Source organism: Lissotriton vulgaris, chromosome 2_1, assembly GCF_964263255.1.
Source record: "Lissotriton vulgaris chromosome 2_1, aLisVul1.2, whole genome shotgun sequence".
In the NCBI taxonomy this organism is placed as follows: domain Eukaryota; kingdom Metazoa; phylum Chordata; class Amphibia; order Caudata; family Salamandridae; genus Lissotriton; species Lissotriton vulgaris.
In genome coordinates, this window is record NC_141687.1 from 913,097,982 (window position 1) to 913,242,160 (window position 144,179).

The following is a 144,179-nucleotide window of genomic DNA, read 5'->3' on the forward strand; positions in this document are numbered from 1 at the left end:
GCTGTCTTGGTCGTGAGAAGTGGCACCAGCTTCCAGGAGGGCTGAAAAGTCGGAAAGGAAACGGCCTCGGAAGGGAACCATCCTTTCTGTGAGGCACGCTGTCTCATGGGCGCAGACACTTGCAAAACTGGATCCCTTCACCTACTTAAGGACAATACTCAGCTAAAATGAATCACAGGGGACTGAGCCTACTATAGGTTTTCACTTACCAGCGCTTATTTTGACTCAAATTACCAGCATGCCATTGCTTGTCCTGAAGGTGCCGCGCCCACTTAGGGCGGCTACCGTCAACGCAAATCATTAAAATAAAAGCGCTGTGTCCTTCAATCCCCTTTGTGCAGCAATCCATGATTACGGGGCGTTCCAGCCTCGAAACGCGTCGGACCTGGCTAACAAGGAAGGCTTCTGGAAAGGCAAACTCAGCGAGGCAATCTGGGCTGGAAGGCTTGGGTCAGCGTCGTGTGCACTTCTAAAAGCTCAAGGCTCTTGCTCAAACATATATATATATATATATATTCACAGAAAAAACCATAGGTTATAGTGGATATATAGTTAGGAATTTGCATTTACAAAACCTTGAAAATTCAATGAAAAAACCATTGGTTTTAGGCCATATATAGTTAGGGATTTGCATTTACAAAACCTTATTTTACTCGCATAAAACCATTGAAATTCCATATATGGTTATAAGCGCTAACTATATATCGCGCACCCGCAATCCACTGCTGATGATGTCACATATTACATCATTCATGACATGGTTAGTGACATCACTGATGACATCACTGATGACATCTCAAATGACATCACTGATGACATCACTGATGACAACATCCAGTGACTGTATGTTTCTGAAAAGTTAAAATATGTCTTACATATTGAAGAATGAGTGGATGTATAAGTGTCTGGATGAAGGATTTACTAGGTGCATGACTGACTGATTGAGTGAGTGATTAAATGTGTCTCACTGAGTGCATGGGTTAGTGACTAAACTGTTTTAATTTGTGCATCATTATATCTGTTGTTCTACAAACTGCTGCATATGTTGATCAGTAGCTATATGAGTAACTGTATGGGTTATTGATTGGTTGTCCAAGTATTTGTATGGGAAACTGAGTGTGTGTGTATGGGTGGCTGGGAGGTGTGTGACTCTGTACATAGATGTGTGAGTAGTTGATTCACTATATGTATAGATTCAAAGGTGCATGTGCAAACAGCTGTATGGGCGGTTGACTGTGCATGAGTGTATTAGTGAGTGAATGGATATCTCAGTGCTACATGTCAAATTAAGTACATATGTAAAACACAGTACATGTGAGAGTTGACATCTATAAATAACTGTGCATAAGAGCCAGTGAATGTGTGAGTGGCTGTATGGATCATTGTGAACATGTATCAGAGATTGTATAAGAGAGTAAAGTAAATATGTGTTAGTATATGTTTGAATAAGTAAGGTGTGTATAACTGTATAGTTGAGAAAATGGAGGTGTGATTGATTTTTGGCATAACTGACTAGGTTTGTGAGTAACTCCATGGATGAGTGACAGTCTGTGACTGTCTGTTTACACTGATTGTATCTAAGGTTATATTAGAGTCTGAAGAGGTTCATGGTATTATCACATGAATGATATCATCAGTGATGTTATCAGTCATGTCAAATGAGATGTTTTCAGTGATGTCATCAGTGATGTCATTTGAGATGTCATCAGTGATGTCATCAGTGATGTCACTAACCATGTCATGAATGATGTAATATGTGACATCATCAGCAGTGGATTGCGGGTGCGCGATATATAGTTAGCGCTTATAACTATATATGGAATTTCAATGGTTTTATGCGAGTAAAATAAGGTTTTGTAAATGCAAATCCCTAACTATATATGGCCTAAAACCAATGGTTTTTTCATTGAATTTTCAAGGTTTTGTAAATGCAAATTCCTAACTATATATCCACTATAACCTATGGTTTTTTCTGTGAATTTCATTGGTTTTTTAATAGCAAATATGAAAAGCTTTAAAATGTCAAGTACGTGATAGATAAAAACATTTTCGTATTTATGCACGCTGATGTGCTTTGAACGCTGCCCCCCCCTCCCCTCTTTTCTCTTAGTAGTACTCTCTCTTTGCAGATAGTGAACGGTAGTTAACGCAGGCCTTTGCCCCCGTTGTAATCCGTCGTGCCTGCTTGTCTCTCCATTTGATTGATTGTTATCCAAGCATTTACTGTTTTAGAATTGGTTCTCTTTGGATCATTCTCTATTTACAAACAAGCACAAAGTCGCAATACTCTGTTTAGTCTTTGCAGATAGTGAAAAATCGTGTAAAAAATAAAAGTAATCGAGCAAAATCAGTAGGCCACTAATTGGATGTCTTTTTGACCTCGCTAAAATAGAAATATTAGGAACAACCCTTCATGAGAAATACGAAAATAGTGAGATGAACTGAGCTCCACACCATGAGGGCTGCAAGACAGCTCGACTCCGTCACCCACCCCGCCCAAAATAACGACAAACCCTATGCAAATATTAAAAATATAGACAACACACCAGCAAAGAAACAGGGTAAAACATTTTATTAAATAACTATTTACATAACTATTTTATACTTTTTATTGCCCGATCCGGCTAGCTCAATCGATCGAGCATGAAACTCATGCACTCTGATAGCAAGCGTTGCTACTGATGCTATGCAGACCAAAACTGGTTTTCAGTTTGTACATTTTTCTAGATTTTTCAATCCAAGGTTGGTTCACTTTGTAGAACGATGGCTTCAGATTTTCAACATACGGTGTGGTGGCGCGGACTGGGAGGGGGCGCTTCGCTCCTGCCCCCTCCCCAAGTAAGATTTTCATACGTGAAAGTACGTTAATGGTTTTGGTCCCTGAGTTGCTTCAATGTCACTGCCATTCTCAAATGGCATAAGTTCTGGATGTTGGGTGCCATAGTTAAGAGTTCTGAGCAGTGCTTGTAACACTGTCTGAAGCTTATTTCCACCTACTGCAGCTTCACTATTCTCAAAGTAAGTGAGTGTCGTTTGTGGACCTGACTGCATTAGAAAACAATGTGATATGTTACCTTCCTAAACAGCTTGACGGAGGCCCCTGAGGGGCGGTGTGATGGCCATGGACTCGGAGAAGACGCTTGGCTCCGACACCCTCCCCAAGTCTTATAGCACTGGTGTAGCCTGAGATCGCCCCCGACATAGGCGGCCGGCTCCCAGGGTCCGGCGGAACTTTTTGCCTTTTGATGACTCTTCAATTCTGGACCTTGTCCCACAATCCGTTTGACCTGAAGACACGCTGTAGTGGGGCGCCCCTTTACCGTTTCAGTTGCCATTCCGCCCGCTTTTGCTACACTGTGCCTCTTCCGCCATTCAGCTGTTTACCGCCCGCTCTTGCGACTACAGCGTCTCGCTCATCATGTAGTTGAGTTGCTCCCGCTCTTGCGGTGCAGCGATAGGCGGCTGCCACAGGACTCTCAAAATGGCGACCGGCTCTTCGGTTTTGGGCCTGGTCCACTAAAATGGCCCTGGGACACCTTTGAACTCGGACGCTTCCCTGATAGGGCTTGGGTCCCATTCTCCAAAGCGTCCCCTCAGCCGTGAAGATTCTACAAAAGTCTTGGGGGCCTCCGACTCCCGCAGGCTTCTGGTGGGGAGCGGCTGCCATGATTGCTCGTGGAATGGCCACGACGGAGCTACGAGATGGAAGTGCTCTCATGCTAACGCCATCTTTAGTCTGAAACATCCAGAAATACTGTAGACTACCAATTCGATCAGTTCCGGTAGCGCCCCAACATGACCCGGAAGAGAAGAACTTGCCCTCCCCTCTTTGACTGATGGTTCTTGTTGCCTGTCCCCTCTGTTGTCATTTAACAGAACTTTTTGGACTGCTGAAAGGGGTTGTGTTCCGAACGCTGGTTGGTGGAGACATTTTGGCTATATTCTTGACCTACGTTGTCGCGTAATGCGTTATCTGACACGCCGCGTTAGCGCACCCGGAAGTGATCCGAGGCGCGGCGCGCAGCGCGTAACGTAAGCATAACAGGTCATGTGACTTGTTAATAAAACTTTTCATTGGTTCATTTTACTTTTGTTATTTTAATGATGAAAAGCTTGGTCATATGACCTAAAAATTACGCTTTTTATTGTTTTCGAACATTATTTTTTTTAAAACATATGTTATAATATTCCAGGCTAATGTACTTTCCCGGAAAATTTACAACTGTCCTGCAAGTAAAATATATTCCTTTTTCGAGAAAAAGGGCGTTTCTTCCTTCCATGACGGAGCCGTTGAGTAAAAGAGATTCGGCCTGCTGTCTTAGTCGCCGATACGCCTGATTATCAGATTCTTATCGATCACTTTATGTTGCAGAAATGAAAAACACAACTGCCCTTGACCATTTATCTTTACTGCGTTCCTACATATTATACCTTTTATCCGTCATGTAATTGCACTACTTTATTTCACTTGCCTTTTACTGATTCGAAAACAGTGACTAAAAGTAAAAACTTTACCAATGTAAATACTACTACCGTGTTTTGTTTTAAAAACCTTTATTGTGAAAATGTCAGTATACAAATACGGGCCTATAACCACGTGGGCCGGCCACGGAGCAAACTGAAATCGTATATGATGAGGAGACATTTACACTGTAGAGCAGAGGTCTTCAAACTTTTTGATGCCGAGACCCCCTTGTAAAACCTTTTTAGGCGTAAGGACCCCCTTACGACAAAAGATTCTAGAAACTGGTACTCCTCATCATCAACAACTATCGACAACCATAAATGCGCCTGTTAGACCTCATCACATCCATCCATCCATCATTCATCCACCCACACTTTCACACATCCATCCACCCTTTCATCCTTCCATCCATACGTCCATCCTTTACCTATCCATCCATCTATTCATCCACCCACCTTTTCACACATCCATCCATCCATCATTCATCCATGCAACCTTTTACCCATCCATCCATACATCCATCCTTCATCCATCCACCCTTTCATCCTTCCATCCATACATCCACCATTTCACCTATCCATCCTTCATCCATCCACCCTTTCATTATTCCATCCATACATCCATCCACCCTTTCATCCATACATCCATCCTTCATCCACCCACCCTTTCATCCATCCATCCACCCATCATTCATCCCCCCACCTTTTCACACATCCATCCATGCATCCATCATTCATCCATGCAACCTTTTATCCACCCATACATCCATCCTTCATCCATCTACCTTTTTGTCCTTCCATCCATACATACATCCTTCATCCATCCACCCTTTCATCCATCCATCCTTCATCCATCCACCTACCCTTTCATCCATCCATCCATCTATCCACCCCCATCCACCCATCATTCATCCCCCACCTTTTCACACATCCATCCATACATACATCCTTCATCCATCCACCCTTTCATCCATCCATCCACCCACCTTTTCACACATCCATCCATCCTTCATCCATCCATCCACCCTTTCATCTTTACATCCATCCACTCATCATTCATCCACCCACCCTTTCATCCATCCATCCACCCACCTTTTCACACATCCATCCATCCTTCATCCATCCATCCACCCTTTCATCTTTACATCCATCCACTCATCATTCATCCACCCACCCTTTCATCCATCCATCCACCCACCTTTTCACACATCCATCCATCCTTCATCCATCCATCCACCCTTTCATCTTTACATCCATCCACTCATCATTCATCCACCCACCTTTTCACACATCCATCCATTCATCCTTCATCCATCCACCCACCCTTCATCCTTCCATCCACACATACATTCATCCTTCATCCACCCACCTTTTCTGTGCCTCTCTCATGGGGGTGGGGTCAGTATCTCTCTGTGTCTTCTTCCTTCTTCCTCTCTCAAGGGAGGGCATCTCTGCGCTTCCCTGCTTGGGGGGGGGCAGACAGGCTGTATAAACACCTCACGGTGAAGAACAGTTTCAGGCACATTTCTCCTGCACAGGCGCCAGGTATGTGGGACTTGAACCAATGACTGTAATGTCCTTCTGCTGTTTGCTATGTGTGTTTGTAAAGCGCTCTGATACCTACGGGTTAAGCTAGCGCTATATAAAACGTTAAAAATAAAAATAAACCCCACAGCTAAGTCCATTGATTGAACTCAAAGGGCTACAGCCTCCTCCCCCAGACCCCCCCCCCCCCCCCACTCCCCAGCACGTGTAAGTGAGCCCGGCTGAAACAGCTTCGGGACACACAGAAAGCACACCCGAGTACTTCACAGGTCTTCAGAAGACCTTTACTTGTTAATGAGGCGTGAATTAGGCCTCCACCGTGATCACCCGGTCTCAATCAGCCTGACGCCAGGAACTGCTGCACGCTCCAACAGAATCTGCGACCCCCTTCCCAGGACTCCACGACCCCCCTGGGGGTCGCGCCCCACAGATTGAAGACCTCTGCTGTAGAGGAACGTAACGAGCGGGCCATTAGGTTGCAAGAACAAAGGTGTCTAACAGTTGCGGAATCGGTGAACGTACATTTTGTAATTAAAATACGACAGGGCCACTTACAATAGCATTTTCTAGATATACATTTGCGGGCAAGGAGTTACGAGTCCCATTTATACCGGCGCCATTTTGGGCGAGGCCGGGCAGGTCCAAGATATAGTCAAAATGTCTCCACCAACCATCGGCCAGACCAGAACCCCTTTCGGCCCTTTATGCTACAAGATGGTGTCTTCCATTCAGAAAATATTGTTGGCAGCATTTTGAAAGGAAACAGAAACAGCCGTTCTCCTAGTGAGTTTCACATTGTTACATTTAGGAAGAATGTTGAAGAGTAGTATGTGGAAAATCTGAAGCCATTTTTCTACAAACTCTCAATCAGACTTGGATAGAAAAAAAAATCCTGAAGAATGTACAAACTGAAAACCAATTTGTGTCTGTATAGCATCAACAGCAACGCTTGAGTCAGCTTTGTGTCAAGCCGCCATTTTCATTCAATCAATAGCGTCCCCCTGCACACATTCAGGGACCTGGTCGTGTCTTCAGATGAAACAGATTGTAGGAAAAGAAGCAGAAAGGAAAAGGAAAAAAGTTCCGCCGGACCTCGGGAGCCGGCCGCCTATGTCATATGCGACCTTTGGCCACACCAGGGCAATAGTGAACCTGCAGCAGGTGCAAATAAGCTTCAGACAGTCTTCAACTTAGTCTGATTCTTATAATAAGTGCGTCGACAACACACACAAGTGAAATTAGGCCTCTCACTTGATTTCATTTGACTTTCGGCGCAGCATTGTAGGATGGCCACACCAGTGCGGCAACTTGCTGGACACAACCTCGGTGCCATCCGGATCTCGGCACGTTCGACTCACTGTACCGCAAGAGTGACCGCAACTCAGCTGGACACGCCGTCTTTCGGCGCAGCATTGTAGGATGGCCACACCAGTGCGGCAATTTGCTGGACACCACCTCGGTGCCATCCGGATCTCGGCGCGTTCGAGTCACTGTACCGCAAAAGTGACCGGAACTCAGCTGGACACGCCGTCTTTCGGCGCAGCATTGTAGGATGGCCACACCAGTGCGGCAATTTGCTGGACACCACCTCGGTGCCATCCAGATCTCGGCGCGTTCGAGTCACTGTACCGCAAAAGTGACCGCAACTCAGCTGGACACACCGTCTTTCGGCGCAGCATTGTAGGATGGCCACACCAGTGCGGCAATTTGCTGGACACCACCTCGGTGCCATCCGGATCTCGACGCGTTGTGCTGCCTTCGGCCTATTCGCACATCGGTCCGCTACTGACGCCGCCTCACGTGCCAACGGATTTTCTACGCTTTTTGTAGCCCTATGCCGCAGAACAGGTCATGTGACTTGTTTATAAAACTTTTCATTGGTTCATTTTACTTTTGGTTTCCTAAAGATGGAAGGTTTGGTCATATGACCTAAAAATAACACTTTTCATTGGTTTAGAACATTTTTTTTTCCCCAAACGATGAAAGCCCCACCTTGTTTCTGGATCATTCAGACTGAAGCTGGCGTCAGCATGAGAGCACCACCATCTCGTGGCTCCGTCGTGGTCATTCCACGAGCAATCATGGCAGCCGCTCCCCACCGGAAGCCTGCGGGAGTCGGGGGCCCCCAAGACTTTTGTAGAATCTTCACGGCTGAGGGGACGCTTTTCGAGAATGGAGCCCAAGCCCTAGCAGGCAAGCGTCCGAGTTCCAAGGTGTCCCAGGGCCATTTCAGTGGACCAGGCCTAAAACCGAAGAGCCGTCCGCCATTTTAAGAGTCATGTTGCAGCCGCCTATCGCTGCACTGCAAGAGTGGGAGCAACTCAACAACATGGTGAGCGAGACGCTGTAGCCGCAAGAGCGGGCGCAACTCAGCTGGATGGCCGCCACCTGGGGAGGCCCGTTCACGCCCCCTCCCCCACGCCCTCCCCCCCCGGGCCGCCGCACGCCAATTTTCGGAGCAGCATTGTAGGATACCAAAACCAGTGCGGCAGTTTACTGGACATCACCTGGGTGCCATCAACATCTCAGCGCGTTCTGCTGCCTTGCGACTATTCGCACAACAGACCGCTACTGACGAGGCCTCCCCCCGCACCACCCGGGACGCCCCACGCCAATTTTCGGAGCAGCATTGTAGGATCCCAAAACCAGTGCGGCACCCAGGCGACATCACCTGGGTGCCGTCCAGAACTCTGCACGTTGTGCTGCCTTGGGACTATTCGCACAAAAGACAGCTTCTGACCATTGTTGCTTTTTTGGGTGAAAAATGTTTAAATGTTTTTACAGTTTTTGTTCCGTTCATTATAGTTAAAAGTTAATAAAGTTTTATAATCTTACTTTGTTGGAGTGTTATCTATTTTTTAAAAAACGGGTGAATGGGGCCTTGAATCGGGTTACTGTCATGTGTGGGCTTTGGAAGTGTGCTGCTGCAGGATCGGACATTTCAAACTCAAATGCACGTTCTTTTTCTTACCTTTCCGAAGCATGGAGCGCAATAGCAGGCAGAGAAAGGGTGATGCACGTGTTGAACACTACCTGACCTGGCAAGTTGCTGGCAGTGCCCCCCCGCCCGCTCCTGAAAGAGGGCACACACACACCGCCGCCCCGAGTACTTCACAAATCTTTAAAAGACCATGCGCTTGTTCATGAGGCTTAAATGGTTTATCACCTCTTCTAGAACCCCTGCATCGACCCTCTGACGTTTCCTGGAAAAATTACCATGTAACACAATACCAAGCCCTGTCAGCTGAAACCCCCAAGGAATCGTGGGGCATATTATCAAGGGGGTTTATCTCCGCTTTTTTGGCTTTAAAAGCCATGAAAGCGGAGATAAAATTATCTCCCTATTACCAAGCTGTCGCTAACACCAGTTAGTGACAGCTAAAAGGAGATAGCGACCATCTTGGGCCCCGCTTTGCATGTCAGTGATACTTATCACTAATGACATGCAAAGTGGCGTGCCAAGATGTTAGCGACTGGAAACAGTCCCTAACATCGCTATCTCCTATTACCAACTTTTGGAGATATTCGCGCTAAGCGCGAATATCTCCAAAATCTAACACCTGCCCTGAGCAGTTCTTAGCCATGTTATCCAATGGGAGGTGGATAACATGGCTAAGAGCATTTGCTCGATAATACATAAATATCGCTGACTTTTCTGCGATAATAGCAAGGTTTATCTGCAATAAAAATCGCTGATGTGCGGCGATAATTTTTGTCTCTAAACAAGTTAGAGACAAAAATTATCGCTAGTTGTTCGTAATATGCCCCCGGGTTTTTGCTTGCAGAAATCGGGAGGCGGGAGACTAGCACTGAAATCAGTAGTCTCACGCCTGAATCGGGAGGGTTGGCATGTCTGAATTCTCTACAGCTGGGGCCATAAACTACATCCGCAGGGGTAGGTGATAGCCTGGGACCAGCCTGGCATCTAAAATGGATGCCGTGCACGACAAAATTGTGGCATTGGAAAAAAGGCAAGATGGCCCAGCCGCTGGAAGAGATGTATCAACATATATCAGCCTCCTCAGCCACCCTCAGGAAACATAGGGGATTAGGATACGTCTCCCGCACCCCCTTATACCTAGTAATTTAATTAACGAAGCACAAAATGGCGAATTCCCGTTTCGCTACCAGTTTGCGGCCCAGTTCGCGGCCCGTGAAGCGCTTCTACCGTGAAAAATCATTTTTTTTTCTTTTCCCCACGGGACCCTTTAATAACCCCAACAACATTCCTAGGGGGTCAAGAGGGAGATACCTTGCCCCCTTTCATTAAATTCCCCCTTCGTTTTTCACCTCTTCTTCTCTCTCGATCCTACCGAGAGACAAGATGGCGGCCGCTCCGGACTGTTTAGAATGTTGACAGACACCGGAGAGCCAATCAGCTTTCTGCATGCAAAGTTCCGAAACGCGAAAAGTAAGCGGACCGGATCGCTGCCCGGAGCGCTGTTACAGATATATATCTTGATTTAAACGTTAATTTCTCAAAATCCACTGAAGCACATATATTGAGACCTAGCAAAGGCACATCGGGCTAACAGTCCCTACAATTTTGCCAAGTTTCGTGCAAATCCATTCAGCCGTTCGAGCTAAAAGTGAGTCCAACCGCCCTATGGAAAACTCAATGTTAAAAACGCGTTTTGGGACCCCCCTTTTTTCTCAGCCCCCCCTTGACGAAACCCCACCAAATTTTCAGGGGCTGCTCAGAAACAAAATGTGCCAATTTCCTGAAGATTTCAGCCGATTCCGTCCACAAACGCCAAAGTTATTAGACATAGAATTTTCAAAAATCCCATAGGGAATTAATCCTAACTATATATACCTACTGGCGATAGCCAGTAGGTAATATATATATATATATATATATATATATATATATATATATATATATATATATATATATATATATATATATATATATATATATATATATATATATGTATATATATATATTACCTACTGGCAGTCGCCGGTAGGTAGTTATAGTTAGGATCTACTTTCCATAGGAAATCCACAACATTCTATTGGGAATAACTTTGGTGCCGGTGGAGGAATCTTCGCAAATCTCTCCAAGAAAATGGCCTGCTCCTTCCTTGAAAGTTTGGGGGGGATTCCTCAAGTGGGGGCCGAGATAAAAGGGGGGTCCCAAAACGTGTTTTCCCATGTTAATTTCCATAGGGCGGTCGAACTCACTTTTAGCCCGAACGGCTGAATGGATTTGCACCAAACTTGGCAAAATTGTAGGGACTGGTAGCCTGATGTGCCTTTGCTATGTCTCAAGATATGTGCTCCAGTGGTTTTTGCGTAATTTAGGTTAAAAAAAATATTTCTATGGCAGCGCCCCGGTACGCGCTCCGGGGAGCGCTCCGGGCGCGCCACGCGACTTGCGCACAGAAAGCTGATTGGCTCTCAGGTGTCTGTAAACATTCAAAACAGTCCGGAGCGGCCGCCATCTTGTGTCTCGGTAAAATCGAGACATAAGAAGTGGAAAAATCAAAGGGGGAAATGACCATAAGGGGGCAGGGATAGACCCCCCCTGACCCCCTAGGTTTGATGTGGGGGCCATAAAAGGGCCCAGCGGGGCAAAAAAATATATATATTTTTTTGATTTGCGCGGGGGGAGCGCCCGGTACGCGCACCGGGGAGCGGACCGGGGAGCGTACCATGGGGAAAAAAGAATGACAGACTTTTCCCAAAATGAAGCCTTTTTTTATAAATTGGAGGTAGTTCTAAAAAGAACTGTTTTTTTTCTTCTTTTTGTTGTTTTATATTTGTAAAATTTTTTTTGAACATTTTAAACTTTTTTGGGGTTTTCTGAACAGTTTTATATTTTTTTTGTATTTTTCATGGGGAGAAACGAAAAAACAGGGAATTGAAAATGGCTCAACTGGAGCAAAAAAAAAAGAAAAGAAATAATTAGGGTTTATTGGGGCATTTGTGGTTGTCCCCAGCAAGGACGATGAGCTTTACGCTCTGTTCTCCGTAGGAGATGGTCTTCCCACAATATTTACAGATAATTCGGAAATCTGCAAATCGTGGCTGAATGCAAGGCATCGTCTCACTTTCCTCTGTTGCCGACGGAGTGGGTTGCTTTCTTTTTGAGGTGGTGCTTGTGGATTGGGGAGGGTTACTGGCCAGTTCCCTCATCTCTGCAGCAGAATAGTTTATTGGATGTTTGCGCTGCTTGTGGCAAATCATCGTGTTGTTTCCAAATTAATATTTTTTATTAGGGTTCCCCCTAGAAAGTTCCATGCCACAGATTAGGCAAGTCACCTTGGCTGCATTTACTTTTTTCTTCCCCTCTGGGATCGAAAAAAACTCCCATATAATGTGTGGTCTTGGCTGGTATGGGGTATTTTGTTCTTCAAGCCATCTTCTCCTCCCCTCTTCCTCCTCCTCCTCCTCATCCTCCTCTTGTTGACCACCAATGATATCTTGTGGTGGTCCTCGTGGTGGTTGTGGTGGTGGTGCAGATGCACCAGCTGCTGCTACTGAAGCCATTATAAAGATCAAAAAGGTACAGAGAGGTACAAACAGGTCTTCCTAAGTCAAAGGACAAAGTCAGAATATGGAAAAAAGGTGGGGTCTTTCATCCTTTTGAAAAAAAAATGTATTGAACCAATGAAAAGTGTTATTTTCAGGTCACAAGACCAGGGGCTTCATCATTATGAAACCAAAACTGTTATGAACCAATGAAAAGTGTTATTTTCAGGTCACATGACCCGACGCGCTTATGCTACGCAGGGGCGCGTCGCGTAAGCGTGTCGGATGCCTACGTTGCCCGATCGTATTCGCTCAAGTGCTTCCGGTTGCGCTTACGCTGTGCGTATCACCCGGACGCTGCTTTGCGATACGTCACGATCATGTTTTCGTTCGCGATATTGGCGCTTACTGGACGCTCCCCGGTGCGCGCCCCGGGGCGCTTCATAATACTACGCTTTCCGTGACGCTCCCCGGGGCGCGCACCGGGAGCGCTCCAAGGCAAAACATTTTTATTAAAAAAAACAATATGCAAAAATAAAAATTGGCAAAATTGTAGGGACTGGTAGCCCGATGTGCCTTTGCTATTTCTCAAGATATATGCTCAAGTAGTTTTTACGAAAATTTAATTTTGAAAAAATATATATTGGGCTACCATGGGCTATATATATGTTAGAGCCCAAATGTGGCCCAATGTAGCCCACTGTAGCCCAATGTAGCCCAAAGATGGCCACCAGAGACAAAAAAAAAACAAATGTAGCCCAAATATCAGCCAGATGTAGCCCAAATATAGCCCAATGACAGAATGTCCCAGAGTGTTCTAAAGATCAACTAGAGCGCCAACAGTCTTACTTATAAACTGAGACTCATAGTTAGGAATTAGCATTTAAAAAACCTTTGAAATTCACTGAAAAAAACATAGGTTTCACACCAGTTATAGTTAGGAATTAGCATTTAAAAAACCTATTAAATTCACTAAAAAAACCATAGGTTTCACACCAGTTATAGTTAGCTGGAAATTTTACTGACATAAAACCATTGAAATTCCCAAGTTATAGTTAGTTGGACTCACTATAACTTGCGCGTGCAATGCACTGGTGATGACGTCACATATTACATCACTCATGACATGGTCAGTGTCATCACTCATGACATCACTGATGACACCATCCTTGTGACAGAGTGACAGACCTCCTTTCACTGTAATGTAGCCCTTGAAATACATATTCAAAAATAGAAACTAAAATTTTAAAAAAATGGAGATAACCATATCAGTTACAACAACCAATTCAGTAATTCCGCCATCTATATACACATCTACTCATTCACAAACAGTTCAATATACTCACTCATACATATACTCACTCATCATATCTAGTGATACACCTATACATCCTGTTACACTCCGACAGTCATTCAAAAGTTACTCACACACATACTCACACATGCAAATAAACAATTGAACATCCATTTATTTGCATATAGAGCTATACACACACTGCCACCTTACTTCTATTGAAATTTAAACATATATATTTTCTTAAACAATCCCTTATAGAAACACATACTTATTTAAACAGGAACTCTTACAATCTCTTACTCTCACATATACTCACTTAAATACATCAATATTCACACATACTAGATTAAAACATATGTAGTTACTGATAAAGACACTAGTGAGACAGTCATTCACTCACTAACATACACATATACACACTCATTCACCCATACATTCCTGCACATATGCTGTCTACAAAACACATAGAAACAGAGAGTCAGTCAATCATGCATCTATGTGCTAAGTAATACCCCCACCAAACCATATAGACACTCATACTGATACTAAGAAAAACATCTAATAACCCATGTACATACACATGTAGCTACTCACCAAGCCATGCAGCCACTTATACACAAAGTGAAACACTAATACATATATTTAAAAATGTAAACATTACTCACTAATATTTATTTTTCAGAAAGACACACATTCACTGGATGGTGTCATCAGTGATGTCATGAGTGATGTCACTGACCATGTCATGAGTGATGTAATATGTGACGTCATCAGCAGTGCATTGCACGCGCAAGTTATAGTGAGTCCAACTAACTATAACGAGGGAATTTCAATGGTTTTATGCCAGTAAAATTTCCAGCTAACTATAACTGGTGTGAAACCTATGGTTTTTTCAGTGAATATATATATATATCTATATATATATATATATATATTGTCCACCAAGGAGCCCTGCGCTCTAAGAAGGCACACATCGCTTTCCCCACATCGCGTGTTGGTTGCCTCTCTTTCACTCGCAATTTCACCTTCCACTTTTTCTTTCCCAATAGTCAACGCGTTTCGAGGCTGGTACGCCTCTTCTTCCTGGACTTGGCGGAGGGGTCAAGAAATCACTCACTGCTCGTTTCATTCCACTTTTATTTCTTGAATGAAACACCGCCCTCAGTGGGCGTGGCATCGTCATTGCTTCCAGCAGCATGCTGGTAAAAGTGGTCCCATAAGCAGTAAGTGAACATATGAACTGTAGTAGTCTCTTGAATCCCTCTTTATTTTGCCGGATTCTTGCCTTTTAGTAAGGAGGAAGGTTCCAAATGCTGAATGATATGCTGCCTGGGAGAGAGCGCCGATCATGGAGGGGATAGTCCCTACCCTCAGCCTTCCACGCTCAGATTCGAGTCCAATCTGAACAGGAATCGGTGCTCTTCTTCACGGCCAGGGTGGGCCGTGCAAATATTGTCCACCAAGGAGCCCTGCTTCCTAAGAAGGCACACAGCGCTTTCACCACATCGCGTGTTGGTTGCCTCTCTTTCACTCGCAATTTCACCTTCCACTTTTTCTTTCCCAATAGTCGACGCGTTTCGAGGCTGGTACGCCTCTTCTTCCTGGACTAGGCGGAGGGGTCAAGAAATCACTCACTGCTCGTTTCATTCCACTTTTATTTCTTGAATGAAACACCGCCCTCAGTGGGCGTGGCATCGTCATTGCTTCCAGCAGCATGCTGGTAAAAGTAGTCCCATAAGCAGTAAGTGAACATATGAACTGTAGTAGTCTCTTGAATCCCTCTTTATTTTGCCAGATTCTTGCCTTTTAGTAAGGAGGAAGGTTCCAAATGTTGAATGATATGCTGCCTGGGAGAGCGCGCCGATCATGTCAGCATGTCAGACAAAATGAGCCAGCCTGAACACTCGGAATCCTACTAAGGAAAAATGTGCTTTTATAATACAAGTGAGCCGCAACCTACTGAAGGAAAAAATAATAAAAAGGTGTTCCTCTGGACTACATATACCAGCATGCTAATGTCTTTGACAAGAACTATGTGAAACCCTGGGTGGGCGTTAACATTTAATGAGGTTGGAGCATGAATGTGAATAAATTAAGGAACAACCCGCTACTCACTTGTTGTGAAGCTGCCTCTGATGAGAGACGTGATGTCTCGAAACGCGTAAGGCAAACGAAGAGAAAATCTGGGTTTAAGGCCAGCTGTCAATGAAAAACCGAAAGGGAGGCCTGCTGCCGAGTGCGTCCTGCAAAGCTCTTGGGCATTTGGTGAAACATTTTTTGCATGGCGGCCCGCGCCGTGGCATGGTGCACCATCTTGCAAACTTCAAGAGGCTGCGGTTTGAAACGGAGTCAGACCGACACAGCGCAGCATGTCAGACAAAATGAGCCAGCCTGAACACTCTGAATCCTACTAAGGAAAAATGTGCTTTTATAATACAAGTGAGCCGCAACCTACTGAAGGAAAAAATAATAAAAAGGTGTTCCTCTGGACTACATATACCAGCATGCTAATGTCTTTGACAAGAACTATGTGAAACCCTGGGTGGGCGTTAACATTTAATGAGGTTGGAGCATGAATGTGAATAAATTAAGGAACAACCCGCTACTCACTTGTTGTGAAGCTGCCTCTGATGAGAGACGTGATGTCTCGAAACGCGTAAGGCAAACGAAGAGAAAATCTGGGTTTAAGGCCAGCTGTCAATGAAAAACCGAAAGGGAGGCCTGCTGCCGAGTGCGTCCTGCAAAGCTCTTAGGCATTTGGTGAAACATTTTTTGCACGGCGGCCCGCGCCGTGGCAGGGCGCACCATCTTGCAAACTTCAAGAGGCTGCGGTTTGAAACAGAGTTCAGACCGACACAGCGCAGCATGTCAGACAAAATGAGCCAGCCTGAACACGCGGAATCCTACTAAGGAAAAATGTTCTTTTATAATACAAGTGAGCCGCAACCTACTGAAGGAAAAAATAATAAAAAGGTGTTCCTCTGGACTACATATACCAGCATGCTAATGTCTTTGACAAGAACTATGTGAAACCCTGGGTGGGCGTTAACATTTAATGAGGTTGGAGCATGAATGTGAATAAATTAAGGAACAACCCGCTACTCACTTGTTGTGAAGCTGCCTCTGATGAGAGACGTGATGTCTCGAAACGCGTAAGGCAAACGAAGAGAAAATCTGGGTTTAAGGCCAGCTGTCAATGAAAAACCGAAAGGGAGGCCTGCTGCCGAGTGCGTCCTGCAAAGCTCTTGGGCATTTGGTGAAACATTTTTTGCATGGCGGCCCGCGCCGTGGCATGGTGCATCATCTTGCAAACTTCAAGAGGCTGCGGTTTGAAACGGAGTCAGACCGACACAGCGCAGCATGTCAGACAAAATGAGCCAGCCTGAACACTCGGAATCCTACTAAGGAAAAATGTGCTTTTATAATACAAGTGAGCCGCAACCTACTGAAGGAAAAAATAATAAAAAGGTGTTCCTCTGGACTACATATACCAGCATGCTAATGTCTTTGACAAGAACTATGTGAAACCCTGGGTGGGCGTTAACATTCAATGAGGTTGGAGCATGAATGTGAATAAATTAAGTAACAACCCGCTACTCACTTGTTGTGAAGCTGCCTCTGATGAGAGACGTGATGTCTCGAAACGCGTAAGGCAAACGAAGAGAAAATCTGGGTTTAAGGCCAGCTGTCAATGAAAAACCGAAAGGGAGGCCTGCTGCCGAGTGCGTTCTGCAAAGCTCTTGGGCATTTGGTGAAACATTTTTTGCACGGCGGCCCGCGCCGTGGCAGGGCGCACCATCTTGCAAACTTCAAGAGGCTGCGGTTTGAAACGAAGTTCAGACTGACACAGCGCAGCATGTCAGACAAAATGAGCCAGCCTGAACACTCTGAATCCTACTAAGGAAAAATGTGCTTTTATAATACAAGTGAGCCGCAACCTACTGAAGGAAAAAATAATAAAAAGGTGTTCCTCTGGACTACCTATACCAGCATGCTAATGTCTTTGACAAGAACTATGTGAAACCCTGGGTGGGCGTTAACATTTAATGAGGTTGGAGCATGAATGTGAATAAATTAAGGAACAACCCGCTACTCACTTGTTGTGAAGCTGCCTCTGATGAGAGACGTGATGTCTCGAAACGCGTAAGGCAAACGAAGAGAAAATCTGGGTTTAAGGCCAGCTGTCAATGAAAAACCGAAAGGGAGGCCTGCTGCTGAGTGCGTCCTGCACAGCTCTTGGGCATTTGGTGAAACATTTTTTGCACGGCGGCCCGCGCTGTGGCAGGGCGCACCATCTTACAAACTTCAAGAGGCTGCGGTTTGAAACGGAGTTCAGACCGACACAGCGCAGCATGTCAGACAAAATGAGCCAGCCTGAACACTCGGAATCCTACTAAGGAAAAATGTGCTTTTATAATACAAGTGAGCCGCAACCTACTGAAGGAAAAAATAATAAAAAGGTGTTCCTCTTGACTACATATACCAGCATGCTAATGTCTTTGACAAGAACTATGTGAAACCCTGGGTGGGTGTTAACATTTAATGAGGTTGGAGCATGAATGTGAATAAATTAAGGAACAACCCGCTACTCACTTGTTGTGAAGCTGCCTCTGATGAGAGACGTGATGTCTCGAAACGCGTAAGGCAAACGAAGAGAAAATCTGGGTTTAAGGCCAGCTGTCAATGAAAAACCGAAAGGGAGGCCTGCTGCCGAGTGCGTCCTGCAAAGCTCTTGGGCATTTGGTGAAACATTTTTTGCATGGCGGCCCGCGCCGTGGCATGGTGCACCATCTTGCAAACTTCAAGAGGCTGCGGTTTGAAACGGAGTCAGACCGACACAGCGCAGCATGTCAGACAAAATGAGCCAGCCTGAACACTCTGAATCCTACTAAGGAAAAATGTGCTTTTATAATACAAGTGAGCCGCAACCTACTGAAGGAAAAAATAATAAAAAGGTGTTCCTCTGGACTACATATACCAGCATGCTAATGTCTTTGACAAGAACTATGTGAAACCCTGGGTGGGCGTTAACATTTAATGAGGTTGGAGCATGAATGTGAATAAATTAAGGAACAACCCGCTACTCACTTGTTGTGAAGCTGCCTCTGATGAGAGACGTGATGTCTCGAAACGCGTAAGGCAAACGAAGAGAAAATCTGGGTTTAAGGCCAGCTGTCAATGAAAAACCAAAAGGGAGGCCTGCTGCCGAGTGCGTCCTGCAAAGCTCTTAGGCATTTGGTGAAACATTTTTTGCACGGCGGCCCGCGCCGTGGCAGGGCGCACCATCTTGCAAACTTCAAGAGGCTGCGGTTTGAAACAGAGTTCAGACCGACACAGCGCAGCATGTCAGACAAAATGAGCCAGCCTGAACACGCGGAATCCTACTAAGGAAAAATGTTCTTTTATAATACAAGTGAGCCGCAACCTACTGAAGGAAAAAATAATAAAAAGGTGTTCCTCTGGACTACATATACCAGCATGCTAATGTCTTTGACAAGAACTATGTGAAACCCTGGGTGGGCGTTAACATTTAATGAGGTTGGAGCATGAATGTGAATAAATTAAGTAACAACCCGCTACTCACTTGTTGTGAAGCTGCCTCTGATGAGAGACGTGATGTCTCGAAACGCGTAAGGCAAACGAAGAGAAAATCTGGGTTTAAGGCCAGCTGTCAATGAAAAACCGAAAGGGAGGCCTGCTGCCGAGTGCGTCCTGCAAAGCTCTTGGGCATTTGGTGAAACATTTTTTGCATGGCGGCCCGCGCCGTGGCATGGTGCATCATCTTGCAAACTTCAAGAGGCTGCGGTTTGAAACGGAGTCAGACCGACACAGCGCAGCATGTCAGACAAAATGAGCCAGCCTGAACACTCGGAATCCTACTAAGGAAAAATGTGCTTTTATAATACAAGTGAGCCGCAACCTACTGAAGGAAAAAATAATAAAAAGGTGTTCCTCTGGACTACATATACCAGCATGCTAATGTCTTTGACAAGAACTATGTGAAACCCTGGGTGGGCGTTAACATTCAATGAGGTTGGAGCATGAATGTGAATAAATTAAGTAACAACCCGCTACTCACTTGTTGTGAAGCTGCCTCTGATGAGAGACGTGATGTCTCGAAACGCGTAAGGCAAACGAAGAGAAAATCTGGGTTTAAGGCCAGCTGTCAATGAAAAACCGAAAGGGAGGCCTGCTGCCGAGTGCGTTCTGCGAAGCTCTTGGGCATTTGGTGAAACATTTTTTGCACGGCGGCCCGCGCCGTGGCAGGGCGCACCATCTTGCAAATTTCAAGAGGCTGCGGTTTGAAACGAAGTTCAGACCGACACAGCGCAGCATGTCAGACAAAATGAGCCAGCCTGAACACTCTGAATCCTACTAAGGAAAAATGTGCTTTTATAATACAAGTGAGCCGCAACCTACTGAAGGAAAAAATAATAAAAAGGTGTTCCTCTGGACTACCTATACCAGCATGCTAATGTCTTTGACAAGAACTATGTGAAACCCTGGGTGGGCGTTAACATTTAATGAGGTTGGAGCATGAATGTGAATAAATTAAGGAACAACCCGCTACTCACTTGTTGTGAAGCTGCCTCTGATGAGAGACGTGATGTCTCGAAACGCGTAAGGCAAACGAAGAGAAAATCTGGGTTTAAGGCCAGCTGTCAATGAAAAACCGAAAGGGAGGCCTGCTGCTGAGTGCGTCCTGCACAGCTCTTGGGCATTTGGTGAAACATTTTTTGCACGGCGGCCCGCGCTGTGGCAGGGCGCACCATCTTACAAACTTCAAGAGGCTGCGGTTTGAAACGGAGTTCAGACCGACACAGCGCAGCATGTCAGACAAAATGAGCCAGCCTGAACACTCGGAATCCTACTAAGGAAAAATGTGCTTTTATAATACAAGTGAGCCGCAACCTACTGAAGGAAAAAATAATAAAAAGGTGTTCCTCTTGACTACATATACCAGCATGCTAATGTCTTTGACAAGAACTATGTGAAACCCTGGGTGGGTGTTAACATTTAATGAGGTTGGAGCATGAATGTGAATAAATTAAGGAACAACCCGCTACTCACTTGTTGTGAAGCTGCCTCTGATGAGAGACGTGATGTCTCGAAACGCGTAAGGCAAACGAAGAGAAAATCTGGGTTTAAGGCCAGCTGTCAATGAAAAACCGAAAGGGAGGCCTGCTGCCGAGTGCGTCCTGCAAAGCTCTTGGGCATTTGGTGAAACATTTTTTGCATGGCGGCCCGCGCCGTGGCATGGTGCACCATCTTGCAAACTTCAAGAGGCTGCGGTTTGAAACGGAGTCAGACCGACACAGCGCAGCATGTCAGACAAAATGAGCCAGCCTGAACACTCTGAATCCTACTAAGGAAAAATGTGCTTTTATAATACAAGTGAGCCGCAACCTACTGAAGGAAAAAATAATAAAAAGGTGTTCCTCTGGACTACATATACCAGCATGCTAATGTCTTTGACAAGAACTATGTGAAACCCTGGGTGGGCGTTAACATTTAATGAGGTTGGAGCATGAATGTGAATAAATTAAGGAACAACCCGCTACTCACTTGTTGTGAAGCTGCCTCTGATGAGAGACGTGATGTCTCGAAACGCGTAAGGCAAACGAAGAGAAAATCTGGGTTTAAGGCCAGCTGTCAATGAAAAACTGAAAGGGAGGCCTGCTGCCGAGTGCGTCCTGCAAAGTTCTTAGGCATTTGGTGAAACATTTTTTGCACGGCGGCCCGCGCCGTGGCGGGCGCACCATCTTGCAAACTTCAAGAGGCTGCGGTTTGAAACAGAGTTCAGACCGACACAGCGCAGCATGTCAGACAAAATGAGCCAGCCTGAACACGCGGAATCCTACTAAGGAAAAATGTTCTTTTATAATACAAGTGAGCCGCAACCTACTGAAGGAAAAAATAATAAAAAGGTGTTCCTCTGGACTACATATACCAGCATGCTAATGTCTTTGACAAGAACTATGTGAAACCCTGGGTGGGCGTTAACATTTAATGAGGTTGGAGCATGAATGTGAATAAATTAAGGAACAACCCGCTACTCACTTGTTGTGAAGCTGCCTCTGATGAGAGACGTGATGTCTCGAAACGCGTAAGGCAAACGAAGAGAAAATCTGGGTTTAAGGCCAGCTGTCAATGAAAAACCGAAAGGGAGGCCTGCTGCCGAGTGCGTCCTGCAAAGCTCTTGGGCATTCGGTGAAACATTTTTTGCATGGCGGCCCGCGCCGTGGCATGGTGCATCATCTTGCAAACTTCAAGAGGCTGCGGTTTGAAACGGAGTCAGACCGACACAGCGCAGCATGTCAGACAAAATGAGCCAGCCTGAACACTCGGAATCCTACTAACGAAAAATGTGCTTTTATAATACAAGTGAGCCGCAACCTACTGAAGGAAAAAATAATAAAAAGGTGTTCCTCTGGACTACATATACCAGCATGCTAATGTCTTTGACAAGAACTATGTGAAACCCTGGGTGGGCGTTAACATTCAATGAGGTTGGAGCATGAATGTGAATAAATTAAGTAACAACCCGCTACTCACTTGTTGTGAAGCTGCCTCTGATGAGAGACGTGATGTCTCGAAACGCGTAAGGCAAACGAAGAGAAAATCTGGGTTTAAGGCCAGCTGTCAATGAAAAACCGAAAGGGAGGCCTGCTGCCGAGTGCGTTCTGCAAAGCTCTTGGGCATTTGGTGAAACATTTTTTGCACGGCGGCCCGCGCCGTGGCAGGGCGCACCATCTTGTAAACTTCAAGAGGCTGCGGTTTGAAACGGAGTTCAGACCGACACAGCGCAGCATGTCAGACAAAATGAGCCAGCCTGAACACTCGGAATCCTACTAAGGAAAAATGTGCTTTTATAATACAAGTGAGCCGCAACCTACTGAAGGAAAAAATAATAAAAAGGTGTTCCTCTGGACTACATATACCAGCATGCTAATGTCTTTGACAAGAACTATGTGAAACCCTGGGTGGGCGTTAACATTTAATGAGGTTGGAGCATGAATGTGAATAAATTAAGGAACAACCCGCTACTCACTTGTTGTGAAGCTGCCTCTGATGAGAGACGTGATGTCTCGAAACGCGTAAGGCAAACGAAGCGAAAATCTGGGTTTAAGGCCAGCTGTCAATGAAAAACCGAAAGGGAGGCCTGCTGCCGAGTGCGTCCTGCAAAGCTCTTGGGCATTTGGTGAAACATTTTTTGCACGGCGGCCCGTGCCGTGGCAGGGCGCACCATCTTGCAAACTTCAAGAGGCTGCGGTTTGAAACGGAGTTCAGACCGACACAGTGCAGCATGTCAGACAAAATGAGCCAGCCTGAACACTCGGAATCCTACTAAGGAAAAATTTGCTTTTATAATACAAGTGAGCCGCAACCTACTGAAGGAAACAATAATAAAAAGGTGTTCCTCTGGACTACATATACCAGCATGCTAACGTCTTTGACAAGAACTATGTGAAACCCTGGGTGGGCGTTAACATTTAATGAGGTTGGAGCATGAATGTGAATAAATTAAGGAACAACCCGCTACTCACTTGTGAAGCTGCCTCTGATGAGAGACGTGATGTCTCGAAACGCGTAAGGCAAACTAAGAGAAAATCTGGGTTTAAGGCCAGCTGTCAATGAAAAACCGAAAGGGAGGCCTGCTGCTGAGTGCGTCTTGCACAGCTCTTGGGCATTTGGTGAAACATTTTTTGCACGGCGGCCCGTGCCGTGGCAGGGCGCACCATCTTGCAAACTTCAAGAGGCTGCGGTTTGAAACGGAGTTCAGACCGACACAGCGCAGCATGTCAGACAAAATGAGCCAGCCTGAACACTCGGAATCCTACTAAGGAAAAATGTGCTTTTATAATACAAGTGAGCCGCAACCTACTGAAGGAAACAATAATAAAAAGGTGTTCCTCTGGACTACATATACCAGCATGCTAATGTCTTTGACAAGAACTATGTGAAACCCTGGGTGGGCGTTAACATTTAATGAGGTTGGAGCATGAATGTGAATAAATTAAGGAACAACCCGCTACTCACTTGTGAAGCTGCCTCTGATGAGAGACGTGATGTCTCGAAACGCGTAAGGCAAACTAAGAGAAAATCTGGGTTTAAGGCCAGCTGTCAATGAAAAACCGAAAGGGAGGCCTGCTGCTGAGTGCGTCCTGCACAGCTCTTGGGCATTTGGTGAAACATTTTTTGCACGGCGGCCCGCGCTGTGGCAGGGCGCACCATCTTACAAACTTCAAGAGGCTGCGGTTTGAAACGGAGTTCAGACCGACACAGCGCAGCATGTCAGACAAAATGAGCCAGCCTGAACACTCGGAATCCTACTAAGGAAAAATGTGCTTTTATAATACAAGTGAGCCGCAACCTACTGAAGGAAAAAATAATAAAAAGGTGTTCCTCTGGACTACATATACCAGCATGCTAATGTCTTTGACAAGAACTATGTGAAACCCTGGGTGGGCGTTAACATTTAATGAGGTTGGAGCATGAATGTGAATAAATTAAGGAACAACCCGCTACTCACTTGTTGTGAAGCTGCCTCTGATGAGAGACGTGATGTCTTGAAACGCGTAAGGCAAACGAAGAGAAAATCTGGGTTTAAGGCCAGCTGTCAATGAAAAACCGAACGGGAGGCCTGCTGCGGAGTGCGTCCTGCAAAGCTCTTGGGCATTTGGTGAAACATTTTTTGCACGGCGGCCCGCGCCGTGGCAGGGCGCACCATCTTGCAAACTTCAAGAGGCTGCGGTTTGAAACGGAGTTCAGACCGACACAGCGCAGCATGTCAGACAAAATGAGCCAGCCTGAACACTCGGAATCCTACTAAGGAAAAATGTGCTTTTATAATACAAGTGAGCCGCAACCTACTGAAGGAAAAAATAATAAAAAGGTGTTCCTCTGGACTACATATACCAGCATGCTAATGTCTTTGACAAGAACTATGTGAAACCCTGGGTGGGCATTAACATTTAATGAGGTTGGAGCATGAATGTGAATAAATTAAGGAACAACCCGCTACTCACTTGTGAAGCTGCCTCTGATGAGAGACGTGATGTCTCGAAACGCGTAAGGCAAACGAAGAGAAAATCTGGGTTTAAGGCCAGCTGTCAATGAAAAACCGAAAGGGAGGCCTGCTGCCGAGTGCGTCCTGCAAAGCTCTTGGGCATTTGGTGAAACATATATATATATATATATTTTTTTCCTATGGGATTTTTGAAAATTCTATGTCGAATAACTTTGGCGTTTGTGGACGGAATTGGCTGAAATTTTCCGGCACATTTTGTTTCAGAGCAGCCCCTGAAAATTTGGGGGGGTTTCGTCAAGGGGGGGCTGAGAAAAAAGGGGGGTCCCAAAACACGTTTTTAACATTGAGTTTTCCATAGGGCGGTTGGACTCACTTTTAGCTCGAACGGCTGAATGGATTTACACGAAACTTGGCAAAATTGTAGATATGGTTTGCCCGACGTGCCTTTGCTATGTCTCAATATATGTGCTCCAGAGGATTTTGAGAAATTAACGTTTTAAAAAACAGATATATCTGTGACAGCGCTCCGGTTAGCGCTTCGGTTAGCGTACCTGACGCGTAACGAAACTTTGCGAAGTGAAGCTGATTGGCTCTCCGGTGTCTGTCAACATTCTAAACAGTCCAGACCGGCCGCCATCTTGTCTCTCAGTAGGATCGAGAGACAAGAGGAGGAGAAAAACGAAGGGGGAATTTAATGAAAGGGGGCAAGGTAGACCCCTCTTGACCCCCTAGGAATGTTGTTGGGGTTATTAAAGGGTCCCGTGGGGCAAATAAAAAAAAATTGATTTTTCGCGGTAGAAGCGCTTCCCGGTTCGCGCACCGGGTTGCTCACCGGTAGCGTAACGGGAGTTCGCCATTTTGTGTTTAGTTTTAATTAAATCACAAGATGGAGGAAAAACAATGTGGGAAATGGATATAAGGGGGCACGGGAGACGTATCCTGACCCCCTAGTTTTTCTGAGGGTGGCTGAGGAGGCTCATATATGTTGATACATGTCTTCCAGCGGCTGCGCGTGAGCGGATTTTTTTTTTGCTGCGAGACGTCTGTTAACGTTTGATTTGAAGGAAATCAGGAAGTGTTGACCGCCATTTTGTCACTACGAGTAAATATATTGTTCATTTCAAAGCGTTGGAACATGGAAAAGGGAGAAGGTAGAGATTGTCTTGCTGCGTAGTTTTTCTCAGGGTGTGCAGTAAGGCCCCGGTTGTGCTTATACTCACGGTGGGGTCTTCGAACACTTTAGCAAATGATGATCCAAGCTGAGGCAAAGGAGGGTGTCAGTCGGGGGGGGGGGAGCAATGGTGCAGTTTTCATTTCCATGTCTAAGTGTTAAAATCTGGTTTGCGATGCCAACATAATCGGCGCCACCTTGTCCCCACTCAGGCACGTACGCTCTAGCAAGCAGCAGCCATTTTGAATGCGCTATGGCCCCTCTGCCCCTCGCCGGTCCCCAGCGCGTCTCCCTGGCGCTACGAACACCCCTCCTCTCTGACCACCCCGTTCTCTCTGTGGAAAATTAATCCGTCACCTAGCCCTGCGGATGTAGTTTATGGCCCCAACTGTAAAGAATCACCCCTCTTCAAAGGAGTTATAATAGATCAAGGCCCCCACCCCATGAGATCCATCACACCACACGCATTCCGGGAATCGGCGGAATGTCCTGCTGTTCCTACTATCTGATAACGATCCTGTATTGTGATTGGGGAGGGGATTCTCACTGTAAGGGTGTGTGGGACCGAGCCTGAAGCGTAAGATTCCAGGGATGCCTTTCTGTACATCAAAGTCTTCACAAGAATGTGTCACATGTAATAAAGCAATAAACCTGTGTATGAGAGGCCAGGCCTTGGAGATGTGGTCAGAGAACCTCCCGAAGACATTCTGTGTGCGTGTCCGAAATGACAGGCTCTCCTCATGAGAAATAAACCCTGTTTTTGCGTTCCAGCCTCCAGCGCCTGTCTCTTTATTTGGTAACTATTTGCTATGGGAAATTAGAGGCGTCCTTGCGCCAACAGCCTGGGCATTCGACAGTAACTGGCTGCTTTTCCTCAATTGGCGTCCCAACGCAGGGGCCCATCAGCGACATGTGGGTTCAGTAAGAGAGGTCCTGACGACGGGGTGAACGGCTAAACGATTGGAGTATACCTGCCTGGAGAGGACCCTCGTCTGGCTGCCAATCGAGTGAACTTCACCGATTCTGAACGGACCCCTCTTGAGTGACCTGCTGTCCTGACTGGGACCCCACAGGAGTGCTGTGGTAAAACTGGAGTAAGAGGACGATCGGGCGCTGGAAGGGGAAGGCGAAGAACTGTCCTCGTGGTCCGGGTAAGGTTAAGTAGGACGTTTTATACGTCTGATTGGCAGGATGGTTTTATCCACTTGATTGACTATTTGTTTGATTGTTTGTATCGAAATTGTTTGAAAATACTAGTATTATTCGTTGATTGGTTTGTTTAGCCTTGGTCGCTACTTGATACATTGGTCCTCTTTGGAGATTACAAATGTCATTAGTGATGTATACAAATGAAAGTCTGCTGATACCCACTATCGGCGTCACCAGATTGGACTAGATCACGCACAATTGGACTATGTCTTTTTCTGGTTATACAGTAACATCTTTGTGCTCGTTGCCACATTACAAATATATAGCACTCCAACAAAGTAGTAGGATTATAACACTTTAATAACTTATAAATATATACAACGCTCCAACAAAGTAAGCACATTAAAAAAAAACATTTTAAACAACTATTTACATGGCAGCCTGCTGCAACATCCATCTCAAAGCATTCACCGTCCGCTTGACACTGTCCCTGCCCCTCCCTCCCCGGAGTAGCAACAATGGGCTGCTTTGGCCTGTCTTTTAGTCGGCTTTGGGCTATAAAAAGCCTACAAAATCCGTCGGCCTGTGAGGCGGCGTCAGTAGCGGACCGTTGTGCGAATAGGCCGAAGGCAGCACAACGCGCCGAGATCCGGACGGCACCGAGGTGGTGTCCAGCAAGTTGCTGCACTGGTCTGCCCATCCTACAATGCTGCGCCGAAAAACGGCGTGGGGCGCCCCGGGGGGTGAGGCGGCGCGAACGGGCCTCCCCCGCCTCCCCAGGTGGAGGCTCCTCAGCTGCAGTGGGGCGCCCCTTGGCATTTCACTCGCCATCCAGCAGAGTTGCGCCCGCTCTTGCGGCACAGTGCCTTATCCGCCATCCAGCTGAGTTGCGCCCGCTCTTGCGGCACAGTGCCTCACCCGCCATCCAGCTGAGTTGCGCCCGCTCTTGCGGCTACAGCGTCTCGCCCACCATCCAGCTGAATTGCGCCCACTCTTGCGGTGCAGCGATAGGCGGCTGCCGCAGGACTCTCAAAATGGCGGCCGGCTCTTCGGATTTGGGCCTGGTCCACTAAAATGGCCCTGGGACACCTTGGAACTCGGACGCTTGCCTGCTAGGGCATGGGCCCCATTCCCGAAAGCATCCCCTCAGCCTTGAAGATTCTACAAAAGTCACCGGGGCCCCCGACTCCCGCAGGCTTCCGGTGGGGAGCGGCTGCCATGATTGCTTGTGGAATGGCCACGACGGAGCCATGAGATGGTGGTGCTCTCATGCTGACGCCAGCTTCAGTCTGAAACATCCAGAAACACTGTAGACTACCAATTCGATCAGTTCCGGTGGAGCCCCAACGTGACCCGGTAGGGAAGAACTTGCCCTCCCCTCTTTTGACTGATGGTTCTTGTTGGCTATCTCTTCTGTTGACCTTTTTTGACTGCCGAAAGGGGTTCTGGTCCGACCGCTGGTTGGTGGAGACATTTTGACTATATCCTGGACCTGCCCGGCCTCGCCCAAAATGGCGCCGGTATAAATGGGAGTCGCAACTCCTTGTTGTGTACTGGTTGCCCAGCCTTGATATCATGAGATACGTATGCAGTTTTGAAGCACATGGCGGGCGGGGACGAGTACTGATTGAACATTTGGACATCCCTATTGATATTAAGTTCTGATGTGTTATTGATTACTGTACTATTGAAAGTGTGAATTAACGTCAACCATGGTACTTGCCCGCAAATGTATATCTAGATAATTTTATTGTAACTGGCCCTGTCGTACTTTAATTATAAAATTTACGTCCACCGATTCCGCAACTGTTAGACACCTTAGTTCTTGCAACCTAATGGCCCGCCCGTTACGTTCTTCTACAGTGTAAATGTCCCCTCATCATATACGATTCCAGTTTGCTCCGTGGCCGGCCCACGTGGTTATAGGCCCGTATTTGTATACTGACATTTTCACAATAAAGGTTTTTAAAACAAAACATGCTAGTAGTACCTAGATTGGTAAAGTTTTGAATAATAGCCACTGTTTTCGAATCAGTAAAAGGCAAGTGATATAAAGCAGCCCGATTACATGACGGTTAAAAGGTATAATACGCAGGAATGCTGTAAAGATAAATGGTCAAGGGCTGTTGTGTTTTCCACTTCTGCAACATAAAGTGATCGATAAGAATCCGATATTCAGGCCTATCAGCGACTAAGACAGCAGGCCGAGCCTCTTTTGCTCAACGGCTTACTCATGGGACGAAGAAACACCCTTTTTCTCGAAATAGGAATATTTTACTTGCAGGACAGTTGTAAATTTCCCGGGAAAATACATTAGCCTGGAACATTGTTAGTGATAAACTGTAAATGCATCTGGGTCCTTTGCTTTACAAGTCAGAGTGAGAAAAAAAAGGTGGGGCTTTCATCATTTGGGAAAAAAAAATTTCTAAACCAATGAAAAGTGTTATTTTTAGGTCATATGACCAAGCCTTCCATCATTAGGAAACCAAAAGTAAAATGAACCAATGAAAAGTTTTATAAACAAGTCATATGACCTGTTATGCTTACATTACGTGCTCTGCACCACGCCCCGGATCGCTTCCGGGTGCGCAAAAGCGGCGCGTCATAAGACGCATTACGCGGTAACGTGATACGTCGCACTTACGCAGCGCGTCACAAATCCGTCGGCCTGTGAGGGGGCGTCAGTAGCGGACCGTTGTGCGAATAGGCCGAAGGCAGCACAACGGGCCGAGATCCGGACAGCACCGAGGTGGTGTCCAGCAAGTTGCCGCACTGGTCTGGCCATCCTTCAATGCTGCGCCGAAAGACGGCATGGGGCGCCCCGGGGGGGGAGGCGGCGCGAACGGGCCTCCCCCGCCTCCCCAGGTAGAGGCTCCTCAGCTGCAGTGGGGCGCCCCTTGGCATTTCACTCGCCATCCAGCTAAGTTGCGCCCGCTCTTGCGGCACAGTGCCTCACCCGCCATCCAGCTGAGTTGCGTCCGCTCTTGCGGCACAGTGCCTCACCCGCCATCCAGCTGCGTTGCACCCGCTCTTGCGGCAAAGTGCCTCACCCGCCATCCAGCTGAGTTGCGCCCGCTCTTGCGGCACAGTGCCTCACCCGCCATCCAGCTGAGTTGCGCCCACTCTTGCGGTGCAGCGATAGGCGGCTGCCACAGGACTCTCAAAATGGCGGCCGGCTCTTCGGATTTGGGCCTGGTCCACTAAAATGGCCCTGGGACACCTTGGAACTCGGATGCTTGCCTGCTAGGGCATGGGCCCCATTCCCGAAAGCGTCCCCTCAGCCTTGAAGATTCTACAAAAGGCACCGGGGCCCTCGACTCCCGCAGGCTTCCGGTGGGGAGCGGCTGCCATGATTGCTTGCGGAATGGCCACGATGGAGCCACGAGATGGTGGTGCTCTCATGCTGACGCCAGCTTCAGTCTGAAACATCCAGAAACACTGTAGACTACCAATTCGATCAGGTCCGGTGGAGCCCCAACGTGACCCGGTAGGGAAGAACTTGCCCTCCCCTCTTTTGACTAATGGTTCTTGTTGCCTATCTCTTCTGTTGTCATTTAACAGAACCTTTTTTGACTGCCGAAAGGGGTTCTGGTCCGACCGCTGGTTGGTGGAGACATTTTGACTATATCCTGGACCTGCCCGGCCTCGCCCAAAATGCGCCGGTATAAATGGGACTCGCAACTCCTTGTTGTGTACTGGTTGCCCAGCCTTGATATCACGAGATACGTATGCAGTTTTGAAGCACATGGCGGGCGGGGACGCGTACTGATTGAACATTTGGACATCCCTATTGATATTAAGTTCTGATGTGTTATTGATTACTGTACTATTGAAAGTTCGAATTAACGTCACCCATGGTACTTGCCCTCAAATGTATATCTAGATAATTTTATTGTAACTGGCCCTGTCGTACTTTAATTATAAAATTTACATCCACCGATTCCGCAACTGTTAGACACCTTAGTTCTTGCAACATAATGGCCCGCCCGTTACATTCTTCTACAGTGTAAATGTCCCCTCATCATATACGATTCCAGTTTGCTCCGTGGCCGGCCCACAAAACATGGTAGTAGTACCTAGATTGTTAAAGTTTTGAATAATAGCCACTGTTTTCGAATCAGTAAAAGGCAAGTGAATAAAGCAGCCCGATTACATGACGGTTAAAAGGTATAATATGCAGGTATGCTGTAAAGATAAATGGTCAAAGGCTGTTGTGTTTTCCACTCCTGCAACATAAAGTGATCGATAAGAATCCGATATTCAGGCCTATCAGCGACTAAGACAGCAGGCCGAGCCTCTTTTGCTCAACGGCTCCCTCATGGGACGAAGAAACGCCCTTTTTCTCGAAATAGGAATATTTTACTTGCAGGACAGTTGTAAATTTCCCAGGAAAATACATTAGCCTGGAACATTGTTAGTGATAAACTGTAAATGCATCTGGGTCCCTTGCTTTACAAGTCAGAGTGAGAAAAAAAAGGTGGGGCTTTCATCATTTGGGAAAAAAAAATGTTCTAAACCAATGAAAAGTGTTATTTTTAGGTCATATGACCAAGCCTTCCATCATTAGGAAACCAAAAGTAAAATGAACCAATGAAAAGTTTTATAAACAAGTCACATGACCTGTTATGCTTACGTTACGCACTCCGCGCCGCGCCCCCGATCGCTTCCGGGTGTGCTAACGCGGCGCGTCATAAGACGCATTACGCGGTAACGTGTTACGTCGCGCTTACGCGACGCGTCACAATGTTGATTTCTAATGCGGTAGTTGCGCTAACGGAACGTTTACCGGTTCGCGGACCAGATCGCGGAACAAAATTAAGCTAACGGGAAGCTGCCCGGATTTGCGGACCGGCAGCGAAACAAAAAAATAATTAAAATAAAAATTAAAAAAAATATATATTACAAAAATATAAAATATATTTTTGAATTAGAATAAGAATACATTTTACAGCTTTTGATATTTGCTATTAAAAAACCATTGAAATTCACTGAAAAAACCATAGGTTATAGACCATATATAGTAAGGGATTAGCATTTACAAAACCTTGAAAATTCACTGAAAAAACCATAGGTTATAGACCATATATAGTTAGGGATTAGCATTTACAAAACCTTATTTTACTCGCACAAAACCATTGAAATTCGCATATATAGTTAGTTGCACTAACTATATATCGCGCACCCGCAATCCACTGCTGATCATGTCACATATTACATCATTCATGACATGGTCAGTGACATCACTGATGACATCACTGATGACATCTCAAATGACATCACTTGGCGTGGTGGCTGTGGGGCTAACCGGTGGGCTGACTGGCAGGCAGCCCGGCACCGATTCCGGTAAGACACTCCCCTTTCCCTTTTGGTCGTGTATCTTGTTATCTTCAAACTCAGCTGTAGCGGGTTACGGGATTTGCCTCTACCATTTTACTAGCAGCATTATTAAATGTGTTAATGCAGAGTTCTTGGAACATACTTCACCAAGCTTGACGTTTAAAATGCATTTATTCTTTCTAATATGATATCAAGCGACGCGCTCAGAAACAGGGAAGCCACAGCTGATGATCGTTTTTACAGCCTCCCAACAAACATACCTATTTCTACTAATGTTGCACCCATTGCTGCTAATAATGATGTGAAAACACTCTTAAAGACACTAGAGAAATTATTACGCAGCGAAATATCGAAGTGGTGGGAGAAAAAATCCCCAGAGAAATACAGAGACGCCGACAGGATACCACGAGGTCTGAGGGTGCTCATTGTTCCAACTTATGGGAATCCAGATCCCCAGATGCTCCAGGAATGGGCTGACAATAATTTAAAAAGTTCGATGAACTTGATACACATACTCATTAAGTATGCAGAATCAGACCGTGTCAAGTTATTAATTGAGATCGACCGTATTAACAGCCTTCTGGAAGCCTCAGGTGAAACCGACTTCATCACTAAGAGTAAAGCAGAAATTAACATTCGCATAAAAAAATTGGAAGAAACAATCATTGAGAGGAAGATCACGAAGTTTGCACGTGACAAAAACGATTATGCCACTGGCAGGATCTTCACTTTCTCCCGCAAATATGACAATCTAAAGCGTAAAGCATTGGCAAAACATTCAACCCACAACTTCCAATACTGTTTTACAAACAGACAATAGTTGACAACGTGTCAATTAATTCTCTGACTTCGACCAGTGATGAAGAAAGTGTGCCAGTGAGATCCATCCCAGGCATTTGTGATCGCGACAACTTTCCTTGATTGAGGAGCTGAATTTTGTCAGCGAGGACCGGCGTTACTCCCTGCGCTCCCAGCACCCTAAAAAAAAACAAGGCAATCAATCAGCCAGCGCAGGCGCTCAAGGAGGCGGATCTTCAAACGCAAGTATTTCGCAAGGGAGAACAAAAAAGAACTGGAGAAAATGACAAGCACGGTTGAAAACACTGTCATTAATTTAACAAATCTCACTTTGACGAAAGCTGAACAACAGTGGCTTTCACTTGGGCTTTCTTACTGTCCATCTAACAGGTTCTCCTACACCAGACAAGAATAGATGTCTACAAATTTATCCGCAAAATCAAATTAATTAAATACTTTAAATTGGAATCAAAACGCAAAAAAACAATGACAGCGGAAATTTCTGAGGAATCAGGACCATCTCTCCAGGTACAAGACATCACGGGCTTGCAGAACCTGTTAGATGTAGCTTATGATAATGATTCTCAACCAACTCCAAATGTGAGCCAAAGCATCGATGTCAGACGTTCAGTTGCTACGCCTTTTCGCCCCAAGTCCACTTTTCTACCGATTATGCCACGCGATGCAGTGGATGTATTCAGTGATAGAGTGATTACAAAGTTGAAAGCACTGAACAGAGAAACTTTGAATCAAAAGAAACAACAAAACTACAATGGCAAACAATATCACCAGCTTGTAAGTAAACTACAAAAAAACAAGGATGTCATAATTATAAACGCTGATAAGGGGGGGAAATACGGTGTTATGGCAAACAAAAGATTACATCATTGAGGCAGAGAGACATTTATTTGATACCTCTTGTTATCTGCTGTCAACCCAATTTGCCATGACACAGAGCCATGAAATAACCCGCAAAAAAGTTCAAGCGTAGAAGAGACTAGGACTACTAACAAAGGATGAATCCAGCTTCCTCAATAACGAGCATCCAGTCACGCCAGTTCTGTATTTCCTCCTCAAAATACATAAACAATTGACACCAACTCCGGGGCGCCCAATCATTGCTGCCATTGGTAGCATGAATGGAAAGGGGCGACCACTCGGTCCCCCCGAACGTATGGCAGAGTACCTCGATCCCCCCGGGAAGCCATTTTGGGCGGGAGGCGCGTCTCGGCTGGTATGCCCGAAGCGGCGTAGCCGGGGCGCGCCCTTTCCCGCCCTAGAGTGGGCTGGCCTAGACACTGACGCGGCTGGCCACGCCCTCGGGGCAGGCAGGGGCGGGTTTACGCCCGCCCTGAAGACGGATAAAAAGGGACGCAAGACCAGAAGACATCCTCTTGTTCCTGTGCTCTGAAGCTGCACCTCCTCGCTGCACGTGAGCTCGAGACGGAACGAAGAGCCAATTTTGAGCGTTGTAATCTTTCTTTTGTCTTACAGATACTCTGTCGGAGAAATGCCCAAGAAAGGCGGGAAGAGAATGACGACCGAACAGATGGTTCGGGTCCTCATGAAGGAGATGACCGAGCTGAAGAAGCGGGTAGCGGAGAGAGACGGGGAAGGGGGGCCGGAGCGTCCGTCGGCTGGAGCAGCTCCGGGAGGAAGAGCCAAGAGGCCAAGGAGGGGACCAGCTGGGGGAGACGCCCCGGTTCCCTGTACCCCGCTCGAAGCGCCAACCCCAGTACCAGTAGAGGGGAATCCGATTCCTGTGGTGGTCACCTCGGTGTCCAAAGAGGATATGCCGCCCGAGCTGGCAGCACAACTTGCAGCGTGGTTGGGCGACAGTAGTGAGGGCGCCACGGCTGCCGAGGCCCAGGCGCTGATGAAGCAATTGCGCGAGAAACGGGATGCAGCCAAGGCGTCCGCGCCGGCTGCAGTAGTTGACAAGCCACAAGGGACGATTGCGACCGCAGATGCAGCGTCCGGTGCAGGTAAGCGGCCATTGCCGATTGCGAGGGATGAGTCAGCACCCTCTCGTAGAGAAAGGTTGGGTCAACATGTGCCTTTGGCAATTAAGGAGAAGATTTGGGCGGGGGAATACGTGAACATCTTCTCGTTGCTTGTTGATCATTATGAGGTGGAGCATGTTAAGGGTCAGAAAGATCTTATGCATCCGAGTGTTTGGCGCGCAAAAATGGCCGCCTTCAAAGTAAATGAGACTATCGGCAATTGGGGCAATGCATGGGGAATTTTTACGTCAATCTTGGGGGAACGTAGGCCCGAGTTGCTTTCCGAGTTGCCGACCTATCAGTCAAGAATCATGGGGTACTCGACATCATACCAGGGTAACCATTGGTTCTGCTACGATAATCTTTTTAGAAAGGCAAAAGAGCATAATAAAAGCTTAACCTGGGATTGTTATGATTCTTTGACATGGGATAAAATGAAGGAGACAGGTATGTTGAAAATGCCATTGGTAGGAAGTAATGTTGGCGAATCCTCCCGCCATTATGGGGGGACGCCCTTTCGGTCAGGTACGAGTACCGACGATTACTCGAGACCTACCGGCAATACAGGAAAAAGGGGGTTCTGCTTCAATTTCAACAAAGGTAAATGTACCAGGCCCCAGGGGTCGTGTAAATTTAAACATGAATGTAGTGGGTGCGGGTCGTCCCATCCTGAGTCCACGTGCAGAGCCAAAACGGGTGATAACGGGGGGAGAGGAGGCGCCAAACAGGTCTAACGTAGTCCGAGGGGCGCCTTTACCTACCCCGATTGATACCTTGGCGATGATTCCCTGGCTCAGTGAATACCCGGATCGTACTTCTGCTGGGGTGCTGCGGAACGGATTTTCGTATGGTTTCCGCATCCCGGTAGGGGACTTTCAGGGCGTGGAGAAGTGTAAAAATCAACTTTCCGTCCTGCAGCATACGACCGTGGTTCAGGAAAAGATCCGGAAAGAGGTTACTCGAGGTCGGGTCGCCGGCCCATTTAGTGTACCCCCGGTACAGAATTTTGTGTGTTCTCCTTTAGGGGTGGTCCCCAAGAAGGACCCGGGTGTGTTTCGACTGATTCATAATTTGTCAGCTCCACGTGGTCTTTCTGTAAACGATGCAATAGACCCAGAAGTGTGTTCGGTGCGGTACGCATCCTTCGATGAGGCCGTAGCCATTTTGAATCGCCTGGGGCCCGGGGCGCTGATGGCGAAGTCAGATATCGAGTCAGCGTTCCGGTTGCTCCCGGTATACCCGGACGATCAGCGTCTCCTAGGTTTTATGTTTCAGGGTTATTATTACATGGATAAGTGTATGCCGATGGGGTGCTCTATATCTTGTGCCTATTTCGAGAAATTCAGTAGTTTTCTACAATGGGTCTTCACAAAGAAGACGGGTTTCCAACATGTAATGCATTACCTTGATGATTTTCTGTTCCTTGGGGCAGCCGGGGATCTCGAATGTGGCCGGGCCTTGGCCGAATTTTGTGTATTAATGAAGGAGTTTGGTGTGCCATTGGCACCAGGTAAGACGGTGGGTCCTGCGACTTGCCTCGAGTTTCTGGGGATCGAGTTAGACTCCAGAGAAGGTTGTTTTCGTTTGCCAACTGACAAAGTGTGGAAGTTCAGGGCAGCCCTGCAAGTGTGTCTAAATGGATCTAAAGTTACGCTGCATCAATTACAGCAGTTGGTGGGACAGTTGAATTTTGCCCTGAGAGTTATACCGATGGCCCGCCCCTTTTCTCGTTCAATTGCCCAAGCTATGGTCGGCCTAAAGGAGGGCCATCATCGCACGAGACTATCGGCTGAGGTCCGCCAGGACGTGCGTATTTGGTTAGCATTTCTGGCGGACTTTAATGGTCGAGTCATCTGGAACAAACCAGCCGTATCCTCTGAAGAGCTGGGGCTATGGACAGATTCAGCAGGTAGCATAGGTTTTGGTGCCATCTTCGGCACAAAATGGTCGGCACAAAGGTGGCCGACATGGTGGCATGACAATGGTCTGACAAGTAATATTGCTTTCCTGGAACTTTTTCCCATTTTGGTGGCCCTGAGAACCTGGCCAGAAGGGTTCAAAGATCACTCTGTGATATTTTGGTCTGACAATATGACCGTGGTCGAGTGCATCAATAGTCAGGCAGCACGATGTAAACTGATTTTAAGACTGCTCAAAGAAATTGTTTTACTGTGTATGCAACTGAATGTGCTGTTCAGAGCAAAACATGTCCCAGGGGTAATGAATCAGGCGGCTGATGCACTGTCTCGTTTTCATATGCAGGCTTTCTCGGGTTTCCTTCCCTCAGCGGACCCAGAGCCGGCACCCTTCCCCGAAGCTCTCTGGTCTCTCGGTGCCCCGAACTTCGTCACCTCGTGGGAGAGAGTCTAGCACCACGGACGAGGAAAGCATATGAAGGGGCGTTTAGGTCCTATGTAGCCTTTTTGGGTACTGATAGAGAGAGGCTTTGGGGCCACGAGGAATGGGTAGTGAATTTTCTGATGTCCTTACGTAGGGCTGGGAAATCTGTGGCTACGGCCCAGAGGCATCGTGCTGCTATTTCCTTTGTTGCCAGGGCTCATAGTATCCAGGACCCGACAGCGTCTTTCGTTGTACAGAAAGCGCTGCGTGGGTGGCAACGCCTTGAGGGTCGCAGAGTAGATGAGAGGCGCCCGATAGGTTTGGATAGGTTGGCCCAGTTGTTGGCTACACTCCCTGCCACATGCTCATCTCAGTTTGAGGCGGTGTTGTTCCGAGCCGCTTTTACGCTAGCATTTCACGGGGCGATGCGAGTAAGCGAACTGGTGGCAAGGAGCAAACAGGATGTGGCAGGGGGTTTGTGCCAAGAACACGTTCAGATCAGAGGAGAGGCAATGACGGTCTCCTTTGTCAGGTCCAAGACCGATCAAGACGGGATGGGTGACTGCATAATCATACGCAGGATTCCCGGGTCCTCCATGTGTCCGGTAAAGTGTTTAGAAGATTACCTAGCACGAAGGGTGGCATTATGGGGGGGGACCTTGTTGAGACACGCGGACGCCACCCCACTGACGAAATTTCAGTTTCAGCGGGTGCTTGCGATGTCAATTGCCGCTGCGGGCTTGAACCCGGGCGAGTTTGGGACCCATTCCTTTCGGATAGGGGCTGCTACGGAAGCTACAGCCAGGGGTCTTAAAGTTGAACAAGTGAAACGAGTGGGGCGTTGGTCCTCCAATTGTTATAAGAGGTATGTGCGGTTGCACATGTTGTAAAGCTGTAATGACGTACTCACGCCTCTTGTTTTTGTTTGGTTTTCAGTTGCGCAAGCCTACGAGGCAGGGCGGACTATGCAGTCGACCCAACACCGGGCCAGCGGTCAGACATCACCGGCTGTGAAAAAGGAGGTGTGGGTCGTGGGCCACTCATACGTGAGGCGTGCCGCGGACGTATTCAAAGCAGGTGACATGATTCACGTAGCTGGGGAATACGGGTACAGGGTGTCCTTCTACGGAAGAGGCGGTCTCTGTATTGACCAGTTTCAAGCATATTTTGAGGATTTGTTAGGGCGGACGAGGTCACCGCCGTCTATAGTCATAGTGCATTTAGGGGGCAATGATTTGGTCACCACCGGTAGACGACTTCTCCTGGAGGCAATGCTTTCCACTGTAAGTTGGTTGGCGAGGAGAGTTCCGGGGTGCACAATTGCGTGGTCCCATATGATCCCACGAAAGGTGTGGCGGGGGGCTATTTCTATTCCTGCTTTGAATCAGTCTGTTAGAAAGCTTAATAACAAAGTGAGTAGGTTGTTCCGTTCCGGGACATTGCATTCTATTTCGCATGGCTGTATTAATGATGACAGTATGTATTCGGGGGATGGTGTGCATTTGTCTCGGGTGGGGAATGAGTTACTCATAGGAGACTTCTTTGCATGGTTAAAAACGTTAAAGCATGACCTTTAGGTAGGAGCTTTGTGGGGGGTCCGGATAGCCGGTCAACTATCCGGACCTGTGGCGGTAAGGTCATGATCGGTGAGCAGTAATTGGAAGATCCCTATGAGTGGGCGTCACCCAACACGGATGGGAGCGCTCGGGAGAGGTGGCCTTTGGCCCCTCAACGGGGAGGCGGTCCTGTCTAAGGAGAGGCCGCCGGAAGGAAAGGAAAGGCGGTCAAGGCCCCTTCCTGTGTAGGAGGGGTTACAGCCCCCTCCTGGGAAATTTCCCGGGGCCAGTGACGTCTGCGACGGCAGATGTGGTAAGTTGTGTGGGGTTTGGGGGGAGGTCTACGCTACCTTCTAGATACTCACACGAGTCCTCGAACGACCTTTAAGTGGCGTCAAGTTTATTGGGGCCCCCGTCAAGTCAAGGGAAATTGGTAGTTGCACTTGAGGTACGCCTCAGTGCTGTCGCCCCTCCCAAGTGGGGGGGGGGTATTTCTGGTTAGGGATCTTGACACCGGTTACGACCTTGCCGTTGGCCCTTAAACGTTAGGATGTACAATTTCAATATTTCAAGAAAATGTTTTGTAGGTTGTTAGTTCGGCTAGGAGAACCTCTGTATTAGAGAATCTGTTAAGGTTAGCCAAACATCGCAATGTGGTAATGAAATTGTACATTAATATGTTTTAATAAATACGGCCGGGGAGGGTCACTCCCTCCCTCTTCCAAAAACTTCAAGAACTGTTTCCGGTTTCCCTCCTTTGGGGATTGTGTTGAGAGGGGGTGGCGGGTATCTCAGCCATATGAAAATCTCTCCAAATATGTGGATTATTTTTTGCAACCACATATGACAAATCTCCCATTCTACCTGAAGGACACAACGGACTTTTTAAATAAGGTCATGAATGTGGAATGGTTTGATAATTATTTGTTCCTAGTGATGGATATTGAATCACTTTACACCTCGATTCACCACCAACAAGGAATAAATGCTTGTGATCAGTATTTGAGCAGAAGGGATATTTGCTTTTGGGATCATAATAATATGATAATTGAAATGATTAAGATCTGCCTTACCACTAACTTTTTCCGTTTTCAGGGCCATATATACAAGCAGTTGCGTGGTGTGGCGATGGGCTCGTGTTTCTCCCCCAGTTACTCATGCTTGCATGTGGGCTGGTGGGAGGAGCACGTGCTCAGAACCACGCACCAACGATGGCTACCGAATATTGTCAATTACTGGAGTTTTATTGACGACGTCTGTATAATTTGGAAGGGGTCAGTTGATTAAGCCAATGCTTTTGTGATGGATTTGAATGAACAGTGTACAGGAACTACGGTTCATAACGCGTAGGAGCTTTTGTCACGTTTGAAATAAATAACTGCTTATAACCAAAAAGGGTGCAGGGACTTCATTTTTTGTATGGAATAAATCTGAAACACTGCCCTGGTGCACCCACTGGATTGTGCTCCCGCTGCGACTGGACAAATTGTTTCATTATATTTATATAAATATATTGAAGCTCCCTCGTTTGCACCTACTTCACGCACTCAAGGGCGGGTGCTTCCGCGGATGGTGCCTTCCGCAATAGATTAAAGCGCTCACTCGCCTAGTTTTTCAAAGAAAAGAGGAAGCACTCTCAGGAGCGGGTTCACAGTTTTTATTACAAAACCCACAGCGACCAGACGCCTTTCGGCGTTTTGCCTTTATCGATGGTAAGGTAAGCGTCTGAGGCAGCCATTTTCATTTTACATCCACACGTGGTGTTTGAAATAGAAAGAGGACATTCCCATGGAAAATATAAGCGCCATCTTGGCATGGTCAAATAACACATTAATGTACAGCGATCCCGCATGGCATCATTGCAGACGAACACAATATTGCATTTCATCCCACTAGATCGTAAACGTCCCATGTGATTATCACAAAATTACGTTATGTTGTAATAACGCCCTGGATGGGCTTGTTGACCAATTCCTCTTTCCACAGTAACTGCCCTTCTATCAAGCCCTGAATGGGCCCTGTCTATACATAATTCATTTATATCTCAGCTAGAGATGTGCCCACATACAAATACATACAACATATAATCACATTTCCTATAAAAGTTCAGTTTTGATTCTAACATTGACCATCACTTTACCAAGAGCCATGATACCCTTTTTTGGACCTACTGTTTTCCCAAATGTACCGCCAGTTCTTCATGGGTATTGAGATCTTCCGGGTGCTTTGTTTTTGGAGGTCAATGATGTAGCGAAACTCTAGTCTTCGCAACGTCATTAGCCTATCACCCCCCCTTGGATGCATCGGGACATGGTCCAATATGTAGAACCTCAGCAGTTCCCTGTCACTCTTGTGCTTCAACTGGAAGTGACGGGCTACTGGATAGGTCATATCACAGTTCTTTATAGCCCTACAGTGTTCAATGACTCGTTTTTTGGTCTCATGGATGGTACTTCCAATATACTGGAGTTCACAGGGGCATACTAAGCAGTATACCGTATACGGAGTACTGCAAGTCAAAAATGTCTTGATCTTTTTAGGTTTTTCCATACCTGGAACTCTGTATGAAGAGACTTTTTTGCTACTGGAGCATGCCTTGCATTTACCGCAGGGAAAGAAACCATGAAGCTTCGTAGATAGATTGGACCGAGGGTTTTTTACCTTGATAGCTGCTTGTAAGCGTATCTCTCAATGATCGTGCCTTCCTGAAAGTCAGTAAGGGAATGTCCGAACCTATCACTGGATCCAACTTTAGTAGGTTCCATTTTTTTTTAAAGATTTGCTTTAAACTTCCTGCATCTTCTGAAAAGGTTGTGATCATTCTGAATTTCCCATTTTCAGAACTCCTACTCTTTCCTTCGAACAATTGCTCTCTTGGTGTTTTATTGACCCTGTTCAAGGCCTCCTGCAAAGCATGTTCCTCATAGCCTCTTGCTCTAAACCTACTGATGCATTCCTGCACATTTTTTTGGTAGTCGGCCTATCTCATGTTGTTCCTTTTTATCCTTAGTAGTTCTCCAAAAGGAATACTCCTTATTAATTTGGGCGGACGCCATGCGGGATCGCTGTACATTAATGTGTTATTTGACCATGCCAAGATGGCGCTTATACTTTCCATGGGAATGTCCTCTTTCTATGTCAAACACCACGTGTGGATGTAAAATACAAATGGCTGCCTCAAACGCTTACCTTACCATCGATAAAGGCAAAACGCCGAAACGCGTCTGGTCGCTGTGGGTTTTGTAATAAAAACTGTGAACCCGCTCCCGAGAGTGCTTCCTCTTTTCTTTCAAAAACAAGGCGAGTGAGAGCTTTAATATATATATATATATATGTATATATATGTGCGTGTGTTTATATATATATATATATATATTTATATATATATATATATATATATACACATATATATATATATATATATATATATATATACATATATATATATATATATATATATATATATATATATATATATATATATATTCGGAATAAGTTCACAGCTGTTGAAGTATTACGCTGAAAGCATCCAGGCACTCACGGGCAAAGTTGTATCAAAGCTTATTTATTCGGCATTCATCTACGCGTTTCGGGAGTCAGGCTCCCTTGATCACGATATATATATATATATATATATATTTTGTATATATATATATATTCACTGAAAAAACCATAGGTTTCACACCAGTTATAGTTAGCTGGAAATTTTACTGACATACAACCAAAGAAGTTATAGTTAGTTGGACTCACTATAACAAGCGCGCCTGCAATTCACTGCTGATGACGTCACATATTACATCACTCATGACATCGTCAGTGACATCACTCATGACATCACTGATGACACCAGCCAGTGAATGTGTGTCTTTCTTTAAAATTAATATGTTTAATATTTGTATTTGTAAAGGTTAAAAAAATGATTGGTTAACTGCTTTATTAAGTGTATTTTAATGAATACATATATTAGCAAGTAACTTTTAAATATTGAAATATATGTATCAGTGTTTCACTTTGTGTATAAGTAGCTGCAGGGGTTGGTGACTGACTCACTGTTTGTATGTGTTTTGAAGACAGCATATGTGCAGGACTGTATGGGTGGATGAGTGTTCTATATGTGTGTGTTAGTGAGTGATGACTGTCTCACTATTGTGTTTTTTAGTAACAACATATATTTTATTCTAGTGTATGTGAGTTTTGATGTATATAAGTGAGTATTTGTGAGAGTAAGAGATTGTAAGAGTTCCTGTTTAAATAAGTATATGTTTATATAAATGATTGTTTAAGAGAGTAAGTATGTGTAAGTTTCCTTAGAAGTAAAGAGGTAGTGTGTGTATAGTTTTATATGCAAATAAATGGATGTTCAATAATGTATTTGCATGTGTGAGTAACTTTTGGATGACTGTGGGTGTATAACAGGATGTATACATGTATCACTACATATGATGAGTGAGTATATGTATGAGTGACTATATAGAACTGTTGGTAAATGAGTGGATGTGCATATAGATGGTGGAATTACTGAATTGGTTGTTGTAACTGGTATGGGTATCTCCATTTTTTTGAAAATGTTAGTTTCTATTTTTGAATATCTATTTCAAGGGTTACATTGCACTAAAAGGAGGTCTGTCACTCTGTCACAAGGATGGTGTCATAAGTGATGTCATGAGTGATGTCACTGACGATGTCATGAGTGATGTAATATGTGACGTAATCAGCAGTGCATTGCAGGCGCGCTTGTTATAGTGAGTCCAACTAACTATAACGTTGGAATTTCTATGGTTTTATGTCAGTAAAATTTCCACCTAACTATAACTGGTGTGAAACCTATGGTTTTTTCAGTGTATTTAATAGGTTGCCCACCCCGGTGTGCGCACTGGAAAGTGCAGTTTTCTGGAGCACCCCTGGTCGTGCACCGGTGAGCATCCCGTTAGCGCTATTGCTGTGAACGAAAACATCGTGACGTATCGTGTAGCCGCGTCCGCTTGATACGCACGGCGTAAGCGCACCCGGAAGTACTCGAGTGAATACGATTGCGCAACGTAAGCATCTGACGCGCTTACGCGACGCGCCCCTTGGCTCGCCCCCGGGGTGCGCCAGAAACTGCGCTTTCCAGTGCGCACACCGGGGCGCGCACCGGGAGCGCACCAGGGCAAAAATAAATAAATATATAAATGAAAAATATTATATAAATATACAATATAGGATTCATTATAAAAATATTACATTTCATAGGTTTGAGGCCTTATATATAGTTAGGAATTAGCATTTAAAAAACCTATGAAATTCACTGAAAAAACCATAGGTTTCACACCAGTTATAGATAGGAATTAGCATTTAAAAAACCTATTAAATACACTAAAAAAGCCATAGGTTTCACACCAGTTATAGTTAGGTGGAAATTTTACAGATATAAAACCATAGAAATTCCAACGTTATAGTTAGTTGGGCCGGGGGCGCGTCGCGTAAGCGCCTCAGGTCATGAGACCTGAAAATAACACTTTTTATTGGTGCAGAACACTTTTGGTTTCCAAATGATGAAAGCCCGGGTCATGTGACCTGAAAATAACACTTTTCATTGGTTCAGGACAGTGTTTTTTTACAAATGATGAAAGCCCCCACCCTTTTTCCTTATTCTGACTTTGTCCTTTGACTGAGGAAGACCTGTTTGGAGATATAAAGAAATATTTTGTACTTTAAAATGGCTACAGTAGCAGCAGCAGCTGGCGCATCTGCACCACCACCACCACCAAGAGGACCACCAGAACATCACATTGGTGGTCAAGAAGGAGAGGAGGAGGAGGAGGAGGAGGAGGAGGGGGGAGAAGGTGGCTGCCAGAAGACAATACCCCATACAGGCCAAGGCAGCACATTGTATGGGAGTTTTTTTCTATCCCAGAGGGCAAGAAGAAAGTCAATGCACAAAAGGTGACTTGCAAAATCTGTGGCATTGAACTTTCAAGGGGGAACCCTAACAAAAAATATTCCTTTGGTAATAATACCATGATGAGGCACATGCAGCGCAAGCATCCGAACAACTATGCTGCCGCAGAGGTGAGAGAACTGGCCAGTAACCCTCCCCAATCTTCAACCAGCACCTCCAAAAGAAAGCAACCCACTCCATCGGGACCAGAGACAAGGGAGACGATCCCTTGCATACAACCACGGTTTGGTGAATTCAGGATCACATGTATTTTTTGTGGTAAGACCATCTCCTATGGTGAGCAGAGCATAAAGCTCATCCTCCTTGCTGGTGACAACCACAATTGCCCCAAAAAACCCTAATTTTTTCCAGATTTTTTTTTGCTCCAGTTGAGCCATTTTCCATTCCCTGTTTTTTGTTTCTCCCCATAAAAATAAAAAAATAAATATAAAATAGTTCATAAAAGCCAAATAAAGTACAAAATGTTCAAAAAACATTAAAAAATATAAAACAACAAAAAGAAGAAAAAAAACAGTTCTTTTTAGAACTACCTCCAAATTATAAAAAAGGCTACATTTTTTAAAAACTCTATCATTCTTTTTTCCCCATGGAACGCTCCCCGGTACGCTCCGCGGTGCGCGTACCGGGTGCTCCCCCCGCGCAAATAAAAAAATATATATATTTTTGCCCTGCGGGGCCCTTTTATAGCCCCCACATCAAACCTAGGTGGTCATGGGGGGTCTACTCTGCCCCCTTATGGTCATTTCCCCCTTTGTTTTTGCCACCTCTTTTTTCAGTGAATTTAATAGGTTTTTTAAATGCTAATTCCTAACTATAACTGGTGTGAAACCTCTGTTTTTTCAGTGAATATATATATATATATATATTTTGCAGCATGTCGGATTAAATACTTTAAGTCAAATTCATGGAGTCAGTGCCTTCCTTTTATCGTATGGGAATCGGATTGGTAAACAATATATATATTATAAGCCAGCAAGACGTAACCAATGACCTTCTGCAGGAATGGGGAGAATTTGTATTAGAGTCATCTTTGGGTCTAATTAAAATCCTAATTAAACATCTGGAGATAGCATTATCAAAAATAAAAGAGGAATTGGCAGAGCTAGAAAAAGAACTAGCAGTATTGGAATTAAGCCCGGAACAAACAAAATTAAAAGAGGATTTAGAAAAATATGTAAGCAAACATGAGGAAGTAGTGAGAAACCGCAAATAGTCCAAATTCCAACGCGATGAGGAGGATTATATCAATGGGTGCATTTTTACATATGCCAAAACGTATGATATTTTGAAAAATCAAGGAAGTAAGGGGCCAACTTATCAAAGTGCATCAAGCGCAACATCGCTAACATCAACTGGCACAAGCGAAGATGGGGCAGAAAGTGGTAATCAAACAAACAAGGATTTTTTAGGGGATATGAGACTGGTTCTTCAACAACGAGCGTGGGAATTCAATCAAAACCAAGGCTCAAGAGGAAGAGGCAGGGGACGCAGATGGGTTCCCAGATCGGGAGCTCCACCAAAAAAACAACCAGAAGGGGACAAAGGAAAAAACGGCTCAGAAAAAGTAGGAACCGAAACAAGAGCCATGCGTCAGAAGAAACAGAAATAAATAACACAATGGAGGGAGAACTAGTAGTTGTAAATTTGTCCAACAGGAATATTGATGAACATGAAATATCCTTACTGAAAAAAGGAATAACTTTCTGCCCAACAGAAGCAATGAACATAGCACAAACAAGAATTGATATATATAAATATATCAGGAAAATCAAATTGGCCAAAACCTTTGAAGAAAATGAAAAAATGGCAATACATGCGAAAAACAAAAATAAGATGCGCATGGACCCAACGATAAGAGGAGAAGGATTGACAACAGGAGATTTACCTGCGTTGGTTACATTAACAAATTTAGATATAAGTAATGACGAAGAAACAATCACTGATTCGGAAGTGGCACCACAAAAAGGAGCGGGACTAACAGGTATGAAAGTTCCCTCAAAATTCTATCCTCATCTACCACAGGGAAACAAAATAGATCTTTTCCAAGAGGCTGTGATTAAAGACATTTATAAGATCAAAGGTACCAAATACAAAGATAACCTATCAAAAAAGGAAAGGATTGCACTGAAAAACCTAACGGATGACAAAACAATAACATTGAAAGTAGCCGATAAAGGCGGAAACATTGTGGTACTAAATACTAAGGACTATGTTGCAGAGTCACATGTACAATTGAAAAATACAAAATACTATAGAAAATTGGAAACAAATCCAACGAAAGTATTCAAAGAAAAACTTGATCAGAAACTCAAAATCTGGAATGATCAAAATCTTATTGACTTGGACGAAATGAAATTCTTAACCACTGAACATCCAAAAACAGCGACAATTTACTTTCTCCCTAGGATACATAAAAACCCACTGAGACCACCAGGGAGACCGATCGTGTCATCGAAAGGGTCATTAATGGAACTGGTGGCTAATTACATAGACTTTTTCTTAATGCCGTTTGTACTTAATTTGAGCTCATATTTAAAAGATACAACAGACCTATTAAAACATCTTGATGATCTACCATGGCAGTCCAACTATCTATTGGTAACAATGGATGTTGTATCTTTATATACAAACATAGACAATGACTTTGGTATAAATGCATGTGCATTCTTCTTAAAGGAGCGTGATATTCAATTCAATCGAAACAATCAAATGTTGATTGATATGTTGGAAATGTGTTTGACACAAAATGTCTTCCTCTTTGGAGATGAAATCTATCAGCAGATCCATGGATGTGCCATGGGTTTCTCCTTCAGCCCAGCATATGCTTGCATCACCATGGGGTGGTGGGAGCAACAGATTGCATGGCATGTTGACAACGACATCTTTGTAGAGAAAATTGCCAAATGGACAAGATATATAGATGATCTTCTAATAATCTGGGAAGGAACAAGACAAGAATTTGAGGACTATTTTCAAATTCTCAACACTTCCACATCGAACATAAGGTTCACCTACAAGATCAGCAGTGAAAGGGCAACTTTCCTTGACACGGAAATCTATATTCAAGATAATAAGGTGGAGACAACTCTCCATAGGAAAGAAACAGCAACTAACTCAATTTTACATTTTGAAAGTTTTCACAAACCATCAGTGAAAGAAAATATACCGTATGGGGAATTCCTCAGACTGCGAAGAATATGTTCTGAGGAAGAAGAATGGATTAAAACAAGCAAAGCAATGGCCCAGAGATTCAAGAACAGAGGATACAATAAATATGTAATAAACAAAGGATGGCAAAGAGCAAATTCTAAAAAACGTAAAGATACTTTGTTGACTAAACAGAAAGCAACAAACATCGCCAATACGACAATAACTGAAGAAAAAAAGGTGAGACTGATCCTAGATTACTCTAGAGAATCCAAACAAATTGTAAACATATTGAGGAAGAACTGGAAATTATTACAATTAGACCAAACAACAGGAAAGATAATGGGTAACCATCCCTTAGTCACATTCCGGAGAGCAAGAAATTTGAAAGACAGACTGATACAAAGTCATTTTCAGGACCACAGGAAAAAGAAGAAAGGAATCCAATGGTTGAACACCAAAGGATTTATGAAGTGTCAAAACTGCAAGGTTTGTCAAATTGCTGTAAATAAAAAGGAAGTAATGCTACCCAACAAAAAGATGTGGCAAATAAGACAATTGATTGACTGTAAGAGCACCCATGTTGTATATGTGATCGAATGCCCGTGCCCCCTAAAATACATCGGCAGCACAAAAAAGGAATTTAAGAAGCGCATTCTGGAACACATTAGAGCGACAACAAACATAGACAGAAGCAATGCTGTCGCTAAGCACATGGAGATGACTCACAACAGTGATTGGAAACTTCTTAAGACATATGCCCTTGAATGTATTTTACCACATGAAAGAGGTGGTGATCAGGAGAAACAACTCAGGTGCAGAGAATCGAGACAAATCTTAAATTTTCGAACACTGACCCCGTGGGGTTTAAACCAGAGCGAAGAACTTTATGTACATTTATAAATTAGATTTATTATCCTTTACTTTTTCAGTGGGTTGTATTATAATAATGAAATCCTTAAATGAAGAAATGAGATAACAGAGGAAACATCAGGTTTTTTTAAGTATAAATTTATCTTAATGTAGTTTAGATGATAAATGCTCTTGCTTCCCTTTTGACTTCATGGAATGCATTGAAAATGTCATGAAATTAGGACCTCTATAATACTGTTAAAAAGATACAGGAAATACTTATTAGTAAGCACTATGGACATGGTGGTTATGCTGAAATTGAGAAGAATTGTGTATACATGAAAATATCTAACCTCCACTTTGTGTAGAACTTAATAGCCCACCGGAGGGCTCAATTACATCTTGATTTCAAAATGATAGAGATACCTTATGCTGCAATAGGATATAAGAGTATACGCCCACCAGAGGGCGTGATTGCTTTAATTCAATTTGTTTGCATAAAACTTTATTCATGGGAAAACTCTTTTTAGGAGGTGGAAAGAATGATGATCTAATGTATCCATAATGTCTTGAATTGCGATATGGTTCAAAGAATGATATCATTAGAGGTACCTAAGCCATAATGTGACAATTATATGTATAGATTTTGCATGAATAATCAAAATAAGCGTCAAACAATGTTAAAAAACTAAATTTCCCAACTCACTTCCTGTGTGTGAACAGGAAGTGATGTCAGCATCATTTGTGTTTTGGCGGTCCCTGAGGGATTATAGGATAGTCTTACACAATGGTTACCTTACCGTGAGCAAGCAACTGTGTGTTGTGAAACGCGTTGGTTGTAGCTATACATGCTGATACCTTGAAAAATAAATCGAAAAGATTGGGAAGAATCCCCTTTGTGAGTGCGAACTTTTTCTCCTCCTTGAGGAGATTTGTGCGAAATATATATATATATATATATATATATATATATATATATATATATATATATATATATATATATATATATATATATATATATATTACCTACTGGCGATAGCCAGTAGGTATATATAGTTAGGATTTTTTCTCTATGGAACTTTTGAAAATTCTATGTCTAATATCTTTGGCGTTTGTGGACAGAATCGGCTGAAATTTTCAGGAAAATGGCACATTTTGTTTCTGAGCAGCCCCTGACAATTTGGGAGGGGTTCGTCAAGGGGGGGGCGAGAAAAAAGGGGGGTCCCAAAACGCGTTTTTCCATGTTAATTTCCATAGGGCGGTTGGCCTCCCTTTTAGCTCGAACGGCTGATGGATTTCCACGAAACTTGCCAAAATTGTAGGGACTGTTAGCCCGATGTGCCTTTGCTAGGTCTCAATATATGTGCTTCAGTGGATTTTGAGAAATTAACGTTCAAAAAAAGATATATATCTGTGACAGCGCTCCGGGTAGCGCTCCGGTTCGCTTACTTTTCGCGTAACGGAGCTTTGCGTAGCAAAGCTGATTGGCTTTCCGGTGTCTGTCAACATTCTAAACAGTCCGTAGCGGCCGCCATCTTGTCTCTCAGTAGGATCGAGAGACAAGAAGAGGTGAAAAACGAAGGGTGAATTTAATGAAAGGGGGCAAGGTAGACCCCTCTTGACCTCCTAGGAATGATGTTGGGGTTATTAAAGGGTCCCGTGGGGAAAATAAAAAAAAATTGATTTTTCACGGTAGAAGCGCTTCCTGGATCGCGAATCGGGACGCAAACTGGTAGCGAAACGGGAATTCGCCATTTTGTGTTTCAATTTAATTAAATTATTAGGTATAAGGGGGTACGGGAGACGTATCCTGATCCCTTATGTTTTCTGAGGGTGGCTGAGGAGGCTCATATATGTTGATACATGTCTTCCAGCGGCTGTGCGTGAGCGTTTTATTTTTCCCATGTTAATTTCCATAGGGCGGTTGGCCTCACTTTTAGCTCGAACGGCTGAATGGATTTGCACGAAACTTGCCAAAATTGTAGGGACTGTTAGCCCGATGTGCCTTTGCTAGGTCTCAATATATGTGCTTCAGTGGATTTTGAGAAATTAACGTTCAAAAAAAGATATATATCTGTGACAGCGCTCCGGGTAGCGCTCCGGTTTGCTTACTTTTCGCGTAACGGAGCTTTGCGTAGCGAAGCTGATTGGCTTTCCGGTGTCTGTCAACATTCTAAACAGTCCGTAGCGGCCGCCATCTTGTCTCTCGGTAGGATCGAGAGACAAGAAGAGGTGAAAAACGAAGGGGGAATTTAATGAAAGGGGGCAAGGTAGACCCCTCTTGACCCCCTAGGAATGATGTTGGGGTTATTAAAGGGTCCCTTGGGGAAAATAAAAAAAAATTGATTTTTCACGGTAGAAGCGCTTCCCGGATCGCGAACCGGGCCGCAAACTGGTAGCGAAACGGGAATTTGCCATTTTGTGTTTCGATTTAATTAAATTACTAGGTATAAGGGGGTACGGGAGACGTATCCTGATCCCTTATGTTTTCTGAGGGTGGCTGAGGAGGCTCATATATGTTGATACATGTCTTCCAGCGGCTGTGCGTGAGCGTTTTATTTTTTTTGCTGCGTGACGTCTGTTAACGTTCGATTCGATGGAAATCAGGAACTGTTGACCGCCATTTTGTCACTGCGATTAAATATTTTGTTAAAAATAATTGTCATAAATTAATCCTTATTGATAAACATTGTCTGCGCCATCTTGCCTTTTTTCCAATGCCACACTTTTGTTGAGCACGGCAGCCATTTTAGATGCCTTGACCAGACCCACTCTCTGCACGCCGCTGATCCTCAGCATGGCTCCCCACCCTCGTAAGCATCTCCCCCACGCACTGGTCACCCCCGCTCTCTCTCTCATGCATGGGCCAGAAACCTCCTCCCATCTGCGCTGTTCGCGAGCGTTTTTTTTTTTTGTTGCTGCGTGACGTCTGTTAACGTTCGATTCGATGGAAATCAGGAACTGTTGACCGCCATTTTGTCACTGGGATTAAATATTTTGTTAAAAATAATTGTTATAAATTAATCCTTATTGATAAACATTGTCTGCACCATTTTGCCTTTTTTGCAATGCCACACTTTTGTTGAGCACAGCAGCCATTTTAGATGCCTTGACCAGACCCACTCTCTGCACGCCGCTGATCCTCAGCATGGCTCCCCACCCTCGCAAGCATCTCCCCCACGCACTGGTCACCCCCGCTCTCTCTCTCATGCATGGGTCAGAAACCTCCTCCCATCTGCGCTGTTCTTCTCTGAGAATCACACCCTGTGCCCGCCCGACACCACACGCGTTCCTACTATCTGATAACCATCCTGTATTGTGCTTGGGGAGGGGATTCTCACTGTGAGGGTGTGTGGGTCCGAGCCTGAAGCGGAAGATTGCAGGGATGCCTCTAGGTACATCAAAGTTTTTACAATTATGTGTCACATTAAAAATATATAGCACTCCAACAAAGTAGTAGGATTATAACATTTTAATAACTTATAAATATATACAACGCAACAAAAACAGTAAATACATTTAAAACATTTTTTAAAAAAGAAGCAACAATGGTCAGTAGCTGTGGTTTGTGCGAATAGTCCCAAGGCAGCACAACGTGCTGAGTTCTGGACGGCACCCAGGTGATGTTACCTGGGTGCCGCACTGGTTTTTGGTATCCTACAATGCAGCTCCGAAAAACGGCGTGGGGCGTCCTGGGTGGTGCGGGGGGAGGCCTCGTCAGTAGCGGTCTGTTGTGCGAATAGTCCCAAGGCAGCAGAACGCGCTGAGATGTGGATGGCACCCAAGTGATGTCCAGTAAGTTGCCGCACTGGTTTTGGCATCCTACAATGCTACTCCGAAAAACGCAGTGGGGCGCCCCGGGGGGGGGGGGGAGAGGCGGCGTGAACGGGCCTCCCCAGGTGGCGGCTCGTGTGCTGTAGTGGGGCGCCCCTTTACCGTTTCAGTTGCCATTCCGCCCGCTTTTGGTACACTGTGCCAAAATCCGCCATTCAGCTGAGTTGCGCCTACTCTTGCGGTTCAGTGATAGGCGGCTGCCACAGGACTCTCAAAATGGCGGCAGGCTCTTTCCCTTTTGGGCCTGGTCCACTAAAATGGCCCTGGGACACCTTGGAACTCGGACGCTTGTCTGCTAGGTCTTGGATCCCATTCTCGAAAGCGTCCCCTCAGCCGTGAAGATTCTACAAAAGTCTTGGGGGCCCTCGACTCCTGCAGGCTTCCGGTGGGGAGCGGCTGCCATGATTGCTCGCGGAATGACCACGACGGAGCCACGAGATGGTGGTGCTTTCATGCTGACGCCAGCTTCAGTCTGAAACATCCAGAAACAAGGTGGGACTTTCATCGTTTGGGAAAAAAAAATGTTCTAAACCAATGAAAAGTGTTATTTTTAGGTCATATGACCAAGCCTTCCATCATTAGGAAACCAAAAGTAAAATGAACCAATGAAAAGTTTTATAAACAAGTCACATGACCTGTTATGCGGCATAGGGCTATAAAAAGCGTAGAAAATCCGTTGGCACGTGAGGCGGCGTCAGTAGCGGACTGATGTGCGAATAGGCCGAAGGCAGCACAACGCGCCGAGATCCGGATGGCACCGAGGTGGTGTCCAGCAAGTTGCTGCACTGGTATGGCTATCCTACAATTCTGCGCCGAAAGTCGGCGTGGGGCGCCCCGTTGGCCTGTGAGGTCGCGTCAGTCAGTGGGGGCTGTGCGTCTCCCCCAAGATGGAGGCTCCTCGGCTGCAGTGGGGCGCCCCTTAGCGTTTCACTCGCCGTCCAACTGAGTTGCGTCCGCACTTGCGGTTACAGTAGGCCGAAGGCAGCACAGCACGCCGAGATCTGGATGGCACCGAGGTGATGTTTAGCAAGTTGCTGCTCTGGTGTGGCGATCCTACAATGCTGCGCCGAAAGTCGGCGTGGGGTGCCCCGTTGGTCTGTGAGGTGGTGTCTGTAGCGGACCGATGTGTGAATAGGCCGGAACCAGCACAAGGCACCAAGATCCGGATGGCACCGAGGTGGTGTCATAGTTGAGAGTTCTGAGCAGTGCTTGTAACACTGTCTGAAGCTTATTTGCACCTGCTGCAGCTTCACTATCGCCTTGGTGTGGCCCAAGATCGCCCATGACATAGGCGGCCGGCTCCCGGGGTCCGGCTGAACTTTTTTCCTTTTCTTTTCTGCATCTTGTCCCACAATCCGTTTGACCTGAAGACACGACCAGGTCCCTGAATGTGTGCGAAGAGAAGTTATCCAGGGGAACTAATAAAAAATACAGCTTTGGAAATCACACGATGCACCGACATATGCAGAGGTGGCATCCAATCAACTATAGTCGTGCAGAGATGCGTGAACTACAACAGAACCCCCCAACTTCGGTGGCCCGACCATCTTCTGATTTCTCTCTCTCAGTGGCAGAGGCAAACGAAACTGTTCCAAATATACAAAAAAATGTTGTACATCTGAAGCTGACATGCTTATATTGTGGAACATTAATTTCATGCGCAAACATGAGTGTGAAGTTAATTAATCTGGCTTTCGAGAAACACCAATGTTCCAAACGCAAGAAGTTTAAAATTTTTTTTTTGCTCCTGTTGAGCCATTTTCAATGCCTCTTTCTGTTCTTTCCCTTTGAAAAAAACCAAAAAAAATGGCGGCTTCACACAAAGCTGAGTCAAGCGTTGCTGTTGATGCTATACAGACAAAAATTGGTTTTCAGTTTGTACATTCTTCAGGATTTTTTTTTCCATCCAAGGCTGGTTGAGAGTTTGTAGAACAATGGCTTCAGATTTTCAACATACTACTCTTCAACATTCTTCCTAAATGTAACAATGTGAGACTCAGTAGGAGAACGGCTGTTTATGTTTCCTTTCAAAATGCTGCCAACAATATTTTCTGAATGGAAGACACCATCTTGTAGCATAAAGGGCCGAAAGGGGTTCTGGTCTGGCCGATGGTTGGTGGAGACATTTTGACTATATCCTGGACCTGCCCGGCCTCGCCCAAAATGGCGCCGGTATAAATGGGACTTGTAACTCCTTGTTGTGTACTGGTTGAGCAACCTTGATATCACGAGATATGAATGCAGTTTTGATGCTCATGGCGGGCGGGGACGAGAATTGATTGAATATTTCGACATCCCTATTGATATTAAGTTCTGATGAGTTATTGATTACTGTACTATTGAAAGTTCGAATTAACGTCACCCATGGTACTTGCCCGCAAATGTATATCTAGATAATTTTATTGTAAGTGGCCCTGTCGTATTTTAATTACAAAATGTACGTCCACCGATTCCGCAACTGTTAGACACCTTAGTTCTTGCAACCTAATGGCCCGCTCGTTACGTTCCTCTACAGTGTAAATGTCTCCTCATCATATACGATTCCAGTTTGCTCCGTGGCCGGCCCACGTGGTTATAGGCCCGTATTTGTATACTGACATTTTCACAATAAAGGTTTTTAAAACAAAACATGGTAGTAGTATTTACATTGGTAAAGTTTTTAATTTTAGTCACTGTTTTCGAATCAGTAAAAGGCAAGTGAAATAAAGCAGTCCAATTACATGACGGATAAAAGGTATAATACGCAGGAACGCAGTAAAGATAAATGGTCAAGGGCAGTTGTGTTTTCCACTCCTGCAACATAAAGTGATCGATAAGAATCTGATAATCAGGCGTATCGGCGACTAAGACAGCAGGCCGAGCCTCTTTTACTCAACGGCTCCGTCATGGGACGAAGAAACGCCCTTTTTCTCGAAAAAGGAATATATTTTACTTGCAGGACAGTTGTAAATTTTCCGGGAAAGTACATTAGCCTGGAACATTATAACATATATGTTTAAGAAAAAATAATGTTCGAAACCAATAAAAAGCGTAATTTTTAGGTCATATGACCAAGCTTTTCATCATTAAAATAACAAAAGTAAAATGAACCAATGAAAAGTTTTATTAACAAGTCACATGACCTGTTATGCTTATGTTACGCGCTGCGCGCCGCGCCCCGGATCGCTTCCGGGAAGCTGCGCTTCGCGCACCGGAGCACTTCCGGGTGCGCTAACGCGGCGTGTCATATAACGCATTACGCGACAACGTAGGTCCAGAATATAGTCAAAATGTCTCCACCAACCAGCGTTCGGAACACAACCCCTTTCAGCAGTCTAAAAAGTTCTGTTAAATGACAACAGAAGGGACAGGCAACAAGAACCATCAGTCAAAGAGGGGAGGGCAAGTTCTTCTCTACCGGGTCATGTTGGGGCGCTACCGGAACTGATCGAATTGGTAGTCTACAGTGTTTCTGGATGTTTCAGACTGAAGCTGGCGTCAGCATGAGAGCACCACCATCTCGTAGCTCAGTCGTGGCCATTCCACGAGCAATCATGGCAGCCGCTCCCCACCAGAAGCCTGCGGGAGTCGGGGGCCCCCAAGACTTTTGTAGAATCTTCAAGGCTGAGGGGACGCTTTCGAGAATGGGACCCAAGCCCTATCAGGCAAGCGTCCGAGTTCCAAGGTGTCCCAGGGCCATTTTAGTGGACTACGCCCAAATCTGAAGAGCCGGCCACCATTTTGAGAGTCCTGTGGCAGCCGCCTATCGTTGCATCGCAAGAGCGGGAGCAACTCAACTACATGGTGAGCGAGACGCTGTAGTCGCAAGAGCGGGCGGTAAACAGCTGAATGGCGGAAGAGGCACAGTGTAGCAAAAGCGGGCGGAATGGCAACTGAAACGTTAAAGGGGCGCCCCACTACAGCGTGTCTTCAGGTCAAACGGATTGTGGGACAAGGTCCAGAATGGAAGAGTCATCAAAAGGCAAAAAGTTCCGCCGGACCCCGGGAGCCCGCCGCCTATGTCGGGGGCGATCTCAGGCCACACCAGGGCAACACGACTTGGGGAGGGGGTAGGAGCTAAGTGCCATCTCACCGCCCCTCGGGGGCCTCCGTCAAGCAGTTCAGGGAGGCACCACATCACATTGTTTAACAATGCAGTCAGGTCCACAAACGGCCCTCACTTACTTTGAGAATAGTGAAGCTGCAGTAGGTGCAAATAAGCTTCAGACACTGTTACAAGCGCTGCTCAGAACTCTGAACTATGGCACCCAACATCCAGAACTTATGCCATTTGAGCATGGCAGTGACATTGAAGCAACTCAGGGACCAAAACCATGAACGTACACTCACGTATGAAAATCTTACTTGGGGAGGGGCAGGAGCCAAGCGCCCCCTCCTAGTCCGCGCCACCACACCGTATGTTGAAAATCTGAAGCCATAGTTCTACAAACTCAACCAGCCTTGGATGGAAAAATGTAGAAGAATGTACAAACTGAAAACCAGTTTTGGTCTGCATAGCATCAGCAGCAACGCTTGCTATCAGAGTGCATGAGTTTCATGCTCGATCGATTGAGCTAGCCGGATCGGGCAACAAAAAGTATAAAATAGTTATGTAAATAGTTATTTAATAAAATGTTTTACCCTGTTACTTTGCTGGTGTGTTGTATATATTTATAATATTTGCATAGGGTTTGTCGTTATTTTGGGTGGGGTGGGGTGGGCGGCGGAGTCGGGCTGTCTTGCAGCCATCATGGTGTGGAGCTAAGTTCACCTTACTAGTTTCGTATTTCTCATGAGGGGTTGTTCTTAATGTTTCTATTTTAGCGAGGTCAAAAACAGATCCCATTAGTGGCCTACTGATTTTGCTCGATTCCTTTTGTTTTTTTTAAACTATTTTTCACTATCTGCAAAGACTAAACAGAGTATTGCGACTCTGTGCTTGTTTGTAAATACAGAATGAACCAAAGAGAACCAATTCTAAAACAGTAAATGCTTGGATAGCAATCAATCAAATAGAGAGAGAAGCAGGCACGATGGATTACAACGGGGGCAAAGGCCTGCGTTAACTACCCTTCACTATCTGCAAAGAGAGAGTACTGCTAAGAGAAAAGAGGGGGGGGAAGGGGGGGCAGCGTTCAAAGCACATCACCGTGCATAAACACGAAAATATTTTTACCTATCATGTACTTGACATTTGACAGCATTTGATATTTGGTATTAAAAAACCATTGAAATTCACAGAAAAAAACATAGGTTTTAGGCCATATATAGTTAGGGATTTGCATATACAAAACCTTATTTTACTCGCACAAAACCATTGAAATTCGCATATATAGTTAGATGCGCTAACTATATATCGCGCACCCGCAATCCACTGCTGATGATGTCACATATTACATCATTCATGACATGGTCAGTGACATCACTGATGACATCACTGATGGCAACTCAAATGACATCACTGATGACATCACTGATGACATCTCAAATTACATCACTGATGGCATCACTGATAACATCACTGATGACATCTCAAATGACATCACTGATGACATCACTGATGAAATCTCATTTGCCATTACTGATCACATCACTGATGACATCATTCATGTGATAATACGATGAACCTCTTCAGACTCTAATATAACCTTAGATACACTCAGTGTGAACAGACACTCACAGACTGTCACTCATCCATGGAGTTACTCACACACCTAGTCAGTCATGCAAAGAATCAATCACACCTCCATTTCCTCAACTATATAGTTATACACACCTTACTTATTCAAACATATACTAACACATATTTACTCTCTTATACAATCCCTGATACAAGTTCACAATGATCCATACAGCCACTCACACATTTACTGGCTCTTATGCACAGTTATTTATATATGTCAACTCTCACATGTACTGTGTTTTACATATGTACTTTGACATGTAGCAATGAGATATCCACTCACTCACCAATACACTCATGCACACAGTCAACCGCCCATACAGCTGTTTCCACATGCACTTTTGAACCCATACATCTAGTGAACCAACTGCTCACACATCTATGCACAGAGTCATACACCTCCCAGCCACCCACACACACACTCAGTCTCCCATACAAATACTTGGGCAACCAATCAATAACCCATATAGTTACTCATATAGCTACTGATCAACACATACAGCAGTTTACAGAACAACAGACATAATGATGCACAAATTAAGACAGTTTAGTCACTAACCCATGCACTCAGTGAGACACATTTAATCACTCACTCATACAGTCAGTCATGCACCTACTAAATCCTTCATCCAGACACTTATACATCCACTCATTCTTCAATATGTAAGACATATTTTAACTTTACAGGAACATACAGTCACTGGATGTTGTCATCAGTGATGTCATCAGTGATGTCACTGACCATGTCATGAATGATGTAATATGTGACATCATCAGCAGTGGATTGCGGGTGCGCGATGTATAGTTAGCGCATCTAACTATATATGCGAATTTCAATGGTTTTGTGCGAGTAAAATAAAGTTTTGTATATGCAAATCCCTAACTATATATGGCCTAAAACCTATGGTTTTTTCTGTGAATATATATATATATATATATATATATATATATATATTACCTATTGGCGGTCGCCAGTAGGTAGTTATAGTTAGGAGTGTTTTCTATAGGAAATCCGCAACATTCTATTGGGAATAACTTAATAACTTTGGCGCCGGTGGAGGAGTCTGCCTGTAATTTTCCTTAAATTTGCCTCGCTGCGCTCCACTCCTTCCCTGAAAGTTTGAGGGGAATTCGTCAAGCGGGGGCCGTGATAAAAGGGGGGTCCCAAAACGTGTTTTCCCCATGTTAATTTCCATAGGGCGGTTGGACTCACTGAATGGATTTCCACAAAACTTGGCAAAATTGTAGGGACTGGTAGCCCGATGTGCCTTAGCTATATCTCAAGATATCTGCTCCAGTGGATTTTGAGTAATTTAGGTTAAGAAAAATATATATATCTGGGCGGAGCCTAACCACACATCTGATCTGATTGGCTGTCAGCACTTCATCCAAGAAGTTTTGGCAGCCATAGTCTAGTCTAGTCTGGATATTTATATTGCGCAAACATATCACATCCCGGAGGGAGTCTCATGGCGCATGCGGACAGTCCCAGAAAAAAAAGTAAATGAGCCTGGAAATGGAAGATTAACTAAAGAGCCATGTTTTCAATTTCTTTCGGAAACTCATGAGTTTGATGGTTGTACGTATGTTTAGGGGGAGTTTATTCCATAGGGATGGTGCCATATAGGAAAAGGCACGTCCGCCGTTTCTAACAGTTAGAACTCTGAGCGGCTTGAGCTGCAACTTGAAGCTTGATCTCGATTGTCGACCAGGTTGGTACCATGTCAGTTTTTGATTCAAATATTTTGGTCCTGTGCCATACATGTGTTTATGAACCAAACACATAGTTTTAAAGATGGCTCTTTTTTTAACAGGGAGCCAGTGTAGACTTTTTAGGCATAGCAAAGAAGGGGATCATCTTGGTAAGCCCAGAATCAGACGAGCAGCAGTATTTTGTACTACTTGTAATTTCCTAATATGGCACTCATTTATTGCCAGAAGAAGAGAGTTACCATAATCTAACCTATTTAGTATGAGGCCCTGAACCAGGATTCTGCGTGCTTCCTTTGGTATCCATTTGAAGACCTTACGTAGACTTTGCATGATTCCAAAGCAGGTGCCTACGGTGTGATTTACATGGTCCTTCATGGATAGTTTATTATCCTTGCGGAATCCAGGGTTGCGGACTGATTCCTTTGGGACGGGGCATTCCCCCATTTCCGGGGGCCATCAATTATGGGTCCAGTGTACACTAGCTTGCCCAAATATCATAATTTCAGATTTGGCACCATTCAGCTGGAGATGGTTTAAGCTCATCCAGTTTTTTACCTCTATCAAAAACTTTTTAAAACGCTTTTTGGTGTCATTTACATCAGGGCCAAAGGTGACCAATATTTGCATGTCATCCGCATATGATAACACGTCAAAACCGTATGCCCTGATAAGATTGGCTACGGGGGCCATATAAACGTTAAAAAGCGAAGGGCTGAGGATAGAGCCTTGAGGTACACCTCTTGTCACTGGCAGGGTACTAGCTAGGGTCTCGTCTGTTTGCAGTGTGGTTGTTCGATTAGACAAATAACTGATAAACCATTTTAAAACCTGCCCTTTGACACCACACTCCCACAGTCTTCTAATCAAGATCTGATAGGAGATGGTGTCAAAGGCAGCCTACAGATCTAAAAGCACCAGAATGCAAGATTGACGTTTGTCAAGAGCAAGTCTGATGTTGTCGGGAACCTCAACCAGGGCTGTCTCCGTGCTGTGAGCAGCACGGAAACCTGACTGTGAGGAATCGAGTAGGTTGTTCTTCTCAAGATAGTTTACCAGCTGTTCATTAACAAATGCCTCTAGTACTTTCCCTGAAAAGGGCAGCAGGGAGATGGGGCGATAGTTTAAAAAAGTGTTTGAATCAGCACCCGGCTTTTTTAATAAGGGTTTTACTCTTGCCGCCTTCCAGATTTTGGGAAATTCCGCTTCTGTCAGGGATGTGTTTTAGAGGCAAGAGAGAGGATGAACTAACACTGGGGCAAGAATGGCAAATAGTTTTGAGGTTAACTGATCGCAAGGGGAACCTGATTTGATTTTTCGTCCTAAAAGCCTGGTTTTTTCGTTATCCAACAGATCGAAAATAGACCAGCTCGGGGATGAATCATTTATATATACATCTTGATTCACGTGAAGCTCCAGTTCTAGGTGTTGGAGAGATGTATTCTCTGTTTTAAAGGATTGACATATTTTTGCAATATTTTTGTCTAGAAACGTAGAAAGATCTTCCGTCCATTCGTTTGTTTTTGGGATTTCTTGTGGGCTTTTTAAGGAAGTGAATTATTTTAGAATATGGTGAAGCTCCTTAGACGAATTCTCGGCTTTATTTATTCGTTCAGCTATGTGTGTTTTTTTCGCTGTTTTTATTTCCCTCCTATATTTGGTGTGTAGGGTTTGATAGATTTTACGATTGTTAAGGTCTTTATTTTTTCGCCAGGTTTTTTCGGCATTTCTTGTTAAGGTTTTAAGATGTTTTAATTGGTCAGTGAACCAAGGTGAAATTTTTTCCCTACAGTACACCTTTCAAAAAGGGGCTATCTTGTCCAGTGTCTTGTAGACAGCGGACTCCAGATGCATAGCTCCAAGATTAACATTTTCCTTTAAATTTATGTGGTCTGTCGCAAAATTCTCAGAAAAGGCAGCTAAGGTTAATTTTTTTCATGTTTCTGCATGATTTTTGGTTTTTGTTTCTTACAATTTCTGATCTATGGCTGCTTATGGAGAACTTCACAAGAAAGTGGTCAGTCCATAATAGTGAAATAGGAGTAGTTAAGGTGACATTAGGGGAGTTTGTAAATAGAAGATCTAGCATATGACCGGCTTGATGGGTGGGGCCAATAATCTTTTGTGTCAAGTTCAGGGTGTTCATAGCAGAGATTAATTTTTCTGTATCGGTGTTGGACTGGTCGTCAACGTGATAGTTAAAGTCACCTAGCAGTAAGAAATAATCTGCTGTCAGTATGTGAGGGGCTATGGTTTCTAGTAGAATGTTGGCAAACTCTCCTTTATTTCCAGGGGGGCGATAAAATAGTGCCCCTTTCCATATTTCTTCTTTTTCTAGCTTATTCACTTTGAAAATTAAGATTTCTAAATCATTTACCACAAGGCTTTCTATAATTTGAACATTTATATTCTCCTTAGCTGCTATGAGTACTCCACCACCTTTTCCCCCTGTTCTATCATGTCTTATTATTGAATACTGCTGGGGAAAGGCTAGCTGAAGATCAGGGATGGCGTGCTCGTGTAGCCATGTTTCCATTATGAAACATAGATCTGCTTCTTCAAAGTTAAGGAGACTCCATATCTCTAGAGCATGTCTTGGGATAGATCTGGCATTAAGATATATAGCAGTGTATTTTCCCTGTGGGGGGCTAGTAAGTTTAATTTGGGCATCAACTGTCTTGATACAGTCACTGGGGACCTTCCAAAGATCGGTTATTAGTTTGTCTGATACTTTAAAAGGGAAGTAGTTAAAAGCTAACAAATCATTTCGTGCATACCTGATATGCCATTTTCGGGAGAGAAGTCCGATATGAACAGAAGATGGTAACAAGGCAGCTGGCAGCGTTGTGGCGCGTTTTGGCGCAGACGGGCTTGCCTTTGGCACGCCTTCGGCGCGCCGCCGGCGCGCCGCTGCACGCGTCCGCTCCTCCCTTGCTGGTAAATAGGAAGAGGAGGCCAGATGGACTAGTGCGCTACCTTTACTTCCGTCAAAGTAAGCAGAAGTGAGTGTACTGCCAGGGTGACCCTCCGATTCAAACGGCATACGGTGCGGCGGACCGGCTTCGGGGCAGGGTTACCGAATGAACACTTGTAAAATCAGTGCAATTGTGACCAGTGCTAGTTTTTAAAAAAAAAGATTAATCATGCAATCAATGTTACGGCGAAAATACAAACATAGATCAGATGATATTTTAAAATTATTTTAGTGATCTGGTAATCAGGTAACAACTAGAAATAACCTCCAGCAGTTTTAATTAGGTCCTTCAGATATTCGCTATTCCCAAAAACGATTCACCCTCTTAGTCAGGGTGCCGCTGCGCGCGTCCGCGCCTCCCTCGCTTTTAAATAGGGAGAGGAGGCCAGATGGAGTAGTGCGCTACCTTTACTTCCGTCAAAGTAAGCGGAAGTGAGTGTACTGCCAGGGTGACCCTCCGCATCAAACGGCATACGCCGCGGCGGACCGGGGTCGGGGCAGGGTTACCAAATGAACACTTGTAAAATCAGTGCAATTGTGAACAGTGCTAGTTTTAAAAAAAAAAGATTAATCATGCAATCAATGTTACGGCGAAAATACAAACATAGATCAGATGATATTTTAAAATTATTTTAGTGATCTGGTAATCAGGTAACAACTAGAAATAACCTCCAGCAGTTTTAATTAGGTCCTTCAGATATTCGCTATTCCCTAAAGCAACTCACCCTCTTAGTCAGGGTGCCGCTGCGTGCGTCCATGCCTCCCTCGCTGTTAAATAGGGAGAGAAGGCCATATGGACTAGTGCGCTACCTTTACTTCCGTCAAAGTAAGCGGAAGTGAGTGTACTGCCAGGGTGACCCTCCGCATCAAACGGCATACGCCGCGACGGACCGGGGTCGGGGCAGGGTTACAGAATGAACACTTGTAAAATCATTGCAAATGGGACCAATATACATGACAGCACCTCATTAAAAAGCATTGCAGTTAATAGAGGGTTTTAGGACTTTAGTTACATTATAAATCATTTGTTTATGGTACCATGCTCGTTTTAGGAATTGTGGTGTGCTCTAAGGTGATTTTAGCATGTGAAACAGCCTTCTGCTGTGATATCATGAATCATGTTTGAAAGAAAACAAATATCTCATGATTTTCCCACAGTGGTTTCAAAGGGGATCTATAAGCTAAACTGAAAGCATATTTTCTGTAAATTCACATTATCTTTCTCAGTCATGTGAGAATGAAGTCTGACATTCTCAGTAAAACATGTACATCCAACAAGGACAGAGACTGTCAGTTGATTCCTTTGTGTTCTACTGCAGCCTCCTAGAGGGTTCTAAAGAACAACTAGAGCGCTAACAGTTCTACTTATTACAAAGGTATAGCACACCTGAAGCCATCGTGATGGGAATAAAGTGGTAACTCTTAAAACATTTAATTTAAAAAGGAACAAAATGGGGGGTATATTATGCCATAGAAAGTTTATTAGTGCTGCAGAAAAAAAAATTAGGGCACATTTTGAGTGACTTCTCAAATCCTCTTCTATTTCATTAAAAAATACTGAAATGCAGTCTCCCAAGATGGCCACCAGAGACAAAAGAGCCCAAATGTAGCCCAAATATCACCCAGATGTAGCCCAAGTATAACCCAATGACAGAATGTCCCAGAGTGTTCTAAAGAACAACTAGAGCGCTAACAGTCCTACTTATTACAAAGGTATGGCACACCTGAAGCCATCTTGATTGGAATAAAGTGGTAACTCTTAAAAATTTAATTTAAAAAGGAACAAAATGAGGGGGTATATTTTGCCATAGAAAGTATTATTAGTGCTGCAGAAAGAAAAATTAGGGCACAATTTGAGTGACTTCTCAAATCCTCTTCAATTTCATAAAAAAATTCTGACCTGAAGTCTCCCAAGATTGCCACCAGAGACAAAAGAGCCTAAATGTAGCCCAAATATCACCCAGATGTAGCCCAAGTAAAGCCCAATGACAGAATGTCCCAGAGTGTTCTAAAGAACAACTAGAGCACTAACAGTCTTACTTATGACTTTTGAGTGACTTCTCAAATCCTCTTCTATTTCATTAAAAAAATTCTGACATGCAGACTGAAACATACATTTTGAATACCAGCAGCAGACTTCCCTGGTGAGCAGTATCTTTACTACAGTGATCTAATGAGCAACTAGAGTGCTAACATTCAGAATTTATGGCAAATGTGTGACACATCTGAATGCCTTCTTGATGGAACCAAAGTAAACAAGCATTGAAAATGCAATAGATCTCGCCCTCGTTTAAGTTAAAGCCATTCTGTTTGTTATGAGGTGGCTTTTTATCTTTGCTTTTATTAGTGTTTTTTAAACGTTCATGTAAATAACATGCATCTGTATGCATATATGTATATGTATGCATGCATTTATATTTGTATTTATATACATATACAGATTATATATGTTTATATATGTATGTATGTATATAGATATATATACATACACATACATATATATAAATGCATATGCATATATATGCATATATATATGTGTATATGTGTGCGTGTAGAGAAAGGTAAAGAGGTAGAGGTATAGAGGTAGAGAGGTAGAGGTAGAGAGGTAGCTGTAGAGAGGTAGAGACTAGTAGAGAGAGAAGTAGAGAGAGGTAGAGAGTAGATAGTGAGTAATAGAGAGTAGAGAGTGAGTAGTAGAGAGTAGTAGAGAGCAGTACAGAGAGTAGCAGAGAGTGAGTAGTAGAGAGTAGTAGAGTGAATAGTAGAGTGAGTAGTAGAGAGTAGTAGAGAGTGAGTAGTAGAGAGTGAGTAGTAGAGCGTGAAAGAGAGCAAGTAGTAGAGTGTGTAGTAGAGAGCAGTAGAGAGTGAGTAGTAGAGAGTAGTAAAGAGTGAGTAGTAGAGAGTAGTAGAGAGTGAGTAGTAGAGAGTGAGTAGTAGAGAGTGAGTAGCAGAGAGAGAGAATAGTAGAGAGTAGTAGAGAGTGAGTAGTAGAGAGAGAGTAGTAGAGAGTGAGTAGTAGAGAGTAGTAGAGAGTGAGTAGTAGAGAGTAGTAGAGAGTGAGTAGTAAAGAGTGAGTAGTAGAGAGAGAGTAGTAGAGAGTGAGTAGTAGAGAGTAGTAGAGTAGTAGAGAATGAGTAGTAGAGAGTGAGTATTTGAGAGTAGTGGAGTAGGAGAGAGTAAGTAGTAGAGAGTAGTGGAGAATATTCCAAAGTTTGGCACAGCACCACTTGCACAATAAGTCCAATCAAATCATATCACTTAGAGTCCTCATTGAAGCGCTGAATCTTGGTGTATATTCAAATGCTTTTATTTTCCATAAGTTTATGTACCACAGCCAGCCGAAACATTTCGTTCTGTACAACAGAACTTCTTCAGGGCGTTTTTATTTCCTTCAAGTTATGTCAGTATCCTGTTGTCATATAACTAGATATTTCCTCCAAATGTTAGACGAGAGGTAAGTACATTCTTATTCAAAGTGACTAGGTATCAATTTTACCCACACAATTCGGGCAGACTTGAGTAATTTATAGCATCCTCAAAGTCAGTCTTTCAAAAATTCCAAAGTAGAGGACATGATAATCCAAATACAAATGTTTCTCAAGAAAAGTCATTTTCAATCGTTTGGAATATCGGTGTTTGGGCAGATATGACCCAGGGACCCCCAGTATGCAAGGGGAATTAGTCCCCCCTCTGCAAACGCACCAGTGGCATGCGTTGCAGAGAGGTGTAAAAAGGGGCATAGCCTCATTACACCTCTGTGCAATGCAGCCCCATGGCGCATACTGGAGGTTCCAGGTGGGCTAGTTGGCCCCCAGGGACTCCTAGTATGCAAGGGGAATTAGTTCCCCATCTTCAAACATGCATTGGGGCTGTGTTGCAGAGAGGTGTAAAAAAGGGTGTGGCCTCATTACACCTCTCTGCAATGCAGCCCCCTGGCGCATACTGGAGGCTCCTGGTGGGCTAGTTGGCCGCCAGGGACCCCCAGTATGCAAGGGGAATTAGTTCCCCCTCTGTAAACGCGGCAGGGGGCTGCGTTGCAGAGAGGTGTAACAAGGGGCATAGCCTCATTAAACCTCTGCAATGCAGCCCCCTGGCGCATCCTGGAGGTTCCAGGTGGGCTAGTTGGCCGCCAGGGGCCCCCAGTATGCAAGGGGAATTAGTTCCCCCTCTTCAAACATGCACGGGGGCTGCGTTGCAGAGAGGTGTTAAAAGGGGCGTGGCTTCATTACACCTCTCTGCAATGCAGTCCCCTGGCGCATACTGGAGATTCCTGTTGGGCTTTCAGGTCTTATATAGTTAGGAATTAGCATTAAAAAAACCTTTGAAATTCACTGAAAAAAACATAGGTTTCAGGCCTTATATAGTTAGGAATTAGCATTTAAAAAACTTTGCAAATTCACTGAAAAAACCATTGGTTTCAGGCCTTATATAGTTAGAAATTAGCATTTAAAAAACCTTTGAAATTCACTGAAAAAACCATAGGTTTCAGGCCTTATATAGTTAGGAATTAGCATTTTAAAAACCTTTAAAATCCACTCAAAAAACTATTCGTTTTAGGGGTGTTATAGTTAGCTGGACATTTCACTCATACAAAACCATTGGAATTGCTCCTATATAGTTCGTTGTACTAACTATATTTCGCGCTTATATCGTATGCGCACGGTTGCTTCCGGGTGTGCTTACGCCGTGCGTATCACGCGGACACGTGATACGTCACGATGATGTTTTCGTTCGCGGCAATAGTGCAAATGGCACACTCACCAGTACGCACACCGGGGCGCGCGCACCGGGAGCGCTCCAGGGCAAAAAAAAAAAAAATGAAGAATATACATGTGGAGAAGCAGTCGTCCCTACCTCTCCGGGGCGGCGTCCACCAAGACAGGGGTCCCTCCCCTCAACAACGGGTTGAACAGCGTCCCTTCCACATCGGACTTCCCCTCTCTCTCTTCACCCACAGGAACCGGCAAACACCGAGACCGAAGAACCGGAAGCGGTCGCGCATGACCCTAAAAGTGAAGCACCAGTAGAGGACCCGTCAACGACCCCTTCCGAACCCAGAAGCGCTTCCACGGAAACCAGCCCGGAACAGAGAAAAGCCGTCTGGAAGGAAGGAGAGTGGTTCCCACCAGCGGACTCGTGGCAGGAGACAGCGGTAGGCGTGGAACCCCTGACGGAGAGCGGAGCGGAGAAGGAGAGCGGAGTAGCAAAGCAGAGCGGAGACGAGAACGAGGAAGAGGACGTCTGGTCGGTAGACTGGTGGCGGCCTCAGGAGGTGGCTGGAGAGCGGCCGCAACTCGGACGAGAGTTGCGGCGTGGCACGTGAGTACCCACTATCCTTTCTCCGTGTTCCCTTGTATATAAATGCAACATACTGTATAGAGACCCTCACGAGCACTCAGCACTGGCTATAGCGATAGAGAAGTATCACTGGCACTGTATATACTCCTGCGCACTGATCCCTGACACAGCCAACAATCTCTACCCATTCCTTTTCTTACTCGTCTTGTCCCCTCCTACCCTACCGGCCCTTCCTCACGCTCGGTTTCCGATTCCTTCACTCCCCGGTGCAGGTGGAAGTACTCGATAGTCCTTGCTGAACTGGACTAACCCCTGTATTCTCTCTCCCCTTTATACCTCCGAGGAGTACCAGTGTCCGGCATTCATCAAGACGACATCAGCCCAGCAGAGGATTACACCCCACAGCGCCTAGCCTTCATCTGAACCAACCCAGCCCTGCACTTCCAACCGGGAATCATTCATCAACCTCTGTTACTAAAGACTGTTGTGCTCTACAAACTTACAATAAAATCCACTGACCATAGCTCACTATATTCGGCCTCCCTGCCTGTTATTCCGGTCCGCCCAACCCACAACTCCACAGGTGGTGTCAGAAGTGGGATCAACCGGAAGCATGGAGGCCGCAGTCCAACAGCTCGCAGAGAGCCAGGAGCAACTCGGGAGAATGATGGAACGTTTCCTCAAAACAGCAGAAGACGACAGAGGACAGCTGCATGATGTCCTGAAGGGCCATGGCACCGTGCAGGATCAAGCCCTTGAGAAACTAACCACCGTCATGGGGCAACAAAGACCAGTAACTTCCTTGCCCTCCCTGGTCTTGCAAAAATACCTGTCGGGTGAGGACCCCGACTATTTCTTTACAAATTTCGAGCGCCTAGCCCAGGCCGCGGCATGGCCTGCCGACCGATGGGGCCACTACCTGGGTCCCCTGTTAACGGGTGAGCTGCAGGCAGCCTACCAGCAGGCCAATATTCAGGGCCAGACAATGACATTAAAACCTGCATTCTGGAGCGTCTGGGGATTGACGACGAAATATACAGGGTTCGTTTGCGGCAGGCAAAGGAAGGACCCCAGGAAACGCCTCGGGCTCTCTCGTTCCGTATACAGGACTTGACTAATCGGTGGTTGAAACCCGCCACCGCCACCAAGGAGGACATCCTGTCGAAAATATACTTGGAGCAGTACTTAGCGTCCCTCCATCCGGCCACCCAGAAGTGGGTGCGACAACACGCCCGCCTAACTCTTGATAGTGCTGTGGAGATTGCCAGTGCCTACAGCAGAGCACAGGAATCACAGCGAAACAGGAAGGAACCACATCCGCGCATCCCACATGGCGGCCATTCCCGTCCCCAAAGACCGCCTCCCGTGGCCAGAAAACCGGATCCTGTTCCCTTGTTGCCATACCCTGTTATGCCTCGGCCCAACCCACCCGGGCCTCAGTGTTATCACTGCGGTGAGTACGGACATATAGCTCATATGTGTCCTCAAAAGGAAGAGCCCATGGACATAGGAATGGCCAGGAACTATGTCTGTCTCACCACTGAAGTCACCCCGCCGCCTTTTCGCTGTCCGGTACGGATTGATGGACACCGAATGATGGGGATAACCGATACGGGTTGTCGGCATAGCGTTCTACGACCCCAGGAACTACCTCATCCTGTCGGACCGGTGACAGGTACAGTCGCTATCAAATGTGTCCACGGCGATACCAGGAGTTATCCGACGACCAGAGTACGGGTGCAACACCCCTCAGATGAAGGAAGTATGCTAACCGTTGGTTTGGTTCCCAATCTCCCTGAACAAGCCATCCTGGGTAGTGACTACAGTGGTCTCCCCCACCTCCTTCAAGATACTACAGACTCCCTAAAGAAATGGTGGGCGGAAGCCCCGTTTCTCCATGTTTTTCCATCTGTACACTCTCCGTCGAAACCGTGCAAGACCAAGAAGCAAAAGAAGAGAGAAAAAAGGGACTTTACCAGTGCTTACCCGGCCCAAGTAGACATCCATCCGTGGGAAACAGATAGGGAATTCCGCGCAACCCAGCAAGAAGATGCGGTGTTGCAAGAAGCCTGGAACAGTGCCCTGGACAATGAGGACCCCCTAAAAGTAGGTCCTTACTTTTTCTGAAAGAGTGGTCTCTTGTACAGAAAAGGGGGGCCTCAGCTCCCACCCCAACTAGTTATCCCTGGATTGTTTCGGGACAAAGTACTGTTTCTGGCCCACAGCCACTTACTAGGAGGGCATTTTAGCGACGAAAAAACAGGACAAACAATCCTAGAGAAGTTCTATTGGCCGGGCGTACACGGGCAAATAAAACGGTATTGCAGGGAGTGCCCGGTTTGCCAGAGAAACAGCAGGTATCATCCCCCAGGGGTTCCTCTCCAGCCCCTTCCTCTTATTGATGTCCCTTTTTCCAGAGTAGGGATGGACCTTATAGGACCCTTACTACCCTCTAGGACTGGGTGTAGGTACGCCCTGGTGTTGGTGGACTATGTCACCCGGTTCCCGGAAGCCGTCCCATTGAGACAACCCACAACCCAAAACATAGCCAAGGCCCTCATCTCCATCTTCACTAGAGTAGGATTTCCCCGCGAGATCTTAACAGATCAAGGGACGCCTTTTGTCTCCTCCCTCATGCGCCAGGTATGCGCCCATCTGGGTATCAAACAAATAAGAACTTCGGCGTACCACCCCCAGACAGAGGGTTGGTGGAGCGTTATAACGCTACCCTGAAAACCACCCTCAAGAAACTCTTGGGCCTCGAGAGCAAAAGCTGGGAGGAGATGCTTCCCCTTGCCCTTTTCGCCATCCGCTGTAAGGTGCAAAGCAGTACCGGGTACTCACCATATGAGTTGTTATATGGACGAGCCCCCAGGACCCTGTTAGACATGGCTCGCGAGGCCTGGGAAGCTGAACCAGACCGAACCCGTCCCCTCCCAGAGTATGTAGATAATCTCCGAACCCATTTAGGACAAATCAGGGAGTTCGTGCAACAGAACATGGTGGCAGCTCAGGTCACACAGAAACAGCAGTATGCCAAAGGAACCAAGGCCCGCTCGTTTAACCCTGGGGACCTTGTGCTGTTACTTTTGCCCTCTTCCGACCATAAGCTATTAGGGCAGTGGCAGGGCCCGTTCCCCGTCATAAGACAGGTGACTCCTGTCACCTACGACATCGAAACGGACTCCACCCGAGGGATCACACAGATCTACCATATCAACCTCCTGAAAAAGTGGGAGGGGCCCCGCCCTGTCCTGCTGAGCACTCCATCCCTTCCTTTTGAAGGGTGCATAGACTCAGACCTCCCTGAAAGGAACAAACAGGACCTCAGACGTGCCTTGTCCTCTGTACAATCAGTTTTCTCATCCCTACCGGGACACACCACCATAGTGGAACATTCAATCCACACGGAACCGGGGAAAACAGTGAGACAAAGACCCTACCGTATCCCTGAGGCACGGCGAGCCGTCATAAAAGAAGAGACGAACCAGATGTTGAATATGGGCATCATAGAACCCTTCAGCAGTAGCTGGAATTCACCCATCGTTCTAGTTCCCAAGCCCGATGGCTCCACTCGATTCTGCATCGATTTCAGAGAGGTGAACAAGATCTCTGCTTTTGATTCTTATCCCCTACCTCGCGTAGATGAGATGGTGGAGCGCATAGGCAAAGCCAAGTATATAAGCACCCTTGAATTGTGCAAGGGTTATTGGCAGATCCCCTTAAAACAAGAAGACAAGCCAAAAACTGCATTTTCAACCCCTGAGGGCTTATTCCACTTCAAGGTAATGCCCTTCGGGCTTCACGGAGCCCCGGCGACATTTCAAAGGGCTATGAACCTTGTGTTACGACCCCATTCAAGTTATGCAGGGGCAAACCTAGACGACATAGTCATCTATAGTGACAGTTGGGAACAGCATCTACACCATTTACAATCCGTAGTAAACTCCCTTGGGAAGCACGGTTTCACCATCAACCCCACCAAGACCACATTGGCGGCCCTAAAGCGTGAAATACTTGGGATATCTGTTGGGGGAAGGGGTCATCCGTCCCCAAGACAATAAGATCAAGGCCATTCAAGCCATACCCTTCCCTCACACCCAGAAGGAACTTCGTGCCTTTCTCGGTTTGCTGAGGTATTACAGGAGATTTATCCCCAACTTTTCCCAAACCGCAGCCCCATTGACCGACTGTTGAAGAAGGCCACTAGAACAGAAGAGAAGCTACATCATCCCACTCCCTTGCTGTTACAAGCCTTCGACCTACTCAAACAGTCCCTGCTTTCCGAGCCAGTGCTAATCAGCCCTGATTATACACAACCCTTCATCCTGCAGACAGACGCCTCCAATCAGGGTTTGGGGGCTGTCCTGTCACAGAAGGATCCAACAGGGGTCGAAAAACCGATCCTGTACCTCAGCAGGAAGCTGTCCCCACGTGAACTGAACTATGCAGTTGTTGAAAAGGAGGCCCTAGCAATTAAATGGGCCGTGGATAGTCTTCGGTACTATTTAGAGGGATGCGAGTTCCTCTTGTATACTGACCATGCCCCGCTAGAGTGGATGGTCGCAACCGGGGCCACAACGATCGAGTCCTTCGGTGGTTTCTCTCTCTACAGCCCTTCCGATTCAAAACGCTACACCGAAAGGGGCTGGAACAGGGCAATGCTGATTACCTCTCTTGTTATCCATCTCCACCAAGCCCTACTAGTAAGACCACCTCCCGTGGCCAGAAAACCGGATCCTGTTCCCTTGTTGCCATACCCTGTTATGCCTCGGCCCAACCCACCCGGGCCTCAGTGTTATCACTGCGGTGGGTACGGACATATAGCTCGTATGTGTCCTCAAAAGGAAGAGCCCATGGACATAGGAATGGCCAGGAACTATGTCTGTCTCACCACTGAAGTCACCCCGCCGCCTTTTCGCTGTCCGGTACGGATTGATGGACACCGAATGATGGCGCTAGCCGATACGGGTTGTCGGCATAGTGTTCTACGACCCCAGGAACTACCTCATCCTGTCGGACCGGTGACAGGTACAGTCGCTATCAAATGTGTCCACGGCGATACCAGGAGTTATCCGGCGACCAGAGTACGGGTGCAACACCCCTCAGATGAAGGAAGTATGCTAACCGTTGGTTTGGTTCCCAATCTCCCTGAACAAGCCATCCTGGGTAGTGACTACAGTTGTCTCCCCCACCTCCTTCAAGACACTACAGACTCCCTAAAGAAATGGTGGGCGGAAGCCCCGTTTCCCCATGTTTTTCCATCTGTACACTCTCCGTCAAAACCGTGCAAGACCAAGAAGCAAAAGAAGAGAGAGAAAAGGGACTTTACCAGTGCTTACCCGGCCCAAGTAGACATCCATCCGTGGGAAAAAGATAGGGAATTCCGCGCAACCCAGCAAGAAGATCCGGTGTTGTAAGAAGCCTGGAACAGTGCCCTGGACAATGAGGACCCCCTAAAAATAGGTCCTTACTTTTTCCGAAAGAGTGGTCTCTTGTACAGAAAAGGGGGGCCTCAGCTCCCACCCCAACTAGTTATCCCTGGATTGTTTCGGGGCAAAGTACTGTTTCTGGCCCACAGCCACTTACTAGGAGGGCATTTTAGCGACGAAAAAACGGGACAAACAATCCTAGAGAAGTTCTATTGGCCGGGCGTACACGGGCAAATAAAACGGTATTGCAGGGAGTGCCCGGTTTGCCAGAGAAACAGCAGGTATCGTCCCCCAAGGGTTCCTCTCCAGCCCCTTCCTCTTATTGATGTCCCTTTTTCCAGAGTAGGGATGGACCTTATAGGACCCTTACTACCCTCTAGGATTGGGTGTAGGTACGCCCTGGTGTTGGTGGACTATGCCACCCGGTTCCTGGAAGCCGTCCCATTGAGACAACCCACAACCCAAAACATAGCCAAGGCCCTCATCTCCATCTTCACTAGAGTAGGATTTCCCCGCGAGATCTTAACAGATCAAGAGACGCCTTTTGTCTCCTCCCTCATGCGCCAGGTATGCGCCCATCTGGGTATCAAACAAATAAGAACTTCGGCGTACCACCCCCAGACAGACGGGTTGGTGGAGCGTTATAACGCTACCCTGAAAACCACCCTCAAGAAACTCTTGGACCTCGAGAGCAAAAGGTGGGAGGAGATGCTTCCCCTTGCCCTTTTCGCCATCCGCTGTAAGGTGCAAAGCAGTACCGGGTACTCACCATATGAGTTGTTATATGGACGAGCCCCCAGGACCCTGTTAGACATGGCTCGCTAGGCCTGGGAAGCTGAACCAGACCAAACCCGTCCCCTCCCAGAGTATGTAGATAATCTCCGAACCCATTTAGGACAAATCAGGGAGATCGTGCAACAGAACATGGTGGCAGCTCAGGTCACACAGAAACAGCAGTGTGACAAAGGAACCAAGGCCCGCTCGTTTAACCCTGGGGACCTTGTGCTGTTACTCTTGCCCTCTTCCGACCATAAGCTATTAGGGCAGTGGCAGGGCCCGTTCCCCGTCATAAGACAGGTGACTCCTGTCACCTACGACATCGAAACTGACTCCACCCGAGGGATCACACAGATCTACCATATCAACCTCCTGAAAAAGTGGGAGGGGCCCGCCCTGTCCTGACGAGCACTCCATCCCTTCCTTTTGTAGGGTGCATAGACTCAGACCTCCCTGAAAGGAACAAACAGGACATCAGACGTGCCTTGTCCTCTGTACAATCAGTTTTCTCATCCCTACCGGGACACACCACCATAGTGGAACATTCAATCCACACGGAACCGGGGAAAACAGTGAGACAAAGACCCTACCGTATCCCTGAGGCACGCCGAGCCGTCATAAAAGAAGAGACGAACCAGATGTTGATGATGGGCATCATAGAACCCTCCACCAGTAGCTGGAATTCACCCATCGTTCTAGTTCCCAAGCCCGATGGCTCCACTTGATTCTGCATCGATTTCAGAGAGGTGAACAAGATCTCTGCTTTTGATTCTTATCCCCTACCTCGCGTAGATGAGATGGTGGAGCGCATAGGCAAAGCCAAGTATATAAGCACCCTTGACTTGTGCAAGGGTTATTGGCAGATCCCCTTAAAACAAGAAGACAAGCCAAAAACTGCGTTTTCAACCCCTGAGGGCTTATTCCACTTCAAGGTAATGCCCTTCGGGCTTCACGGAGCCCCGGCGACATTTCAAAGGGCTATGAACCTTGTGTTACGACCCCATTCAAGTTATGCAGGGGCATACCTAGACGACATAGTCATCTATAGTGACAGTTGGGAACAGCATCTACACCATTTACAATCCGTAGTAAACTCCCTTGGGAAGCACGGTTTCACCATCAACCCCGCCAAGACCACATTGGCGCCCCTAAAGCGTGAAATACTTGGGATATCTGTTGGGGGAAGGGGTCATCCGTCCCCAAGACAATAAGATCAAGGCCATTCAAGCCATACCCTTCCCTCACACCCAGAAGGAACTTCGTGCCTTTCTCGGTTTGCTGGGGTATTACAGGAGATTTATCCCCAACTTTTCCCAAACCGCAGCCCCATTGACCGACAGTTGAAGAAGGCCACTAGAACAGAAGAGAAGCTACATCATCCCACTCCCTTGCTGTTACAAGCCTTCGACCTACTCAAACAGTCCGTGCTTTCTGAGCCAGTGCTAATCAGCCCTGATTATACACAACCCTTCATCCTGCAGACAGACGCCTCCGATCAGGGTTTGGGGGCTGTCCTGTCACAGAAGGATCCAACAGGGGTCGAAAAACCGATCCTGTACCTCAGCAGGAAGCTCTTCCCACGTGAACTGAACTATGCAGTTGTTGGAAAGGAGGCCCTAGCAATTAAATGGGCCGTGGATAGTCTTCGGTACTATTTAGAGGGATGCGAGTTCCTCTTGTATACTGACCATGCCCCGCTAGAGTGGATGGCCCGCAACCGGGGCCACAATGATCGAGTCCTTCGGTGGTTTCTCTCTCTACAACCCTTCCGATTCAAAACGCTACACCAAAAGGGGCTGGAACAGGGCAATGCTGATTACCTCTCTTGTTATCCACCTCCATCAAGCCCTACTAGTAAGACAGCTATGGAAAGGGGATGTGGAGAAGCAGTCGTCCCTACCTCTCCGGGGCGGCGTCCAAGACAGGGGTCCCTCCCCTCAACAACGGGTCGTACAGCGTCCCTTCCACATCGGACTTTCCCTCTCTCTCTTCACCCACAGGAACCGGCAAACACCAAGACCGAAGAACCGGAAGCGGTCGCGCATGACCCTGGAAGTGAAGCACCAGTAGAGGACCCGGAAACGACCCCTTCCGAACCCGGAAGCGCTTCCACGGAAACCAGCCCGGAACAGAGAAAAGCCATCTGGAAGGAAGGAGAGTGGTTCCCACCAGCGGACTCGTGGCAGGAGACAGCGGTAGGCGTGGAACCCCTGACGGAGAGCGGAGCGGAGAAGGAGAGCAGAGCGGCCAAGCAGAGCGGAGACGAGAACGAGGAAGAGGACGTCTGGTCGGAAGACTGGTGGCGGCCTCAGGAGGTGGCTAGAGAGCGGCCGCAACTCGGACGAGAGTTGCGGCGGGGCACATGAGTACCCACTATCCTTTCTCCATGTTCCCTTGTATATAAATGTAACATACTGTATAGAGACCCTCACGAGCACTCAGCACTAGCTATAGCTATAGAGAAGTATCACTGGCACTGTATATACTCCTGCGCACTGATCCCTGACACAGCCAACACCCTCTTCCCATTCCTTTTCTTACTCGTCTTGTCCCCTCCTACCCTACCGGCCCTTCCTCACGCTCGGTTTCCGATTCCTTCACTCCCCGGTGCAGGTGGAAGTACTCGATAGTCCTTTCTGAACTGGACTAACCCCTGTATTCTCTCTCCCCTGTATACCTCTGAGGAGTACCAGTGTCCGGCATTCATCAAGACGACATCAGCCCAGAAGAGGATTACACCCCACGGCGCCTAGCCTTCATCCGAACCAACCCAGCCCTGCACTTCCAACCGGGAATCATTCATCCACCTCTGTTACTAAAGACTGTTGTGCTCTACAAACTTACAATAAAATCCACTGACCATAGCTCACTATATTCGGCCTGTTATTCCGGTCCGCCCAACCCACAACTCCACAATACATAAAAAATAGTATTATATAAATATATAATATAGGATTTATTATAAAAAATATTATATTTGATAGCAATAGAAATTTGCTATTAAAAAACCTTTGAAATTCACTGAAAAAAACATAGGTTTGAGGCACTATATATAGTTAGGAATTAGCATTTACAAAACCTATGAAATTCACAGAAAAAACCATAGGTTTCACACCAGTTATAGTTAGTAATTAGCATTTAAAAAACCTATTAAATTCACTGAAAAAACCATAGGTTTGACACCAGTTATAGTTAGCTGGAAATTTTACTGACATAAAACCATTGAAATTCCCACGTTATAGTTAGTTGGACTCACTATAACTTGCGTGCCTGCAATGCACTGCTGATGACTTCACATATTACATCACTCATGACATTGTCAATGACATCACTCAATTCCTAACTATAACTGGTGTGAAACCTATGGTTTTTTCTGTGAATATATATATATATATATATATATATATATATATATATATATATATATATATATATATATATTACCTACTGGCGTTCGCCAGTAGGTATATATAGTTAGGATTATTTGTCTATGGGATTTTTGAAAATTCTATGTCTAATAACTTTTGCGTTTGTGGACGGAATCGGCTGAAATTTTCAGGAAAATGGCACATTTTGTTTCTGAGCAGCCCTTAAAAATTTGGGGGGGTTTCATCAAGGGGGGGACGAGAAAAAAGGGGGGTCCCAAAACGCATTTTTCCCATGTTAATTTCCATAGGGCGGTTGGACTCACTTTTAGCTCGAACGGCTGAATGGATTTGCACGAAACTTGGCAAAATTGTAGGGACTGTTAGCCCGATGTGCCTTTGCTACGTCTCAATATATGTGCTCCAGTAGTTTTTGAGAAATTAACGTTCAAAACAAGATATATATCTGTAACAGCGCTCCAGGCTGCGCTCCGGTTCGCTTACTTTTCGCGAAACGGAACTTTGCATGCAGAAAGCTGATTGGCTCTCCGGTGTCTGTCAACATTCTAAACAGTCCGGAGCGGCCACCATCTTATCTCTCGGTAGGATCGAGAGAGAAGAAGAGGTGAAAAACGAAGGGGGAATTTAATGAAAGGGGGCAAGGTATACCCCTCTTGACCCCCTAGGAATGTTGTTGGGGTTATTAAAGGGTCCCGTGGGGAAAATAAAAAAAAAAATGATTTTTCACGGTAGAAGCGCTTCACGGGCCGCGAACTGGGCCGCAAACTGGTAGCGAAACGGGAATTCGCCATTTTGTGCTTCGTTAATTAAATTACTAGGTATAAGGGGGTGCGGGAGACGTATCCTAATCCCCTATGTTTCCTGAGGGTGGCTGAGGAGGCTCATATATGTTGATACATCTCTTCCAGCGGCTGTGCGTGAGCTTTTTTTTTTTTTGCTGCGTGACAGTCCGGAGCGGCCGCCATCTTATCTCTCTGTAGGATCGAGAGAGAAGAAGAGGTGAAAAACGAAGGGGGAATTTAATGAAAGGGGGCAAGGTATACCCCTCTTGACCCCCTAGGAATGTTGTTGGGGTTATTAAAGGGTCCCGTGAGGAAAATAAAAAAAAAATGATTTTTCACGGTAGAAGCGCTTCACGGGCCGCGAACTGGGCCGCAAACTGGTAGCGAAACGGGAATTCGCCATTTTGTGCTTCGTTTTAATTAAATTACTAGGTATAAGGGGGTGCGGGAGACGTATCCTAATCCCCTATGTTTCATGAGGGTGGCTGAGGAGGCTCATATATGTTGATACATCTCTTCCAGCGGCTGTGCGTGAGCTTTTTATTTTTTTTGCTGCGTGACGTCTGTTAACGTTCGATTCGATGGAAATCAGGAAGTGTTGACCGCCAATTTGTCACTGCGATAAAATATTTTGTTATAAATGAATCCTTATTGATAAACATTGTCTGCGCCATCTTGCCTTTTTTCCAATGCCACAATTTTGTCGTGCACGGCAGCCATTTTAGATGCCAGGCTGGTCCCAGGCTATCACCTACCCCTGCGGATGTAGTTTATGGCCCCAGCTGTAGAGAATCCAGACATGCCAACCCTCCCGATTCAGGCGTGAGACTACTGATTTCAGTGCTAGTCTCCCGCCTCCTGATTTCTGCAAGCAAAAACCCGGGGGCATATTACGAACAACTAGCGATAATTTTTGTCTCTAACTTGTTTAGAGACAAAAATTATCGCCGCACATCGGCGATTTTTATCGCAGATAAACCTTGCTATTATCGCAGAAAAGTCAGCGATATTCATGTATTATCGAGCAAATGCTCTTAGCCATGTTATCCACCTCCCATTGGATAACATGGCTAAGAACTGCTCAGGGCAGGTGTTAGCTTTTGGAGATATTCGCGCTTAGCGCGAATATCTCCAAAAGTTGGTAATAGGAGATAGCGATGTTAGGGACTGTTTCCAGTTGCTAACATCTTGGCACGCCCACTTTGCATGTCATTAGTGATAAGTATCACTGACATGCAAAGCGGGGCCCAAGATGGTCGCTATCTCCTTTTAGCTGTCACTAACTGGTGTTAGCGACAGCTTGGTAATAGGGAGATAATTTTATCTCCGCTTTCATGGCTTTTAAAGCCAAAAAAGCGGAGATAAACCCCCTTGATAATATGCCCCACGATTCCTCGTCCCGGGTGGTGCGGGGGGAGGCCTCGTCAGTAGCGGTCTGTTGTGCGAATAGTCCCAAGGCAGCAGAACGCGCTGAGATGTTGATGGCACCCAGGTGATGTCCAGTAAACTGCCGCACTGGTTTTGGTATCCTACAATGCTGTTCCGAAAATTGGCGTGGGGCGGCCCGGGGGGGGGGGGGGCGTGGGGGAGGCGGCGTGAACGGGCCTCCCCAGGTGGCGGCCATCCAGCTGAGTTGCGCCCGCTCTTGCGGCTACAGCGTCTCGCTCACCATGTTGTTGAGTTGCTCCCACTCTTGCAGTGCAGCGATAGGCGGCTGCCACATGACTCTTAAAATGGCGGACGGCTCTTCGGTTTTGGGCCTGGTCCACTGAAATGGCCCTGGGACACCTTGGAACTCGGACGCTTGCCTGCTAGGGCTTGGGCTCCATTCTCGAAAAGCGTCCCCTCAGCCGTGAAGATTCTACAAAAGTCTTGGGGGCCCCCGACTCCCGCAGGCTTCCGGTGGGGAGCGGCTGCCATGATTGCTCGCGGAATGACCACGACGGAGCCACGAGATGGTGGTGCTCTCATGCTGACGCCAGCTTCAGTCTGAATGATCCAGAAACACTGTAGACTACCAATTCGATCAGTTCCGGTAGCGCCTCAACATGACCCGGAAGAGAAGAACTTGCCCTCCCCTCTTTGACTGATGGTTCTTGTTGCCTGTCCCCTCTGTTGTCATTTAACAGAACTTTTTGGACTGCTGAAAGGGGTTGTGTTCCGAACGCTGGTTGGTGGAGACATTTTGACTATATTCTTGACCTACGTTGTCGCGTAATGCGTTATATGACACGCCGCGTTAGCGCACCCGGAAGTGATCCGAGGCGCGGCGCGCAGCGCGTAACGTAAGCATAACAGGTCATGTGACTTGTTAATAAAACTTTTCATTGGTTCATTTTACTTTTGTTATTTTAATGATGAAAAGCTTGGTCATATGACCTAAAAATTACGCTTTTTATTGTTTTCGAACATTATTTTTTTTTAAACATATGTTATAATATTCCAGGCTAATGTACTTTCCCGGAAAATTTACAACTGTCCTGCAAGTAAAATATATTCCGAAGAGCCGGCCGCCATTTTGAGAGTCCTGTGGCAGCCGCCTATCGCTGCACCGCAAGAGCGGGAGCAACTCAACTACATGGTGAGCGAGACGCTGTAGTCGCAAGAGCGGGCGGTAAACAGCTGAATGGCGGAAGAGGCACAGTGTAGCAAAAGCGGGCGGAATGGCAACTGAAACGGTAAAGGGGCGCCCCACTACAGCGTGTCTTCAGGTCAAACGGATTGTGGGACAAGGTCCAGAATAGAAGAGTCATCAAAAGGCAAAAAGTTCCGCCGGACCCAGAGAGCCGGCCGCCTATGTCGGGGGCGATCTCAGGCTACACCGGTGCTATAAGACTTGGGGAGGGGGTCGGAGCCAAGTGTCTTCTCCGAGTCCATGGCCATCACACCGCCCCTCGGGGGCCTCCGTCAAGCTGTTTAGGAAGGTTTCATATCACATTGTTTTTAAATGCAGTCAGGTCCACAAACGACACTCACTTACTTTGAGAATAGTGAAGCTGCAGTAGGTGGAAATAAGCTTCAGACAGTGTTATAAGCGCTGCTCAGAACTCTGAACTATGGCACCCAACATCCAGAACTTATGCCATTTGAGAATGGCAGTGACATTGAAGCAACTCAGGGACCAAAACCATTAACGTACTTTCACGTATGAAAATCTTACTTGGGGAGGGGGCAGGAGCGAAGCGCCCCCTCCCAGTCCGCGCCACCACACCGTATGTTGAAAATCTGAAGCCATCGTTCTACAAAGTCAACCAACCTTGGATTGAAAAATCTAGAAAAATGTACAAACTGAAAACCAGTTTTGGTCTGCATAGCATCAGTAGCAACGCTTGCTATCAGAGTGCATGAGTTTCATGCTCGATCGATTGAGCTAGCCGGATCGGGCAATAAAAAGTATAAAATAGTTATGTCATCAGTGATGTCATCAGTGATGTCACTGACCATGTCATGAATGATGTAATATGTGACATCATCAGCAGTGGATTGCGGGTGCGCGATATATAGTTAGCGCATCTAACTATATATGGAATTTCAATGGTTTTATGCGAGTAAAATAAGGTTTTGTAAATGCAAATCCCTAACTATATATGGCCTAAAACCAATGGTTTTTTCATTGAATATATATATATATATAAATATATATATATATATATATTACCTACTGGCAGTCGCCTGTAGGTAGTTATAGTTAGGATTGTTTTCTATAGGAAATCCGCAACATTCTATTGGGAATAATATATATCCAACACATGGAAGTTAGCCCCAAGGTTAAAGTTGAGCCACAAGAAGTTTAATCGGCATTTCAAAATTTGCATCCATTTCACAGCTTGCCAGCAGAGAACCACACAACTGCAGTCTTCGAGATTAATGTCAGCCTGACGCGTTTCAGGATTTCCTCATCCTTTTATCAGAGGCAAAGTTCAGAGGATGTTAGCAGACAGCTTTTCACAGTGCACATTTGTAGATATTATAAACACCTGCCTCAGTGGGCGCGTCATTTCGTAAGGCTTGCTGGTCATTGCAGTGCGCCACATCTTCCCCATGTGGGGCTGCCTCTAAAACCTTCAATTTCGAACTGAAATAAAGTTCCAAGTGGAGAGAAGTACTACACCAGGTGTCGCCTGCCTTGCTTCATAGGAGTGAAATAATGCTTCAGACAGCACCATCCTGCATATCGCACTGCCTGCTTGGCATGCCGCATGTATAACAGATATTTGTCCCTACGATCGATGCTGCCATTTAAGATTGACATTCCAATTGTCTCAATATTTAATATTAGTTACGATTATTTTTCGGAGCTCCGATGTCCTTATTGTATCTTAATATTGTGGCAGCAGTGATCCCTTTTGTCATGCCCTCTAGTGGGCATTTCCTAGCATTCTCGTAGTCACGCTGCAATTTTGTTTCTTTCTATGTTTGAGATGTGTTTTATTGATAAACCGATTGTGAGGTCACCTCTAACTTTGTGTCTTTTCTCAATTATGGCCTCCAGTGGGCGTTAACTTATGGTTACAATATTTATTTTAACTTTGGAGGTTTGGGGATAATAACCTTGGTTGTATGTGTTGCCATGCCTTTGCTCTAAAAAAAGAGAGAAAAAAACTGAGGTACTCCTTCAAACAGTCGAAAACATCACAAATATAACCACAAAATATTTAAAAACATTTGTTCCAGTGGTTCCCTATAGATGTACATACAGTTCTTCGCTTTGGTTCAAGCCCCAAGGCGTAAAAGTCCTGAAATTGCATATCTGGCGGGATTCTCTTCTTCTTAAATTCCTTTCTCTGTCACCACCTCTCACATGTTGTGAAATTGTCTCTAAAGCATAGCAACTCAATCTTTTCCAGTCTCCTTCATGGTTGTTTTCCATAAGTTTGGCAACAGCATTACTTCGATCTATATTTATCGTTACTCGGACATGCTCTAGAATTCTCACATTTCGTGCTTCCGATGTATTTCAAGGAGCACTGATACTCTATACCATAAACAACAAATTGGCTTTTGCACATGATCAGTTCCGTTATTTGCCACATTTTGTTGTTTTGTTGTAAGACCTCCATTGTGTTTTTTGCAATTTGACACACTTTGCAAGAATGACATTTTCGAAATCCTTTGGTTTTCAGCCATTGTGTGTCTTTCTTTATTTCCTGATTTTGATGGTGACTATGTACCAATTTGTCCCTTAGATTTTTTGCTCGACGGATGCTGACATTTGGATGTGTGCCCATTATTTCTGCCACCGTTGGATCTAATTGTAGCAATTTCCAGTTTTTTCTCAGGACCTCCACAATTTGTTTAGCTTCTCTTGTGTAGTCCAAGATTAATCTCACTGAATTGTCAGATGATGATTGTGTATTGGAGTCAGTTGGTGTCATTTGTTTTGGTTTCAGGGTTTCCTCTCTTTTGTTTTTATTCGCTCTTTCCCAGCCTCTTTTGATGATTTCTTTTTTGTACCCCCGATTTTTTAATCTTTTTGCCATTTTTTCACTATGTTTCTGCCATTCTTTGGGTTCAGAGCAGATGCGGCGAAGTCTAAGGAACTCTCCATATGGGATGTTATCTTTTTCAGATTTATTGCGGAAACTTCCCGCATGAAGTGTGGCATTTGTCGATGTTATCTTCCTATGTAGTGTTGTCTCAACTTTGTTGTTCACAATGTAAATTTCTGTATCGAGGAATATTGCTCTCTATTTATTTATCTGGTAAGTAAATCTCCAATTGGCATCCATTGAATTTAAGATTTTAAAATATTCCTTAAATTCCTGTGTTGTTCCGTCCCACACTATTAGGAGGTCGTCAATGAACCGAAACCACTTTGTGATTTTGTTGACATATTTATCATTATTCGGATGCCATGCTACCTGTTGTTCCCACCATCCCATGGTGAGGCATGCATATGCCGGACTGAAGGAGAACCCCATCGCACATCCTTTTACTTGTTGGTAATTCTCTTCCCCAAAGAGGAATACATTCTGTAGTAGGCACATTTCGATCATGTCCAATACCATTTGAATATGTTGATTGTAATGGATCTCTCGTTCTTTTAGAAAAAAGACACAGGCATTTAGACCAATGTCCATATTTGTATAGAGCGAAATCACATCCATCGTAATCAGCATATAGGATGGTTGCCACGGTAATTCTTGGAGGTGGCGAAGGAGGTCCGCAGTATCTTTAATGTACAAGTTTAGATTTAATACAAAGGGCATTAAAAAGATATCAATATAGTAGGCCACTGGTTCCATTAATGTTCCATTTGCCGATACGAGCGGCCGTCCCTGGTGTTTGGAAGGGTTTTTATGGACCTTTGGCAGGAAATATATTGTTGCTGTGATTGGATGTTATGTGCTTAGAAATTTTCTTTCCTCATCATTGATTAAGTTCTGTTGTTGCCATTTTATAAGTTTCCGGTCCAAATTTTCTTTATATAGCTGTGTGGGATTTCTTTCCTAACGTCTGTAATACTCTTTATTTTTCAATTGATGATGGGCTTCCAGAACATAATCAGCAGTATCTAAAATCACAATATTCCCACCCTTGTCGGACATTTTTATTGTTATCGGTTTGTCCTCCATTAGATCTTTCAAAGCCATTCTTTCTTCTTGTTTCAAATTATCACAAAATGTATTTCCTTTGATCCTATAAATGTCTTGTACCACAGCTTCCTGAAAAAGGTCAATCTTATTACCCTGTGGAAGTTGTGGATGGAAGCATGAAGAGGGTTTTTTTCCACATAAACCTGCACCCTTTGGGGGGCAGTCTGTTCTTTCCGTAATAAGTTCTGACTCATCTGTTACATCTAGATTAACGAGGGGTAAAAAAGCTAGCATATCTCCCATTGTTAGATGTTGTTCACGTGGGTTTATCTCTTTTTTCTTTTTCTTTTTTGTAAAGTTAGCCATTTCTTGATTTTCTTTAAAGATCTTTGCTAGTTTAATTTTTCTTACGTAATTGTAAATATCAATCCTGGGGCCTCATTTATTAGCCCTTGCGCCACTTTTACGCCACCAGTGCGTCACTTTTTGCGACGCACCAGTGGCGTAAAAAATGGGCCTTGTTGCGTCATATTTACAAAGTGACGCATCTAGGTAGATGCGTCACTTTGTAAACCCCTGCGCCACATTATACCTGCGCCAGGTATAATGTATGCAAGGGGGGCGTATTAACGCAAGGAAGGGTCGTAGAAGTGACGCAGTGAAATCTATGAGATTTCACTGCTTCACTTTTAGGACACCGTTGCGTCAAAATCCTGCGCCTGCCTCACAGCAGGCATAAGACTGACGCAGGCCCTTTCACATGGGGCTTGCCCCATGTGAAAGGATACATTGCTGGAGTTGCGTCACTTTTGTGACACTCCAGCGATGCGTCACTTTTGCGCTTACAGATACGTCAGAAATACTGACGTATCTGTAACTCCTTGCGATATGATGCGTCATACATTAAATATGTCGCAAGGAGTGTGCACTGAGAAGTGACGCATCGCTGCTTTCACGCAGCGATGCGTCATTTCTCATAAATGAGGCCCCTAGTTTGTGCCACGTCCATCGGTTGTGTGAGACAGTAATTAATCCCACGTTTTATTAATGAGTGTTCGTTATCCGTGATCATAGGTTTGGATAGATTCATGACTACTAGTTCTTCTGTGTCTTCGGTGGTACCATCCCAATCTATTTAGAAATCTCTTGGCAAATGGTTCTTGTTTTGGTGCGGATCTCTTCTGGACCACTTTCTCCTCTGGCCCCTTCTTGTTGGCTTTTTGATGATAAAACTGGGGTTCTAGGAGTTCATCATCGCCCTCTTCCTCTTCCTCTTGCCCAACATTATTGACTTTGATTCTGATCCCAGAGTCGTTGTTGTAGCACCAATCTCATGTCCCCTAAAAAATTCCTTGTTGCTTGTTCTTCACTTGATTCCTCCTCACTTTCACTCCAGTGGACGTTAGAGATGTGGCACTGGTGGAGCTGTATTTACCACTTGCTTGATTGCTCTGATCTTTGAAAATATCAAATTTCTTGGCATATGTAAAGATACGCCCATGTGCATAATCTTCTTTGTCCTTCTGTTTCTCCACATACTTTTCTAAGTCTTCTTTTAATGTTATCATTTACGGATTCATTTCCTCTGTGGCCAGTTCTTTTTCCAATTCACTCAGTTCTTCCTTGACTTTGTTTAAGGCCAATTCTATGTGTTTGATCAAAATTGATATAAGGCCTAATGAGGAATGTAGTACATATTCACCCCATTATTGCAGAAGGTCATTTGTCGCATCTTGATGACTTGGCATCAAGGATATTCTTAATCTCCTAGGGACTCTTTGCACTTCCATGTACTTTTTTAAGGTGGTAAGATCCCACCATTTGTTGATTTTTTTTTACTTAGTTTCTCCCATAGTTTTAATTTACTTCTTGTATCCGTTTTTTTGTTGTTTTGATTAGTTTTTTGTACTTGTGAAGTTTGTGATGTTATGTCCTGTTCAAAGGATGAATCCTTCTGTTCATTCCGTTTAGCATCCCTTTTATCCATTTTTATTCTTTGCCTGAACTTTCTTTTTGCCTCATATACTGCTCCAACAACTCGTTAAGTTATTCCTCATTTAATCAGTGAAGGGCATTGTCCGTTAGGGGTTTCCTATATTGTTACTGATCTGATTCCACTGCTTGGTCTCAATAGACACTACCATGCGGTCTTTTCCCAGTACAAATGAAGCCCCTCCAAAAGCGGAAAAAAACAGCTTGTCCAAATTATTTTTATGGCAATCCCGATCTCACACAACTATTGAGGCTGATCCGTGCTTACGTACACCAACTGATGCCGGTCCGCCGGGTCATGCCGTTACTAGCGTCTCGATCGTTGCTGTTCCCTCTTTGCGGGCGCTTGCAGTCACCAGGTCACGTAGAAGTTGTTCCACACACATGGCTCCTGTTCACAGACGTTTGGCGCTCTCTTTCCGGTGCATACCTTGTCGACAGAGCCAAGTCGATAAATATTCCACAGCCTTCTTTTTCGAGAAGAATTAGTACGTACTCACATTGTTCCATAAATCCAAGATTCTTTTTATTTGTAGTAAGGCTAAAAGTTCAGAAAGGAATACTGATGCGTTTCGTTAGTTACCACTAACTTGCTCATGGTAGTTATGTCTACATTTTCAAAGTCACCTATAAACAGTGTTTTTACAAGTCATGTGATTCATTACCTCATCGCTATTGATGCATAGCATTCTGGTACATATAGGCAATGGCAGGTAACAAGGTTTATTTAAACACATAAAGTACGATCCTTATGGTATATTATCCCCTGTTTTTATCAATTCCAGTACTACCCCCTACACTACCCAAACACCATTGCACTACCCTAAACATTAAATCAATCTCAGCATGACCTCCCACACTACCCAATCACGACTGCACTATCCTAGAACAAAGCTCCAGCAGGACCCCCTACACTACACAAAGACCACTGCATTACCCTAAACCCTAAATCTACCCCGGTACGATCACCTACTCTATGCAATCACCAGTGCAGTTCCCTAAATTCTAAAACATAACCCCAGCACAACCTCCTACACTACCCAAATACCACTGTGCTACCCTAGAACACTACCCCAGCACGAGTCCTTACACTAGACAGACAACACTGCACTACTCTAAATTCTAACTCTGTAGTGTTGCAAAACCATAGTGCCTGTTTATGTACCATGTAGTAATCTATTTACTAAAGTAAAAGTGAACCAATTAGGAATTCACTCAGTATCTTTCCTTATAGTATTGTGATCATTTTGAAAATATGTATGTACTCATAGAGTACTTCAGGTTTTACTGTTGGAGTGCTTCAAACTGGTATGCACTATGTATGTAGTGCTCTTACAACTTTCACAGTTCTGCTTCAGGCCTACAATTTTTTTGTCAGAATTTATATGAAATGTGATTTTATAGTAATAGAAATGTATAATTTTATTTTAGAAGTTATAATAAATACTTATATATGTTTATTTTTTACAGATACTGTTTATCATAGTTAAAATAAAGTTATCATGCCGCAGAAAGAAAGATGAATAAAAAGTCAGAAAAGGGATACTTATTTGAAAAAAAACTCAACCACAACGATTGGAAGACCAACATAATGTGGCGAAAAAGAGAACAATTTCTGGTAAGACTTCAAAATGTTATGTTATGTTATGTTATATTAAACTTATAAAGCGCACAGCTACTCAAAGTGTCCCAGTGCTAACTCCTGAAATAAAGGAATGTCCGTTTATCTGATTAAAACAGCAAAGTCTTGAGTTTCTCTTTTAAAAATCAATGGGTCTTGGGTGGTCCGTAAGGCTAAGGGCAGCAAATTCCAGGCCAAGCCAGCCCTGCGCACAAAGGAGTTGCCACCATGTTGCTTGCGCTTGAACTTCGGGGTCTGCATCAACCATGCGGGCCCCCTAGGTGAAGTAGGGGTGGGCGTGCACATCCTAATTGCACAGGAGGGAACTCCGCATGCCATGCGGAGGTTCCCTCCTGCTCTGGGGCTCTTAGAGCCTCATTAGGATCGCGGACGGGCTTGCGTCCGTCCGCGACCCCAGAGCATTCTATTAATGTTTGAGATTCTTCATGCTCTTCAGGCTCTTAGAGCCTCATTAGGATCGCGGACGGATGCAAGAGCAGGAGGGAACCTCCGCATGGCATGCGGAGTTCCCTCCTGTGCAATTAGGATGTGACCACCACCCTGGCGGTCACATCCTCTATTTTTAACATTGCGGCGGGTGCGGCTCCAAGCTGCACCCGCGGCAATGTTAAAAATGCACGCAATGCATTTGCATGCAGTAAGAGGCAGGCACCGCGTGGTGCCTGCCGCTTTCTGCATGCAAATGCAGGGGGGTACCATAGGTACCCCCCATGTGCACCCCCCACCCCCCCTTCACCTAGGGGGCCCGCAACGGGCCCCCGCAGTGAAGTTCCGTATGCTTTTCCACGGCGGAAAACCCGCTGCGGAAAAGCATAATTTACAGGCCATCCTAATATGGTGGACGGTGTCTGGAAGACACCGTCACCATATTAGAGCTTTTCCGCCGCGGTTGTAAGCCGGCCGTGGCGGAAAAGCTGCGGAAGGAAACCAGGACCCACCAGCCATCCTAATGTGGCGGTGGGTCTTTGGTCAGTCCGCTGCGGTTTTTCCGCATCCTCTGTGCCAGTGGTGGCTTCCGCCGGCCCCGAGGATGCAGAAAAACCACAATCATAATGACCCCCTTAGAGTGTTGATCTGCATTTAAAAAGTGAAAAAGAAAATAATGATAAGCGGAAGGAATTTGCAAGTTATTTCTTGGTAGAAAATTGTTTTGATTTGGGTTCTGACCAGCATATTTGTAAATATTGTTATAACAAGTTAGATGGGAATAGAATGCTTCCTAGAGCAGTGCATAATAATTTAGAGTCAGTTGCTATTCCTCCACAACTGACAGATCTGAATACCTGTGAGTCTCATTCAGTGTGTGAGAAGAGAGCTCGTTGTTTTCCACAGTTGTTCCCAACTTTAAAAGGAGGACGATATGATGAAAGTCATGTGCAGATTCCTGCATCCGAATATCGGAGAACAAGATTATATGCAGAAGATCCAAGATTTCGACAATGTATCCCTTATATATTTCATATTTTGTTTGAAAGTGACTTGTCTGGACTTTCATATGCAGTCAGCCATGTTCTAAAATCTGGAATACATCTGCAAAATGTATCTGCAAAAGATTCTGTGGATAAAGTGCACCAGAGAGATTATCATCTAGAATCTCAGCTCATTAATTTGATGGCATGTCAGCGTGGGACTAATGAATATTGGTACCATTGTCATGGAGAACTGGAGTCATGGAGAACTGAAATGTATGCTAGGGAACGTAGGAACTCCAACATGGTTCCTTTCCCTGAGCTGTGCTGAGTACGCTTGGGATAATTTACTAGAATTTCTTTGAGAGGCAAATTCGAATATAAAAAACATTGAATACAAAACACCTGGAGAATTGTGCTCTTTGGATCCTATTAATGTATGTAGGTATTTCAATCATAGATTGGAGGTTATGATGTCTTTTATCTGTAATAAGAAAAAATACTCCTCCTTGAGAAGTTGTGGATTTCTTTTGGAGAAAGGAGTATCAAGCAAGAGGTTCTCCTCATATACATATGCTGTTATGGATTAAGGATGCTCCCAAACTTGGAAAAGATGCGGATGGTACTGTTTTGAGTTTTATTGAGCAATATGCAACATGTGCTGTACCCAAAAGCACAGAAGAAAAGAACTTAAGAGCACAAGTGTTACGATTCTTAAGCCACCGATCTGGAAAATACTGTCGACAAAAGTAGAAATCTAAGGACAAGTTCTACACCAAATGTCGTTTTGGATTTCCACGTCCTGTAATATCCAAAGGAAGAGTGAATAGTTTTATGTCATCTTTGCGACATACTGTCACAAGTCTCCAAAAAATACCTACAACTTAAGAAGAAATGAAGAGTCAAAATACATAAATGACTACAACCCAGTCATTTTGTCCATGTGGAATGCTAACATGGATATTCAATACGTTGCAGAGAATTCCATTGCTGTTGCTCAATATGTAACATCTTATATTACAAAATCAGAAAAAACAGAATTGAAAGAAATGTGAGAAGAGATTTATCACGAGAAGACTCTGAGTAAGAAAATATACAGTTTAAGTTTGAAGATGTTATCGCATCAAGAAATTGGAGCATATGAATGGTCAGATCGGTTATCATCGGCAAGTCTATACTCCAAATCTAGAAGAATCCTTTATGTGAGTCTAGGTCTTGCAGCAATGCAAAATCGGGTACTGAAATCTGTTCAAGAAAAAGATCCAGAAAGTACAGATATTTTGAAAACGAATATGTTGGACACATATTACCCAAACAGAAGTCATCATCTTAAGAATAAGGGTCTCTATGAAGTGCTGCAAAACTAGACTTTTAAACGGAATACTACAGAGAACATCTATGATGGAAAATATGGAGTCATTGGTTCCAAAGTATGTTTGGTGAGTTGTGACACTGCTGATAAAAGGGAATTTTACTATTTAGCTCTTTTAGAACTATTCAAACCATGGCGTTCAGAGCTGGAATTACTTGGAGATTTCCAGAGCTATGAAGATTCCTTTAATGCTTATAAAGATAGCATGCAATGCATTTCTTTTTGCAAATTATGTGAAAATGTTGAATGATGAAATTGATCAAGAAGCTACAATTGCAGCTGAGATTGCTAGCGGCAGTTCTCAAGACAGTCAAAGTTCTGCTGCGCTGAGTCAAGATCCACTAGGACAACCAATTGTTGAAAATGAAGCAGCAATCACCATGAATGAGGTGGAAACAGCAATGTATTAAGCTCAAGAAGATGTAACAAACTTAGGAAACTTGGAAGAACAACTAAATGTTGAGCAGAAAGAAATATATGAGCAAGTGAGCCAACCGATTGACCATGGATTACTTGATGAAAAGAAAGAGTGCTCATGTACGTCATTTCAACCTATCCGAATGTACATGAGTGGACAAGCTGGAACAGGAAAACGTACTTTAATTGAAGTAATTACAAGTAATCTACAGAAAACAACTGAGTCCCATTTGTCTTGTGTTGTCACTGTTCCAACTGGGTTGGCAGCACACAACATTAAAGGAATTACTTTAAATCTGTTACTACTGCTACCAGAACAGCATGAAAACAAGTTTCAAGAGTCTTGAAGAAAATGAAACTTCTCATTATTGATGAGGTAAGCATAGTCTCAAACGTAATGCTTGCCATTGTACATTTAGGAATGCAGCAAATTCTTAAAACAGAGTATGACATATTATTTGGAGGAAAACACGTCATAGTTTTTGGAGATCTACTGCAACTGACTCCTGTAAAAGCACAACAAGTTTTTTAAACCCTTGCGCATGAAGACACCACAAAGTCTCTGAGTAGTGTTGGAAATGTGAACATTTGGTCATAATTTGACTACAAAGAACTCATTACAAATATGCAACAGGCAAATGATGTTGATTATGGAACTATTCTGCAAGATATAAGAATTGGACTATTGACAGATTATGGCAAACAAGCTTTATAGACTCGATTTCTTTTCAATTTGTTTTCAAATGAAAATATAGTTCCAGAAAAAATATACATGGAAATTGCAGATAAGAAATCTGTAATCTGCTTAACGTCAACACCGCATGAGTGTTCTATATTCAACGAACAACTTTTGAAGCTGGAAAATGAAGAAATAATACAAATGGAAGCCATCGATAAAATAGAACATGAAGGAATCACTATTATTTTGACCAAAAAATTGAAGACAAAATTGTATTCTTTAGCAAAATCAATATCTAAAACTGCTGGTTTAGAAAAGAATCTTTATGCATGTAGGAACTGTCGAATAATTTTAAGGCATAATTTGGAGGTAGAAAAAAGTTTAGTTAATGGAGCAATGAGCAAAGTTGTGGATTTTGTTAATTATCAAAATGAAGACAATATTGAATTCTTAAAGATTACATTTGATCTGATTGAAGAAGTTAAACAAATTGGTTGTTGTTCTGTTCGTTTTCTGCTTGTTAAAGATTTATATGTCCGTATAAAACAGTTTACATTTTCTCTGGCATATGCAGTGACTATTCATAAATTTCAAGGTTTAAGTGTTGACAGCGCTTTGGTGAACATTGGAAATTCTGTGTTTAAAGAAGGTATGGCATATGTTGCTTTGTCCAGAGTCAGAACATTATCTGGTTTGTTTTTGATTGATTTTGATGATACCAAGATTACTGCAGATGCCATCTGTGTTAAAGAATACAATAGGTTAGTAAGAACATATGCTCTTAATTTAGGTCAATATCCTGTATTTGAAAAGCGTGTGGTTGCTCGAAAAAGAAGGTACGAGAATATCTATACTGAAGTTGTATAGAAGGGAAAAAACAAGAAAATGTTGTGATTGCAAGCAAAAAGAAAAAGGACACTTTTGAAGAGATTGTTGGTTTTCAGTTTCAAAACAGTTCTGGTGTCAACTGCTCTGCTAATGTGGTGGTCAATGTTTTTTTTCTTGAAGGTATGCAACAGCAAATTATGGCGAATCGGGAAAAAATATGTTGTTCCTTGTTACATTCTCTCTATGAAAAAGTAAGAATAGAGAAAAGTAAAATCCAAAGCGGTTCTGGTTCTACACAATTTACAGAAACTATCCAACAAGATGCTCAGGAGTTTCTAATGTATATGCGTAGAGAATAGGAAAATGAAGGTGTAGACATAGAGAATATTTTTGGCCTTTGTTATAAATGGGATTAAAGAGAAGAGTTCTCCCATGTGTAATTTGAGGTCCAGAGGAGGGAGGAGAAGAAACCAAAGCAAAAAAATACCTCTAGTCAGACCTATATATTTTCTTTAGTGATAATCTTCCCAATATATTTCGAAAAGGATGCTATATATATGAAGAAGACATTACATTTATTTAAATACTGTTTTTATTTTTCATTTGTTCTATTTTTCTTGTAATAAATACATAGCAATTTATTTGTATACAGAAAATTAAGCACCACTTTCTATAAATCACTTTAAGCAATACATAATTGGACAAAAAGAAGAAGAACCCCAAAAAATTCATCTTACACTCATACCATTCATTCCATCATGCATACTACTCCATTCGCTTCCCAATCTTAAAAAACTGTGTGGACATATCAAACAAAAAACGATAAACATACAGTAAATTGTTCTTGAGAGACCCCTCTAAGTTGCTATGAACCAAAGTCTCGGGGTCTATTCACTTTTTGATTTGTGCATTTTCTACAAGTCTTTGCTTCTTTATCTTTACATACAAAAGCTGACTTTCAATATGGGGTCTCAGATGCGTACGGCCTACATACGTTTCGGTGATTGTCGATATTTAATTCACCTTCTTCAGGGCCAAAAACAAACTAAACAACAAACAACTACATACACCAAGTGCTAAAACCAGGGGGTTCTTGGGTTTCTGAAAAAAGAACATGTCACAAATGCAAGTTCATTTTATTTCTTTTGATGCATCCTTATAACAAATCACAATATTAACTAAACATAGTTGTACGTTGCTTTGCATGCTATAGTATTTAGGGACAGGTAGAACCTATTATTGGGACCTATTCTGTAAGAAAGCCCAAGGTGAGAAATGAGAACACCCAGTGTCGGCTAGTGCATTTTAAGTGTGATATCAAAACAAATGAAGTGAAGCTTTAAAATATTTAGCCAGAAAGGTGAAGTTGGTAACACAGTGATTGGAAACATCCCCTCACCTTTGTTTTTAAAAAAACAACATTCGTTAGCATTTGGATTTGCTAAACCAATTGCTTTAGGAGATATAAACAGCTGGATTTTAGGAAATTACCTATGACGCGAAGTAGCGGTAGAGACCAATCCCCAGCTCTTTACTGTGGTGAAAGGCTCAATTCATTTAGGTTCTGCATCAAAAAATCAATGGCAGTCATGAGACATTGTGTTAGCCAACAATAATGCACATATTGGTATAAAACCTGTGAGGTTATTACCTGTGTCCAGGGTAGATCCTGCATATGCCTGATTTCATGGATACAGTGGGTAAACCTGTTCCGTGTGGGTGTTTCTTGATTATTTGGATTCTCCGTATGGATCGACCTAGGGACATATAGTAATGTGTATGAGTATAAACTAATGTCGTATTTCTTATGGATCTGCCATCCCAATGGGCGGAAGTAACTAATCTTTGTTTTTACCTGATGTTTTTCAGTTGGAACAACCAAACAGGGGCAAGCTGCACTTCCTTGCCTTGCTGTATAAGCTGCCGGTATAGGTGTCTCACGTCCCGATCTGTGTAAATAAACCCAGGTTTTTTCAGTGCTTTTAGGAACAGCTTATTTCTAACCGTGGCATTAGCTTTTTATTAGGACTAGTGGGGATCAGATACTCTAATGAGATAGATCATATATGATGATATGTTCGCTTCACTTATGCAGTTAAATGTAAAAGCAGAGAACCGATGTATTCCTTTAGCTATCTGATGTCTTATTTGCCTGTCCACAGGTAACACTAACTGTCTGGTATAAATCTGTACTGTAAATCTAAAACACAGGCAGTGTTCTGAACAGACGGTCTTCTCTCTAGTCGGCTCATAATGCCCTCTATGTTTTCTTACATATGCATGTAAGTGCCGATAGTTGTTTAACAAAAGTATTGCTTTACGAAAGATTAGGATAAGGAGACTGATTGTGCGGTCAGAAGCGCTTTGTATCTCGAACTTAGAAGTTTGTTATATCTTTTCTTGTCAAAATGGGTCTTCGATTTGTTAGTTTGGCACTTGATATTGTGCTTCTAAAGAGAAACGCTAGTACGCGGTGCAAACTTACAGCGGGCCATCTGTTAAGAGGTCTTACCTTTTCCGGCATGTGGCTACTCATCCATGGGGGGTCCTCCGGTTTGCGTACCGCTACTGAGTGATCGGCATCATTGCATTGGTATATAGAGGGATTTCAACGTATAGAAAACGCTATGTCCCATGTGATGGCAATTAGCGTACGTGGTTTGAATTTTTTGACAACATAGTGGTAGGACTGCTGCTCCTATTTCGTGCAAGATTCTTATTGAACATAAAGGTAAGACTATCTGAAAGAAGTCACACTTTTTGAACTGATAAACTCAAGATGGCCACTAAGTAGTTTGTGAAAGCCTTAATACTACAGCAAGGTTGCCTCTATGTTTGATTAAAATGGAAGCAAAATAATTAAATGTTACACGGTTTATGCAGATATATATATAGCTAATCTTGCGTTAGAGGTTATCGATCTCAGAAAAAGATGATGTCATATATGCCGTGATCTACATCATGTATATACTTAGAAGCTGAGCGGATTGATTTATAAATGACCTCTCAGGTCCTAACTGTGTCATATCATGTCATGTGGCATTTAATGAATGGAAGACACCATGCAGTCACTATCCATGATATTTCTTCATTGTGACCATGCCTTACAGTGTCAAGATTGTAAATCCAATAGGTTTCACGCTGCTTCCTTAAGCTGGTTGTGTCTCTGCCTGGGATGGCATGAATGCATTCTAATATAAGCCATCGCATATCTTTTTCAGTGTGGCCATATTGAATATAGTGTGATACCATGGGAGCATTCGCCTTTCCTGTTCTCACTGCTGATTTGTGTACTGAAAATCTGGTTTGCAGTTCTCTAGCTGTTTCTCCTACATAGCCAATGTTGCAGGGGCACATTATAAGATAGACTATGTTTGAGGTTTTGCAATTTGTCATCTCTTTCAGTATTTATTACAAGAATAATAGAAAAATAAAAACAGTATATTTAAATAAATGTAATGTTATAGCATCCTTTTCGAAATATATTGTGAAGATTATCACTAAAGAAAATATATAGGTTTGACTAGAGGTACTTTTTTGCTTTTTTATAAATGGGAACATCAATGTGAAAATTGTATGTATATATGTAACACTAATGTAGACACAGAAAGAATTTTATATTTGACATTACCGAACTTTAAATCAGTGTCTTTCAGTAAATTAATTAAAGCTGCAAACCAAAACATGGAGTGTAGGCAATGCATATCAGAAATGTTATCAATATTATTTATCCAAAATTATGGAAAATATATAATTTCAATGATGCAACGTTGTACAGCTGATGGAAGAAAATTGGACACTTTAATAAAACATTTTGTAGCAACTCAGCTATCAATATCCGGAAGGACTTTTGTAGCAGTAGCAATAATTTTCCACAATGGTCCTTCAATAACATCAGGACATTACACTGCATATCTCAAAAGTGAGAAAGGCTGGAGTCTTTGTAATGATGCTGAGTTGGTTTTCAAACAATGCTTGCCTTTCTAATTGCCAAATTCCTATCTAATATTTTTAAAGTCAAAGTTTTGAGAAGATAATTCAGCCTCTGAGGAATTTATTGTTATCATTTTATAGGATTATCATTGGACAATTTACATAAAAATGACTGCAAAAATAAAATTTGGCCTCAAGGAAATGTAGTTCTTTGAATTATGGACTTTTTGTTGCACTTTGTCTGGGTGTATAATTTGAAGTGGCATTATTTATAGTGTATATACATTTACGTTATAACATTTTCTTAGCAGTAATCATTTTATATACATGTGATTTGTATTATCTAGTATTTTACTATAGATGTATTATTGTTTTTTTTTTAAACAACCTAATTGATTGGTTTTTTTGCCCGCTGTTATGTGATGAGCACAATTGAAATCACTGTTTCTAGTGAAATTCCATATATTTTTAGAACAGTAAAAAAGGCAAAGAAATTACTCTGTAAAATGTTAAAATTATGCTGTGCTGTTAAAAATTTATTATTATATGTTATAACTATTTTTTCTTTTGTTTACAGATCCTAATTTTAAAACATCAAATTTACAACCATATAGATTATAAAAAACAAGTGAATAAAATGTGCACTGTTTTTTTACGTGTATTACTGTTGAGGAAAGTTTTAGTACGTTTTAAAATGGAAAATGAACTGTGTTTCCACACAGTGGAAAAAAAGGAACATGGATGGACTAGATTTCTGTCAGAAAATTGCATTGCAAAAAGGAATAAAATAGGGAACAGCTTCAGAACACCTGTCTGTAAGATTTATGGTATACTACAGAATAGACTAATATGGTTCTTTTGCAGGTCTTGATAATTTCAGAATTAAAAGAAATGAAACTGTTTCATTTAAACCACATCAGTCAGTGTTTTCGCATCCCTTCCCTTCAGTAATATATAAACATGTCCTATCCGTTCCCTAAAACGTATGTAGTTGTAAATGTATCTTGTTCTCTGTTATCAGTACCGAAATGTACTCCTATAATAACAATTGGCCTAGCCATTAACTCTGTTTCTTATTAATAAGGTGAGGAAAAGGCATTTTGTATACCTTTCTTTTCCATGTAAATATAATCTCATTAAAACACAGTACTTTGCGTTGAAAAGGTGTTCTATAGGTTTTGTTGTGCGTGTTTGCACAGAATACTCATAAAAAAAGACACATTTCCAGATTGATCAGAAATCATAAATCTTGAAATGTTTGTGAATGCTACACCATCCTTCTATTGTTTTGTTTTTTAACACACTTTATTGATGACCGCTGTGTAGCATGCACTTCGAAATATAGAAGCATTTCAAATACAGTATTTTTTGTTATTCTCCCACCTCAGCCATTCCAGTGCATTTATATATAACAATATGCTTGCTCAGTTCTCTCAGTATAAGAGAGGCTTACAAAGGGCATTTATAGTCCGATCCCTTCTCTGAACCAATAATGTACATGTAGTGTTTCATCCATAATTCAAAGTAGTGCATATTTGAAGTCCAATCAGTAACAAAAGAAACCCCTTAACTATTCCCCCTCGCTCTTCCATCCCACTCACCCTAAACCCCTCCTAGTCAGTCGTACTGCATTGTTGACAATGGTAATAGGGAGTCACTATAAGAGCGTCCTCCCCAAGGGTACATTGTACAGGGCAAAATCCTAGTATCTCTGTTCCACGGGCCGTACAGGCGCAAATAGATTCACACTCTTTCCTGAACAGTGACATGGCGTCTTGTGTGGGAGCCAGGTCCACTGTCTCCAGCTCAATCAGCATGGCCTCCCAGTCCAGGGAGATGTGTTGCTGCCTCAGCCCCCTCTCCTCCTCCCTACAGAGGACATCCCCCTCCTCCCTTCCCCATTGGAACATTTCAGTCTGCCAGAGCGTGACTGCCGGGCATCTGGGGGACTTCCACCTCATAGTAATCACCCTAATTGCCAAGATGAGGGCAAGATCCAAAAACTTGAGCCGCACCTTCTGAACCCTGGAGCGCCTGCGAAGGCCCGCCAGGCAAGATAGGGCGTCGTCCAGAACCTGCAGTTGTGTCACTGTGGTTAGGGAGTTTTGCATCCCCTCCCAGTAGCCCAGCAGTTGAGGACAAGACCATAGCATATAAAGGAAGCCCGCCTCATCTCCTCTACATCTGGGGCAGCGATGGGGGGAGTCCGGAAACATCTAGTGTATTCGCTTCGGCGTAAAGTACGATCTATGCAGCACCATCGTCTGTATGAATTTGAGCCGTGCATTACGTGACACTTTTTTGGGATACTCCAGTATGCGTTTCCACATGTGGTTTGTAATCGCAGCACAGTCCGTCGCCCATTGTTCCCTAAGGGAGGTAAGAGCAATTGCTGCGTGTGCCCATGCCCCAGTATATAATCAACGCACCAGATGTCCACCAGGTCCCATGTAGTATAAGAGGTGTACTAAGGTGTGCTGCGGGGGTTCAGTCCTCTGTGGGGCCCAAGTGGCTCTAATGTAGTGTGTGATCGTGGCATGTAGCAGATAGAGGCGTGGTGCCACCCCAGTGGCCTGCAAAAAAGGAATTATGGTCCATCAATGTGCCATCTCCGCAAAAAGCTCCTACCTCTTCTATCCTGCAGTCCGCCCAAGCCTGGAGTCTAGTCCGTGTAAATCTCTCCTTTGGTGTGGGCAGGCCTATTAAAGGTATGTTCCCAGTGTATGGCGTTGCTACAGACGTGTAAGCCAAGGCTTTCTTCCAACAGAGCAGGGCAATCCGTTGTAGGGGGGCAGTCGGGAGGGATCCGGGTCCTTAGCAACAATTGTGTGTGTAGTTCCCCTCTATCTAGACTCTGCGGTGTGAACCCAATCTTGCAAAGGTTCCTCCCTGCAGACCAAGATGACAGCCACTGGAGTTGGCTAGCGTAGTAGTAACCTCGGAAGTTGGGGACCCCCAGGCCGCCACTCTGCATCCCCAGCTTAAGTTTCCGAAAACGTATCCATCTCTGACCCGCACCCCATATGAGGGTAGTCAGTAATGTGTCCAGCGTAGTAAAAATGGATTGTGGGAAAACTACCAGCAAATTCACAAAATAGTATAGCAAACGAGGTTTCATCACCATCTTTGAGATGGCAACCCGCCCCATTACTGAGAGGGGCAAAAAAGACCAGAATCCCACACTAGCACAGAGCCCTGTTATTGCCCGCTGGATATTGACTTCTATCTGGTCCTCTTGCGTTCTGTACACATAAACACTGAGGTATTTAAAGGTAGTGGGAGCCACTGAAAATGAGTAAGTGCCAAATTGTAAATAAGTATTTTGTGGTGTTTCTTGAAAAAAGTAATTGGTTGATTTGTCGGGGTTTATGGCCAGACCTGACAGGCGTTCAAAGGTAGTAAATATGTCTGGGATGGGGGTCCCATCAGCTGTGAGGTTTTGCAAGTATAAGAGCATGTCATCTGCATAGATTGATAATAAATGATACACACCAACGACGCAGATACCGAGCTGGGCCACCGATCTTCAAAGAGCCAGGGCCAGCAGTTCCAATGCCAACACAAACAACAAGGGGGATAGAGGGCAACCCTGTCTTGTGCCTCGATTAATATTATTTGTATCAGAGATACAGCAGCTCGTACGGGCGCTAGCCGTCGCGGACGTGTACAATAAAGTGACCCATTTGAAATATGTGTCTGGCAATCCAAAGCGCCGCAACGCCGCAAACATGAAATCCAATGATAGGGAATATAAACGCCTGCCTGAAGTCTAGTGTAATACACCAAGTGTGGTGGTGGGTTATGGGGTAGCCGTCATTACTGCGTGCAATCAACTAGTGTTAAGTGAAGTACTGCGTTTTGGGAGAAAACCGCACTGATCACTGTGGTTAAGTGCGGGGAGGTGCGGTTGTATACGGTTGGCGAGGGCCTTACTCAATATTTTGTATTCGGTGGCTAGCATAGAGAGGGGTCTATAACTTGTCATGTCAAATCCGTCCCACCCCGGCTTTGGTATAGACATGACCAGCGCCTGCATTGTAGAATCCGGTAAGTGGCCCGTCTCGAGAGCCGTCTTATAGACGGTCTTCAGGGTAGGCACCAAGGACTCCGTGTAGGTGTGGTAGAACTCAACAGGGAGTCCGTCCAAACCCCTTGGTTTTGTCACGATTTAAACCTTTAATAGCAGCACGGATCTCCTCTTGAGTAATAGGACCATCTATGTTTTTCTGTACTTCCTCTGAAAGAACCGGGAAGGGGAGGTCCTGAAAGAAGTTGGCAACGAGAGAGCTGGCACCAAGGGGGAGGTGCATAGTGCTTTTTTAAGTGATCACGAAAGGCGTTCTTTATGTCAAATTGTGTGTGGACTACGTGTCCCATCGTGGTGCAGATACTAGATATGGTCAGCGTGTCTGTCACTAACCATGCGGCCAACAGGGTACCAGCTCTGTCCGCCTCCGCATGTTTACGCTGAAGATATGCTCTGTAGTCTATAGTCCGCAACGTCTCCAGAGTTTCTGCAGGGTCTATGTGAGCAGATTGCAGCAGCTCTCTCTTGGCAGGGTCTAACACTGCCTCCCTCTCCAATACACACCATCCTTCTATTGGCATAGCAAAACACAACGAGGATTTTGTTTTCACTTCTCCTCATTTTTTCACTTTCAATATATGCTGGAATGCACAGCATATATTGAAGGAGAAAAATGCCTTTACTGGTTGTTTTTATGCAGAAAGGTGTCCCTTCTTGCACAAAAACAATCTCCACATGACACGGACATCCTTGCACCATGGTGCTAGGGTGCCTGTGTCAACACATGCCTGCAGTTTCTGCAGCTGTGCAGAGATAAGCACAGAGTTGCCACATTTTATGTACATATGTTACATCCTTGTGCTTCGGAGGTACCACAACACTCTGTAGTTAAACAGTTTACAGTGTCATGCTGCAGCACTTCCTTATAATTCTATGCTTATGCATTCACCACACATGAAAATTTTATTTTTACAGTCAATTATGCACTACACATACATTCATCTCAACTTTCACACACTAGCATATTAGTTTAGATCTTTCTTTAAACAGAGTAGTTAGTTCTGAAAAAAACTTTTATTTTCCTTTTTGTTGTTTTGTTTTTTGGGCGATTTTTTTAACAATTTTGCATTTTTATTTTATTTTTAAAACAGGGGAAAATATGAGAACTGGGAAAAGAGAACTAAAAACTTTGAGGAAAGGAGAAAAGAAATCTAACAATAGTGTTGGTCAACAGCTCGACACACCAGATCCACCGACTGCTCTCCATATGATATCAGCTGTCCACATTTTACACAGCTCATTCTAAGTTTCCCAAATTGAGGACGAATATCAGGGTGTGCCGTAGAGGTTGATGGTGTTGGTCCACTCATACTCGGGCCTTCTGTTGAAGCAGGAGGATCCTCTCTCAATCTCCTTAACTCCTCCTTTGCAAAGTAGACCGGATGCTTTGATTGCAAGTGCTTCCGCATTCTTGCAGTTCCGCATGAGTACTTTTTTTTGCGGTCTCCCCTTGAAAGCACTTCATTGCATATTCGGCAAGTAACTTTTGTTGCAGTCTTCTTTTTTAAGCCTGGTGGAAAGGGAAAAAATTTCCAGACAATGCTGGTATATTTTAGTGGAGGTTCAGAAACAAATTCTTGCTTTGAGGAGTTCTCTGAATCAGAGGATGATGGTGGATTAGCAGCAATACTATCTTTAAATGAATCTCTTCTCCAAAAAAGAAATAGCAGCAGATCTTCTCAGGAGGTCTTTCCCTCAGAAAAGTTTTAAAAAGAGTGATTGAAATGGGTGGGGTCCTTTAATAGTTTCAATAGGAAGTGTAATGAACCAATCAAATCTCTGTTTTTAAAGTCACCTGGGGTGCGTGGAGGATGCGTGTAGGATGTGGACACTCAATACGTACCCTGCTTGCATCGTGCTTGCGTCCAGCATGACTTCGCAAAATTGCATTAAAAAGTTATGTACTGTACACTGAATCGAAGTTTAGTACAAACAACAGCTTCTCTGTTCTCCAGATTGGTAGTGCAACCTGACGCGTTTCGGAGGGGTCAGCTCCTTGTTCACAGGCATGGTGTGAATGTGCAGAGAAATGAAGGACCATTCGAAAGCAGCATGTGATTTGTTAACTCCTTTAGTAGGCAACAGGTGAGTCCGCCAATGCGGCATGATTGGGATCTGTAGTTTCGCCTTAGACAGGCTAACTTGAATGAGTCCCTTTTAGTATCCCCAATAGTTGGTTTCTGCGCTCGCACAGGAAGGCTTTGAACTACCTTAATAGGCAGAATGTTGATCTGGCCCTTCTGCAGGAGACCCATTTGTCCCTTTTTCTCGCCAGGCACAAATTCACAAGCAGAATGACATTTCTGTCTAGTGATCGGAGCCCCCACAATGATTGTATTTTTTCCACAGGTCACTGCGCCCAGTGTTTTATTTAAAGGAGCGGACCACCAGGAAATATTTTTTGTCCTCTTCCTTTACAGGTCGACATTCTGTGACTATTGAATCATCTAGTAGGTACATATCACGACCTGCACTAGATTTCACTTTTGTAAATAACTAGATGTTTTAACTAAGATACGTGAGTAAGGTGGGGATTTGTGTATTCTTTCCTGAAGAAGGAGCTTAGTCTCAGAAACATGTTGACACACACACATGGGAGGTAGTGCACATAGTCTTGCATAATACACCTCCATTTTTCTGCGCGTTTTTAATAGCGCCAGCCCTGGGGGCAGATTAAAATAGTTTTTTTACCCCACGAGCCAAGCCCTTTTTAAACATCACTCGCCATATAACCTCACCACTCACGCACATAGATACCTTCAAACACACCACACATAGTCAAATAAGTGCTCCCGCGTAGTCGCAGGTCGAATCGCGCCGCATCCCGTAGAGGGGTGCGAAGACCCCAATGATGAAGCATGACACCAAGGGTCCTTTTGGTGTGTGAGGGGTATTTTACAATACAGGGTACTGCCAACCTGACTAGGAAAACCCTTCCTTAGTGGATTCCTTTTGTTTATTTACTACTGACTAGGGAGAACGAATCCATCTATATACTCTCTCTCCCCTCCTTCTTAATTTTGTCATCTGCCATTGTCCTTGATGGGGCGTATCTCTATTATGAAAATGGCAGTCCTGCCCAGACTCTTGTTCTTTTTCACGAATGTCCCCTTGGTGCTGCCACGCATATTCTTTCACAGACTGAGGCAATTGATGTTAAAACTGGCATGGGGAGGTATGCAAGCTAGGGTAAAGTGGGGAGTGCTTACACTACTGTATCATCTAGGTGGACTGGGTGCGCCGGACTTTGAACTATATTATAGGGCGGCCCAAGGAACACAGCTTTACGCCTCAATACACAGGTGTGCAGACGTCCCTTATTTGTGACTGGAGAGACTGTTTACTGACCCTACCCCTTTGCCAGCAATTATTATGGAGCCTGTTGATTGCAGAACGGGCATCATAGACTCTTTGAACACTACTAGACATGCGTGGAATTGGCTGTTACAGAATGAGGCGGTGCATTATTGTACTCCCCAGCCATGCCTATAGCGTGGATGAGATGGCTGGGACCCTGCTCTGAACGGGGTGTTGTTCTGGCATTGCGTGAACTAAAATTGAGGTCGCTGGAGATCTGTTTCGCGATGGGGTAGTCTTCACTCTGGAGCAGGTGGTGGGCGAGATGGAGGATGTCTCTCTACTGACTAGATTTCAATTTCACAGAGTAAGAAGAGCTCTTAGGGCACAATTGGGTGATATGGAGGAGCCATCGGAAGTGCTGGAGTTGATGCATGTCATCAAAAGTGCCGCAAAATGGTTACAGTTATTTACAGGATAGCGATGACACACAGGTCACATAAGTACACTACGGCCTGACTAGCATGACTACGTGATCTGAATGTGCAAAAGGAGGATGACAAGTGGGTCTATTGCTGCACGAACACCAGGAAAGTGTCACTGCACGGTAGGCATAGGTTGGTGCATTTTACATTTCTGAACAGGATCTACTATACCCCTGAACGGCTGTGCAGATACGGCTTACGAGATAATGCCAGGTGTGAGAGATGTAGTTCGCTAGTTGCTGATTTATGCACCTTGTTTAGCTGTGCCTGGGAGTTTATTCCTACTGGGAAGGAGTGTTTGAGGAATTGGGCAGAGTGGTTGAACTGAGTCTTACACCGGACCCTTTGATGGCACTTCTGGGGTATACGAAGGCACTACCTTAGGCAGTGCGTACACTGGTTGATGTGGAGCTGCTTATAGCTAAGAGACGAGTGGCTTTGTGCTGATTGTCGAGGCCATTTCCGACGCTGCGACATTGGTCGCGAGATATGATCTATTGCTCCACACAATCGGAAACATACAGTGAGCTTCTGCCCCCCAGAAGTAGATAAAAAAACTTTTGGGGCTTATATGTCTCTTACATGCTGCGTGATGAACGAAAAGCAGAGGAGGAAGCAGATGGTTTATGTGCCGGGAGAGCTGAGAGTGTAAATGAGCCGGTTGGGATTGGCTGAGGCCTGGAAGACCCGGTGTAGAAGTTGGGGGGCGACAGTGCGATGGCGGGAGTATGCCTGCGGTAGTGAATAGCTCATTGTAGAGACTATCAGCCAAATGCATCAAACCAAAAAGTGCTCGCAAAAATAGCGATTAGCTATTTGCAAGCGCTTTTTTGCATTTTCCAATGCATCAACCAAAAAGAACAATGTCGCAAAATAACGAATTGCTATAATAGGGAAAAGAGAAATTGCAATTCCATATTTGCGAGAAATCAAAAATGCGATAGCAAATAAGGAATCGCAAAAAAAAATCGCAATACAATGCATGAAAATTCGCAAGTGCAGATTAAGGGGAATCACAATCAGGTGGTAAAAAAAAAAAAAATCCAACTCACCTGCAAATCATCAGACGGCTATTTAAGCTGACCCATGAGGACATAGTGGTCTTTCACAATGGCAGTACTCTACGTGTTTGCGAGGAGGAGGAGGATCCTTGCAGAAGGCCAGACCAGAAGGAGAATCCAGGGGAGAATCTTCCACCTGCGCATCAATTTGTTGGGACAAACTGTTGAGCAAATATATGATAAGTACAGGCTGAATGCTGCAATGATTCACTACTTAATAGATTAATTGGACCCACTAATGCAGCGCCAGACACTTAGGACCCAGGCCATCCCAACTCATGTCCAGGTGCAAAATTGCCTGCACCTGCTTGAGTTAGGTAGTTTCCAGGGTGTAGTGGCAGAAGCTGGAGGGGTATCTCAGAGCTCCCTTTCGCGGTTCTTCAAATCCTTCCTGGCCGCCATGATTGCTTTGATCTACAACGACATCACCTTCTCCACAACCCAACAGGAATTGACCCAAACTAAACTGGACTTCTACCAATGTGCCCAGTTTCCACACGTGATCGGATGCATAGATTGCACCCACGTAGCCATAAGTCCCCAAGCAGAAAATTTGTATATCTTCCGTAACTGGAAAGCGTATCACTCAATAAATGTTCAAGTAGTGTGAAATGCGAAAAACATCATTACCGACCTCGTAGCACAATACCCTGGGAGCACCCACGATTCATACATCTTTCACCATAGTGGCATGCACACACATCTGCTCAGGGGCGATTTTGGCGAAGGACACCTGCTAGGTAAATTTAATACATATACTCATCACTGAAGTATGAAATGGCAATGCATACCTGACACTATCACTTTGCTTGATACCCTGTATGTGACAGTGAATACGCGGTGAGGGATTTCATCATGACTCCATACTTGAACCCAGCCAGCCAAAACAACAGAGGTACAATGCAGCCCACATAAGAACACGTAATGTCATTGAATGGACATCTGGATTGCTCAACAGTCACTTCCGCATCCTGCATAAAACTGGAGGAGCAATGCTCTACAAGCTGGAAACATTCTGTAGGATAGTGGCTGCAAATGCAATGTTGCACAATATAGCAACAAGGAGAGGTCTCCCCATGGAGGAATCCGACACTGAGGACAACCAGCCCCCAGCACACCCAGCCCGGGCCCATTTGGCCAGTTCAGCGGAGGGGCAAAGGTAACGTACAGACATCACCCAGCATTATTTCTGAGGTATGTAATGATGAGACACAGCACTTAATTTCAGGAAATGAAAAGTATTTATTAGCACGTGAAGCGTTAGGGGTGTTTATTTAAACATAGCTGGTGGCCATTAGCACATGAACTGCATGCACTAAAGGACAAATGAGACACACAAAGGAGTTGATATTCAGTCACAAAGAATGTCTTGGACATGGTTACGTCACCATGAGTAATTCCACGATTCTGATAATGTTTAGCGTCACCTCCCTCTCACACCCAAACGTCTTTCACCTGCATCTGCATCATCACTCCAGGATGCAGCGGGAGGTTTTGGTCTATGGGTACTGCACCTCCTGACAGTGCTGACTTGTGCGGAGAGGCTGCTAAGGCTGGATGCCTCACTACCCTCTTCCTCTGTAACATTGCCGTGCTCACCAGTACTAGACTGCATCAGTATAATGGCAGTGGTCATTTGGCTAAGTGCTTTGGACACATCCCCACAACAATGGCCCATATCTATTTGCATTTCCACCGACCTACATGACATCAGGGCAATGCTGTTGCATATCTTTTGTTAGACCTGGTATAGCCAGCCATGCATGTCAGAAACGGGTGATGCCTCCTCCTCTGTGTGTTGTGTCCCTCCAGCATCACACGAGCCACCTCCTGCAGTGTGTCGTTTGACTGTCTGTTTGCCTCCACAACTGCTGTAGTCAGTTCCCTCACACTCTCAGCCATGACTGACATGTTCTTGTTCATTTTTGTCATCTGCAGGTTAATGGCTCCCATATGCCTCGCTTGCAGGTGCTGCACCCGCAGCATCTTGACTCAACACCACCCACACATTGGGAGTTCCTCACCCAATAAGGGTCCTTGGCCTGCATCTCCAACTCATCCGGACATGTGCCTGAGGTGTAGTTGTGGGGCTCACACTTGGACGGCTTGTCTCAGAAGCAGTTTCATGTTCCTCATCTGTCTCCATTGGCTGCAGTGGTGTGACTGTGGCCCTGCGTTTTGGCGGTGCCTTGGGTTGGGTTGGTGGTGTCACAGGTTTTAACACGGCAGCCTCTTCAATGACCTGTGTGCTGTCTCCACATTCACTGTCATCTGTGTTTACTTCTGCTGCATCTGTGATGTGAAACAGTGCAAAATTATTTTGTGTTTGTGCTAAAGTTATGCAACATTACATTACTTTACATTTCAGCTCTCACTGTCTCTCATCACTGACTTTGCTGCATTATTGTAGCATTTGGGCTTACAATGTTGTATTATGACTTTCAATAAAGTTCTGCAGCCTATAGGTCCCATAATGCATTTGGGTATGTGAAATGTGGACTGGATTTATTTTCTGTGATTTTTGTGGTTAACTACAGATTAGGCACAATTAGTATGTACATTCATATGTTGATTTTCATGCATCTTACCTTGTGTGCTACTGGCTGCCCCAGATGTATCCAGCTGCGTTACTCCCACCACTGCTTCAGGCTGGATAGTTCCCTCAACAAGGTCCTCCAGGGCTGTGTTGTCTGGGACTGTTGAGGTTCCTCCTCCGGTCACCTTAGCCTCCTTCAGCCTTTGCGCAATCCGCTCCTTGGCACGGCTACGCAGGTCGTACCATCTTTTCTTTAAATCATCTATGCTGCGTTGTGTCACCCCTCAGCATTTACTTTGTTCTTGATCCTGTTCCAAATCCTTCTTTTTTCAGTTTCAGGTACTTTCACTGAGAGCTTCCCAAAAAGCTTATCATGGCTGTTTGTCACCTCCTCGATGAGGTTCTCCAGTTCTCTCTCACTGAACATTAATTTTCTCTTCCTGGCCACTGCACCCTCTTCTGTTGATGTTTGGGACACTTTGGCTTTCTTAACCTGCCAGCAAACAATTTCGATTTTCTGCTCTCTCCCCCAGCACTCTGCTTCTGCCTCTCAGTTCGTCTGTGCACAGGAAGCAGCATGGGCTGATTGACTTCCTGGTTGTGAGGTCATCAGCCTGCTCCCAATGCGACTCTGTAGTTTTTCCGATCTCGCAATTTGCGATCTCGCAATTTGCGATCTCGCAAATAGCGAGATCGCAAATAGCGAGATCGCACATTGCGAGAACACAGGTTTTACACATTTGCGATTCTTTATCATGGAATCACTAATGTATTTAGCGATTTTAAGCGATTCTTTTTTTTTTCGCAATCGCCATCATGCATAGGTAATAGCGAGTCCTTATTTGTGATTCCTTAAAAATCGCAAATAAGGATTCTCTATTTCTTTGCTTGATGCATCTGGCTGTATGGCAATAGGGTGTGTGGGGCTGGCGGCCTTTGCGGGTTGGTTATCGATGGGTAGTTTTGCGAGCTGCATCCTAGAGGGTTCCCCTCCTATCATAGCGTTGGGTCCTAGTAATTGTACCTTCAACTGTAAGGTTTCCCTTTTCCTTTCATTCCCCTGCCTTGATGGTCGACGCCGCCTACCCATATAGGGATGTTGGCTAAATGGCTCTGCATATTCAATCAATGCATGTGCTAATTGTATTCTGTTCAGACAGATCGAGTTTACAATGACGAGCTGTGTAACTGTCAAATTTTTTATATAAAATGTTTAAAAAAACAAAAATATGGGCGGCAGACCGAGCCGCGAGGATTGCACTGCCTGTAAATTAAGGATCACGGAGACAAAGAACTATGCGTGAACTCCCTGTGAGGAATCGAAAGACACATGCACGGACATTCCTGAATTCAGAGGCCCACTGGAGGGCTCAATAGAAAGTAACGTACGTGTGCGAGCGCAGAAACCAACTACTGGGGATACTAAAAGGGACTCATTCAAGTCTAGCCTGTCTAAGGTGAAACTATAGATCCCAGCATGCCGCATTGGCAGACTCACCTGTTGCCTACTAAAGGAGTTAACAAATCACATGCTGCTTTTGAATGGTCATTCATTTCTCTGCGCATTTACACCATGCCTTTGAACAAGGAGTTGACCGCTCTGAAACACGTCAGGCTGCACTGCCAATCCAGAGAACAGAGAAGCTGTTGCTTGTACTAATCTTCGATTTCGTGTGCATCCTCAAACAGAGGTTTTTGTGATAAAAAATATGGGCGGCAGACCGAGCCGCGAGGATTGCACCGCCTGTAAATTAAGTATCACAGAGACAAAGATCTATGCGTGATCTCCCTGTGAGGAATCGAAAGACACATGCACGGACATTCCTGAATTCAGAGGCCCACTGGAGGGCTCCATAGAAAGTAATGTACGTGTGCGAGCGCGGAAACCAACAATTGGGGATACTAAAAGGCACGCATTCAAGTCTAACCTGTCTAAGGTGAAACTACAGATCCAAGCATGCTGCGTTGGCGGACTCACCTGTTGCCTACTAAAGGAGGCAGCAAATCACATGCTGCTTTCGAAAGGTCATTCATCTCTCTGCGCATTCTCACCATGCCTGTTAACAAGGAGCTGACCGCTGTGAAACGCACCAGGCTGCACTACCAATCCAGAGAACAGAGAAGCTGTTGCTTGTACTAAACGTCGATTTAGTGTGAGTCCTCAAACTGAGGTTTTTGTGATAAAAAACCCAAAAATAATATATATATATATATATATGTATATATATATATATATATATGTATATATATATATATATATGTATATATATATATATATATATATATATATATATATATATATATATATATATATATATATATATATATATATATATATATATATATATATATATATATATATATATATATATATATATATTACCTACTGGCGGTCGCCAGTAGGTAGTTATATTTAGGATCTATTTTCCATAGGAAATCCACAACATTCTATTTGGAAATAACTTTGGCGCCGTACGCCGAAAATTTGTGAAATTTTAAAACTCATGACCAGCTCCGGCCCGCCCCTATCCTGCAAGTCTCGGGTAAAACTAGGCCTGGACGGTAAATTCTGTTCCGCTCGCCGAATTTGGGTAATTTTGTTGTTCCGCGGGCAACGCGACATTGCCCATAATTCTGCGTTCCCCGATTTTCCGTAATTGTCTGCTTGTTCGCGTTCTCAAAATGTGTGTTTACAAGATACTTTCCCTCGAGCACGTAAACAGAGATTTTGAACAGGAAAAAAGCACCGCGTGTTCGTGGAATTTGTGCGTGTTCACAGAGATTTTTTACCCTTTCGCAGAGATTAGTGTAATCGGGTTGCGCAAATTCCGCGCACCCCTACCCAAAACATGTTTTCCCCATGCAATTTTCCATAGTACCATTAATTGCAGCTACAGCCCGAACTGCTAAACAGAATTACACCAAATTTGGCATAAAGGTAGACCTTGGTTCAGAGTCGTGCCTTTTGCTTGAATGGTATTAATCTGTTCAGTAGTTCCTGAGAAAAACACAAATAAAATCACATATATATCTATGGCCGTGCAGGATCCACGCACCCTCCTGAGCACAAGCTGGATGCTAATTGGCTGTCAACACCCCAAATCAGGAAGTGTTGGTAGCCATCTGAGGCACAAGAAACCTAAGAAAAAAAATTGAAAAACACGAAAAGGGTGCAGAGTAGAAACACCCTGACCCCCTAGACCTGCTCAGGGGGTCCCAAAAGGGGTCCCAAAATCAGCAAAATCCATGCAGGGTGCATGGATTCTGCCAATAAAAATACAAACTGGGGGCCAAGTTCCGGGGGCATGTGGAAAATAAAGTGTTGGGGGCCCAATACCCCCCACACTGTCCCAGGGCATGCCACCCGCTGGGACTTAATAGTTTATTGTGGGGGGGCCTCTAAGGCCCCCCAAAGCCCTGGTGACCGCCACCTCCCCGTGGCACTAAAGATTCAAATTGGGGAGTCCCAGGGCTTTGTAAAATATGGGAGGGGTCCACGCGGACCCCCCCTGAATCCTTGTCCTGGCCCAGGGGACAGCCAGCCCCCAGGGCCGGTTCCTGCAGTGTCCCAGGGAGTCAATCCCCCAAATTAAAATGCGCCACAGGGCGCGTTTGCACAATGGTGAAGGGAGGAGGTGGGGCCTGAGTTCATATGTGTGCAAACACACCCTGTGGTGTGGGTTAAGATAGGGAATTAATTCCTTGTCATTCCTGAGGGTCCCTGGGACGCAACTAGCCCACCAGGTACCTCCAGTAAGTGCTACAGTGTTGTTAAAAAGGGGCGTGGCCTCTGAACACTTCTCTGCAACACAGCCCCCTGGCACATCCTGGAGGTACCTGGTCAGCTAGTTGGCCCCCAGGGACCCACAGGATTGAGGAGGAATTAATTATTTAACTTAAAATGTGCCACGGGCGTGTTTGCAGACATGTCACCACAGTCCACACCCTCTTCCTTCACCACTATGCAAATGCGCCCCGTGGTGCATTGTAAGTTGGGGAAAAAATTATCTTTCAACACTGAGGGTCCCTGAGGGCAAAATAGCCCAACAGGTATCTCCAGTATGCGCCAGGGAGCTGCGTTGCATACAGGTGTTCAGAGGCAATGCCCCTTTTTACACCTTTCTGCAAACGCAACTTAGAACGGCCAACCCAACTTAGAACGGCCACAGGGCGTGTTTACACAGTGGTGAAGGGAGGGGTCAGGGCCTGAGGTGATATGTGCAAACGCTCCCTGTGGTGCGTTTTAAGTTGGGGAAAAAATTCCCCCTCAATCCTGAGGCACCATAGGGGCCAAGTAGCCCACCAGGTGCTTCCAGGAAGCTGCACTGCGCTGCGTCGCAGAGAGGTGATGCAGGCCGTGACCCTTTTTACATCTCTCTGCTACGAAGCTCTGTGGCGCTTACTGGAGGTACCTAGTGGGCTAGTTGGACCCTAGGGACCCTCAGGATTGAAGGGGAATTATTTCCCCAACTTAAAACGCGCCACAGGGTGTGTTTGCACAGTGGTAAAGGGAGGGGATGGTGTAGGAAAGTCGGTCTATATAACCTGGACTGAAGTAAAATCAGCCGAACTACAAATTCCGATTTACTCACCTGTTATCAGGAGAGACCTAAGTGCTGCATCTTTGAGCTCAGTACTGATCCTGAAAAGTAATTTTAACCGTTCTTACCAGTAACTCGAATTTCCTTCCACAGGATATCATTGCCTGCTTTTTGCTGAAAAAGTTTTTAAGTGTCAATTTTTGAAACTTACAAATATTCCTCTGAAATCAGACGAACTATGAATTCCAATTTACTCACCTGTTATCAGCAGAGACCTCAGTGCTGAATCTTTGAGCACAGTACTGATCATGAAAAGTAATTCTAACCGTACTTACCAGTAACTTGAATTTCCTTCTATAGGCTAACATTGACTGGTTTCACTTGGAAATTCTTCTAAGTGTGGAGTTTTGGAACTCACAAAAATTCCACTAAAATCAGCCAAACTACGAATTCCAATTTACTCACCTGTTATCAGGAGATACCTCAGTGCTGCATTTTTGAGCCCAGTACTGATCCTGAAAAGTTATTCTAACCATACTTACCAGTAACTTGAATTTCCTTCCATAGGCCAACATTGACTGGTTTCACTTGGACATTTTCTAAGTGTGGAGTCTGGAATTTTAAAATATTGATCTAAAATCATCCGAACTACGAATCACGATTTAATCACCAGTTATCAGGAGAGACTTCAGTGCTGCATCTTTGAGCTCAGTACTGATCCTGAAAAGTAATTCTAACCGTACTTACCAGTGACTTGAATTTCCTACCATAGGATATCATTGCCTGCTTTTTGCTGAAAAAGTTTCTTAGTGTGGAGTTTTGGAACTTTAAAATATTCCTCTAAAATAAACCGAACTACGAATTCCGATTACTCAACTGTTATCAGGAGAAACCTCAGTGCTGCATCTTTGAGCCCAGTACTGATCCTAAAAAGTAATTCTAACCGTACTTACCAGTAACTTGAATTTCCTTACATGGGCTAACATTGACTGGTTTCACTTGGACACTTTCTAAGTGTGAAGTTTTGGAAATAACAAATAGTCCTCTAAAATCAGCTGAACTGCGAATTCCGATTTACTCACCTGTAATCAGGAGAGACCTCAGTGCTGCATTTTTGAGCCCAGTACTGATTCTGAAAAGTAATTCTAACCGTACTTACCAGTAACTTGAAATTCCTTCCTTAGGCTAACATTGACTTGTTTCATTTCGAAATTCTTCTAAGTGGGAAGTTTTGGAAATAACAAATATTCCTCTAAAATCAGCCGAACTACGAATTCCGATTTACTCACCTGTTATCAGGAGAGACCTAAGTGCTGCATTTTTGAGCCCAGTACTGATTCTGAAAAGTACTTATAACCATACTTACCAGTAACTTGAAATTCCATCTTTAGGCTAACATTGACTTGTTTCACTTCGAAATTCTTCTAAGTGTGGAGTTTTGGAACTTTAAAATATTCCTCTAAAATCAGCCAAACTACTAATTCTGATTTACTCACCTGTTATTAGGAGAGACCTCAGTGCTACATCTTTGAGCCCAGTAATGATCCTGAAAAGTAATTCTAACCATACTTACCAGTAACTTGAATTTCCTTCCCTAGGATATCATTGCCTGCTATATAAAATATATATGAATATATTTAAAAAAATATAAAATATAAAAAACAATATTAAAATGTAAATATTTTTCAAAACTGTTTTTTTCAATTTATATAAAAATATGTAATGTAATTTAAAAAATAGTATATCTAAAAATAAATAGTTTTAAAAAATGTAGTAAATCAATATCAAAAAAATAACTATAACAATTAATGCATTTAAAAATTGTCATTTAGGAAACCTTTGAAATTCACTGAAAAAACCATAGGTTTCAGACATGTTATAGTTGGGAATTAGCATTTAAAAAAACCTTAGAAATTCACTGAAAAAAACAAAGGTTTTAGGAGTGTTTTAGTTAGCTGGACATTTCACTCATACAAAACCATTGAAATTCCTCTGTTATAGTTAGTTGTACTAACTACAACTTGCGCGCCCGCAATCCACTGCTGATGATGTCACATATTACATCATTCATGACATGGTCAGTGACATCACTGATGATGTCAGTGAGGTTTTTAAATGACATATATATATAAACAAACCACTTCCGATTTCTTCAAGATTGGACACTGACACACCGGTAGCTTTGCCATTAAGTCTCTTAGTTTATTGAAAAACTTTGCTCTGGCGCGTTTCAGCACGCCTGCCATGTTGACACTGGTAGTCGCTTAAGACAAAATGCTTTATATATATATATATATATATATATATATATATATATATATATATATATATATATATATATATATATATATATATATATATATATATATATATATATATAAATTCACTGAAAAAACCATAGGTTATAGACCATATATAGTTAGGAATTCGCATTTACAAAACCTTATTTTACTCACACAAAACCATTGAAATTCCATATATAGTTAGTTGCACTAACTATATATCGCGCACCCGCAATCCACTGCTGATGATGTCACATATTACATCATTCATGACATGGTCAGTGACATCACTGATGACATCACTGATGACATCTCAAATGACATCACTGATGACATCTCAAATGACATCACTGATGACATCACTGATGACATCTCATTTGACATTACTGATCACATCACTGATGATATCATTCATGTGATAATACGATGAACCTCTTCAGACTCTAATATAACCTTAGATACAATCAGTGTAAACAGACACTCACAGACTGTCACTCATCCATGGAGTTACTCACACACCTAGTCAGTCATGCAAAGAATCAATCACACCTCCATTTCCTCAACTATACAGTTATACAAACTTTACTTATTCAAACATATACTAACACATATTTACTCTCTTATACAATCCCTGATACAAGTTCACAATGATCCATACAGCCACTCACACATTCACTGGCTCTTATGCACAGTTATTTATATATGTCAACTCTCACATGTACTGTGTTTTACATATGTACTTACTTTGACATGTAGCACTGAGATATCCATTCACTCACCAATACACTCATGCACACAGTCAACCGCCCATACAGCTGTTTCCACATGCACTTTTGAAACCATACATCTAGTGAATCAACTGCTCACACATCTATGCACAGAGTCATACACCTCCCAGCCACCCACACACACACTCAGTCTCCCATACAAATACTTGGGCAACCAATCAATAACCCATATAGTTACTCATATAGCTACTTATCAACACATGCAACAGTTTACAGAACAACAGACATAATGATGCACAAATTAAGACAGTTTAGTCACTAACCCATGCACTCAGTGAGACACATTTAATCACTCACTCATACAGTCAGTCATGCACCTACTAAATCCTTCATCCAGACACTTATACATCCACTCATTCTTCAATATGTAAGACATATTTTAACTTTACAGAAACATACAGTCACTGGATGTTGTCATCAGTGATGTCATCAGTGATGTCATTTGAGATGTCATCAGTGATGTCATCAGTGATGTCACTGACCATGTCATGAATGATGTAATATGTGACATCATCAGCAGTGGATTGCGGGTGCGCGATATATAGTTAGTGCAACTAACTATATATGGAATTTCAATGGTTTTGTGTGAGTAAAATAAGGTTTTGTAAATGCGAATTCCTAACTATATATGGTCTATAACCTATGGTTTTTTCAGTGAATTTTCAAGGTTTTGTAAATGCTAATTCCTAACTATATATGGTCTATAACCTATGGTTTTTTCAGTGAATTTTCAAGGTTTTGTAAATGCTAATTCCTAACTATATATGGTCTATAGCCTATGGTTTTTTCAGTGAATATCTATATATACATACATATATAAACATATATCATCTGTATATCTATATAAATACAAACATAAATGCATGCATACATATACTTATATGCATACAGATGCATGTTATTTACATGAAAGTTGAAAAAACACTAATAAAAGCAAAGCTAAAAAGCCACCTCATTACAAACAGAATGGCTTTAACTTAAACGAGGGCGAGATCTATTGCATTTTCAATGCTTGTTTACTTTGGTTCCATCAAGAAGGCATTCAGATGTGTCACACATTTGCCATAAATTCTGAATGTTAGCACTCTAGTTGCACATTAGATCACTGTAGTAAAGCTACTGCTCACCAGGGACGTCTGCTGCTGGTATTCAAAGTGCATGTTTCAGTCTGCATGTCAGAATTTTTTAATGAATTAGAAGAGGATTTGAGAAGTCACTCAAAATGATCCCTAATTTTTCTTTCTGAAGCACTAATCATACTTTCTATGGCAAAATTAACCCCCTCATGTTGTTCCTTTTTAAATTGAGTGTTTTCAGACTTACCACTTCATTCCAATCCAGATGGCTTCTGGTGTGCCATACTTTTGTCATAAGTAAGACTGTTAGCGCTCTAGTTGTTCTTTAGAACACTCTGGGACATTCTGTCATTGGGCTATACTTGGGGTACATCTGGGTGATATTTGGGCTACATTTAGGCTCTTTTGTCTCTGGTGGCCATCTTGGGAGACTGTATGTCAGAATTTTTTAATGAAATTGAAGAGGGTTTGAGAAGTCACTCAAAATGTGCCCTAATTTTAATGAAATTGAAGAGGGTTTGAGAAGTCACTCAAAATGTGCCCTAATTTTTCTTTCTGCAGCACTAATCATAATTCATATGGCAAAATATAACCCCTCATTTTGTTCCTTTTTAAATTAAATGTTTTAAGAGTTACCACTTTATTCCAATCAACATGGCTTCAGGTGTGCCATACCTTTGTAATAAGTAGGACTGTTAGGGCTCTAGTTGTTCTTTAGAACACTCTGGGACATGCTGTCATTGGGCTATACTTGGGCTACATCTGGGTGATATTTGGGCTACATTTGGGCTCTTTTGTCTCTGGTGGCCATTTTGGGAGACTGCATGTCAGAATTTTTTAATGAAATAGAAGAGGATTTGAAAAGTCACTCGAAATGTGCCCTAATTCTTCTTTCTGCAGCACTAATAATACCTTCTATTGCATAATATACCCCCTCATTTTGTTCCTTTTTAAATTAAATGTTTTAAGAGTTACCACTTTATTCCCATCACGATGGCTCCAGGTGTGCTATACCTTTGTAATAAGTAGGACTGTTAGCGCTCTAGTTGTTCTTTAGAACACTCTGGGACATTCTGTCATTGGGCTATACTCGGGGTACATCTGGGTGATATTTGGGCTACATTTGGGCTCTTTTGTCTCTGGTGGCCATTTTGGGAGACTGCATGTCAGAATGTTTTAATGAAATAGAAAAGGATTTGAGAAGTCACTCAAAATGTGCCCTAATTTTTCATTCTGCAGCACTAATCATACTTTCTATGGCAAAATATACCCCCTCATGTTGTTTCTTTTTAAATTAAATGTTTTAAGAGTTACCACTTTATTCCAATCAAGATGGCTTCAGGTGTGCCATACCTTTGTAATAAGTAGGACTGTTAGCGCTCTAGTTGTTCTTTAGAACACTCTGGGACATTCTGTCATTGGGCTATACTTGGGCTACATCTGGGTGATATTTGGGCTACATTTGGGCTCTTTTGTCTCTGGTGGCCATTTTGGGAGACTGCATGTCAGAATGTTTTAATGAAATAGAAAAGGATTTGAGAAGTCACTCAAAATGTGCCCTAATTTTTCATTCTGCAGCACTAATCATACTTTCTATGGCAACATATACCCCCTCATGTTGTTTCTTTTTAAATTAAATGTTTTAAGAGTTACCACTTTATTCCAATCAAGATGGCTTCAGGTGTGCCATACCTTTGTAATAAGTAGGACTGTTAGCGCTCTAGTTGTTCTTTAGAACACTCTAGGAGGCTACAGTAGAACACAAAGGAATCAACTGACAGTCTCTGTCCTTGTTGGATGTACATGTTTTACTGAGAATGTCAGACTTCATTTTCACATGACTGAGAAAGATAATGTGAATTTACAGAAAATATGCTTTCAGTTTAGCTTATAGATCCCCTTCCAAACCACTGTGGGAAAATCATGAGATATTAGTTTTCTTTCAAACAATATTCATGATATCACAGCAGAAGGTTTTTTCACATGGTAAAATCACCTTAGAACCCACCACAATTCCTAAAACGAGTATGGTACCATCAACAAATGATTTATAATGTAACTAAAGTCCTAAAACCCTCTATTAACTACAATGCTTTTTAATGAGGTGCTATCATGTATATTGGTCCCAAGATGGCTGCCAACACTTCTTGGATGAAGTGCTGACAGCCAATCAGATCAGATGTGTGGTTAGTCTCCGCCCAGATATATATCTTTTTTTGAACCTAAATTACTCAAAATCCACTGGAGCACATATATTGAGACCTAGCAAAGGCACATCGGGCTAACAGTCCCTACAATTTTGCCAAGTTTCGTGCAAATCCATTCAGCCGTTCGAGCTAAAAGTGAGGCCAAACGCCCTATGGAAATTAACATGGGAAAAACGTGTTTTGGGACCCCCCTTTTTTCTCGGCCCCCCCTTGACGAAACCCCCCCAAATTGTCAGGGGCTGCTCAGAAACAAAATGTTCCATTTTCCTGAAAACCAAAGTTGTCATAGTTATAGATAGGAAAAACTGTTTTTGTGTACTAAACAAACTTAAACTCCAAAACTTTAGAAATTAAAAAATTCTAAAGTTATAGTTATACCCTAGAGTTTTGACCCAGTTGAAATACACTATAACTCATTCACTTCTGTGTACAGTCTTGTCAACTTGATAATCATACTACATTACCTATTGCTCGCACCTTCCCATGCACTGCTTGCGACCCTTTCTATTAGATTACTTATAGCATGTTAAATGATAGCATTTATAAGAAGACTTATCACATTTCAAATTACATCATTTATAAGAACAGTGTGCAGAACAAAGGGATGAGGCATAGTTATGTGAATGTCTGACATAATATCGACAGACAGAATATCGATATGCAAAAATATCGGAGCAAAAATATCGACAGCAAAAATATCGGAATCCTATCTTTATTAAGGTAAGTACAAAAATATCGAAAAAATAATATCGTAGTACAAAAATATCGGAATCAAAAATATCGTTTTTTTAAATGTATTAATAATAATGTAAAAATAATTTTAAAATACATATAATTTTACAACTATTAAATAAAAATATTAAAACAAAACTAAAACTAATACATATACATTTAAAATAAATAAAAAACTTAATAATTTAAAGTAATTTAATTTTTTTCATGTAATTTATTTGATTTAATGTAATTTTTTTTGTTTTTACCCTGTACGCCTGTACCACAAAAACCCAAAACTGACCCTGAACCCTAAAAATACCCCTTTACCCAAAAACTGAAAACTGACCCTTATCCCTAAAAATACCCCTTTACCCAAAAACTGAAAACTGACCCTGAACCCTAAAAATCCCCCTTTACCCAAAAACTGAAAACTGACCCTAAACCCTAAAAATACCCCTTTACCCAAAAACTGAAAACTGACCCTGAACCCTAAAAATACCCCTTTACCCATGAACTGAAAACTGACCCAGAACCCTAAAAATACCCCTTTACCCAAAAACTGAAAACTGACCCTGAACCCTAAAAATACCCCTTTACCCAAAAACTGAAAAATGACCCTGAACCCTAAAAATACCCCTTTACCCATAAACTGAAAACTGGCCCTGAACCCTAAAAATACCCCTTTACCCAAAAACTGAAAACTGACCCAGAACCCTAAAAATACCCCTTTACCCAAAAACTGAAAACTGACCCTGAACCCTAAAAATACTCCTTTACCCAAAATTAAATAATATTATTTAATTACCAATTAATTATTAATTAACAATAACAATAAAGTAAATATATTAGCACATTTGCTGTAATTAATTTAATTTAATAATTAATATTATTTTTCCAAATTAATTAATTAAGAATAACAATACATTATATATAAAACAATTACTATAATTAATGTAATTAAATAATTAATATTAATTAATTACCGACTAATTAATAATAATAAATATGTAAAAAATTATATTAATTAATTAACGAATTAATAGAAATTAATTACCAAATAATTATTAATTAAAATATGTACAAACATATATCAATTCATTAATTATTATTAAATTACTTCCCACCCTATTCCCCTATAAACCCATAACCCGCTACAGAACATATTTATCAATTAATCAATTAATTAAAAATAATTAAAAATTATTTCTCAATTAATCAATTAATAATTCCTACTAATTAATAATTCATTTAACATAATTAAATTACTTCCCACCCTATTCCCCTATAAACCCACAACCCGCTACAGTAGTAAAAGACAATATTTAATTAAATTACATTAAAAATAAATAATAAAACATAATAAAAACAATATAATATACACTAAATTTATTTAAAAATTGATATTAGTAACATCAAAGTTATTAATTTCGATATTATTGACATCGATATTTACAACTTCGATATTACTGATATCATACCAATATCGATATTAAGACTGTCGATATTACTTACCTTCGATATTTTGTCCCATCGATATTTAAACTTCGATATTTTTGTATATCGATATTTAAAAATCGATATTTTGTCTGTGTACCTAGTTATGTACTGTGACAAGCAAGTTTACAACACAGTATATGGAGGTGAGTGAGTTATAGCACATTTTGCCCAAGACAGAAATGGTAACTGTAAGTTATAACTATAACTTTAGAATTTATAATTTTTGTGTACTTCATGTCAGTTTTCTACACAAAAAATGCAATAATTTTTCCTAATTATAATTTAACTACAACCTTTGATTTTTTTCGTTGATTTTCAATGCTTTAAAACAAAATTAAAATGTGTTTCAAATCATAGAATGGAGTGTTGTTGAGTGGAGTGTCATGGAGAGGTATGTAATGGAGTGGACTGTCGTCGAGTAGAGTGGTATTGAGTGGAGTGGCATAGAGGGTCAGAGAGTGTTATTACAGTGGATTTTTATCTGGTGGAGTGTTGTAGACTACAGTTTCATAGAGTGTTGTAAAGTGTTGCGTTATAGAATAGAGTTTTGTAGAGTGTCGTACAGTGGTGTGTTGTACAGTGGAGTGTCGTACAGTGGAGTGTTGAAGACAGAAGTTATATCGAGTAGAGTGTAATGGGGTGGCATAGAGTAGAGTATAGTGTTGTAGAGGGGAGTAGAGTGTCATAGAATATAGAAAGCAGCGAGTGAAAAGAGTGTTCTAGAGTGGAGTGGCGTGCTGTAGAGTATGGTGAAGTGGCATCCTGCCTGATGAAGAGTGAAACTCTGAAACTGGTCCTAGGATGCTTGTTTCCAGTCCAGGGAGGATCTGGCCTGGCAGTTCGGGTTGGACGGTTCCCATTGGACGCAGGGTCAAGACTGATTTGCATATGGCTGTGTTCAAACTGGAATGGCATGGAGAGCTAAAAAACAATGGATTTAGGCTCAGATCTCTGTACTAGGGTGAATGTATGACATTGTTCTGAATTCTGTCCATCAATTGTTCTTTTTGCCTTTTTCACCCCAAGTGGAATGGGTTTGCCCTGATGTGGGTCCCGTGCTCTTCATGCCACTGGAGTCAAGCTATCCTGGTTAATGAGGGGCGAAGATATGGCTTGGCAGTTCGGGATGGACTGTTCCCATGAGGCACAGGGTCAGACTGATTCGCATATGGCCATGTCTGAACTGGGGTGGCGGAGTGAGCTAAAGAATGATGATGGATTAAACCCAGATCAGTTGACTGGGACTGCTTGCAATGTGCAACACTCCGCCCATCATCCTCTTTGGTTTTGCTCCAGTCCAGGGAGGACCTGGCTTGGTAGTTTGAGCTGGACTTTTTCCAGTGGGCGCAGGGTCAAGACTGATTTGCATATTGCTGGGTTTAAAGTGGAATGGCACGGGAGCAAAAAAAACAATGGATTTATGCCTAGATCTTTATTACTGGGGTGAATGTATGACGTTGTTCTGCATTCTGTCTATCAATTGATCTTTTTGCATACTACAGTGGAGTGGCATGTCGTATTGTGAAGCAGAATGTTGTATAGTGGAGTAGTGTGTTGTAGAATGTAGTGGAGTGTTGTAGAATGGAGTGGCGTGGATTGACATAGAATGAAGTGGAGATGTCTTAGAGTTGAGTGTTATGTTGTAGAGTGAACTGGTGTGTTGTGGAGAAGAGTGGTGTGTCGTTGAGTGTCTTTTGTGTTTTGTAACCTCCAAATGCAGAGCAGTACTTCAGAGAGTTTAGAGGAAGTACCGCAGTACCCAGCAAACAGTTTTTTAAATATAAACAACAATACAAATACTTTTCCCTAACTATGCAGACTTTGGTGAAGTACCTCATTTCTTCCTAGAGTTTTAAAAAATAGTAATAAGCTACAACTCAAAAGAAACCCAGAACAAGAGGTCAAAAGGTTAAAGTAACATTAGAGTTAGATGTGATAAAAGATTTTTTTAAAGAACCTCAAAAACTCACTGAAAAACCCAAAGGTGATGTTATAGTTAGGTGACTGTCAGTAAAATTGTGAAGTAAAAGAAATCACAGATCTTGCGCCTCGCCATGCACTGCTTATGACCTCATATATAACATCAATTATGAAATGTTCTGACATCATTTTTGACATCACTGATAACATCTCAAATGACATCACTGATGACACCATCCAAGCCTATTTTTAAACATATTACTCTGCAAACTAGTATGGCATTGGATTCCTAAAAGTAAGTAGAAAATACCTTAGAATAATAAGAACTTCACTTTTGATCAGGCCTTGCAGCGAACCCCCTCACAGGCATCAAACCTGACGGTTTCCACAGCCTTCGCGGCAAACTCACCCAGAGACCCCCAAAACCCTTTCAGACATCCTACCCCATGTTACACACAGCCTTTTGTCGTATGTGCAATGGGATTGGTGTTTACAACTCCCCACAGGCTCCCAACTCCATGCTGTGCACAGCTTTTGGCAATACACAGTGACGGGTTTTGCCACAGGGCTTGAATTTCCGCCAGTGGCCAAACCCCCAGCAGGCTGCCAACCCCACACTGTGTACAGCTGTTGGTGTGCACCGTGTAGGGTTGACCTTTGGGCCCTGGGTCCCATCCTCTTGAGTCAAACCATATATTGTAGGGGGGTCATCAGTCCCCTGACCCTTAATTGGCCCAGGGGCCTTGTCCACAAGGCCAGTTCCAATTAAAAAGGCAGAGGACCTTGTGGCCCTCCTCCCCAAGCCTTAAAAACCTTGGGGTCTCATCCCACAATGCCAAAAACTATTAAACAGTGGAGGGCGGCATGCAGCTCCCTCACCAAGCCTCAATAGGCCTCGGGGATCGCATCTCCAGGGGTCAAAAACTAAAGGGAGGTTGGAACGCAGGCCCCCACCTGAGCCTTGATAGGCCCTGGGGAACCCATTCTTGTGGCAAAATATAATAAAAAGGGAAGTGGGGCCATACAGCTCCCCTCCCTTAGCCTTATTATACCATAGGGAATCCATACCTGGAGCCAAATATAATATAAAAGGAGAGGGGGCAGTGCTCCCACCTGAAGGAGCAGCACTTTTTGTATGCCCCCTCCAAGAGGGTGCAACATGGATTCTGTTTCTTTACCCACATCAGAGTGAGCAGGAAAACAGAACACAAGTTTGCTCTCAGAGGACAGGAGTATTTTTAAATCTCCCATTGCCTGGGAGCAGACTTGTACCTGATTTAGATCCTGGGGGATGGGTTACTCTGATCAAAATGGTGATGGATATCCTGTCCACCCAAAAATAAATCCTATAGGATTTACATTTCAGTGGATGGGATATCTGTCACCGTTGTGACAGAGTAACCCTTCAGCTAAGATCGAAATTGGGCCCATGTTATTTTCTCCCATTTTGTGGAAGATTCAAAGAGGCTCCCACCAGAAGGGAGGAAATAATTGTTTCCCTGCCCGCACTGTGTTATAGGAGTGGGCTTCCCAGGTCACAGTCACTGAGCTCGCCGGCCCTGGGGGATGGGGTCCGAGGAGCCTTTAAAGTCTCAGGGAGGGGGGAATTGTGGTCCCTTCCTTTTTAATTAGGGTGATTGCCCCGGGGGATAGGGTCTCTCCCTTTTAAATAAATAGAGGGTGCTGTACAATGGTGCCCCCAGGGCTTTTTTAAAGCTTGGAGAGGGAGGTCGCTTGACCACTCTTTCATTATATTAGATTGTCTGCCCGGGGATGGGGTCCCTAGGGCATAGGTAGGCTATGGGAGGGGGGCCACATGCCTCTCTCCCCTTTATACTCGTCCCCGGGGGGAGGAGGTCCTTGAGGCCTTTAGAGGTTTTTGTGGGAGGCTGAAAAGTCCTGATCCCATTTTACATGATTTATTAAAGTCCTGTAATGACTGCCTGCAACATTTTTCTCATATTGCTGGCAGACAGTCAAGGTCCCACAGGAGTCTGACTCGCTCAGAAAAAAGAGGGTAGAAGGGTAACAAGACAAAATATTTAATTCAGAATATAGAATTACCAAAATATCGAAGTCAAAATATAGAATGGACAAAATATCGAATGGACAGAATATAGTGGTGAAAAAAATCGAATTGGATGTAATTAATTTAATATCGAATAGTAATTTTTACCCCTACGCTATCCAACGCTTTTTCTACAGTTGCACTCTCTGGAGTGGGAATAGTAATTTTTACCCCAACGCTATCCAACGCTTTCCCTACTGTTGCACTCACTGGAGTGGTAATAGAAAATGTTATATTTATTATTTCATTAATTTTAAATTACTTTTAAGACATTCAATTTTTTTGATATTTTGACTAACTATATTTTTTTAAACTATATTTTTGATTCAATTTTTTTTACTTACCTGTTTTAAGATAGGAATTCGATATTTTTCTATTCTATATTTTTCTTCGATATTTTGGTAATTCTATATTTGTGTATTCGATATTATGTCAGTGATACGGGCAGAAGAAATAAAAACTCCCTTAGCCAATCAGAATGCTAATTTCTTAACTTTGGCATTCCTGCTAGACATTTGCGGGAGTCCCTCGGAACCAATCGTCCAGACATGCAAAGATTTTATATCCTTAATTTCTCAAAACATACTGAACCGATTTACACCATATCACAAAAAAAAATCTGTGAACAAAGATCTAGCTTCCTGCCAAATGTGATGTAATTCCTTTCAGCAGTTTTTGCAGTAGCTCTGCTTAAAGAAGCATATGGAACACACATGAGGAAATGTGCATTTACCATGGATGCTGAAATGGGAAAGCAAATCTTCTTCACTCTCTGTGAACTATTTTTCTACAGCTTCCAACAACAGAAATAGCAATGGGTCAAAAAGGAAAGACTGACTGTATGTCTGTAAGGGAGAGTGTTGGAACGAGGCAAAGACGCGGCTCCGGCAAGTCCGAGAACATATCCAGTTCTGTGAAGGAAACCCACTATCCTATGCCCGTTCGAGGAGAGTTTTATAAAATTTTAAGATATACAGTCAAGCTGCTTAAAAGATTGGAACAACAAGTAAAGACATCCCAATATAAGGAGCTCTTCTTGAAAAAGAGAGGACTTAGAAGTATAAGACTGAAGAAATTTACTGAACGCCATAGATGCCCCAGCTTGGATTTTCTCCCACATGTAGAAGGGAGAAGGTGCAAGTCACCACTCTTTGAAGCGAGAAACCCCAATCAAAGAAGTCCTGAAGAAGGTGCCAGAGAATCACTTGTTCTGCACCGAAACGCATCGACGCATTTTGTATACACAGAGAATCCAACCAGGGCCCAGTAAACAATTGATGTACATGTACTATTGTTACTGTTGTTTATATTGACAAAAGAACTACAGGCCTTTGGATCCGGAGATAAACAGTGGCAAAGACATTAAGAAGCCACAGTCACACTAGGGGTTTGTTTATTAATAGGTCCTTGTTCATTGCTTTTGCGTATGATTTGTTGAGATGTCATATATGTGTTTTCCTTTGCTTTTAAATTTTAAATTTTTGAGTTGTCAACTGTTATGAAATACTGTGATTAATTGCTTTTACTTCTTCTTTTCAAAGAATATTTCTTTGAAATTTTAAACTGTGTTAAGCGCTTATGTTAATGTATATGGTTTTTATTAAAAATAGACTGTGAACGATTCTATTTGGTTGTGGAAATTATTATGTATTCCCTGTAGTACAGCATACTATTTTTCCCTGTTTAAGTCTGTATGTGTATCCATAGTGGTACGAAAGTTTAATGAGCGCACCCCAGGGATTTCCCTTTGACTTGTTGTCTGTAAGGTACAGCCGCAAAATCAAACCTCGGGTATTTTATGGTGAGAAAAATGTTCCCATCAGATTACCGACCTGTACCACCCTGCATCATTTGGGATCCTTCACCATGAAGGTAAGTGGTTTTACCCACGGTCTGCTACTGCTAAATATCAATATCACCTCCCTGCAGGCAGTTTTACCTGCACTGTGGCCAGGTGAGGTGGGGCGAGCATTCCCTAGAAACTAGACAAATTCCAGGTGATATCGTATATCTCCTCAATATTATTATTTTTCACTAGTTCACTTGATATTTAGCAGTAGCATAAGTCACGGTCCTGAAGAAGCAGTAGGAGACCACATGGCCCCGATTTAACTGCAGAAACATGCCGACCCAACATCTACCTTAGTAGTCATTTGTTTATACTACTATGCACTGTTTTTAACTTTGGGACTGAATAGGTATCTATTAAAATTGCTTTTTTCACCATTTCACTACCCAATTTTATGAGGTTTTCACACTATTCACTTATTATTTTTCCACTCGTTTAGCACTGCTAGTCAGATTACCACTTGATGCCTTAATACACCATACTCACTCTGGGACATACTCATTAGATTAAGCTGTAACCTGCCAAATCTACCATGGGTAAAACCACTTACCTTCATGGTGAAGGATCCCAAATGATGCAGGGTGGTACAGGTCGGTAATCTGATGGGAACATTTTTCTCACCATAAAATACCCGAGGTTTGATTTCACGGCTGTACCTTACAGACATACAGTCAGTCTTTCCTTTTTGACCCATTGCTATTTCTGTTGTTGGTAGCTATAGTTGTTAGGGGTAATAGCAATGCATGGTCGGTAAACAACCCCTAGGACCCCCTCTCCCATTTTTGTAAATATAACTTTTTTTCTCCTACACAGACCTTCTTGAAACTTGCCCTTCAGAAACTTAGCTGACTATGTTAGTAAATTGCCAAATGTTATCTAAACTCATCCGTGAGGTGTGAAATATAAAAATGTGTGCGTTTTTCAGATCGCACAAAATGGAACTTCTCATACTTCAGAATGGGGTACAGGCACATGAGCTTCACAAAGTAATAAATAGTGTATGCAGAAATGATGTACCACACAACCTATCTCAAGTATCACGCAGCAGCTGCAGCAGGGAGAGGATAGGCTTAAGTGACGGTGCGAATGTGCAGTTCAGACTTAGAAGCTATTGCACTCTCCTGGGTTCTGCTGGTTCAGGATCTCCGACCTTCTCACAGAAATTTAAACTCAATTTCCATAAATTTTGGAAGGAATTTGGCCCAATGCACTGGAGAACAAATCATGATACGGGACCTGTTCCTTTCAGTGAGAGATATTTCATGTGAAACTAGTTGTCTGACATTGTTGATGAAACTTACAGTTTTGTTTCTTCACTACCAACACATAGCTCTACTTGCAGAAGATGGTCTGGCAGCCCATTTCTTTTCAGTCATTTCTTTGGTCAGCTGTTTCTCTGGCAAGGTCCCATTTTGACCTGCTTGAACTGGTACAACAAAAGGTCCTTTGTAACCTATTATATATATCTATTTACCTGATATCAGACACAATTGCATTTAAAACTAGTATCAACACATACCTGACATTACATCAAACATTATTAACGACAGGGGGTCTCATCTATGAAAAGTGATGCATCGCTCCGTCAAAACAGTGATGCGTCACTTTTCATTGGGCCCTCCTTACGACACCAATAATGCATCATATTTACAGTATGACGCATCATTGCGCAAGGAGTTACAGATACATCAGTATTTCTGCCGTATCTGTGTGGAGCAAAAGTGACGCATTGCCGGAGTGTGTCACAAAAGTGACGCAACTCCAGCATTGTGTCCATTCACATGGGGCAAGCCCCATGTGAAAGGGCCTGCGTCAGTCTTATGCCTGCTGTGAGACAGGCGTAAGAAATTGACTCATTTATGTCCCAGAAGTGGCGCAGTGAAATCTTATAGATTTCACTGCGTCACTTCCATGACCCTTTCTTGCATCAAAATGCCCCCCTTGCATACATTATGCCTGGTGCAGGTATAATGTGGCGCAGAGTTTACAAAGTGAGGCATCTACCTAGATGTGTCACTTTGTAAATATGGCGCAACAAGGCGCATTTTTAACGCCACTTGTACGTCACAAAAAGTGACGCACCGGTGGTGTAAAAGTGAAGCACAGCCTCATAAATGAGGCCCAAGTTGTTTTTATGCTTGCATTAACCACCATGGACCAAATGACCCCACTTAAGATTCTGAAGTCATGATTATATACTAATATTTATGTTTAGGGTGACCTATTGACATAGAAATCTTGTTCCAACATTTGTGATTTTTGCACTTGCCTCAAACAATTTTAGTAAGGCTTGCAAATCTGAGCGAGAGATCAACTGCAGCCAGGAAGATGAATCTTCTTTTTATTTTATCGATAAACAACAAGAGTAACTGCTTCCTGAGACGTGTAACCAGAGAGGCTTGAAGTACAAAGCACACTACGAAAGGATGCACCACTTTCTGAAAGGAGCATTTATTTCCTTGTTACACGAAAAACGACTGAAAAATGCCTGTGTGCATTTCAAGGGTGCTTCAAATTACATACTAAGAGGACACTTGCTTTATTTTGACACAAAAAAGGAAACACACAGGTTACATTTGCTGTTTTGAAATAAATACTCTTTTATTCCACAATGCAAAAACTCTGAGATCTGTGTATCAGCGTTTGTTTTTGTATTTCAAATAAATATCCCCAGGGGCATTTGGGCAGTTTTACAGTGAGAAGCAATATACACTTGAATGTATTTCCTATATTTCATATTTAGGTTGCATTACTACCCCATGCTAATCAACCATTTAGTTGTTGAAATGATTGACAGCTCGAACCCAATGCAAGTGAGTGGCAGTGAAGAAAATGCCTGCAGAAAATTCGAACAGTTTTTATAAGTAATTGGTTTGGGATATGCCTTTTAGAGAGTGAGGACTTCGGTTAATAGCCTCTTAGTTGTTAAAAAACTCCTAGTTCTCTCCCAGAGTGTATGATGTGCTAGGTTACAGAATTGTGAACCAAGGAGAAATTATTCCTGGATGGAAATGATATCTGCTTTAACACAACAGACACGTAGAGAAAGCGTAATAATGACAAGATGCCAGCTGCCTTGCATTAATTCATGCACAGAAGCCAGACCAATAGGGAAAGCAATGACAACAATGTACACTCTTGGTTAAGTTTACCAACCAGCCTATTGTGAACCAACATCGAAACTGATTAATACTGGCTAATAAAACACGCTTGAAATGAATGACCTAATTTTACACAGACTGCCAGACAAACCAGGAGAGTACACTAAATTCTGGTAAAAATTACAAAATAAAGCAAAGAAGACAGCCTGACAAATGAGACATAGGAAAAGGACCCCATCACAGCTGCCTTGCACCTTCAAAAAGTGGAATGAAAGTGAATAGAGATCATTAATGTTGTTATACAAAAGCTGGAATAGATAGGTAACCCTGCAAAGTAATCAGGGAAGGAATAAATAAACAAAGCCAAAGCAAAAAGGTTCAGGGAATTTGGAACTCACTGAACGTGTGCCTTCATCAAAGACTCCTCTACCCCAGGAACACCAGAATAAGCTACTTCCTTAGACGCATGAATATTGACCCCCTGTAATCTAGAGGACCAAGGCCCCAATAGCTCCTACAATTACATTTTAGAGACATATGGCAAATGAGATCCAGTGGAGGGAGAGAATTTGATCTTTAAGCAAATAGACTCTAGACTCATGAATAACGAGTTGAACACAAACCAGGTCTCTCCCATGAATGAACGTCATGTTAAAAAGTGGTCTGAGATGACAGAACACTCTAATGATTATTTCTGACACCAGGCGAATTGGACTTTATCCATCAGTAAAGTGAGAAGTCCTATCTTGCCATCGACGTTTTTAAGAGAAAAAGCAGGCACAAGCAGTGGTGGGGTTCTGCTGTTCGGTGGCAACTTAGGTCAATTACCAGAGGTTTTCATATTGGTCCTCAATGAGATCCTGTACATCACAAGATATATCTAGGGTGCCAGTAATGTAAAATGAAATGGACAAAAAAGTTAAGGTGGTAGTACTCCTATATAGACTTCCTAAATAAACTGAGAGAGAAGATGCCCAGAGTTTTATAAAGGGCATGTGTGTAATGTATCCAAGATCTAAAAGTAACGGCACACAGGTAAATCAGTGCTCACCTTACATTTATCTCAGATCTGCGTATTGTAATGGTATTAATTCTAAACTTGTGACCCTATGTGTATTTAGATATAAAGAGAGAGTATATATATATATATATATATTTATATATATATATATATATATATATATATATATATATATATATATATATTACCTACTGGCGGTCGCCAGTAGGTAGTTATAGTTAGGATTGTTTTCCATAGGGAATCCGTAACATTCTATTGGGAATAACTTTGGCTCCGGTTGAGGAATCTGCCTGAAAATTTCCTGAAATTTGCCTCGCTGCGCTCCTTCCCTGAAAGTTTGCGGGGGATTCGTCAAGCGGGGGCCGAGATAAAAGGGGGGTCCCAAAACGTGTTTTCCCCATGTTACTTTCGATAGGGCGGTTGGACTCACTTTTAGCCCGAACGGCTGAATGGATTTCCACCAAACTTGGCAAAATTGTAGGGACTGGTAGCCCGATGTGCCTTTGCTATGTCTCAAGATATGTGCTCCAGTGGATTTGGAGTAATTTAGGTTAAAAAAAATATATATATCTATAAGCGCGCCCCGGTACGCGCACTGGGGCGCGTACTAGCGCGCTACGCGAGTTCGCGCGCAGAAAGCTGATTGGCTCTCGGGTGTCTGTCAACATTCCAAACAGTCCGGAGCGGCCGCCATCTTGTGTCTCGGTAGGATCGAGACACAAGAGGTGGCAAAAACAAATAGGGAAATGACCAAAAGGGGGCAGAGTAGATCCCCCCCGACCCTCTAGGTTTGATGTGGGGGCCATAAAAAGGCCCCGGGGGGAAAACATATATATTTTTTTGATTTGCGCGTTTTTAAGAAACGAGCGCATACGATCGCGCTACGTAAGCGCCCCGGGGTGCGTAGCGTAAGCGCGTCGGGTCATGTGACCTAAAAATAACACTTTTTATTGGTTCAGGACTTTTTTCCTCATTCTCACTTTGTACTTTGAGTGAGGAAGACCTGTTTCCAGAACTATTAGTACCTATTTGTACTCAGAAATGGCTACAGTAGCAGCAGCAGCAGGAGCATCTCAGCCACCACCACCACCACCACCACCAAGAGGACCACCACAACACCACAGTGGTGGAGATGAAGAAGAAGAGGAGGAGGAGGAGGAGGAGGAGAGGCGGCGCTACCTGCCAGAAGATACTACCCCATACAAGCCAAAGGAGCACATTGTGTGGGAATTTTTTTAAATCCCAAAGGGCCAAAAGAAAGTAAATGCGCCAAAGGTGACTTGTCTGATCTGTGGCACTGTACTTTCCCGGGGGAACCCTGCCAAAAAGTTTTCTTTTGGCAACAACACCATGATTCGCCACATGCAACGCCGGCACCCTAACAACTATAGTGCGGCAGAGGTCAGAGAACTGACCAGAAACCCTCCCCAATCTTCTCCCAGCACCTCCCAAAGTACCTAACCCACTCCATCGGGACCAGAGACAAGGAAGATGGTCCCAAACATCTAAACCCAGTTTGGAAATTTCAAAATAGTGTGCGTATTTTGTGGTCGTACAATTTGCTATGGTGAGCAAAGTGTTAAACTCGTCAACCGTGCTGGTGACAACCACAAGTGCCCAAAGAAACCTTCATTTTTTCCTGATTTTTTTTGCTCCAGTTGAGCCGTTTACAATTCTCTGTTTTTTGTTTGTCCCCATAAAAATTCCCCCCAAAAATATAAAATTGTTCATAAAAGCCCAAAAAAGTACAAAATGTTCAAAAAACCATACAGACACTCATTCTGATACTAAAAAAATCTAATAACCCATATACACACAAATGTAGCTACTCACCAACCCATGCAGCCACTTATACACAAAGTGAAACACTGATACAAACATTTAAATATTTAAACATTACTCGCTAATATAGGTATTCACTAAGATACACTTAATAAGCCAGTTAACCAATCAATTTTTTTTTTAAACATCCATTTAGACACTTATTTAAACATTTATTCTTCCATCGACCTTTACAAATACATATATAAAACATATTTATTTTTCAGAAAGACACACATTCACTGGATGGTGTCATCAGTGATGTCATGAGTGATGTCACTGACCATGTCATGAGTGATGTAATATGTGACGTCATCAGCAGTGCATTGCAGGCGTGCAAGTTATAGTGAGTCCAACTAACTATAACATGGGAATTTCAATGGTTTTATGTCAGTAAAATTTCCAGGTAACTATAACTGGTGTGAAACCTATGGTTTTTTCAGTGAATTTAATAGGTTTTTTAAATGCTAATTCCTAACTATAACTGGTGTGAAACCTATTTGCCCACATGCATCAAGCATTTTTGGAGTCGCAAACAGTTCGATTCCTTAAAATCGTCCGTTTGCGATTCCAAAAATGATTTTTGAGATGCATCATTATTTTTTGATGAAAATCGCTAATTTTGCGACTTTCCAGAATGTGATTGCCTTTAAGGAATCGCAATTTTGCGCTTCCTTAAATGCAATGCATCATTCTTAAAACAAATTGCGAATTCAAAGATTGCAAGTGCAAATTACCACGAGGTTGAACCTCCTGGTAATTTGCGAAAAATGTTTAAAATGTTCTAATTTGCATTTTAAACAATGTCATGTTACAGACACACATGTCCTTAGGACATGTGTGTGTGAAACATCCATTTTAAAATACATTTCAGGGGTGCGGGGGGGTCCTTTGGACCCCCCCTGCACCCATGGAATGCATCAACATTTGCAAATTCAAAATTGCGAATTCGCAATTTCCATTGATTCCTATGGGCCTTTTGGCCCATAGGAATCAATGGGAATTGCAAATTCGCAATTTTGAATTCGCATAATATTTGCGATTCGGTAAAAATTGCGATTTTTACCGAATCGCAAATATTAAGAACTTTCAATAATGCATCCGTTTTGCGATTCCTTATTTGCAATTCGGTAAAAATCTCAAATTTGGAAACGCAAAACGGGAGTTTGATGCATGTGGGCAATGGTTTTTTCAGTGAATATATATATATATATATATATATATATATATATATATATATATATATATATATATATATATATATATATATATATATATATATATAAAAATTCATTGCTTTCAGGTCTTATATAGTTAGGAATTAGCATTTAAAAAACCTTTGAAATTCACTGAAAAAACATAGGTTTCAGGCCTTATATAGTTAGGAATTAGCATTTGAAAACCATTGAAATTCACTCAAAAACTATAAGTTTTAGGGGTGTTACAGTTAGCTGAACATTTCACTCATCCAAAACCATTGGAATTGCTCATTTATAGTTAGTTGTACTAACTATATTTAGCGCACCCGCAATCCACTGCTTATGATGTCACATATTACATCATTCATGACATGGTCAGTGACATCACTGCTGACATCTCAAATGACATAACTGATGACATCATCCAGTAAATGTGGTTTGCTTCTTTATTTAAATATGCATTATATATATAGCAATTTGCATTGAAGAATGAGTGGATATATAAAAATAAATATTTGGATGGAGGATTTAGTAGCCGCGTAATTGACTGTTTACTTTACCAATTTATAGTGTCTCACTAAATACAGTGGATAGTGATTAAACTGCGTGAATATCTGTATCCCTTTGTCAGTTGTTGTGTAAACTGGTTCTCCAGTTGGTTACTATGTATGTGAAAGTCTATATCAGTTATTGATTAGTTAATTGAGTTTTTGTATGGGAGAGTAAATGTGTGTGTGGTTTGGTGTGGGGTGTGTGACTGCCCAAAGATGTGTGAATAGTTGATTCAGTAGATATATGAAGTTAAAACTACATGTTCTAACAGTTGTTTGGCTTAGTGAATATATTTATGGGTGTGGTGATGAGCAAATATATTTCTCCATGGTACATGTCCAACAAACTACAAAAATAAAAGGCAGTGTATGTGTCAGTTGTTGTATATAACTAGGTATACATAAGACTCAATGATTGTGTGAGTGACTGTATGGATAACTGTATACTTGTAATAATGAATTATAATACAATAAGTATGACTTACTATCTAAATGAATAGATGAAGTGGTGTTTGTATAAGTGTGGAGCTAAGTAAGTATGTAAGTATGATCCATTGTTTGCATAAGTGGGTAGGATAAATAAATATGTGAATAGGTTGTGTGCTGGTGTGTAATGTCGATATAGGTGTATCAGTATTTTTGATAGTGTTCTATTTTTCATTGACAGCATGTATGAGTGAATCTACAGGTAAGTGATTAGATGTGTGTATACATCTAGGAATCACTAAGTGGGTTTTTAGATACTTGTATTGCTGTGTCAATGGATTTAAATATAATACTCTGTATTTTACAAAGAGTGATGAAAGATTTTACTAGTGTATGAAAAGGTGTATGTGATTGTCACGTGGATGATGTCATCAGTGATCTCAGTGACCTCATCAGTGATGTCATTTGAGAGAGAATATATATATATAAGATAAACCGACTTTCAATGTATTTGTACAATAACATATATCAATTTCCAAGAATTTGTGATCATTATGATGAAATCAATATCAGGCAGTATTCTTGCTATGTGATTTTAAATGTGTTCCATGCAACTATATTTAACATCTATAATGCTAAATGTGTACTCTTGCTTTAAATTGTTGAATTCAGGCCGTAGGCTGAACTATGTGATGCACATGTGGCCCATAGGTGGGGTCAGAACCGCAAACATAAAAGAAAAGTCCAAACAAGAATGTGGTGTGTGAACAAGAGTACGTTAGTACTCAAAACGTTACATTTTTGAAAGGCTCATGAATAAAAACAACTTGCCTGGATATCGTGGGGTCCGCCTCTTCTTTCGCCGCTTGTGTGGAGGTATGAAGAATTATCGTTATATTATTGCGGATGCTGGCTGTCTCCCCTGGCGGTGACCCCTCCTTTTCAAGCGGCTTTTGCTTCTACAACTACACGTTGGACGCGAATTCCGGAGAGGATTACAATAGCAAGAATTCCCTGACACGCGATATACGGACTGGCGCTTACAATCTGAGGCCGTGGGCGGCTAGCTTGAATACCGGCCACTACGGTTCACAGAGAGGACGTGCACCGCATCATCAAATCATTTCAGGTGAGGAGGCAGCGATTATCGACAGGCAGCGCGGAAACGCGAAGGGCACCAGTGAACTGCCAACTCACGATAAACAATCTTTTGGGCACATAAACTTTCAAAAATATACACCACTTGGCTGCATTGTAAGAAACCATGGCAGCCAGTTTGGAAACGGAGCGGGAAGCGGCAGCAGATGCATTGTTTGCACAAGTGCCACGAAGAGCAGGCAGCAATCAAATACAAGCCAGCGCCGCTACGGCAGTTAATCAAGATGTTAAAAAAATGTTTAACTTGCTGGAAAAGAAGTCTCGGTCTGAGATTACCAAATGGTGGGAGCACAAATCACTCACAAAGTATGAGGAGGCTGGGCGGGTCCCGAGAGGGTTGCGTATTATGCTGGCCCCAAGCTTTGCGGACCCCAATCCCAACATGCTACGTGAATGGGGAGAATTAAACTTGGGAGCCTCTATGAACTTAATTAAGCTCCTGATTAAATATGCAATTCTGGACCGCACTGTTTTATTGGACGAAATCAAGAAAATAAATTTAGATCTGGATGGTTTCACTGATAGCGAAATCCAAGCAGTGATTGTTAAAGGACGCAAAGACATCAGCGAGCGTTTAAAAAAACATGAAGACAAAATCAAGCTACGCAAAGTAAATAAGTTTGCAAGAGATCTCAACGACTATGAGACAGGTCAAATATATACGTTTGCACGCAAATTTGACCAGGCTAAAAAGCAGCGGCAAATTCAGAAATCGGCGCAAAGAACCCAGGCACAGGCGGCTCATCAAGACTCAGCTGAAGCATTGGATAATCACGAAATGTCAGCAACGGATACCATTTCACTTGCGAGCACATCAAGCACATGCGGCTCACTGTCAAGCTTGCCCGAGGACAATTCATCACACGCCGTCCTCGACTTAGGTGAAGAAATTGATTTTTTAGTCGAGGCTCACATGCAATCTTTAGGTCCGCGGACGCGGTCACGGAATGCAGGAAGAGGAAAAATACAAGGCGAAGGGCAAGGAGAAAGCATGCAAAAGCCACCGCAGCCGCAAAAAAAGAAATGGTTCAAAAAGAAAAACAACAAACTGTGATAAATGCAAGCACCATTGTCAATTTATTCAACACAACGTTAACTATAGCTGAGCAACAAATACTAAAGCTGGGTCTCAATTTTTGTCCAGAGAGCTCATTTGACTACACCAACACTAGAGCTGATGTCTTCCTATATATTCGCAAATTAAAACTTAAGAAGTTTTATGCCATCAAATCCAAGTCCAATACGAATTTATCAACAGCCACCGGAGCAGTTAATGAAACTGATGTATCTCCACTGGTTCCAGCCAGCGATGCCAGAACTCTTTTAACGCTTTGCAATTTGAATAGCGGAGCAGCCCCATCAACGTCTAATATGGATGTTCCTGATACACAGAGTGAGTTGCGAGAAATCAACATTCCACAAAAGGGAGCCGGTGAGAGTCCCTCCAAACCAAAAAGTAAATTTGTCCCCGTCATGCCAAAAGACACAGTGGACATTTACCATGACTGCATCATCGAAGATTTGAAAAAACTCAACAGACAAATCTATAGTAAAAAAATATGTCCAGTTTTCAGACTAAGCAATACAATAATTTAATGGCCAAATTATCAACAAATCAAGATGTAATCGTGAATTCTTCCGACAAAGGAGGAAACATTGTTTTGTGGCAAAAAGACCAGTACATCCAAGAAGCAAAGAGACAACTGGAAAACGCCAGCTGTTATGTGAAAAGCAACGGCGTTCAATACAAGCAAGCCAAAGACAATATCAAAAAAATGCTGTTATCCTATAAAAGAAATAATTTGATTACAGCTACTGAGTGTGCTTTTCTTTTGGTGGAACATCCAGTCATGCCACATATGTATCTCATTCCCAAGGTGCATAAAATGCAAAAGCCAACACCGGGGAGACCCATCATCTCAGCGATCACAATACATTGACTTTTATTTACAGGAGCATGTCCAAATGTTGCCAAGCTATATCAAAGACACAGGGGACTTTCTGACAAAGTTAGAGTCCATACAGTGGCAAGAAAATTGGTGTATCATCACTTTAGATATTGAGTCACTGTACACCTGCATTGAGCACACGCAAGGTATAGAGGCAATCAGACATTTTTTGGGACGTAAATCCTGTGCATATTATAGTCACAACAAAATGATATGCGATTTGGTGCAATGGTGCCTTATTAACAATTATTTTTTGTTTGGTAAAGACATTTTGAGACAGATACGCGGTGTTGCCATGGGATCCTGCTTCTCCCCCAGCTACGCATGCTTGCACGTGGGGATGTGGGAGGAGCAGGACCTGATTGGCGTTCCTGGTTTTGAGCGAATCAAGCACTGGATGCGCTTTATTGATGATACTTTTTGTGTATGGGAGGGTGATATAGACAGTGCTCAACTATTTGTCAATGCGCTTAATACCAATCATTTCAATTTATTTTTTACATCTAACATCAGTACTACATCTGCTGAATTTCTTGATGTTTGCATCAATATCAATGGTGCTATGATTGGTACATCCCTACACAGGAAACCCACTGCTGGCAACAGTATTTTACATGCCAGCAGTGGTCACCCCAAACATGTCATAACCAGCATTCCTCTGGGTGAATTGTTGCGTTTAAAAAGAATTTGCAACACACAAGAGAAGTTTGAAGAAGGTGCAGTTGTGATGATGGCCAGACTCCAGGCAAGGGGGTATAGTAAAAGTTGCCTATCGCTTGCATTAGAAAAGAGCAGAGAAAGATCAAGAGTCTCTTTGCTGGCACCCAAACCTCTTGATGACAGTGCCAGTGCTGACACTACCGGATTAATAACTACATACAGCAGACAGCACCGCAAAATCAAGTCTATTGTCAATAAACACTGGGCAGTACTAAAAACTGATGGTGTTTTACGTGACATGACTCCAGATAGACCAGTGATTACATTCAGGCGTGCATTCAGCATGCACAGCAAGCTGGTCAAATCCAGCCCTGAACTACCCAGAGTCAATCTATGGTTTGGAGGTAAGGGCTTCCACAAATGTTCCTCATGCCGAGCATGTAAATTTGGGCAAAACATCACCCACTACAGCACTCCATTCTCCGATATAGAAATACCCATTAGCGGCAACTACAACTGCCGAACGGAGTTTGCGGTTTACGTCCTGACATGCACCTGCGGCCTGCGTTATGTGGGCAGTACCGGTGCTCAGGTGCATGTCAGGATACTGCAGCACCTTCGTGCCATTGTTAATCACGATAGGGCATACCCAGTGGCGCGTCATTTTAACAGCAGACATAACAGGGATCTGTCTTGTCTTACATATTATGTACTTGACGCTGTTGCCCCACTTGGATGCGGAGGCGACCGCGACAAATTATTACGCCGAATGGAAACGCGTTATATCATCAAGCTCGACAGCATACAACCCAATGGGTTAAATGCGACAGAGGATCGGCATAATTTTTTGTAGTGTTGATCAATCACACACACACTGCAATCGGGTCATGTAATCTCACTAATGAAGGTTCCAGCTATCAGTTCATAATTTACAGAGTATTGAAATACATATGATCTAACTATTTTGTAATTCACAACAATGCACTCAATTTGGGTGATCTGCAGTCCTACTACTGTTTTTAGACCGGTTGTTTATGTTTTTGAACAATGCAGTCTTTTAAATAATTATTGGTTTAAAACAATTTTCTTTAGGTGGTTTATTTACACTGTGAATATATTTGAGCACTCTTTCCATTTTTTTGCACATATCATTTTTTGTAAATAGTTCTTAATATTTATGAAATATGAAATTTATATTGTATAAATTTTAAATAAATATATAGGACTGTAGCTCAATATCACGGTTATACATTGAGGTGCATTTTGGTGGCATGTCCCCTTTTGTTTTTTCACAAGTTCTAGCCAAGCTCTGTATCAATTTTATCTCGGGCCGAGATAAAAGGGGGTTCCCAAAACGTGTTTTCCCATGTTAATTTCCATAGGGCAGTCAAACTCACTTTTAGCCCGAACGGCTGAATGGATTTCCACCAAACTTGGCAAAATTGTAGGGATTGGTAGCCCGATGTGCCGTTGCTATGTCTCAAGATATGTGCTCCAGTGGTTTTTGAGTAATTTAGGTTAAAAAAATATATATATCTATGGCAGCGCCCCGGTACGCGCACCGGGGAGCGCTCCGGGCGCGTCACATGAGGTGCGCACGGAAAGCTGATTGGCTCTCGGGTGTCTGTAAACATTCGAAACAGTCCGGAGTGGCCGCCATCTTGTGTCTTGGTAGGATCGAGACACAAGAGTTGGGAAAAACAAAGGGGGAAATGACAACAAGGGGGCAGAGTAGACCCCCCTTGACCACCTAGGTTTGATGTGGGGGCTATTTTTTTGCTTTGCGCGGGGGGAGCGCCCGGTACGCGCACCGGGGAGCGTTCTATGGGGAAAAATGAATGAAAGAGTTTTTACTAAATTTAGCCTTTTTTTAGAAATTGGAGGTAGTTCTAAAAAGAACTGCTTTTTTCTTCTTTTTGTTGTTTTATATATTTTTTAATGTTTTTTGAACAGTTTGTACTTTTTTTGGCTTTTATTAACTATTTTGTATTTTTTTGGGTTATTTTTATGGGGAGGAACAAAAAAGAGGGAATTGAAAATGGCTCAACAGGAGCAAAAAAAAATCAGGAAAAAATTAGGGTTTTTTGGGGCAATTGTGGTTGTCACCAGCAAGGAGGATGAGCTTTAGGCTCTGATCACCATAGGAGATGGTCTTACCACAAAAAATACAGGTGACCCTAAATTCTCCAAACGTGGTTGAATGCAAGGGAATGTCTCCCTTGTCTCTGGTCCCGATGGAGTGGGTTGTTTTTGTTTGGAGGTGCTGGGTGTAGATTGGGGAGGGTTGCTGGCCAGTTCTCTCATTTCTGCGGCAGCATAGTTGTTAGGATACTTGCGCTGCATATGCCTTATCATGGTATTGTTCCCAAATGAATATTTTTTATTTGGGTTACCCCTTGGGAGTTCCGTGTCACAAATAAGGCAAGTCACCTTTGCCGCATTCACTTTCTTTTTTCCCCCAGGGATGGAAAAAAACTCCCATACAATGTGTGGCTTGGGTTGGTATGGGGTATTGTGTTCTTCAGCCACCTCCTCCTCGTCCCCTCCTCCTCTTCCTCACCTCCTCTTCTTCTTGACCACCAATGTGATGTTGTGGTGGTCCTCTTGGTGGTGGTGGTGGTGGTGGTGGTGGAGATGCTCCAGCTGATTCTGCTTCTCTAGCCATTTCAAAGTACAAAATATACCTCAAAGATTGAAAAACAGGTCTTCCTCAGTCAAAGGACAAAGTCAGAATAAGGAAAAAAGGTGGGGTCTTTCATCATTTGGAAAAAAAAAATGTCCTGAACCAATGAGAAGTGTTATTTTCAGGTCACAAGACTAGGGATTTCATCATTATGAAACCAAAACTGTTCTGCACCAATTAAAAGTGTTATTTTCAGGTCACATGACCCGACGCACTTACGCGACGCGCCCCCGGACGTGCCCATAGACGAGCCCCGGGTCGCGTTGCGTAAGCGCGTCGGATGTTTACATTGCGCGATCGTATTCGCTCGAGTGCTTCCGGGTGCGCTTACGCTGTGCGTATCACGTGGACGCGGCTACGCGATACGTCACAATGATGTTTTAATTTGCGGCAAAAGCGCTAACGGGACGCTCTCCGGAGCGCGCCCTGGGGCGCTTCAAAAGACTACGCTTTCCGGGGCGCTCACCGGGGCGCGCCCCGGGAGCGCTCCTGGGCAAAAAAGAAAAAAAATATATATATACATTTAAAAAAAATTTTAAATACAAATATAATATAGGATTCATTCATTTACAAATATATTACATTTCATAGCTATAGACATTTGCTATTAACAACATTTTGAAATTCACTGAAAAAAACATAGGTTTGGGGCCTTATATATAGTTAGGAATTAGCATTTAAAAAACCTATGAAATTCACTGAAAAAAACATAGGTTTCACACCAGTTATAGTTAGGAATTAGCATTTAAAAAACCTATTAAATTCACTGAAAAAACCATAGGTTTCACACCAGTTATAGTTAGCTGGACATTTTACTGACATAAAACCATTGAAATTCCCACGTTATAGTCAGTTGGACTCACTATAACTTGCGCGCCTGCAATGCACTGCTGATGACGTCACATATTACATCACTCATGACATGGTCAGTGACATCACTCATGACACCATCCTTGTGGCAGACTAACAGACCTCCTTTCAGTGTAATGTAACCCTTGAAACACATATTCAAAAATAGAAACTAACATTTTCAAAAGAATGGAGATACCCATACCAGTTACAACAACCAATTCAGTAATTCCACCATCTATATACACATCCACTCATTCAGCAACAGTTCTATATAGTCACTCATACATATACTCACTCATAATATGTAGTGATACACATATACATCCTGTTACACACAGACAGTCATCCAAAAGTTACTCACACACATACTCACACATGCAAATAAACTATTGAACATCCATTTATTTGCATATACAACTATACACACACTACCACCTTACTTCTAAGGAAACTTACACATACTTACTCTCTTAAACAATCACTTATAGAAACACATACTTATTTAAACAGGAACTCTTACAATCTCTCACTCTCACATATACTCACTTATATACATCAATACTCACATATACTAGATT